At 42.7% G+C, this 144179-nt stretch overlaps 1 protein-coding gene and 1 pseudogene across 1 annotated transcript; both read right to left on the bottom strand.

Moving 5' to 3' along the window:
- Window positions 1-18522: 18522 nt before the first annotated feature.
- Window positions 18523-89219, bottom strand: ATMIN7 (HOPM interactor 7). Its single transcript, XM_086798520.1, has 33 exons — window positions 88737-89219; window positions 60376-60448; window positions 59048-59297; window positions 58700-58821; window positions 58541-58599; window positions 53073-53130; window positions 52850-52937; window positions 52557-52763; window positions 51198-51256; window positions 51027-51096; window positions 50775-50843; window positions 50532-50654; window positions 50199-50252; window positions 50009-50097; window positions 49636-49732; window positions 49413-49511; window positions 49031-49258; window positions 48633-48743; window positions 48343-48527; window positions 47551-48177; window positions 47024-47441; window positions 46661-46900; window positions 46437-46560; window positions 46118-46266; window positions 36506-36868; window positions 36156-36322; window positions 35776-36062; window positions 35479-35618; window positions 35271-35390; window positions 31388-31524; window positions 30980-31304; window positions 29377-29472; window positions 18523-18898 (listed from the first exon to the last, which is right to left on the bottom strand). The coding sequence occupies exons 1-33, from the start codon at window positions 88843-88845 to the stop codon at window positions 18836-18838; spliced, it is 5406 nt and encodes a 1801-aa protein (XP_086654646.1). The 5' UTR covers window positions 88846-89219; the 3' UTR covers window positions 18523-18835.
- LOC147638605 (uncharacterized) lies at window positions 23420-25467 on the bottom strand (annotated as a pseudogene).
- Window positions 89220-144179: the final 54960 nt, after the last annotated feature.

Below are 144179 nucleotides of genomic sequence, written 5' to 3' on the forward strand. Positions count from 1 at the left end.
ACTTCTTCTAGTAATTTAGTGCTTTGTATTGTGTCGATTCTGCTTCTACTAATTTAGTGCTTTGTATTATGTTGATCCTACTTCCACTATTGTGTTTTTTTATAAGCATTTCCTACTCTCATAAAAGAGAAGTAAGCTCATATAAAGCTTATAATCATAGAGAATGAGCCTTGATGTGTTAACCCCATTTTGGGCTTAACAAAGACACTCTCTACTACAAACTGGAGAAGCATAATAACTATCATGAAAAGGCACTATAAATGTTGTAATAGTATGGGAAAATCTAGCATATAACCAAGCTTAGGAGTTTATTATTTCAGTTTGGGTGCCCAAGTGTGAATAAGGGCCAACTGCATATTAGTGATTTTCTTATAATATAACGACACAATTCCCCTTTCTACCCAAGCTTACTAGTTTAGGATTTAAGTTTGAGTGCCCAAGTGTTAATAAGGGCCAAATCTATATTAGTGAATTTCTTACAATAATATAATGACACAATCCCCCTTTGTGCTAAGTAAGCTCTAGTTATCTTCTTGCTCTTTGCTCTTGTATGTGTGGAAAGAGAGAGAGAGAAGGAGAGTAAAGAGGAGATGATTGTAGCTTCTTGGACATATGCCTCTATATGCTTTGTGTGAGAGAGTACAACAAACTTCTTGGTGACACAACAAGAGGGAGATTTGGGAACCACTGGTGGTCAGAGAGATCATGGGCTAGAAGCAAGGTGAGAATCCCACAATGGTTGTTGCTTGTTTCACTACTTGGTTAAATGATAGAATTCTTGGAAGAGTAGAAATAAGTCATAATATTTTTGGTGCTGCTTCTTCCATCTCCTTTGAGTACTCAACTTCTTCCATGCATGCTTAATTATCTTTATTTTCAATTATATAGAGGTTTTGTGTGAAATTGTGAATGGATAAGGTTGTTGTAGAGTAAAGAAAAGTGTGGTAAATGTGAAAATTTTTTGTTGTTTTCAGTTGAAAGATTAGTGTGAGTGAGCACTTGGCGAAGCCTAGAGGAAAGCATTCAAATCAGTTTTGAGTTTGCAACCTTCTGCTTTTTCATGTGAAAAACTAGTGTGTTGGGATTTTTAAGCTTTTTATCAAAAATCATGAAAACATAAAAAATACTATTGTTTAAGCTTTGCTAAAAATTTCATTACCTTAACTATAGTTAGTAGACTTTAACTAAACCTTATGAGCCAGTAAAAACAAGACTTGGACCTTCAAAATTTAGATTAAATCAACTTTTAGTTTTTCATGCTTGAGATTTTTTCATGACCGTGAAAAACCAAAGAAATACATGCTGATAAAAAGTCTCTAAAATCACACCGTGATTTACAAGATTAAATTTGCCTATAATAGAAAATCATATCCCCCAAAATCTTATCCTCTTATCTTTCAAAAATATTGGCATGAAAAACCAAAGTTTTTCATAAATGTGACTATCTCGACTTTTTCACATGTGACTAGCTCTAAATAGTCTTGCTCTATTTTTTTTTATTCACGTCAAAATATTTTCATCATTTGAGGTTTTTAAGAAGTCGACCCAATCTAAACTAATCATTTAAAATCATTACAAGTGAATTTGACATAAAAAGATAAACTTTTGGAATGAAAAACTAGAGTTTTTCACTACCATGAGTTTCTTGAGAAATTCATGCCAAAGTTATTTCATTAATTTGGACTTTTAAGGTGACTACATGTTATAGATAGTTTGTTAGACTTCATTGGTAATGATTTCACAATCAAACCTTGAAAAAAAACTAGCATGAAAAACCCAAGTTTTCACCGCTATAACTATCTCAAGCTATTCACGCATGACTATCTCTTAAATATTCAAGTCATAAATATCTTTTGAGCTAGCTCAATTATAAATTATGCGTAGTTCAACAAACCAAGGGATTAGTGCTGGTCAATAGTGTCACCTAGAATTCGAAGGATAAGTAAAAAAAATTTGATGTAAAAAACCAAAGTTATTCACACGATGAATAACATCCTTTGGATAACCAAAGGTTCATAAACAAGGAATTTGGTCGAGAAATTGAGACATAGTCTACTAAAACACCTTTTCATGCACTTGAGATCTGGGAAGATCTTGGGAGTGCTCATGTGACACCCCTACCTCTCAAGAACTCTATAAATCCACAATTGAAGACTACTATGAGGGTAGAGTATCTAACTTAGGGCCTCTATATATCAATATCCTAATGTCTGGCTATCCAATAGCTTCTCACATAATTGAACTAGAATAGACCTTATGCTAGGAAATAAACATGGTTCCTCCAAGTAAGTGTCTTCTTTATAATTTCCACAAGTAAGAGGCTCAACACTATGTCCTAACTCCTCAATTATAAAGGTGATCAATTCTACCAAGATCTGCTAATTCTGTAAATCTAAAACTAATTCTCGTTTTTTCCAAATGTCTATTTTTTCCTACATATTAGGTCTCATGTTTGGAAAGCACCCGTAATATCGGATCCCCTCGACCACCCACTTTCCAATGTTTAATCCTTTACGACTTCGACTAGACCCATAAACTTAGCCTATCCCCTTTCGATCTCGTGGGTCTATCATGCCACTTTGCCACATTGGGCCTACTAGTGTAAACTCACACACCCATGATTAAAATTTCTTTTTTCATTACTCATGCACACAACTACATACATAGTTCACTCAACCACTCTCCATGGCAACCATTTCTTTACTTCAATAAAACGTAAACAATCATTAATACATAACTTCAAAATAAATTTCATGTATGTATCATCATAAAAACACCGTGTAACACTATAAAAACCATTAAAGTATCTCCTTCACTCTACAGTCATGATTCTAAGACCATGAAGGTATGCACTACTAAGCACAAACGCTCTTGGACCATTATGTTGTGACCAAAGGAGCCCAACAAGTCTCACATCCAGCTTTAACACTCGTGAAAAACATCCAAAAGGAGCTACTTCTCTGATAGCCTTGCCACTTCCAGAAGCATGAACACTCACTCTAGGCATTGATGTTAGGAGCCACATATGATTAACATCATGTACATCCAAGCACCAGACCTCCCTTGGCCGATGCCTATGGAGTTGCTTCCTTTCCTGAACAATAAGTCAGGAGTGCACCCACATATGATTGAGATGGGTCAAGGTCTCAAGCTTCCACATTATCCTTCGTCTAAGGTATATACACATATATCTTATCACTTCATTCCACAATTTCTGTGGTACAAAGATTCACGTAAATTTCTAAGCTCGTCATTTTATCCTAAGTTCTAGGATAGAGTTGCATGTCCTAAAATCTACAATGGAGATATGCATAATCTTCATTTAGAAAGAGAACTTCTCACCTTTCTCTCTATGAAACTATACTCCTAAATTCATTGAATTATTGGTTTCAAGATTCTCTAAACTTGTTTCAGAGATATAACACTACTTTTCAATTTGATACTCTAAATCTCTTGATTTAGAGCTTAACCAAAACTTTCTCTTTCTAAAAATTATGCCTCCTTCGTGGACATGAATATCTTAATCTAACCATAATTGAATCAATCTTGATTTTTTTAAATTAAATTTAGGGATTTAGTCTATCCTTGATCTTACTTGTTTAGAAGGTCAATTCTCTTTCTCTCACTATAATTTCTTCTCTCTGTGGAATTCTCCTTAAAGAAATTTTCTGTCTAGAATTCTCCTTATGGAGCCTTTCTCTTTGTATAATTCTTTAGAGTAAGTTCTTCTAAACATCCATCTAATCATTCTATATGACGTAGAACGATTTCCTACACTATACAAACTATTTTCTCTCTCTATAACTCTAATTTCTCTTTCTCTCTCTCTCTCTCTCTCTCTCTCTCTCTCTCTCTCTCTCTCTCTCTCTCTCTCTCTCTCTCTCTCTCTCTCTCTCTCTCTCTCTCTCTCTCTAGGTCTAGGGATATCCCTAAATTCACAATTATTTTCTAAACCTTCTAATTTCTTCTGCGAGTGTGCCTGGCCAACACACGCAGGTAGCTGCAAGAATCACGGACGGGGGTATATAACAGAGGTAGATGCGGGTTTACGCTGATGAATCACTGCTGTCAAGAATTGTAAGGTCAAGGGAAAAGCACGCATGAAGATTGATTTTTGATAACCTAGCTTGAGTCTAATAGCCACTAGCTATTTAAATTCAAAAAAAGTATTCAAGAATATTACTCAAGCTCACATGAACACTTGAGTACCCTTTGATTGTCAAGACATGGCAATTATCAAGCTTCACCTAAGACCAAGAACTTGGGGTTTTCCACAATTTCTAGTTGTGTGGACTAATGGAGATTATATCCATTTAAGACCAAGTTGATCAAGTCCATGCTATCTATCATTGAGGACAATGATTCCTTTGAAGGGGTGGAGAAAGAGTATTAAACAAGCTACCCACTAGACTCAAAGACTAACTAATATTCCAAGATATCACATGATAGTTAAACATCTTCATAGACGAAGAAGTATAGGGTCGATGATGGAATTGATGGTTAGAGTTTTTTGTCGAGATGGGGGGTTACGGTCGATTGTTATTGCAAGGGCAATATAGAGTCCAAGTTGGAACAAGGCATTGAATTGAAGAAAAATGGTCAAGAGACGATAACTTTCAATTAGTGTGTATGCAGTCTTATGCCTAGTTTTGGCATAATGAGTTAATTAAAGTATAAGAGAAATTTTGTTTTGTGAGGATGGCTTGTTTAGGGTGTTTACAAACTACAGGCCTGCCCACGAAAAAGGTTGAGAGCTATGGGCGGGCGACAATACCCTTTATAGACCGCGGGCACGCCCATGAAAAGGGCATCCTGCAAAACGGAGAGCTGTAGGCAGGCTATTCCGCCCGAAACTGGAATGGTGGTTATTGGGCTCCAGTCTCAGCAAACACATTAGCGCGCTGAAGGTGCATGGGCGTGATCAGAGTTTGTAGAGAAATGTTGAACGAGCGGGTGATTGTGGTGATGTGATTGGTTGGGCAAAACCTTTTCGCGGGCTTCCACCAGAGTGTGTAAAAACCCTTAGGCGTAGGTGATCATGGAGGATGATGATCTTAGTTAGAATGTTATAGGCATGGTAAATAAAAGGGCGGGGGCAGAATGGCAAGTCAAGACAAACTTTGTATTATGCAAGTGGGTGGCGTATCCAACCAAGGGCAGGATCCGACAGGTCATGCACATGAGGCGGACCGAGTGTGAGGGCAGGTCACGGACCTAGTGTGCCTGCTGGCCAGCACGCGAGGTTCTGGGGACGCACGCCAAGGATTCGACCTGTGTTGCATGGTGGGCCAAAAAAAAAAAATTTTAGTCTAAGGGGGTAAATCTAGGCTAGGCTTTATACATCGCACCAATCCATCACCCTTGGTTTCCTCTCCTTAGAAATAAAGTTAGCCTAAGTCTTCTCTCATACTTTGATAAATTAGTATTTTATCCTTAGGTTGGTATTCGAGTATCCACCTCTAGTCCTTCTAAGGGTATTTGAGTATCCACCTCTAGTCCTTCTCAGATTGTTCAAGACAAATAAACAACAAAAAGGTTTTTCTAAGGTCTGTGCGAAAAATTAATGCAAAAAATGAATCAAAGCTATACCTTATTAGCCTTTCGCCTAGGAATTTGCGTAGAAATTATTAAAAGTCCATCCCTTTTTTAAATTTCATGAAAATCATAGCTTTCAATTCTTGTGCATGCACTTTATCTTTTCTGAACTAAAATGGAGAGCATAACTCCTATTTTTCATGAGCCATAAACCATATATCACCAAATAGAGAGCATGACTCCCAAATAGAGAGCACGACTTCTATTTTTTATGAGCCATAAACCATATAACATAAATAGAGAGCACGATTTCTATTTTTTTACAAGCCATAAACCATATAACATAAATTAAATACCATGGGTAGTTTGAAATACCATACCAACCAAAACCCCTTGTTTTTATTAAACCATGGATTTTAAAACTTAGGGATTCTAACTCTTAGCCTAAATATTTTAAATTTAATGTGCACACACACACACACACATTAAGCTTATTTAATTTATTTATTTTATATGGGAAACTAAGCAATTTTAGGCTGGTTGCCCCATGTATACAAGCCTATATAGATACATGGCTAGTCCCTTCTTTACACAGTTCATCAGTCTCATTAGTGAGTTTACTCCCTAGCTTCTACGAGCATATAGCCTTTGTCTTAAAAGTTCTAAATCACATAGTTCATTAGTCATCATAGTGAGTTTACTCCCTAGCTTCTACTAGCATATAGCCTTTATCTTAAAAGTTCCAGATCGGCCATCGAAGCTCCCTTCATAAGAGCACATAGGTGTAGGGATTTGGCATCTATTATATTACTTCAATAATACAATATTCTTCTCTATCTATCTTATTGTGCAGTTTGAGTTTTAAAGTTTTATATTGTGAAAGATCCTACTTGTTGGGAGTGTTCTCTTGTATACACCACACGTTGTATCCGTCTACATGGCATTAGAGCTTCGGCTTGGTACAAAATTTATTTCCTAATTGTTATCTAGAAATCCCTTAGAGAAATGGCATCTTTTGTAAGATCTCGCCCACCACTAGTCGGTGATGATGGAAAGATTAATAGCATCAATTACCCTCTATGGAAGTTTAAGCTTAATGCTATTCTTTTCCTCCTATGAGCTTTGGAACACCATTATTGGTGTTAATGTGTATCCACCACCAACAAGTGATGTAGACGGCAATTGTGTTGTCGACCCTTTCCAAGCTTGGAAACGAAGGGATTCAGTCTTGCCCATGTCTAAGGAGCATGGAGGATAGTGTGTTGACCATTCTGGCCATGGTTCAACATATCTCCATAGCTCCATAATAAGCATTACAGAGCTAGTACTACGAGACCCCTACAAGGATTTAGAATCTCAAAAATCAACTTCAATAAGAAAAGCTAAATGAAGTTGAAACAGTGGAGGTGTTTCTCACCAAAATCAAAGGTCTCTAGATGGCTACAATCGGCATGAATGTGCTCTCTCCGGATCTCACTCATCACTATTTAAGGTTATTGTCTAAGTATGATAGTTTTGTTACATCTTTGAACGTTGGTGTTAGACCTAGTCCTCTCACATTTAAGGATTTCAGCTCATTACTTTGGGATGAAGAGATGTGGATGCAAAGTCGCAATGGTGGCAAAACAAGCTTTCTCTTACTCTTTAAATAAGAAGAAAAAGATTAAATTCTTTGACACATAGCCAAAGAATGCAGGAAAAAGCAAGGAGATGCCAAGAATGGCACTCTAAAGGCCAAGGAAGAATCTATGCATGATGTAGAAATAAAGCTACTTATTGCCATTGTGCAGCAGTGAGATAGCTAATATTGTAGCACATGATGATTCTTGCATCATCGATAGTGGGGCTTCTAGGCACATGACCAATTGGTGCACATGTGCCTAGAAGCCCCACTATTGATAGTGGGGCTTCTAGGCATCATCGATAGTGGGGCTTCTAGGCACATGATGACATCGATAGTGGGGCTTCTAGGCATCATCGATATTGGGGCTTCTAGGCATCATCGTCGATAGTGAGGCTTCTAAGCACATGATGACATCAATAGTGGGGCTTCTAGGCATCATCGATAGTGGGGCTTCTAGGCACATGATGACATCGATAGTGGGGCTTCTAAGCATCATAGTGGGGCTTCTAGTATTCCTCCCTAAAGCCTATGGGAGATGACATCATGGTGGTAGTGGGGGCAATGATACAAAGTGTCCTATAAAAGGTCCAAGTACTATTTCACTTGTCTAAAGAAGGAAAAAAAGGCTTACAAATGTTCTTTGGGTTCCAAATATGAAGAGGAACCTCCTTTCTATCTCGGATATCATGGACCATGACCTACAGTTTCACTTCAACAAGAAGAATGGTGCAATAATTCTTGATGAGGATGATAAGGTCATTGCAAAGGGAATTCAGAGGAACAACTTATATGAGCTCGATGTTTGTAGTTTGCAGAGTCCAAACCAACTTAGGTACAAGCAAACTTTGGCAAAGGGCATCTGAAAGGAAAAACTTGTATGAGCTTGACATTTGTAGTCCATACCAACTTGGGTACAAGTAAACTTTGGCATGAGAGATATGGGCATCTTAGTATGTAGCTCTTTCAGAGATGATATAGAAAGGTAAGCTAGTCGAGCAATTGCCAACAATTCCTGACAGTCTGGATGTATGTGAAGCTTGCATGATGGGTAAGCAGTACCGAAAAACCTTTCCATAAAAGGCCAAATTTAGGGCCAAGGCTCCTCTTCAGCTCATACATAATGATCTCTACGAAAAGATGAGTACAATTACACTTGGAGGTTCTTCCTATTTTTCAAATTAATAAATTGTTACAATAGGAATATTTGACTGTATTTTCTTAAGGAAAAGTTTTAGGCTTTTGGAAACTTTAAGGAATGGAATGCATTGGTTGAATATGAGATAGGAACAAAACTGAAGCAGTTTAGTACAAACTGAGGAGGAGGTCATGTCTGATGAATTCTTAGGTTTTTGCAAGGAAAGAAGCATAAAGCAGCAGCTCACTACCACTCACAATCCTCCATAACAAAATGGTTTACAGAGTACAAGAGTCACGCTATTATTAACATGGTAAAGAGTATGCTTAATATCAGGAATCTACCTAAATCCTTTTTGGGTTGAGGTAATTTAACACGGTTGTGTACATTATTAACATAAGTACAACAAAGGTTGTCAAAGGGATGACTCTATTATAGGTCTACTTGGGTAAGAAACCTTCAACTATGCACTTGAAAGTTTTTGGGTGTGAATGTTATGTACATGTTTCAGATACTCAGAGGACCAAACTAGATGTTAAAAGCTAAAATAGCATCTTCTTGGGTTGTTACAGCATGGAGTCATTCTATGACCCTCATGCAAAGAAGATCATAGTGAGCCACAATGTGGAATTCCAAGATAACCATGTCTAATGGAGCAGAAGCTTATGGAAAGGGTTGCTGATGTTGCATGCTTACCCATCATGCAAGCTTCACATACGTCTAGAGTGTCAAAAATTAGTCGCAACAAATGCTTAACTACCTTACCTTTTTGTATCCCTGGTAAAGTAGTTTGCATAGTGAGATGCCCATGGCTCTTATATCAAAGTGCTCTATGTATGTCTATGCACATGGGTTATTCAATAGTGAACACCAAGCTTGGTAATAATTTGCTACAATTAGATGCACCATTTGAACGTATATGTCTGATGGTTGCTCAAGGTAGATATTGATGGTTGCTCAAGGTAGATATCTCAAGGGTAAATAAACATGAGTGATATTGCCAGATGAAGGTAACGGGCCAGGCTATGGTGCTGCAGCACCAAGGTAGGTAAGTTGCCAGATGAAGGTAACGGGCCAAGCTATGGTGCTGCAGCACCAAGATAAGCTACTCCTTACTTTACATCGGCCCCTATTGTCTCTGTAGAGTCTGCGTTAGATGGCTCTCGAGATCTCTTTTTCTCTAACTCTTGCTATTTTGCAGCTCTTTGATTATGGCATCCTTCCTTCTAAGCTCTCCTACATGATGCAAGGCATTGGTTTCTCTGCTCACGACGACCACAAGCCAATCAACTTCTCTTTGTTGCTCACCAAAGAAGGGTGAATCCCTTTTTTTCTTAATGTGCCCATGGCCTTGTCCTTTTTGTTAGGAGGAGGAAGGAGCTAGGAAGAGAGTCTATTGAGCCCGGCCATATGCTACAAGCTCACTTCTGACTGGGCCCTTTCCATGTCCCAGATTGTTGCAATCAATGCACCCCTTGAGCCCATAAGCTCAAATTTTTGAGCCTCTAGCTAAATGATTTGTTCTTGTAGAATTGGTGTTTTCCAGGCATTCTTTGCAGCTATTTGAGCTTGTATTACATGCATTTGTGAGAGTTATGTAGCATAATATTGGAAATCAAGCCAGTGCTTGATTTCCCAAGGATAACCCTACATGGATGTATGGTTATCCTTGGGAAATCAAGCATTGGCTCTCAAGAGAAGTCTTTTTGGCACACACATCCCTAGCCATCCATTTGGTTGTTTGCTTAGTATTAGGGGACAATGGTCCCACCAAATGAGTAATTAGAGGCAATGGCATTGTTCTCCCTTGGAATTTTGATCTCTTTAGCACTAGCCTCTTTCTCGCGTTGAACGTCAATTGAAGTTCAGATCATTTGATGAAATGAACCTCACAATCTACTTCTTGTGTTTTATAAAAATCTTAATTGGACAAGCGGGTCAGATTAGTGATCCCAACTGCACAATCCGAAAGTTGATGACGTGAACTTTTAATTTTGGGATCGGAAATCCGATCTGCGAGACGATCTGATAATGAGATCATCGATCCAAAAGTGTTACCACTTTGATAATTTTGGGGTCAGAAATCTAAAAATGAGATCCAAAATCTAAAAGTGTTAGTGATTTGGGGGGGATCGACAATCTGAACACTGGCAATCTAAAATCAAGATCAGCCATATCCAGAGAGGTTATCGATCTGAGACTTGGGATCAACGACCCAAAATATTCATGGGTGGGGCACGTCTCCTTCACTCCTTCGACTCAGACATGGACTTAACTCTTATGTCGCATCCCGCATAGGCAACTTAACTTGATAATTATGATTACATTTCCAGCACAAGTGCCTTGACTTGAAGATATTGTCAAAGCCACAATGTTATGTGCTTAAGATTTATATTTGGGCTCTTTTTATGCCGCATCATGCATAGGCGACTTAACTTGATAATTATGATTGTATTTCCAGCACAACCGATTTGACTTGTGAAATCTATAATATTATGTGCTTAGGATTTATACTTGAGCTCTTTTTGACCTTTTGCAACCCGACTCTAGATTCTTATGCTCTCTTCGCACGTTTTGGCCTCTCTATGATGACTTGACATTGTGGTGGGTTACACACATGTCTTTCCTTTTTGTTTCATGTTTCTATTGGGTAAACAATGCCTTTTTTCTAGGTTTCCTTTTTGCTTCGTGTTACTATTGGGTAAGCAATGACTTCTTCTATCCCTTGATTCGATGTTGACAATAACTTTTTTACCAGTTGATTCAACGAGTAGTTGACGTCAACCTTTTTTACCAGTTAATTCAACAAGTAGTTGACCAAAAACCTTTTTTACCAATAAATCTTATGCCCATGTAAGAATTAAGGACTTGAGGCTTTTGGGGCTTCGAAACGGTTTGCAATACTGACTTTGTGTGCTCAAGGACTTGGTTCCTAATGAGATTGAATTCTCATAGAACTTTAAGTTATGGCAACCATAACAAAAAAACTACCTTCCGCGGGATAAGAGTTTATGTGGAAATCAAGCTTTATAAATCCTTCACATTCATTGTATAACGTTTTGTACTAGTGCCTTTAAAGGCTCAAGGATTAGGTTCCTAATAAGATTAAAGTCTCATAGGACAATACGTTTCTACCTGCTCATATGTATAACATAGCAAGTGTGGATGTACTCTTTTCATTTGTTTTATCTAAGAAAAGCCTTCCACACTTCACTTGTATAACATAGCAAGTATAAATGTACTCTTTTCATTTTGTTTTGTTTTATCTAAGAAAGCCTTCCACACTTCTTTTTCTCCAACATCATTTTCTACTTGTGTCAAGGTATAGCTAGGCTCTCGAAGCCATCATTGAAGCCTCTCAGTGGGATGATTGGAAGACATATCTTCTTCCTTTACATCTGTTTTTAGGTGATGCAACCCCTTTGGGTTCTGAGACTATTAAAGATATGGTTCGGATTGGAATGATGTCATTTCCATTTCATCACAAAACTAGTTTCCTATGGTTCTTAGACATGTGTCCATTGTAGCCAGATGTATTTAGTTTTCCTCCTTACCAGGGTTGGGTAGTGAAGCAATGGAAGTTTCCTCCTCGTTTTCACACCTTTTAAAGCTATTTCCATTCACACGATACATGTTTATGATTTTTGAACATGCTACTGTGTCAGACCCTAATTCATCAATTAGGTGTCCTAGTCACATCTCTATATGAATGGTTCTTAATGTTCACCTTTATGGACGATTGTGTCACACCCTAATTCATCAATAGGTGTCCTAGTCACATCTCTATATGAATGGTTATTAATGTTCACCTTTATGGAATATTGTCTTGTCGAAGGTAAATGTCATCTCTTTACCAATCATGGATTAACATCATGCATGAATGAGTGTCCAAGAATCACATTGTAATTAATGGGCCTTCCAAAGTCGACAACAGAAAATGTATGCTCATAGGCTAGGCCACTTGACATTATCTCTTTCAAAATTCATCAAGGGACCTTCCCTTTTATTTCTTCTACCCCCTCAAGACTCTAGAAAGTCCTTGGTTCAATTGGTTTGGTTTCAAGCTCACTTGGTAATACTATTGCATTTCCTTTGTTATGGTACACGCTTCTTCTTTTTCATTTTTTTTCTCTTAGGAGATTGTGATGCAGAAGATGGACTGGGCTGCCTGATCTTGCAATTGCTTGGCGTAAGCCCTTGTCACACAAAACTTCCTTTTCTTCATCTCAAGAAGATGACGAACATGACCTCTAGCAATACCCAGCCCAGTGGTGGGGATGATGTCTTCATTGGAGGATTTGAATTTGTTTGCTTTTTAAAGAGGGTAGTCTCACTAATCAATGCCACACTTCGTATCCATATATCCAATGGAGGTGGGTTAGGTCTTATTGCTTCTATGATGTCTCTCAGAGGGCAGTTGGCAACTTTGTGAGGGCCTTGACATCTGAAGCATGCTCAAGCAGAGCTCACCTTGGCATTTAATATCCCTTGCTCGATAGGCTCCTGATGCTATTTACATTAATGTGGTCAATTGGTGTGTTCTCGCATCAAATGTCCTAGTTAAGCCTTGTGGTGCGCTCACTCCTTAGCAGACTTCCTACCGTTGAATATGGATATTATACATATAAATCTGGTGGGTTAGAAGCTTCATCTATGTCTAGCTCAGTCTTTGCTAGTCTCTTGTAGGAGTTGTTCCTAACGGGGCTAGTTGAAGCGGTAACACCGAAGTGGAATCTACGTGTACCTATAAGGATTCCTAATGATGATGGGGTTCCTATTGGCACAAAGGCAACATCAGTACCATCGGTAATGTTGGCACTGCCGTCATTCTCATCAACCTTTGGGCATGTTAGTTGTTAGATGATTGGTGATTTCCATACCTTCTGCAAATTTCACACCACTTATTTTTACTCTAGCTCTTAGAACTGGAGATTCACTATCCATGTGGTTGCTTCTACAAACATCACACCATGTCATTTCTCGTCTCTACAAGCCAAATGAGGATGGCAAGTCTCCCTTGGAACTCCCTTGAATACTATTTTTGAGTCCTTTGATCACAGCATGTTCTATGTCATGCACTCTTGGGCTCTTCAACCTTCTTTGAAACCTAGCTTTTGATGATGGGCTCAATTTTAGCCAATGGGTCTGACCTTAGATAATATGTAGATGGGATGCTCGTAAAAGACAATGTCAAAGTCTATGGCATCCAAACAACACACCACTAGCATTCGATTCCTCTTGGCATATAACACATCATGTAGTTGCTTACTTCTCAATCCTTCTAAGAACAACGAAATTAACCTAGTCGAGCTTGGTTTTTCCTCAATAGGACACCTACTATTCAAGTTCTTGAGACGATGTAAGTAATCTCACGGTTTTGTTTTCAAGCTACTTGAATTAGTATAATTATGTTAGAAAGCTATGCTTGACACCTATCTTGGAAAACCCTGTTGTAGACACTAGCTCTCCAAGCCTTCCATGGTTTCTCTTTCTGAATCTTTAACATTTGAAACCAAAGCAAAGTGTTTCTTTCTAAGATTAAGCCAAAAGCATCCATCTTCATTCCACGATTGGTCACCCTTTCTGCTATATATAGACTTGCTTCAAAGCTGCCGCGAATGGCTATAGGAATCTCCCATTCCATGGATCTTTGAAATTAGCTTGGCTATGAGAGAGGGTCTTATCATGGGATGGCTATACTCTACTTAATCTCTCATCCCCCTTATGGATCTAACTAATATGTGGAAGGAGTGGCATTTGTAGCTCTTCACATTTCATGGGCTACATCGGTTTTGGCCCCTTTTTCTTTTGGTTTAGCTATCGCGAGCCATTGCAACCATATACATGTGGAAATAGCAAGTGACATTGAGTAAATGTTAGGAGCAAGGCAGAGTTATATGTGACTCAAACATTTATATGAGTTACATAAATCATAGACTATGGTTCAAAGGTTGAAAGGGAGCCAAAACATAGAAGAATATATGGAATGGCCAACCCATGTGAAGGCCAAAAGTAGGCACCCAAAAGAAGTAGGAAAGATGCCAAGTGGGTGCTCACTTCAAGGGAGATGGTGCTCAAATCTAAGAAAAGATTAGGAAGGACTCAATTAAGCTTATGGACATGATTAATAACTAATGGAGTTGTACTCAAGCCCATAAAAATACACTCTATCTAATGGATTAAACACATGAGCTCAAATCTAAGAAAGATTAAGCAAGATTTAATCAAGATTATGAACCATGATAATGGTTAATGGAGATATACTCAGTTATAAAAAGGCACTCTATCTATTGGATTAAACTCATGAGCTTTTATACTAAACCTCTTATCTTGTATTTATGGTTCATTTTTGTCACTAGCATTGTCATTGGTATTGATCTCTAATAGGAAGTGTGAGTACACGACCTGGCAGGAGTTGGTCTTCTCCCTAAGGGGCCAAGATCCATGGCACTTACCAAAGTTTGGTACCACACCGGGAAGCTTTCGCTTCTGCAAATAAAACCAAAGGATGCAGGGACCAAACCTCACACATTGACAGATTTTAAGTGTGTTACGGTTTGTCCGTTCGTCCCTCTATAATTAATTGGAAAATGCCTAATCACCACTATGTTCATAGTATAGCACTTGGGTGATTTTGAATATTCCATATGAAGGACATACGAATTTAGGGATGCCTAAAACTAAGTGTTAGATTTAATACTCTTGTGATATTGTGTAATTTCAGCATGTGTTACTAATGTGTGTAATGTGTTTGAATGGAAAACTTATAAGTTAGTGAGATTGACGAGCTTTGTACTCATAAGCCGGTATGACTAGGACATGATAGCAGTGATATGGCATAAGCAATTACCAGGAAGGTTTTCCTTTTAGTATCTTGAAATTGGCGAGATAGCCAATGATTTTCGTATTTTGGCAGGAGTATTTACTATGAGATATTTTTGTATTTTGTTAGCTCCCCACTTTTGTTATACATGGACATGATAGACTTATTAATTCGGTTGCACGTAAAATACACCTTAGGAGTTTATATGTATTTTTTCTCAATGAATTGAATAAGAATGATTTATTTAAGCTTTTAGTAAAAGCAACTCCTATTTTATGTAAAATCCAAGCCCACACAAGAGCGTGCAACTATTTTTGGCATGTGGACTATTTTTGTTAATAAAGACATAAATACCCAAGAAGTATGAATATGCCAATACTCTTTGAGGGAAGGAAAGATTGCACCCAATAGTGTGTTGATGGTGATGTCAGTATATCTCATGTTTTTATTTTATTTTATGCTCAATCTTGTCAATTTGATTCAATTCTATGATTTAATCCTTGATGTATATGTGAGTTTTGATTAATTCTTCAAGAAGTACAAGAGGTCCTGTGCCAGTGGTAATTCATATGTCCTATACATGGAATATTCAACAATCACCCAAGTGCCATGCGACAACCATAGTGGTAATCAGGCATTCCTAAATTACCCACAAAGGGATGGATGGACAAACTGTAACAAAGTGCATAAGTGGACTTGCATCAGAGGTGGTTTGATTTGTATGCTTGCAAGCACCAAGTTGTTAGATTATTCGCAAGTTGTACTTCTCTTGGAGCACACATGGAGACCAGAGCATCAACACAGTGTCCGAATCCCTGAATGCTTGATCCAAGACCCATAGATTTTGCCAACAAAGTCAAAGGAAATTTGGGAGACCCTCACTTTTAGGCCAAGCCAGGCGGTAGCAACGCTCGGCTCTGGAATGCAAGAGATCAACACCCCTTTATAGAGCACAACTCAGGATAAGACTCAGCAGGTTAAGAGAGCATAGAGGAGTCTCTCGCAAGGGCCTAGCCTCCTTCCAACGCTTGCAAGAGCAAACCCTAGTTCATCCGTGGGGGGAGTCTCAGACAGAGGCAACCTGCACAGAAATCCAATCAATCAACAAGAGGAGGATGGAGTATCCATACCATGCCAAGGCCTCCTTTTGGACACAAGCAAGGGACAAGGTCACCCGTGATTTCTTTGATGTAGCTAGCCCTCACCATCACAAAGATGGGTTTTGGAGGGCAAGCAACCCAGATGGTATGATACACACAGACGCCCTCAAGTTTTGACCATAGGCACACTGGTTTCTTCAATGATCTCCTTTCGATAGATTCCCTCACCCCACAAGTGGAGAGCAAAGAGGGAGAGAGTTTGGTAACATCATGTGCGAGAGGTGGGAACCCCAAGCCTCCATGCCCTCTTCTACTCCCCTTTCTCTCATCAATTTGCTTCAAGCTCCTTCCATGGGGCAAGTGTCCAAGCAAGGATGGCTTTCCGATCGCTCTCTTTCTACGTCATTGTGATCTCATGGAAGGCAGCTCCATGGCTGTGCCTTCAATGAGATCATGGCCTCAAGTTACATGCCAGGAGCGACTCTCTAAGAATGATTCGCTTGATTCCGAAGAAGGGTGGTGAGAATTGGGAATGGCACCCCATCACGCTCCTAAGAAGCGCTTACAAAATCCTTACCAACGCCATTAGCCCTGCAACCTCATCTCCCCATCCCATCTTCACCCAGGATGGAATTATCTTGGATAACATCTTCACCTTTTGGGAGGCGACAACTACAGCCAAGCTTCACAGCAAGGACATTAACGTTTTACTTGTGGATTTTGAGAAGGCCTATGATAGTGTCGATTTGGCTTTTGTAGAGGTGGTTTTTTGGCTGTGGATAAGAGGTGTCTTCGCCTTGTATTCGGCAGCTCACAGTCATGTCTTCATCAAGAAGCGGGGGATGGATGGAAAAGAGGTGTCTTCGCCTTGTATTCGACAACTCACAATCAGATATTCATCATGGGGGCAAGGGGGGCATTCCAATCTCCAAACCAACTAGGGAGGGATGCCCCCTTGCCCCTTTCCTCTTCCTCTTCGTGGTAAAGGCGATGGGCAGCTTTCTCTCTGGGCTGGAGTCATGACTCGTGGATCTCCACCTCCCCATCAAATCCCAGGACGAGCTACTTAACTCAAAGTTTTGCAAACGACACAACCGCCTACCTCACAAGAGAGGTTTCCCTCCTCCGTAACCTTCAAAGATTTGCTCATGCCTGGAGGTATTCCCTCTGATGTGGCATCTTACCTCCCTAAAAGGCCCTGCGGTGTTTTATGCACGATCTTACTAAGACTAGTAGATGCATCGTTCTCGATCAGAGTAGCTAGTTAAAAGAGTGTTGTAGACGAAGGACGGGGAAAAACAAAATTTATATGTTTTTCATCATTGTGGCGACCGAGTGTGGCTGCTGCTCCACGTTCCCCCCTCCCCCCCCCCAAAAAAATGACCCTTCCCACGATTTTGAAGCTGCCCTGAGATTCGTCTGAACTCATCTTTTTCTAGAGGGTATGTCCTCTCCCAGAAGTTATTCCCTAATCATTGTATATTGAAGACCAAATTCAAACAAAAGTTAAACCTACTACACAACTTAATGCATTACACTTAAATGCTTGAGAATTGCCTTAAATCCCCATGAAGCCTCCATCGATATAGAAGTCATAGCTACTTGATTTTATAGTCGGATGTCTTTACGGTAGAAAACATGGAGTTCAAAATTTAAGGCTGTATTTCGTCACATGCCCTATCAAAGCTCATATGCAAAAACTCCAATAATGTGAACATTACAAGGACTATAATAAGAGAACTCTAAACAAACTGATTGGCTTTTAAGGCCTTTCACACGTTCACACAAAATCTCTTACTCTATTTGTGTGAGTAAAATAGCACTTCTTGAGATTCAATTGTTTCTCGACACATGCTGCACTGCATTGCTAACACGAAAGCCATATTCAGCTACGTGTAGGTAATACCAATGAGTACAATACACGAGCCCCAGTTCAACAATACACTGCAAACTTTTGCCTTTACTTTACAGCACTTAAAGAAGTCTTCAGAACTTTCCCTTGCTTTAAAAGTTTTGAACCACCCTTGCAATATAAAATACTAACATGCATCTCTGCACAATTGACTCACAAACTTTTCAGAGGTTTATACATAAAAATGGCAAGAGTCCTAACACAACGAATCCTTAGCAACATGTCACCGATGCTGTCGTGTTAAAGTTGGTTTTCATGATTTGGGACTTCAACTAATTTTAGGGTATCCATCTATGTGTGTTGCACAATCTGAAAGATGTCATGAAAAACATGTACTCTTCAAAAAGAATTAAGTAGAGACTCAGCCTGATTGTGCAAACAGACTAAGCTGCATGAGAAACCAGAGCTTTCGTTACAAGATATGTTGCGTACATGACTTCTCAACAGTCCATTTGTCAAAAGGCAAGGACCATATAAACTCTCCAAGTGCGGTCTCTTGACAATTTCTAAAATTGATCCTATAAAACCTTACAAAGGGCCACTCGACAATTTTTACCTTGGACCCAAAAGAATGAACCTCCAAAACATTAGTATGTAGCACCTTGAAACTCACTACGAACAAGGCTCCCTTGGTGGCACAGAACCTACACTTACACCAGAATATTACAAAACTCAGGCAGCAGTAACCTTGACATTCATTTTAAGACTATGGAAGATTGGAAATAAGTTGTGACTTGAAAAGATCACCGAGCCCTCTGCGGACATCAACCTACAAAGAATAAAAAAGTCAACTCTGATCAATCAGCCTCTCTCTCTCTCTCTCTCATGTGCATTTAAATCATACCACCCTTAATATATCTGGCATTTACTGACACCCATTTTCAGCTTTTACATTTAGCTCTCTGTGAATTCAAGTTGGATAATTCTGTCATCAATTTCGTGATATGTTAGTGCATAAATGGTTAGAAATGGTAAAAATCAAAAAGTTAGTAAAGCAATAGCAGGGGGGGATTCCAAAGGAGCAAGGGTGCAACCATCAAAACATGAGTATGAGCTCTCCGTCTTTTCGTGGTTTCATCGTAGAAAGTTGCCACAAGTCTTCCACTAGGATTGCTGATGTTGTTTCATTGCCAGTGTTGCCTTGGGTTTGCTTGCTTTACGAGTGCTTTAGTGTTCTCTCTTTTTTTTTTAAATTAAGTGCTTTGCCTTCTTACAAATTGGAGGTCTTACAACTCCGTCGTTGGATGGTCAATGTGGGATAGCAAGACTCTGAAAATGCACAGTTGCACACAGGAAGACAGCAGCCACCAAACACTCCTTAATTTCTTTTTTCCACAGCCTACACAAAGATCCACTTTCACCATGACCTAGATAATGTTTATCAAGGTCATCTCAAGCCCCAACTCTCCACTCTTGATCTTTCTGCTCCACTATCCACCATCAAGGCCTAGCTCACCACATTTTTGCATGATACAGCCTGCATCACTTTCCCCTCCACACACCACTCTACCACCAAGCCTCCCTGTGGATGAGATCTCTTACTTCATTGATAGACTTTGTGAGCCGGGCTCCACACTGTGATACATTGGTACTCATTTGGCTTTATGCAGATGACATAGTACTGATCTCAGATTCAGCAGAGAAGCCTAGCACTAAGGGGTGGGTACTTGTATTCTCAGAGAGTGCTTTTTGACACACTTGTGACACCTGTTGTGATGTATGGGACCTCCTTTTGGGGACAGACCTCAGGGAGGATGACTGGAGGAGGATAGAGAGATTACAGGTCATGATGTTCTTGCGGATAATTCAGAATAAGCTTTCAATGCCTCACTCCATTATTCTTGCAGAATTTGGAGAAGCCCCCTTGGTACTTGATGCCCGCTTGCCATATACCGCATCTATACCTTGGACAGAGGCAGGCTCCCTTGGCTGCTGGCACTAGAGTCATCTAAGCCACTAGCCGAGATGAGACATGTTAGGGTTTGTTATGCTAGGGTCACTAAGTGGTTCCTCTCACATGAGCTTCATATGGATCGCCTGCCCCCCATCCACTACAGTGGGGATGCACCGCTATTACCTCAAACCCGTGGCATCACTAGTGAGAGAGCATGATCCCTCCTAAGAGGGACCACTATTATCTCACACCCGTGGCATCACTAGTGAGACAGCGCGATCCCTCCTAAAAGCCCCTGCATCTGGGGATCCAAGCCTTCCACCTATCAACTGGATGCCATTGCAGCTCTACACTTGATTCTGAAGGATGGTGGTACTCTCGTTGGATGAGGAGGTATGGGACACATTCCCCAAGTATCTCTGGCCATCTTGCTACGGGATTTTCAGTACCACGTGCATGGGAGGCCCGCGTAGTACGTGGGTCTTCTTTTCATTTCATTTTCAGTACTTTTTATTTCCATGTTCACAGTTTACACATGGAACTTTTGTAACACATATTGGTCTCATACACCCATTGGGTCTTTTGTAGACATTAATGAAATCTTTCTTTCTTTCTTTCTTTCTCTTGGAGAACTAGACGGAGGAGCACTAGATCCGCAACTGCGCATCGTACTATGAGATCCAGGGGAGATTCCACTGCCTCTCTCAAGAGGGATTTGGTCCATTGTCTAGGATCATTGATCTCCTCTAGTACTGCCACGAAATGGAGGTGTTCAATTTTTACATGTATCCAAATATGCCTATTGTCATCATCATTGTACATGTAGCTAGTTGTCTATGTTTTTCTTTTCCATGATCAAGTTACATCATGGAACTATTGTAACACTTTCTTTTGTCTCAAAGACCCTTTGGATCTTACAAGACATTTAATCTCTCTCTCTCTCTCTCTCTCTCTCTCTCTCTCTCTCTCTCTCTCTCCACACATTCTCGAGTGCCCGATTCCCGCCAAACCCCACTCTGGTGTGACTCTAGACCAGGCCACGGCACTACAGTGAGCCCAACATCCCCGACTCCTACAGGCTAATGCTCGATATCCTTGATTGCCCCCTCCCCCTACCGGGGGGCTAGCTCTATAGGTTGTATGATGATGATGGTCACATCTGGCTCGGATTTGACATTCCCAGCTCATAGCTCTCGTGTTCTCTTTTCTTTTGTACCATGATGAGATTACATGGACACTAGTGTGTAACTTTTGCTCTCATAGACCCACTGGGTCTTTTGAAGATGTTTAATATGGCTCTCTCTCTCTCTCTTAGAGACCATGCCACGGGAGAAGGGGAGCCGAATGCACATAAGCGCTTAAGGATGGGCATGGAGCAGCTCATGGCTGCAAATGACAAACTGAGGGAAGCACTCCATACTTCTGAAACAGACTCGGTGGAGGTAGTGAAGAGACAAACCCCCACAAAGCATTATACATTACACAAACCCCCACAAAGCATTATACACGACCCTAGAGGAGGAAAATCGCAGGAAAGCACGGTCCCTTCATGTGCCAGTACATGGGATACAAGTGGGAACTTCCCCTAAGGCAGATGCCTTGGCACTCTACAAAATGTTGGGTGTACGGCACCCCTGCCCCCTTCACAGGATACATGGAGAGCAGAGAAGGACATGACACAAGAACCGCCCCTTATCATCACCTTCCCCGATGTCACTAGTAGACAGGCCTTCTTGGATAGGCAGGCTGCCCTCAAGGGAACACGAGTTCACATAGGGGATGATCTCACCCCGGCTCAAGTGGCACACGGACGGGACTGATGGTGACAATTCATGAAGCCCGCAAAGTGGGCAAGTGGGCAGTGTACAGAGATGATTAGATCATTATCACTGAGGGTTGCTCCAAATAGGGGCACGGGGTTTATGAGGCCAAACACCTGAGGTTAGCAATATGGAACTGCAATGGCACCCTGCATTCAGGAGGTGTGAGCGAGACTCTCATAACCAAGGATATCATTTTCTATACAGAGACTCAACACATCACAGCTTTGAAAGGGGTTTTACCATACATAGCCAGTTCGAGTGGGAGTCACCTTTTCGAAGGCGAGACCCACATATCAAGGAGTATGTGGTTTGGGAGGGGAAGCTATCTATCAAGCCCTCAAGCTAATAGACCCTACAATTAAGTATAAACAAAAAGGAAAACACACATAGACTCAAGCATCTAGCTCAACGCCCAACCATAGAGCCATTCAGGCTCACCCCTAAGCACAAGAGGATAGTAGCATCCGAGACATGGCTCCACATGCAAAGTCCCTGGCGTCCCATACCACCAACACACACCCATCCGGGATGTAAACACAAAGTAGTCTCAAGCCCTCGGGTTTAGGCCCAAGGAGCTCCATCTCAAACTAACTCAAGTCACTTACATAGGCCTCGAGCCAAATATAGCACATGTCTCATAAAAGCTACTAATCCCCACTTAAGATGCCTAACCCCTAGGCTATGGTTAACCTAACCTGAAGGTATTAACCCGGGTTAGCCTTGGGACGTAACCTAACCTAAAGGTCTTAACCTGGGTTAGCCTTGGGATGTAACATACTTCCCCCCTTGAGAACCATTGATGTCTCTTCAACAAAGAATCCAGGGAAGCAACTCTTCATTGCCTACCATGTAGCCTCGTCCTCAAACCGTCTTTTGCAATTAATCAAGTACTCAAAGTAAGATGGTATGCAGGGACCATCTAGTACATTGATCCAAAATGTACTCAGGTTCCATAGAAATATACCTAGTTATGTCCTCCACGTCAGGGATCTCCTTCATTGTCACAACCTCATCACCTTCACCAAAGACGTTCTTTCAAACGATTGGATGTGAAACACATGGTGAATCTCGATTCCACGAGGTAGTGCTAACCGGTAAGCAACATCACTAATCTTTTGTAAGGACCACAAAATCGAGAAGGTAACTATTAATGCTTGCCAGTCCTCATCATCTTAGAGTCCTTTGGGACTTTAGGATACACGCTTATTCCCTCTTGTAAAATTTTCAGGGTTCGTCATTGGTTAGCATAATACTAAGCACATAGTTGTCACGGTACGAAAATACGATACCGTACGGTACGATACCATACGGGAATATTCGGTACGATATGAAATTTTGAAATACGGTACGATAAAATACGGTTTTTTAAATTCAAGAACACCTACAAACATAGACATTTTCAATTTGGAAGGGTAGAGTCTAGAGAAGTTGTTTCAAACCAAAATATCATTAAAAACAACTAAACAAGTTTGAAGTGACAAACAAAAGTACATAAAGTATAGAGGTGCGATGTGATCATGCACGCTAGGCGCGAGTACAAAAAGAGAGGCTAGAGCCAAGGCCCAAGGAGAGACTAGACAAAGGCATCACTATCAGAGCTCTCGCTGAAATCATCCTCATGAGAAGAGGACACATCAGTGACCTCGCCGAAGTCGCCATCGCTAAGAAGGTTGCCCTCAGCATCGAACTCGGGCTCTCTAAGCTCATGTGAGAAGCCAAAGGGAGCATCCTCATCTGCAAGAGCGAGTGTGGAGCTACCCGATCCACGCCGCACATAGGTATGCACTATGTCCCTGGGAGCAACACGAACCGTGCATCCACGGCTTCCTACTTGCACTCCTCTGCCACTACCTCCACGCCCACGACGAGTGCGAGTAGGTCGTCGATCAAACGACTCGAGCTCTCGATAGATCTCTGCATAGATCCTCTCCTCCTCCTCATCCTACACTTTGTTTACACTCTGAAGAGTGCCCCCTGTGAGCTTGAATGCATCCACATTCACCTACATTGTACAATGATCAAGTGACAAGCAATGTATTAGAATTTGGTTCCAAATTTCAATAAACATTGAAGTTTGAAATCTGAATGCTTATAACTTATAACTTAGAAGTTGTAACTTATACCTGTCTCGCCGATTCCATCTTTTACATTGCGCGCAGCATGCGCAAGTTAGCGCGGCAATACACTAGCCGCTCTAACTGTTGCGTGCTCAAGCGATTACGTAACTTCGTGTGTACAAGTGAGTAGGAACTCCAGTTCCTCTCACATGCACCTGAAGAGCAATCCTGAGCTAGGATTCTCAAAGCCACCTTTTGGAGGCTTGAGAGCGCATACCCAAATGTCTCCCACCAAAAGAGGGGCTTCACAAGGGATTCCCTCTTCCAACAGGTAGTAGATGCAAACGCGGCTCCTCCCCTTTGGTCATTGTAGCTTATGAGCTCCTCAAGGAACTTCCCATGGCGATCCTCCAGCAATGCTTTGGGCAAGTAAGCATCTCGGGCTTCAAGTAGCTCCACGTTGGTGAAGAGGGCGGGTGATTTGTAAGCCGGATGCAATAAAGCGGCAAGACCATGGATAGGTCTTCGCATCCACTTCCATCTCTTCTCCACAATGGCCAACATACCATCGCGCTTCTCCTCGTCGATGGAAGGAGAAACGCGTAACTCTGCTATGGCCTCTGTCATGAAGTGAACAAGAAGGCCCATGGTGGCTCCCTCCATGTCGGTCATCCGCAATACCCTATAGAAGGGCGTGACCGCAATGACAATAGTGCGGACCGACTGCCAAAACTCCTCCTTTAGGCAAAGCCGTTGCATGGCTTTGGCCTCCGCCGATTCTCGCTCATCCCACTCATTCCACATTGTGGAGACCACTGTTTGGCGAAGGGAGGATTTCACATCGTGGAGGCGCTCCAAGAGGAGCCACATGTAGGCGAAGCATGTAGATGAAGGCTTCTTCAATTCCAACTTGCTATGTTCGCGGAACATGGCAAGCACCTTCACCTTTGTGGTGAAGAAGGTAACAATAGAGATAGCTTCGGTCATTACTTCCTTCATCCACACTAACTTGCCCATATCCTCCATGAGCAAGTCAATGCAATGGGAGGCACAAGGTGTCCATACTATGGAGGGATAGTCCTTCTCGAGCAACTTCCCCATCCGACGGCAATTTGAAGCATTGTCGGTGATGACTTGCACCACGTTCTTCGATCCAACCTACATGTCACAATGCACATGAATGGATGCAATGAGCGTATGCGGTATGAGACTTGAGTCATGACTCATGATATAGCCACATATGATCATATCACATATACTAAAGCCTAAACTTTAAAGACTTTAGTGCAATTTGAAAGTTGAAACTTACCTCCATGATGGCTTGCTTGATATGGCGATATATGAATGCACCCGATGTTTTCCTCCCCGCCTTTCCGGAATCCACGCCCCGCACAAAGTATGTGCCAAGAGGGCAAGAGACAAGTATATTGATGATGCCTCTCTTCTTCCGGTCACTCCATCCGTCGGAGAGGACGCTACACCCATACTTGGACCATGCCACCCGCACCGGATTCAGAGATCTATCGATTCTTTCCCTCTCGTCCACAAGCCTCTTCGTGCGCATGTCATGATAGGAGACGCCGGTCCATCCTTCACATGGGCCCACATTTGCAATGGCTTTCACCATCGACTTCCATTGATCTACCTTGAGCACATGGAATGAGAGATTGCACTCAATAATGGTGCGTGCAATCTCTATATCCGCTACCCGTTGCCATTCTCGGAGATGTGATAGAGAAGAAGAGAACCCCCCGGTGGCTTGGGCTAGAGTGGCTTGCCTCATGGGAGACTCAAGCCTTTGTCTCTTTGAGGAGGCGGAGGCGGCACCGATGGAGGCGGCGGGGGAGGATGTATCACAAGGCGGGGAAATGACCTCATCATCCGCCCTTGAGCTTCTACCACTATCATAGTGAGCACCCAATCCACCCTTGATCTTGTTGAAGATCTCATCGGATATAGCAAGGGGGGCTTCCTTGCATGGCGCAACTTGCCCCCCCACCTTTCCAACATGTTGGAGAAGCCTAGTAACTCCACTTGTGTATTGTTTGCCACAATACTTACAAGTCCACCTATATGACTTGGACTTTCCATCGGCTTTCTCTACATGGATAGCATGCACATTGAAGGCTTCATTCTTCTCCCTTGTCATTGTAATAGAGAGAGAGAAGTTAGAAGATTCAAGAGATGGATAGGCTTGAGAGAGAGAGAGAGAGAGAGAGGCTTGAGAAAATGAGAGAGTGAGGCTTGAGTCTTGACTCTTGAGAGAGAGAGAGCCTAAAGGCTTGAGAGAGAGAGAGGCTTGAGAGAGGGCCTATGGGGGAGAGAGTGGCTTGAAAGTTGAGAGTTGAGAGAGAGAGAGAGAGAGAGAGAGAGAGAGAGAGAAAGAAAGAAAGAAAGAAAGAAAGATTTTATTAACGTCTTCCAAAAGACCGAACTCGGCCTATGAGACAAATCGGAGTACCTGTATGGGGTATCCTCTGTCACCCCAACAAAATGAAAAAGTACTGAATAAAAAAGCTGAATCTGGGTGTGCAGGGGATGGAGCTCTATTACTAGGAGAATGCAAAGCTATATGCATGGAGTATACAATCATGATATGCAACCTAGCTAGCTCCATCCTGTACCATACTGGGGGTATAAAATGGTATACATCAGTGAAGGGGGTGTCCACAGCTCCCTGAAGAACATGCCTGGGTGTGCTCTGAAGCGAGCCACTCGCTCTGCACCCTCTCTGTGAAACTGAGCTCTGATCTCTGTCATCTCTCTCTGGTATAGGCGTGGTGTCCGAAAGCCAGGTGTCCTCTGTCTCCTGCGGGCTCTAAGTGTCTCTGCTCTCTGGAGAGTAATTCCCTACCGTGTAGGGGCTGGGAGGGGCATGGATCTCTGAAAAAATGTAGTAATCTGTGTCTGTCGCCCCCCCTCTGGAGCTGTCTGAGCCTGTAATAATGTCTCTCTGTGGCGCTGTATGTCTAGAATGTATCTCCCCAGTATGCGCTGGTCTGCTGTCTCAAAGATCTGGCGTAGGGAATGTGGCTCTCTGAATAAAATGGGATATCTCTCTCTGATGGCTGTATATGCTCTGCATCTGCATACATAATGCTCCTCACTCTCCACCTCCTCTCTGCACAATCTGCATACCCTCTCCTCTCGGGGGATCCATGCTGCTCTGCCAGTCTCAATCTCCAATCGGTGTGATGAAACTCTGAGCTGACCAATAGCCACTCGGGAGCCGTGTGGTAAAAAGCCCTCCATGTATCTAGGCCTCTCTATAAATCCATCATCAGTGATACTCATGAAGTGATCTCTGTAGTATAGCATCTTCGGTGGAAGAGGCTGTGTAGGCGATATCCATGTCTCTCGTGTATAGAGCTGCCATAGATCCTGTCTCAATACTATGTTCCTCTCACTATGAGAGAGACGGATATGTGGTGCATCCCTGTCATACTGGAATGGTGGTAGATGATCCATGTCTAGGCCATGCTGTGAGAACCAATGTGTGACCTGTGCAAGAGAGGGGAGCTTGATGGTCACTTGAGCAAGACTCAAGAGAGGGGGGGGCTTGATGGTCACGACTCACTTGAGTATTGAGAGGCTAGAGCTTTGAGAGAAGCTTAGGGGGTGGGCATTTTATAAGGGCATGTAGCATGTCCAATGGGCCAAGCAAACACATGGGCCACAAAGCAGGCCCAAAACGGCCAGCAAACGGCTACAAAACGGCTGCAACAACGGGCATAAACGGCTACAAAACTGCGCAGTCGACGGCGGCGCAACGGCTAAAAACGGGCAGAATCTGCATATCGTACCGTACGGTATCGTACCGTACGAATTGTACGTATGAACTGGTTCGTACGCGTACGAGAAACAACCATGACTAAGCACAATCCTGAGCACTCGTTATGCTTTCCCTTACAACCTTCAACATATCCTACATATCTTGCAAAAAATCCATTGTTGATTGGAACTCTCTCTCTCTCTCTCTCTCTCTCTCTCTCTCTCTCTCTCTGCAGAGCCTTCTTTAGGCTAACCCCATGCTTGATATCCTTGAGGGCCCCCTCCCCCTACCAGGGGGTTAGCTCCATAGGTTGTACAATAATGATGTTCCCACTTTGTATCATATGGCTCGGATTTGACATTCCACGCTCATAGCTCTAGTCTTTGTTTTCTTTTGTACCATGATGAGATTACATGGATACTATTGTATCACTTTTGGTCTCCTAGACCCACTGGGCCTTTTGAAGACGTTTAATATAACTCTCTCTCTCTCTCTCTCTCTCTCTCTCTCTCTCTCTCTCCTCTTTGGCCGTCTATGGTAATGGGTTTTTGAAAGAGCTTTTATCCTCAAAAATTCAAAAGCACTTGAGCTTTTGTTTTTGGAGTTATCTTTTTGAAAAGCAAGCCCTACCATACACAAACATGAATGGGCTAAAAACCACTAGCTGCATGCGTACTACTGTTATAAGCAAACGCAATCTACAGCAGATAACTTTCCCACTCAAACTGTCTCTTGGACACATACGCCCTCAGCATAGCCTCCGTAATCTCATTTGTTCTCACCGTCTAACCATCCGCCTCGGGATCATCCGAAGATGACATGCTCAAGCGTGTTTTCCACTTTGGAAACACTCATTGCCAGAATTATGCAGCGAATTTGGGATCCTACCTTCAACTATTTAAAACAGCCAATGCCAGTATGCCATTCAACTAGGTTCTCATCATTTGAGATATGAGACATGCAAGGTATGCTGCATAGGGGTGCAGGAGACTAAGCAGCATCCTTTTTGAAACGCCCAGGGTTGTGCTACTGTCTGTGCAGGCTTCCCTGACATCCATACATTTCTTTTACAAAAAGGAAAGACTATTGCCATTAGTGTAACGTCTGCAGGAGGCAAAAATAGCGAATAAGACTTAGGTACAATGAGATGCATAGAGCATCCCTTTTTGAAACGCCCAGGGTTGTGCTACTGTCTGTGCAGGCTTCCCTGACATCCATACATTTCTTTTACAAAAAGGAAAGACTATTGCCATTAGTGTAACGTCTGCAGGAGGCAAAAATAGCGAATAAGACTTAGGTACAATGAGATGCATAGAGCATCCCTAAATGCTATCACACCAGAGATGTACACGATGACGAAATAGACAGGTCTTTGTAACAAAAAGCAGATGCCAAACTGTTAATATGAAGTACTCTGTGTCTTTGCAAAGACTGCAGATTTACAAAAGCGGATGAGAACCTCAGCCCTTGAGGGATGAGATGGTGAGCTCTCCATTGTCCAAGCAACATGTCCATGATCCTCCTCTGGACTCTCTCTATCTTTTGTGTGAGGTGTGTGGCACATGTGTGAACCCATGTGCACGTCTGCACAAGCACACGCGCACACAGAGAGCATATGCAAAAGTGCGCTCATGATCCCTCTTAAAACGACATTCTTAAACAGGAAAGAAACAGATAGCATATTGTTTAGAAGTCAATCACCTGTTCACTGCAAATAAGTTTTGTGAAGAAAGGGTAAAATTGTCCGAGATATTTTGTGAACACATTGGCTTCCATTTTTGACATTCCATTCAAAACCTGTACATTTCCAACAAAAGAGTTGACATAAGAAAAACACTGGAAGTATTGAATAGATTGGCTTCCATTCTTGACATTGCATCCAAAACCTGTACAATCGAGGAATTTATAAGCCTAATGAGATTTTCCTACATGCTTAAAGGCATGTTTTTTTTCTAAGAGATGAAACTCTCAGAGAGCTGCCTTTGAATGGCACCGTGGTGCACAATCAACCACAAAGAGAGTGTGAACTTGAAGGACCGCCACTCTCCCATGTCCTACTGCAACCTAGCCAGTCGTTTAATTCCCATAGCCAGAGTTTCCATGAAGGAGATAACAAGCAGCCCTCTTGTCCTAGCGAGAAGACCAATTGAGTGGTCTCATAAGCTGCTGGCGCATGGAGGACTGTGTCTAGACTCTAGGAGGAAATCTCACCACCTATAGAGGGGGCAATATGGAGGTCAATGGCTCTGGCATATTTGGAAGGCAAGATGCATACCTTTTATACTTAGTTGATATGCATCATCTGGGCAAATATAATACATACTTTTTTGGCCACTTGGACATGTAACCAGGGTCCTTCACAATCTGCACAAGTTAGGCACACTACCTTTCTTAAGAAATGGGACCATGGGATGTTCTTCTCTTCCACTCTCAAAAGACTCTCTCTTGGAACCATCAAATCCCAGACTGATTTCGCACACCTTTCCTTCAAGGATGATCATTGACTGGCCTTTGGCTGGCTGTGGTTTTGTATTGTTATGTTCATATTTAACCTTGAGGAGAGGGAGGGGAGAAGAGGGGAGTCTTGGGGCATCATTGGCCTCTGCACACAGAGATCTCCAAGCCTGGCATGCAGATCGATATGACCACAGATAGAAATCATATCATCCAAATGGTGTGTAGCACATATATGCACATCATGCATGGGCTGTAATCATGGCCAGGCACAAGAGAGTACTCACAGGGACAGAGTATTGTTAACAATGTCTGATCCAAAAAATTTGTGTGCCACAAATTGTCTTGTTTCCCATTGACCCTCTCTCATCAGAGTCTGAATATCAGCCCGTCATCGTTTTGTTTTGGTTCCAGTTCCCATACTTCCACTCTTTACCACCATTGTCTTATAAAAGCCCTTGTGGTTCTTTATGTAAATGCCTAAATTGTTTAGGCATACAAAACACTACTCGTAACTCATGAGGATAAAGAAAACTTGTGCACACCACATTAACAATGTCCCTAACATTTACAGCGTGCAGAAAAAAATGCATATCTTGTTCTCTACATCCCTAGCTCTATTATGAAAAACTCTATTTTAGATGCAATTTTTTATCAATTTTTTGTGTTGTTATACTGCAGAGAAAACATAACCTAGAGCTTGGCAACAGAGAGTTTGCAGAAACCACAAGAGGAACCCCAAAATAAAAAACCATACTTAAACAGGGCAGAAAACTCTATGGCAACAGGTTCAACAAGCAGAAAGTGTAAGGATTTTTCCTCATAAATTCTAGACTCTCAGGAAATTTACCTTCACAACAACAGGAGATCGTAAGGTAGCAGCAAAAAAAGCCTCAGCCTCCAGCACATCACCAATGCCAGGCTGTGAGATGGACGCTTCCTTAAGGATGTGTGCACAAAATGAAACCAATCTCTGCTCTGCAGCTTCTCTAACTTGCCACTCTTCCCCTCTAGAAACATCTCCAGAAACATCCAATTCTTCACTATGAGAAAGAGACCCATTGCTTACGGCATTGTGCTGAGAGAGAGGTTCACACTCTGTGATTGTTCTGTTCAGAATTGTCAAATAGATCCTTGTCCCTTCAATCTCCTGTCTCAGGAGGTTAGGTGGAGGCCTAAACACAGAAATACATCCACATAAATAGTTTGCCACTGCCTTATGTGTGTCTTATGTTTTCACTCACATCACAATTTGTACCTGTCACCAGCAAATTGCTGAATGCGTATTTGCAAATTTTTGTAGCTGTTGTATGAGGCCGCAAAGTCCACCATAGACAACAGAACATCCATAATGAGAATTTTGTGAGTAGGATGCAGACGTGTCCAATGATTTTTCTGTAGCCAGGGAAATCAGCAATTAAATATGGACCAACAGGTCTTTCTTACTTGAAGCAAGGACAGATCAACCAATCTTCAAAGACAACAAGCCTGCCAATCTAAGCAGGATCACGAGGTACACTAGCCACTTAGAGCTAAGAAAGATAATAAAAAAAGGTACACACAAAATAAATAAGTATGATTAAAACTCTATAATGAACTAACACTAGTCTTATAGAAAAAAAAAGTCACTTTTGTGGCTTTTAACACTAGTTTGGTACTGTTAAGTGGCTATCTTCGAAACGTTTTTCCAAATTATCTTTGATGAATTTATGCCTCTCGTCTTTCTTTATTCCTCTCAAGACATACATTTCATGCAATCAGGATCTTATCTGGTGGGATGAAGGCCCATCGTTCAGGCTTCAAGGTGAAGCAGGTAGAGAGGAAGAACACATAGCTAGAGAGGCAACTGAGGAGGTGAGGATGCTCTACAGAGTGTTCTAAATTAGAGTACAACTAGTGTAATCGTGATTACAACACATCTTTATTGCAGCACCTAGACAACTAGCTCCCTCTAATCCCTTGCTTGAGTGTTTCTCAACAATGTATCAGTCCCTTGGGAGAACCACTTGGGCGGCCAAGTGGTGACAAAGCGTTGCAATGTTTCCATGATATCACTCATCCTAGATAGTACAAAAATGAAATGAAATGAATGTAAAAGGGTAACAGTTGGGTGCAATGATAGAGCTAAGTGATAGATGAGGTAATGTATAGAGCTCCTTAGGGTGCACCTTCCATGGTAGTGGTCCATGTAAAACATTGGCCATGGGGCGATCAAGCAGAGCTGCCAACCAACCGCCTAGGTCCGTCAAGTTGGATGGTGAGTGGAAGTAGTCCAGTGCCACTCTAGGATGTCGGATGATAAGTAGAAGTAGCCTAGTGCTGCTGAAGGATGTCCTGGATTTGGATCTGTAGACCACATGTCTACCATGGGGGTGGGGGGCGCTTGGCGTGCCATAGTCTTGTTGCTCGTTCCCATGTGACTCCTCTGGTCTTTCTCAACGGGATGGCTCTGGTAGGTGCATCAGTGATGATGTCCCCTCCATCGTCGAAGAAGCTAGTGATAGTCGCCTGTCAGGAAACGGGTGGTGCCCGAGGCCTGGGGTCTCTGGGAGGATCCTCCAGTGTCTGCCCATCTCAAGTAGAAACATACCAATGCATCTCTGGTCTGGGAAGTCCATAATCCTAGAGAGTAGACCAAAGCCCTCTCGGAAGAGGCAATGGAATCTCCCCCGAATCTCATGGCATCGCTCATTTGTCTCCACCTCTATGTGCTCCTGCTCCTTTGTTATTAACGTCTACGAGATCCCAAAGGTCTATGAGACCAAACGTGATACAATGGTACCATCGATATATTAAGCCATGGAAAACTGAAAGAAAAAACATCTAACACTCTTGTATGTACATGTAATCATCAGATGATCCTGTGTAGAGTGAGATATGTCGTGCTCAACTAATGACGATACTTAAGTGATGGCAAACCAGAACTAGAAGAAGTTTCTAGATACAGAACACGGTTAAATACAACCTAGAGGAGGGCTGTTGGGGGCGAGGATCTCTAAGTAGTGACTCTTTGTGTCGGCTGAGCTCTAGTGGGAAGAGTCCAAGGCACCTCTAATCTAGGACTCCATGATCCAGGATAAGGGTCCAAAGCCCTCTCTAAATAGACAATGAAATCTCCCTTTGATGTCATCGTAGACTTGGCACTTGCAAACATAGTGCTCCTCCGGCTCAACCCCCGTCTAACAGAGTCACGTGTCTTGTCCTCTTTGGGTATCCGTTCATCTCTACCGGTCTCTATCCTCACTCTATGGTATGATACCCTCAATCTATGGTATCCGCTCTGCTCTACAGCATTGAGATAACTTGGTCTCTGTATGAAACCATCCATTGTGAATCTCAAGGAATGATCTCTATAGTACTGCATCTTGGTAGGCAATGGGCCTACCGGTGTGATTCATGTGTTATGCGTGTACAGCCCCAATAGATCGTATCGGATCACCCGGTTCGTGTTCTCATGTGTAAGCCTAATGTATGGGGAATCCAGATCATACTGAAATCGAGGGAGGTCCATCTCTAATCCATGTGCCTGAAACCAGGTGAGTACAGTGCCATACCAAGATGAATGCTCTCCTCCAGCCGCTATCTGTTGTGATGATTGTAGTGCAAGTTGGGGGAGTCGAAGTGGATCCATCTCCCTCACCCTCTGTATATAAGTGACTGTCTAAAACAGGGCCTTAATCAACATAGGAGCCACAACAAACTCTGCCTGGATGATCTGGTGGGGAACAAATGGCTTGTTGCGTATCATCCGTGATAGCATCATGATCTGAGGACACTCTATGCACTGCCAATCTGTCGCCCAAAAGGGAGATGCATACATAAGTGCCGCGGGGGGCGGGGGAGAGAGAAGAAAGAAAGATATATTAACGTCCATTGGACGCCTCAAAGGCGTATGGGACAAAACAGGTATATCAATTCCATACACTCCACTTCGGGTTGTGCACATAGGCACTAAAATGTGCTCATAGGCACCAAGAGGTGCTACATTCCACTTCAGGTTGTACACATAGGCACTAAAATGTGCTCATAGGCACCAACTCAAAAAATGAACTAAGCAAGCTTACTGTTGTAGAACTACGGTCGTCAAGGAGGCCGTGGAGTACCGAACTCCTCAATGATAGCTCGCCCTCCACAGTAGACAGCCCATTTCCTTGCTTCTCTAGCAGCTTTGACTTTATCTAATTCTCTCCTCTTTTCTTTCAATTGTGTGGGTGTGAGCTCATCTATAATCCACTTCTTTGTACCTTTGAGAGATTTGGATTGTTTCAGGACTTCTATCTTTTCTTGTTTGTTAAAATACTTCGTAAAGGCATGTTTGCCTTTTGCTTCTGCTTCCCAATATTCACGAACGGGAGAGAGAAAAAGAAAGAAAGAAAGAAAGATATATTAAGTGTCTACTAAAGACCCAATGGGCCTATGAGATCAAATGGAATGAAAATAGAAACAAAACATAAACATAGCTATCTCACCGGGGTGATACAAAACTATCCATGAAAACTAGGAACATAGAAACATGAGAGCAGCATCAGCCCCCAGGAGATGGTATACCACTCTCCAAAATATCAAGCATGGGGCTAATGAGTATGGCTGAGAGGTCTCCCTCAGCTATGTCACGTGGAAAGGTAGCTCAATGGCAGTGGAGCATGTCCTGGATCTCGAGCTGATGAGAGGATCGTGGCCGACAGCCGCGGGGCGTCGAGCACGCTGGAGTGCGGAGGCTCAGTCCGGGGTAACTCCTCTCAGGCGAGGTGTGTCCGTAGAAACTGGAGGTGATCCACTACATCGGTGTCCTCCACCTCCTGGGTCTGGAAGAAACTGGTGATGGATGGCTGGCGAGGGAGGGGGCGGGGTGGCTGGGGCTGAAACTCTTCCCTATGTCTGCAGAGCTCATGCAGGAAGAGGCCTAGGCAACGCTGGTTCAAGACGTCAATGATCCTGGAGAGTGGACCAAATCCTTCACGAAATAGACAGTGAAACCTCCTGCATATCTCATAGTATTAATGTCCACAAAAGACCAAAGGGTTTATGAGACCAAACGTGTTACAATGTGTCGATGAAGTGACAAAATCATGGAAAAAAATATGATTTTTTTTAAAAAAAACTACTAGAGCTGAGAGAAGAACTTAAAGACTACAATGTACCTGAAGACTGTCAACAGCACCAAGGAACAAGAGTTGTGTTATGCATTTACTCCGTACACTTGTCGGGAAAACCGATCCCTCTTCTCTTGATGGGAGATCCTGATATCCATCATCATCATTCTGTACAATTGCCACATGATTTAGTTTCCTGATCAGTATTAATGCCTCAAATTCTGAAAGCTAGAATGACCTACAAAACCCCAACAACCTGTTCAGAGGAAGAAGGAGCTGGACTATCAGCAGTCTGCCCCCTCCCTTTAAATGTTAAGTTCTTCATCAAAATTGTATCCATAAGTGTCCGTCCAAGTGTCTGATTCCTAAAAAATCCTCCAGTGGAATCCTTGATATCTAAAAGAAGAGGAGAAGAAAAGATATTATGATTTCAAAAAACTCACTGAAGAAAACTGTTTTCGATCCAAAATATATAAAGATTAATCTTCAAGGGTTACAGATTAGATAAAGACTAAAGCAGCAGTGGAAGATAAGAAATAGTCTAATAGCATACCTTCTTCACTGGATGTCTGTTTCTCTTGCATCTCTGGGTCCAAACCCTTTGCCTGCTTTGCAGCATTCCCATTTGCAAAGCTATCACGTGTCCCATCAGAAAGATACGAATTCTCATGATTATCAAGACCTTCCTCATCAGATACTCCCTGACCTAAGGTACGCTCTGAAGGTGTCTGACCACCTCCTAAGCTGTACACAGAAGTTTTCCTAGAGTAGCCAAGGCTATAATTTGCATTATTGGCAGAACTGAGAAGCTCCACTGGCTGGGTCGTATAGCAGGCATCTCTGCAATCAGACATAATATGGTAAAAGCAACAAAGAAGTGTACTAGGAAAAGCATTTTACAAAGAACAGATGCATAAGTACTTTTCACTTCACCTTAAGCAATCAAGAATAGTAGCCCAATCTTTCTTATCAAATTGGTGACCTCCTACTTTCATAAGGTGTGTGAGCGCATTTATGGATATGTAAGCCACTGTTTGATCTGGCCGTGTTGCACAGTCAAGCAACAAGCTCAGAAGGGAAGGCAACATGAAAGAAACCTCCTGGAAACAAAAACACAGAAACTGGGCTTATGATTTTAAAAGAGTCGTGCACATCTTAAAACACTCCTTATATAACCAATCGAACCCCAAAAAGAACGGGAATATTGACAGCATATCCACATTTTGCAAACAAATATGTTACCCAAACTGTGTAAATCATTAAGCATGTGCATCTTTACGTGCCTTGTAGAAGGTACTGAAAAGGTTGCAAAGCAGCTGAAGAGAATGTATACATGTCTCACGCAGCCAGGCATCAGCTGAAGCTGACTTCTGTGCATCATTTTCGACATTTCTGACACAATCAAAAATTGGGAAAAGCACATCACGAAATACATTCTCCCAAAATGAGGGTGAAAATTTATGGCCCCTCTCTTGTAGGAGATCAAACAGGACCTCCAATGCGCAATTCCTGACTTCAGTTCGAGGGTCTGATGTCAATTCTGATAGGCCCACCAGCATAGGAAACCAGTAATGCTCTGCAACATCCAAACCTTCCCCAGAAATGTCAATTTCAACTGGCTTAGAGGCTCCGCCTGGAATAAGACCCTGATCAATCATAACATGTGAGCTCTCTCTCTCTCTCTCTCTCTCTCTCTCTCTCTCTCACACGCGAGCACAGTTCCCGACATCGGGCGGTTTCACTTGCTTTCCACATAGGCATGGTGCTAGTACAGTGGACTATGTTATGGCTCAGCCCAGTCTCATTCCCTCTTTTCAGGATTTTATGGTAGGCACTAGGCCGGTTGGAATAGCAGTGGATCATGCTATCTTGTCCTTCACTCTTACATTTCAGTTCAGCACCGCTCCATTGGGACAGGTCTCCACACACACTCGTTATACCTTTACGAGGGAGACTGACACCGTGTACACGGATGAGATATACAGACGCTTATGTGCCGAGGAGCCAGGACGGCCATTAGATGAGCTCACTCAGATATTGATAGATACGCTTCATGCTGCAGCATCAGAGGCATATCCCCATAGTCAGCCTACACGGAGACGATTTGGGAACATGCCCAGAACAGTTGGTATGATGAGGAGTGCAGAGAGATGAGGATCAGATTACAGAGAGAGGTGCTCATGGGTGTTACCACTCACAGACAGTCACGGATTACCTTCCGGCACCTAGTGCGACGGAAGAAGAGGGCTTATCTTGCTCAGTTAGAGAGGGATTTGTATCAGTTATTTATGAGTCAGGACTCAGGCGAGGCATGGAGACTATTCCATGAGCATTCACCATCACCAGCCATTACCTCCACAGAGATTTGGGGTGAGTATGCAGCATCCCTGTACACAGCAGCAGGCCAGCCGCCCCTGCCAGACCCATCGGAGCCATGCCCAGAGACATGTGCTTTCTTTACTGCTGAGATGGTAAGGAAAGCTATTGACAGGATGAGGACTGGGAGAGCATATGATCATGATGGTTTGGTAGCAGAGCACTTTATTCATGCCAGAGATATGCTTGCAGAGCTTATTGCTATGATGTTTAACCGAGCCATGTGTGAGGGTTTTCCTGAGACTTGGAATATGTCCACGATTGTGCCTATCTTCAAGTCAGGGGATCCCATGCTTCCTGGGAATTATCGTACCATCATGATTGGTCACACATTGGCTAGATTATATGCATCTATTCTTGAGCAGGAGTTGAGTAGATGGGCAGAGAGAGAGGGCATACGTGCATCAAGGCAGGCCCCTAGGGTTCAGGAGAGGTTTCTCCACTCTTGACCATATCTTGACACTCAGAGCTATTATTGAGGAGGGCAGATTATATGGCAGGAGGATTTATTGTTGCTTTGTGGATTTCCGCAAAGCTTTTGACACAGTACCGAGAGCCAGACTGATGCGCAGACTACAGGAGATGGGAGTGCCCACAGAGCTGATTTGGGGAATCATGGCTTTATACAGGACAGTTGTGGGACACGTACGTACTACTCAGGGTATATTTGAGATGGTTCACTCCACTATTGGGGTGAAACAGGGCTGCCCCCTTTCTCCCACCTTATTTGGGATGTACGTGGAAGAGGTTTCAGACTATGTAGAGCGAGAGGGTGACAGAGGAGCACAGCTAGCAGGGACATGGATTCCACTGTTATTGTATGCTGATGATATTGTGCTGATCTCAGATTCTCCAGAGGGGATGCAGCGTCATTTGGATGCATTGCACACCTTTGCACAGGACAGTGGATTGTTTGTTAACCTTGGTAAAACCAAGGTGATGGTGTTTAACACCACAGCACAGTGGGTTAGGAGGTCAGTACCCACCTTTACATATGGTCAGGAGACAGTGGAGTATACAGATGCATATACTTACCTTGGTGTGGTTTTCAGTGGCCCACTATTTTCCTTGAGGAGAGCAGCGGAGACCAGATTGACCAGAGCTTATGCAGCATTGGGGAGACTAGAGAGGATGTGTTCGCAGGTTCAGTTTCAGGAACCTCGAACAAAGCTCTGGCTCTTTGACACTTTGGTCACTTCAGCCATGCTGTATGGAGTGGAGATATGGGGACCCTCAGTAGATCACCACAGCCGAGCTGGTAGCACTGATGGATGGAGACATATGGAGAGGCCCTTGGTTTCTATGATTTCCCGGATGATTAGGGCCAAGGCCTCCGCACCACATGATATTATCCGTGCAAAGATGGCTGCTCCCCCATTGGTAGTAGAGGCACTCACTCGATCAGTCTCCTTTATACATAGCACTTGGGATCTCCCTAGAGACAGATATGCTCGCTTAGCCCTGGAGTCTTCACGATAGCTGGCATCACAGGGAGACGGATCATGTTGGTATGCACAGATGACAGCTTGGTTCCAGTTGCATGGCTTTAGTATGGAAAGGCTACCTCCATTTCAGTACTCCCTGGATGCACCCTCCCTCTCTCTCACACGGGCAGAGATTACCAGACTTATCAGGCAGGACTTGATTCAACTGGACACTAGGAGGACATGGGTACAGCCGACACAAGAGCTTGGTACGAAGATGGCTTTCTATAGAGATCATCTTCTCCAGCTCACACAGGATGGGTTTGTGATTAGACCCAACTACATGGATACTCATCTTTCTCATGGGATACGGTGTGCTATTGGTCAGATGCGCACATCCTCACACCAGCTAGAGATTGAGACTGGCAGATTCAGAGGAGTACCAGCTGAGGCCAGGATTTGTCAGCTATGCCAGATGGAGCCAGAGACAGAGTTACATTACATATGTCACTGTCCAGTATATTATGAGATACGAGGCCGTTTTCACTGCCTGTTTAGAGAGGGTTTCGGACCACTTTCTAGAGTCATGAGATACCAGGATCAGAGATGCCTCAGATTATACTTGCTGGAGCTTCGTAGACATAGAGAGGGTCTCTTGAGAGGGAGGAGATCAGAGAGGGAGAGACATCTACAGAGGCAAATTACAAACTTCTTTCGACCAGAGATTGAGCAGTCAGGCCAGCAAGCATTGCAGCTAGCCCCAGAGTATAGCCGCACTAGAGGTACACTGATTGATCGGGCCATAGAGCTGGGGCGGTCCAGGCGCCCCAAGATGAGAGGCCCATCTCGACACCGGCGGAGACTACAACAGAGGATCAGGACCATACTAGCACGGCATGGGAGACGTCCAATCAGAGTACTCACCATGGAGGACATTGAGGATATCCGCCATCGACCGATGAGAGACTTCTTTGGACAGTGATGTGTATGATGCTTACCTTTGTTGCTGGAGTTTTCCTCCCAGATGTTATCCATTAGGAGCTCCTAGTACCGTACTTTTCCTCATAGTTATTTCAGTTTCAGTCTCCGTGCCCAGAGAGCACTAGGGACCATCACACAGAGACAGGCGAGCCGACAGATGAGGCTCCTCACACGCCGTAAGAGGCGTGCATATGAGGAGTTCTTCCGGACCAAGAGGTGGAGGACACTGATATAGTGGATCTTGTGGACCCTCCACAAGCTACTCCGGACTTACCTCGCCCAAGAGGAGTTACCTCGGACCGAGCCTCCGCACTCCAGCGTGCCCGCCAACGCCCCCAGCCGTCGGCAACGATCACCTCATCAGCTCCAGATCCAGAACATGCTCCACCGCCATCGAGCTACCTTTCCACATGACGTAGTTGAGGGAGACCTCTCGGCCATACTCATTAGCCCCATGCTTGATATTTTAGAGAGTGGTATACCATGTACTCGAAGCTGATGTTGTCTCATGTTTCTATGTTCTTAGTATTCCATGATGAGTTTCCATGGACAGTTTTGTATCACCCCAGTGAGATAGCTATGTTCATGTTTTCTTTCTGTTTTATTTTCCGAGCCTCCGCACTCCAGTGTGCCCGCCGACGCCCCCGATCACCTCATCAGCTCCAGATCCAGAACATGCTCCACCGCCATCAAGCTACCTTTCCACATGACGTAGTTGAGGGAGACCTCTCGGCCATACTCATTAGCCCCATGCTTGATATTTTAGAGAGTGGTATACCATGTACTCGAAGCTGATGTTGTCTCATGTTTCTATGTTCTTAGTATTCCATGATGAGTTTCCATGGACAGTTTTGTATCACCCCAGTGAGATAGCTATGTTCATGTTTTCTTTCTGTTTTATTTTCAATTCCATGATGAGATATGCCATGGACATTATTGTATCACTTTGGTCTCATTATTCATAGGCCCATTGGGTCTTTAGTAGACGCTTAAACTAACTCACTCTCTCTCTCTCTCTAGTGCTGCTCTGTGCGCTGCACTGCCTTGCACCTGTGCGCTCTCTGTCTGCCTTGCTCATGGCATGAAGCTGCGCAGCCCCCCCCCCCCTTCTCTGTTCGCGCTACATGCTGGTGGCCCTTTGCCGCGCTGCGCCCCTGCTGCTTCCCCTCTGCCTCCCGCTTTCCCACCCGCAAGGCAGCAACCAGAGGGAAATAGCACAATGAACCTACAGGAGCTGGAGGCATACATCAAGACAGTGGAGGACAACACCAAGAAATTACTGGGCGAACAAAAGAAGGTGCTGGGACAGGGTTCTGAACCAACATGAAAAACAGTTGGAAGGCCTCCGCAAGGAGATACAGGGAAAGAACAACAGGATTGGAGAACTGACAGCCCAAGTGAACCACCAGGAAGAGGTGATTCACATGTTGAAAGAGACCCAGCTGCAACAAACAGGAATGCCAAAAGCTGCCCCAATGATGGGGGAACTCCGAGCAGAAATGGAAGCCCTAAAGGCTACGGTCAAGGACCATACAGTGGAGGAAGGGGAACTGAATATTCAGGAGGGTTTAAGGACTGGCTTGGAGCAGTTGAAAGCTGCGAGTGATAAGCTGCAGACCACTAAGAAAGCCCGTCACATCCAGATTGAGCTTCACATATAGAGGGGATCCTGTGGAGATTGTCTCATCCTATGTCTACCTTGGTGTCACTTTCAGTGGCCCACGCTTTACCATGCTTCCCATGCCAGAGTGACGCGGGGATATGCAGCCTTGAGCTTACTAGAGCGGCAGTGCTTCCAAGCACATTTCCAGGAGCCCAGGACGAAAGGCTGGCTTTTTGACACCCTTGTAAAACCAACCTTGATGTATGGAGCAGCTTTTTGGGGGCTAGATTTATCTGATGAGGATTGGCAGCGAGTTGAGAGGCCCCGGGTCATGATGTTCTCCCGTATGATCCGCAGCAAACCATCAATTCCACACCAGATTATCCAGGCAGAGTTTGTTGCAGCCCCGATGGTAGTGGAGGCACTCTTCCAGACAGTCACATACCTCCATCGCATCAGCCACATGGATCCCCACAGGTACCCGAGGCTTGCCCTAGAGTCCTCCAGACAGCTAGCACTTGAGGCGCATTCTAGAGTATGGTATGCACTAGTTTCCACTTGGTTCTCTATATATGGGATCTGCATGGACCGCCTACCCCCTCTTCAGTACACTTTGGACTCCCCTTTTTTCCGGCTGTCTCACGAGGATAGCAACCGGGTTATCCGGTCAAATCTTCTTAGCCTCTACACACACAGCACATGGATCACACCCCTGGAGCTCCCCACGAAGATGCACTTTTACAGAGACCACTTCCTCACTCTCACTGAGGATGGATTCATCCAGCAGCCGGGCTACTTGAGTGTTCACATGTCCCATGCCATGCGGATTGCGATTGGCCAGATACGGGTTTCTTCCCACCGCCTCAGAGTGGAGACAGGTAGAGCTGAGCGCATCTTCAGAGCCGGGAAGCTCGTACGGTCACCCAAAGAGGAGAGGATCTGCCGACTATGCCACAGAGAGGTTGAGATGGAGGAGCATTACATATGCCGCTGCCCAGTATATACTGAGATCCGCGGGAGGTTTCATTGTCTATTTCGTGAGGGATTCGGTCCACTCTCCAAGATCATTGACTTCCAGGACCAGCGTTGCCTGGGTCTCTTCCTGCTTGAGCTCCGCAGACACAGGGACACCTTAAGACACAAGCCCCAACCACCCCGCCTCCTCCCTCGACAACCAACCATCACCAGTTTCTTCTGGACCTAGGAGGTGGAGGAGTGGATCTTGTGGACCCTCCACGAGCTGCTCCGGACCTACCTCGCCGGAGAGGAGTTACCTCGGACCGAGCCTCTACACTCCAACGTGCCCGACGCCCTCAACCCCCCGTCGGCCACAATCACCTCATCAGCTCCAGATCCAAGACATGCTCCACCACCGTCGAGCTACCTTTCCACGTGACATAACTGAGGGAGACCTCTCAGCCATTCTCGTCAGCCCCATGCTTGACATTTTGGAGAGTGGTATACCATCTACTCGGAGCTGAGGTTGCTCCCATGTTTTTATGTTCTCAGTATTCCATGACGAGTTTCCATGGACAGTTTTGTATCACCCCAGTGAGATAGCTATATTTATCCATTCCATGATGAGATATGCCATGGAAATTATTGTATCACTTTGGTCTCATAGGCCCATTGGGTCTTTAGTAGACGGTTAATATATCTTTCTTTCTTTCTTTCTCTCTCTCTGGCCACCATCCACAGCTCCCGCCCCTGCTCACATCTCTATAGTCGCCCACGGGTGTCGCGACCCTAGACTAACGGTTGAACCATCAACCAGATGTTGGAAAACGTGAGGCTATGGAGGATCAAAAATAATTAACCTCATAGTTAAGTGATTAAGAGAACTAGAAGACTTGATAAATGATGTAATTAACAATGAATTAACTGGAGAAAAATGACAGAATAATCATCTTGCATTAGAATTGATCCGAGTACATCCTTTTATAGCTCTCATGGAGCTCTCAAATCACAAGCTATGTGCACCCTTGTGCCATCCACGTGGTAATAAATGCTTATGCTACATGTGCCTCCATGCTCTTTCCATGTGCTATCTTTTTGACCATTGACTTCACCTTGTACAAGTGACCATTCAAATCAACCTAGGTCCTAGGACCCTTAGTCTTTGTTCTTCCTTTCTAATGTGCATGCTCTCCCCCTTGCTCTACACTTGTTGCATCCTCACACATTACTATTTCAACACTCCACCTCAATGTGATGAGGACAACCAAGGGTGAGAAGTCATGCTCCTATGCTCGTCATGCTCTTTAATGCCTTCAGTAGCTTTCAATTGCTGGGTTTATTGTCTTGTTCTTCGCTTCAGACTTCGAGGCTTTGAGCTTGGTCTTCTTGTTTACGAATCACTCAGTGGCTATGTTCCTAGCTTTTCTTGAGAGCTCTTTCTTTGCTCTTACATACACACACTTGTTCCACGCATGCTCATTTGGCCGTGTTACATCATACATCCTTTTCTAACTCATGGTCGAGGCTCTGCCCACTCAGATTCACTGCATTTACAAAGATCATAAATTTTTGGTGAAAATATTTATTGATGATGTTGTAGATAGCCAAGTTTTTACCAATGAGATTTGATGATGAAGACTTTCTCGAAGACTTTGTTGCCAATGTTGGTGATGACTCCCTTGATAAAGCCGACATCACATGAAAGCACTTGGAAATGATAAGCACATATGAACTACCCCTTGTTGAAGACTCTTTACACCAGTTTTTTTTTTCAAGTGCAAAGGGTTTCAACCCTTAGGATTTGCAAAAGAAACTTTTTTTTCTTCGCAATGATGGCCACCTCCTGTTGGGGAGCTCACAATACTAGTCTTGAAACAGCTTCTTCTCACGGCGATAAACGACACTACCTGCAGCCAAGCACTATTGCTATTGCTACCACAGGTACCCTCCAGCATTCTTTGTCATGCTGTGTGACAATGACAGGCAGCCGGACAAATTCGCAGACCAGCGCTTTCTGGGTGCATTCACCACCCATGTAGAGAAAGCATTAGACTGCTCTCGTTCTGTCTGTTGAACGGCCTAGAGGAGGCAGCTGCCTGTTGCGCGGCGGTCCTCCTTTCGCTGTGCCCTCTCCACAATGTTGCTCTGCTGAAGTGCTGCTGCTCAACAAGTGCGCCTGTGCGCCTGCACTTACGCCTTCCTACTCTTCCTCTCCCTGCCCTCCTTGGTCACTACAAGCTTCTTGCCCACCTTGATGGCTTGTTTGATGTGCAGACAGTTGGATATTGCTTACAAGTTTGCTACTGCTAGTAGACAGGAAACTTCACACGGGTGTGTATTGTGCTAGGACTGCAAAAGACAAACTGCCAGATCTGTAAAAGGCAATGCTTCTTAGACTTGCTACAACTGTGTTGATGCACACCTTGGGACCCAAACGATGGAGGTTACCTCCACTTCTCTAGAGGAGATCTCAAACTCTGAGGCTAATTGACTAGCTGCCAATGGGGCCATTGATTTTTACGCATAACAATTGTGCGCTACTGCACAGGCTGCCTGAGAGACTGTTGCCAGTAGTTGCTGATCTGTCTTCTTTGCTACTATGATATCTTTATGATGCAAATCGTTGTACATGGAGATACAGCGTTGATCAGCACGCTGAGATGTTGCTTGTGGATGTGCCGACTTAAGGAGTATGTTTCCCACACGAGGAGCGCAGCAACTATATACTTTCTCTCTCTTTTCTACCTGTGCCGAGTGAATGTGGTCAGAAATGCTATAGCACTGCTGCTGGTTCACCCCACAGCTTCTTTATCTTCTTTTCTTATCTTTTGTCTTGAAATAGTATCTCACACAACAAGCTAGAGATGCATTGTTAATTTGCTCACAAGAGTTCTCTCTCAATCCCTAAGCAAAGCACTCCCTAAACTATCATAGAAATGTGTGCATCACAGGGCTTCCTGCAGAGACCTCTCCTAGAAAAGATGGAGCACAGCTATGCCAACAGATGGGTATGGAGGGAACAACCCTCACTGATGCATGGAGATCCAGCAAAGATACCTGAAAATTCGGTACCACCCAGCCTTGCACAAAAGGGTTGTTGCATATGCATAAAGATCTACACTTGGGATGACCTTACACCAGTACAGGTGGAGCAAAGAAAAGCTGGGATCATACCGGTCATGGTGCCATGGAAAGCAAGAAAATGATATAATTTAACACGATGGTGGTGTGATCATTACAAAACACGGCCCCAAATAGAGGTGCAGGGTCTATGAGACCACGGCAAGATTGAGGATTGCCACTTTCCCTCACTTCCATAATTCCTATCCAAACAAGGCTGGAGATCCCATGGAACCAAGCAACTACATAACTATCATGGTGAGCCATACTACGACTCAAATCTCAAGTCCATGGTGAGCCATACTACAACTCTTTTGTAGAGAGCCAGGATCTCACTTTCCCTTTGAGGGAATTATATACAAGGTGCAGTTACCCATGTGCAGCTTTTACCAAACAACTTTTGAACAGCTAAAAAAAAGAGTGACTCACTGTACCTCCGCAAGACGATCTTCACAGATCCGAAGAAGGGCCACTGACTTCAAACTTATCCTTGGACAACTCTTATTGTTGGCAAATGCAATAAGACAGTGGACACAATCCATAAAACAGTCTCCCACTACCTGATCAAAGTGCTCTAGAACCACTGCAAAAGAAAACTTGACAGATCAGCACATTGGGAAGATCTTATCTTTAAAATGCACTGACCACTTCACTGAGAGAGAGAATGCATGTCGCAAGAAAGTTTCAAAATATGCCTCAAAATACTGTTTGGATTATGTTGGCTGGGTGTAGCACAGTACGGTGAACACCCACCTTGTTCCATATTTTCAAACGCAATCTCAGCAATCGACTCTGTATCATCGGACGCTGCCGCCTTGAAAACCATGAACACACTTCGCCAACCAGATTTGATACTTCCCACTTTTGATTTGATCATCTGCAAAAAGGCATATGGCTTAGCATTCAAACAAGCAGCTGGGTTGGGAACCCAGTAACACCACAAGACAGATAGCTTTGAGCAATTTGATTTCACTTACCTGCACAATGCAGTCTACGATCAAAGAACGAATAGTCGGACTTTTACTATTTCGTATGAGGACCACAAAAGGCTTTAGAATATCATTTTGAAATGTGAAATTTGTCAGCTCGGCACGTTCTAAATACTTGATCCCTAGTTGTCTCAGAGAGTCTATAGCATACATTGCAATCTTCTCATCCTGGTGACTTCCTGCAGAGACAAACTGTTGGGAGAGCACCATCCATATCCTTGCCCAGACCTGTAAGCACCATACATTTGACCCTTAATGTTTTAACCTCACAATGGCCACCCTTTGGCACTCAATCTGATTAGAGTGCCACATAACAATCCTGCCAACCACCATTAATACATCAGAACTCACCATCCGAATGCGGGCCATGTTGTAAAAACTGATTTCTACAAGTTTTTGCAAACTGAAATGTCGGGGAGGTGTTTGCTTCAACTCTTCTGCAGACACTCCACACAGAGCCGTGAAAAACTCAACAATTGCATCACTTGGCATCTTTACACTGCTAACAAAAATTTGTTCCAGTGGCTTCCCTGCCAATTCTGTGAGGGAGTGGGCTAAAGCATCCTTGGAGATTTGATTGGACCCTATCATCACGGTATTAAGGATAGAAGGTGAAGATGTGATGTATTCTAGTCTTGACACACATTCTAAAACTGCATTCCAGGTATCTTGCAATGCATCAGGTTCAGCATCGCTCAGAGCAAGCAAGGTTCGAAGGGCCTCAACATTCTTGCTCCTCATCTCCTTTGGAGCATGTAAGAACGTAAACCTGACAAAGTCGAGGTAGAATGAAAATAACATAAGTAAAACCTCACTTCAAATGACCACATCTCATACAGAGCAGCATATGATCAGAGAAACAAGGAGCTGTTACATACCTTACTAAAGAGGTCAGAAATGCGTAGCGCATTGTATCCATGCCAAGGACCTTTGTTAGATGAATCCCAGCCCTGAACCCTTGCATGCATAGCAGCACTCGAGACTTGTTGTCAGTATCTTCCATTGTAACAGAGAAAGCCACAAGAAGGGGCCACCCCATTGCATCGAGCATTGGCCTAACAAGCTCCATCTCCTTGGCTTTGTAGAAAACTCCTCTTTTCACAACTCCTTTCTTAAACAGTGCTTGTGTTTGCTTCACAATATCTTCACTCTCCTTCTTAGCATCTAGAGAAGCTTTTCTGCGCGGCAATCCTAAGTTAAGTATACTAACAACTCGAAACCTTTCCTCTGTGTCTGCTTTTAACCATGCCCCTTTCCCTGAAGGAGGGCTATCATCTTTCATCTTTATTTCATCCTTGACAATAGAGTCATAAATCTCTTCCAACATCTCTTTGGGGGCACCATTGTCTGATTCACTTCCTGAATTTATACGCAGAAAGTCTGCCTTGGTCATTTTTGGCCACACCATAGGGTTGTGGGCATCAGTATTGAGCATGATAACTGCATAAGCAAGGACATATGCAGCATCTGCACTTTCAAAAAGACTTGGATTATCACAGCAATACCTGATCCAGCAGTCAAGCAGGTTTGAGCGCATTGCAAAACCAATATGGCAAGTGACAAAGCAAATGTGCCAAATCTCTAACCTTTACTGAATGCCCTATCAATATGAACTAAATCACCTTTGAAAAGGTTAAGACCTTGGCATGAAAAACACAGACTTCCATTACCTCTCTGCAAATTTTTCCATTATGCGATCGATCTTTTGAGCCTCCCCTGGCAGCCGAAAGCCTTTTAGGAATTCTCTAATGGCAAGATCAAACTTCATGCCCTTAAAGTTCATGGAATCAACATACGCATGCATGACTGCAAGAGGAAACTCCTCATGCTGACCAAGATATTCCCCGACTGTGCTCTACACATGAAAATTTCAAAAACAGAACATTGAAACACAGGAGCATCAAAACACACACGGTGCCTGTTGCAATCCTTGAAATTGCCGAGGCTAGACTGTGTGTACCTTGTTAAGACCTGGTGTGGACAGTAAGAAAGTTGCTATAGATCTGGGTGTGTTTTCCACCAATTTGTTTGCAACAAGAAAAGTGATGCCTTTATCTGGCTTTCGGTTGAACTGTCAAACAAAAGTGAGATTAGGAAGAACTACCGAGTTGAAAACCTTTTGTTTTTTTATTGGATTGGCAGCACAAACTAGAGAAATCATGGATAAGCATGTTTGTTTACCATTCCCAACCTATTAAGCATGTAACAAAGGGAAACAAATACATCCTAGCACAACATTTATAAGAAAGCCAGGAAAACGTGTGTTCTGCTTTGCAATACTTATCTCGCTGCAAGCAACTAAGGGGAAAAATCAAGAGAGATTACACCATGAAAGCTAAAATAAAATTCATGGTTTACTTCTGATATGGCTGCTTGTAATGTTGATTTGTGAGCTTTCGCTTTTTCAAAGTGATCAGGCTGTGCTCCACCTATTTCTTCTACACTAAATCCTTCTGACACATCTTCATGAAGACTGCCATTCTTTGATCCTTTGTCACCAGAAGGTATGGAATTTATCATCAACTGTCGTGAATTTTGATGTGTTCTTGTCCATTCCACCAGTGATGCCAGAATACTAACAAGGCACTGCCAATGCAATACATTAATGTTTCAATTACAACTGGCAAACCATCCCTGGTATTACAAAGTTTTTACTACTTTAAGCCATCAAATACATATTACAAGAATGGTCTTGAGATTCAAACACTGAGTAATATTTTGTCACACATTTAACCTATACCTGCAAAGATGAAGCCTTCACAGAGGCATTTTGTGCCAGAGCAATATTGTTTGGATCTGCATTTGGTGATCCTTGCGCCATGCGTGAAAGTGCTCTAACCTAAGGTAAATAGAGCCAACGAGTGAGGTGAAACATTTTGACGCTTACCAATTCAATCCACCAAAAGTGATCACAAATCAAACAAATACTTGTTTGTAGAGATACTATGTTGATTGGAGCTTACCATACGTTCAAACAAGTTGATGGCTTCAAGATCGCAATCATAATTCACAAAGACATCTGCTAGCATCTGTGAATCTTTGCAAACATTCTCCAACATCCTGTTTTTCCAAGAAGGACAGGTTTAGTGGAGTAACATCGCACCACTTGAGATGCAAGCATGTATACATATGGATGGTGCATGCATTCAGATAACATGAAAAGGAAGCACAAGACTTTCTAGCTTAAGACTTGATGTGCACTCACTACAAGCTCCCTGGTATTTACTTATTGATCCTTTTTAACTTCCACAGATTCTTGATCATAGAATGAGCACAAGAATCACATCAAGCCTTTTTGAGCAACTTAAAATCTCAAACAAAAAGAGAAATACGTACCTTAGGACAGCCGTCCGATTATGAAGGGGGCTATCATAATTGTCCAGCGATCGTAACACGATCAAGGGGAAAAAGACTCCAATCTCAGCCTGTCATGCAGCAGTCATACACAACTGCAGCAGCTACAACTATGGAAAGAAGAAGAGAAGAAAAGCCAGCTTCTGCTTCTCAAGCAAACAACTGAGAATACCTTGAGGCTTTCCCTGAATCGCAAGAGCAGCACACTGAAGATGCTAGTGGCTAGCTGTGAAAGAAGATTTCCAAAATAAGCAAGAATTAAATATCTGATCGTGTTCACTTTTGGCTTGATATTAACACACCCTAAAAGCAGCAAAAGAGAGCTATGAAAAGTTAGAAGTCAATCTTGTATAGATTCAGTAGAAGTGAGTTAAGCTGTTGTGGCTCCAGTCTCACAAAGCAGAGATTATAAGCTCCAAACACATTGTAATTGTTAACAAGAAAAAATTTGAGCTCAAAAACATCATTAGAGAGCGCTGATTGTATGCCACCGCAGGAATCTGACCTGAAAAATTGTTGCAATAGATGAAACGCATGCTCGGAGCAAAGCATAGCAAAGGTACGCCTTTACAGAGTCAATGAAACGGAAGTCGACAGTGAAGGAGTGGCTCACACTCTCCAAAAGACCCTGAACACAGTGACAACATTCAACAGCTTGCTTAAGCAGGACCAAACTAAGGATCAAGCAATCCTCCCAAAAGAGTGCACACAATCGAAAAGTGATGTTGTAAGAGGTGGACAATACAACCTGCAGTAATTCTAAGGAGAGTGTCCTTGTCCTAGTGACAAAGTCATCCTTTTCCTCCTTCATGGACATCTGCTGACAAAAAACATGGACACATAAACAAAACACTACATCCAGTTAAGTTCAAGCAGCAGATACTGCATCTGTGTGAAAAGCTTTCATATCTGATTACCGTCCATAGATATGGCATGAGTACAAGTAACTGAAGTCAGCTATGATGTGATCAGTAGTTAACATAGCTACAAGAGAAATCACCTTGCAAAGTGTTCGAAAGACCTTAAGGCCATCTTGTTGAGCCACTGTCATATTGTCCAGATCCAGGCCCCTATAAAGACAACAAAACAAAGAGTTGCAAAGGGTATAAATTCGTGTAGCAAAAGCTTATTTTCTGTTTTCATGAACTGCACATCAACAGACAACACCTACTCTGGCGCTTTCCTTCCTCCTTCAGGGTGTACAGCTTTGACCAGAGCTGCTTCCAACCCCTGTTTGATTACAAAGTCCAACTTATGCTTACTCCATTATATCATCATAACTTTCTTAAAATGACCAGAAAACATGTATGCATGTGTGCGTATGTGTGACAGAAAAGAGTACTTAAAATACTCATCGCCAACTTTCAAGACATGTACCATGTGTGTACTGTATGCAGTGTGCTTAACATCCTTGTCCACTATGTGAGATACTACATCTGCTCCCTAATTGTTCACAAGGCCTATTCCCCAATTTATTGACAAAATGATGGGCAGAGGGGGCATCCAATTTCCATCATGCTCAACGGGGGTGCTACGGAAGACATCACCTGGAAAACAATGGTTAAGAGACTGAAGTTGAAATTTGGTGAATCCTCACAGCATGGCACTTGTTAACGAGATTGAAGCCACAATGAGGCTTCTACCAACAAATGAAGATGAAGTCTTGTGGGACAACCCACTTGCTTTCTGTCAGTAATCATGAAAGTGTACCATCCTATATGCTTTACTAACCCAAGTGGACATTATCCTTTGTTATTGCTCTTCACAGGGTTGTCTTTAATTGTGACTACTTACGGATCCTGCGATTTCATTAGTTGGTGACCTTTCTTCCAAGCCAGTAGATTATACCTATTCACACTTTTTTGGTTATAGGTGGCTTCTTTCTCACGTAAGTCACGGCTCGACAATCCCTGTAACTCAGGATTTAGTTCGTTTAATTAATGCATACAGGTTGATGTGCATGTTCAAGGAAAACAATTGATTAGAGTGTTGGAAAGCAGGGAAATTTACATATGGAGAATTCATTTATAAAAACATTCACCAACCCATCTATACTTATACTAATTTACTGGTGTCTTATTTTTTACCCTGAAGGTAAGAGACCTAATTCCATTAAATGCCTCACCAAAATAGGTGGTAGCCTCATCCTTAACTACCCTTCTGATATCATAACTGCACCAAAGGAGCACTGGTACTCTTCATCACTAGACTTCACATTACCTATCCCTACACTGAAATTCCAACCCATGCACGTCGCTATGAAATGCACTGAAATTCAAACCCATGCACACCGTTATGAAACCCTCTACACCTAAGTCTTAGCATGACAAGAGTCAGTAGTGGTGGGTGCCAAAAAGAATCCTAAAAGCACAAGGAAATGTTGAAGGTAATCACAGTATGTTGCAAGTCCTAATCCTAGTTAGATGCTTTACAAGAATGTTATTCACGCACAGTCAGATACTTCTCTGCTATGGCATCCATTACCATTTCTCTCTGCCCCAGAAACAAAACAATTGCAATCAACCCTTACCTTGATATCAGCATCACCAGCAAGGTGTTGAAGTTCCTCCACCGATACAGGAGCTGCCTCCAAAGGCCTTGATCCCTCGGTTTGAGCTGGTTCACCGGCAACTGCTATGTCAGCAGCCACCATAATTTCACCATCACTCAATGTGATAACTGCATCACCTGATTCACACTGTACTTTCATCTCCAAACTTGACACTTGCCCTTGTTCCTGTCATGATGCAGGAAAAAACTATTTAGCTCACTTCAAATGCTAACGGAGAACATTTACTGTGTGTATTACATAGCACACATCACCTGGGACTCAAGCTCCATGCGTTTGAAAACGATGCTAATCATTTGCGTCAGCGTCGCCTTTGCTGTTGCTTGATTGATAGGATTTTTGCTAAATATTCACAAATACGGGAAGTGTCAATGTTACTGCTAGCTAGGAGAAAACAAAAGAAGGATCTTTTTTGTCGCAAAAAAAAGGTAAACTAAAAATCATGCAATTGTAAGAGGTTCCTTAGGTATGGCATACCTTGTTAGCACAATGTGGTAGCAGGTACGAATGGAGCTCAAGAGGCATTCCCCATGGACTGCACAACCATTAAAAGAATCCCCTTTATCCACCAGGCTACCACAAGGAACACTAAGGCTTCTTCCAAAGTTAATGCTAGAACATATTCATGGTGAGATGCAAAAACGAGAAATGACAAGTTTCAATCATTGTCACAGATTTATTAAGTCAATTTGACACAGGAGGAGGAAATTCAGCACCCTGCTACTGGCGAATATGTGACTCGCATGGGACTCTGCACACATGGCAGGGCCTGGTCTTGGCTGAGTTATACTGGGCCCTCATGCAAGATAAACTGGACCCTGCGTAGCTGGACCCCAAAAACATAAGACTTTACATGTAAATATCGTCCAAATCTGCGTTAGGTGTTGTCAAATGGTGCCCAAAAAAAATGCTATCGGCTGGCAATGGGTTTCACGAAAAAGAAAAAGAAATGTGGGAATGCCTGGAATTACCAACATATATGGAATTACAGTCATGAAGTGTTGAAACAATGGTTGCAACACACGAATTCAATAACTTGAGAAATATAAAATGCAAGTGCCCAAATTGGCACCCGTGAGAAGAGAACCGAAGAAGTATGTAGCAATGGCTCGCACCTGGGGGCGATCCGCAACTATGGATCCATCCTCGCCTCAACCTGCAGATACCATCCCTCCACCTGTGGGGGCCAGAAATCTGTAGTGACCGTCACCTGCCTGGGTCCAAAAGGAAGCTCTAGCATGGTCTGTACTCCACTCTCCGCTCCTCCATGGAACTACACTCTGTGCAAACTGCAGCCAATTGGGCCTCAATCCATGGGCTATCCTGAATGCTCTCCTGAAGTCATTGTGCAAGGAGGGCTCCGACGGATTCTCCCCTCCTGCACTCATAAGCCAGCCAATCTGCTTTGTGCGGCCTCCTGTAATACCCCGCTGATCTCTCCAATGCCAACGTCCAAAGCTCCTGCAGCTGAAGCAGTGTGAAAATCCTGGCTCTCCCAAATCTCCTCTACCCTGCTGCAAATCTGAGGATCCTGAATGAGGATGTCTAGGATCCAAGTGCTCCAAAGTCTGTCCTGCCTCAATGGGTCCTCCAAGGAAAGAATGATGGGTGCATGATCAGAAAAAGTAGTGCCTGCCAGAATACCAATCATGCCACCTCATCCACAAGCCCACTCATCTACATAAAACTCGTCTAATCTGGAAAGGTTGGGACCTGTACTCCTGTCGGATCGCGAAAAGCTCAAACTCCCGGGGCTGCGTCCTAAGTCCAGTAAATGCCAAGGGTCATGACCCCTCAAAGCTAGAATCAACTCCTCCCACGCCGAGTACTCTGTGCCTGAAACAGTAGCCGTGCCACCAAGTCTATCCTCTGTCAACTCTAACATGTTGAAGCCACCACCCATGCACGAAAAATCTGCCCGTGGGAGGGACTACCAAATCGTACTCCAAAGAGTGGCTCTACCTGAGTGGCATTCGGCGTGTAAATGTTTAGAAAGCCCACTCTGTCCTCTCCAGCCCTGATGATCACCTGCTGAGCTCTCCCAGGGACAATGGTCTCGGAATCGATCACTGCAAGTAAGAGCTGCTTGCTAATGCAAATGCATACTCCACCCTGGGTCCCAAAGGGGCCAACCAAAAGCATGGGACCAAAAGGTGTGACTCCTCCCTAAAGGATCTTCCTGCAGCAGCTACGTCCCTCGAAAAGATGATGCTCCTCGAGGAGGAGAATGTCAATAGGCCCACCAACTACGACTCTGTGAAGCTCCTCTATGAGGGTCCCGCACCTCTGAAAGCTCTACGGACCTCCCAAACCCTGAATGTTCCACGAGACCATCCGCATAACTAAGATTGGTGGCAGGTGGAACTATCAGAACTGCCCTCCACTCGAAGAGTCTTGCGCTTGGGTTTGGATGAGGAGTAATCACTATCTGTCCTGGGGTGAGGCTGTGCCAAATGGGCACGAATCATGCCCTCCATATGCAGCCACTCTCTTCGTGCCCTAAACTATGCATACTCTGGGGTCCATCTATCACAATGAAGGTATCTGTAGGAGGGAGGGAGAGGCACTGCCACCGAAACATGAGGAAATACAAAGAGGAGCTCCTCCAGACTGAAGGACACCAGCTCCCCTCCCAGATCCTAGTGGCCAGAGCCACCCACCTCCATCCGTGCCAATGGCTAGAAGTGAGTGAGCATGTTGGTGATACGCATATCATGCAGCTGGTGAGAGAGCACCTGTCCGTGAATAGCAGCAGCCACCGACTCCTTGCTCCCATCCATCCCTGTCGTTGCACTCAGGGGGAAGGAGAGAATCATCGCGCCACTTTTTAGGGTGGAAGGCCTGGAGTGATGCAAGACCACACAGATGCGAATGGGGGGCACAGTCTCCTCAAAGATGCCCACTCCCTGGAGAGGCATCGGAAATAGGAGCTCCACGGAGGCAAGGAAGTGATATGACATGAGGAGCTAACTCCCGGGACGCTATAAGTGAGGCTATCCCTGTCGTCCGGGCTAGAACTATTCCATCTCTCCTGATAACACCACCTACCACCCAGAGCAGGGGAAGGTATTCCTTCCTGAGACCAGGAAAGCAGACTATCATGGGAAAGCCTAAGACGCCAACCAAAGGGTCGGACGCTGGGTCGAAGCCATGCTCCCACCGCACAAAAAAGGCTTGGGTTGTGCGCAGTGCGACGGGTCTCAATTGAATGACTCTGTCTGATGCTTCGGCAAATCAAACTCCACCACGTAATATCCACACCCCAAAGGATGAATATCAATGATCTTTCCAGGCTTGCCGATAAGGCTTGCCTGCAAAAGATCCCTGAGTTGTCCACGCGTCAGACGGCTACCAACAACCTTACACAGCAAGGTGGACTCTGGAGGCCTCCAGGGAGGCAACTGTGAAAGCGAAGAGTTCGAGGTCCGCTTCGGAGAACAAAAGGCAAGGGACGGCAGCCTCGGTCACAAATGACGGAGCAGCTGCCACAGAGTCCTCCTGGAAGAGAGAAGGCCGAAACTTGCCACCAGAAGAACTGTCCTAAAGCTGCACACACCTGATGGAGGAGAGGTTGAATAGGAAAGGGTGCCAGGGGAGCTGGAAACAAGGGAAGACGAGCGAGGAGGCAAGGACGGCGGAGCTGGCAGAGGAGATGTGGGACGAAGGCGATATGGCTCGGCGCAGAGGGAGGCCGCGCTGGGCGGAGGACAGGCAGGCAGGAAGGACAGGCAGGAGGGAGCAAGAAGGAAACAAGGAAGGCGAAGAGGCTGGGCGCTGACGGGCAGGGCTAACAGGAGGGGGGGGCGATGAAGAACGTGTTGGGGGGAGGGCTAATGGAGAGGGGAGTGAAATGAAGAAGATGCTGACGAGGAACAGGCAGAAGGGACGGATGGGATGCATGCTAGCAGGAGGGAGCTCCAAGCTCAACCTATAAGGCAATCCCTGGGGGGATGCTGCCTCTTCTTGCCCATGCCTGCTTCTAGGTTGATATTCCAAGCATGATGTCTAGCTTTTGCAAATCTTTTCTCTCATCGCTACAAAGAATCTATTAGAGCATACAACAACTCACACAACTGTTGTTTGCACACTAAGGATTCACAGTAGTACATCCCTGTCCTTGGCCTGCAAACCCAAAATGTCATTTCCTACTCAATCGCAATTCACTGAATGGCCATCTTTTTATAGCGCTCACATTAGGGTCTTTTGATCTCTTCCTATATCTAGCCATTGCCCAGTACTGCCCACATGCAAGCAATGGGGCACAGTTATGCATGCAACAATTTGAGTTTGTGTAGCAGGTCAGGCAAGCAGTCATGAAGCATGATCAACCAAGCAATTGCATGTCCATGGCCTGGACAGACCAGAAGGACAAAGATGGCAGCTTGTATGGGACCTATTGGTGAAAGGGCTTGCCAGACTGGGCACTCAGAGGGCTACTCCTTATGCAGGCCATCCTATTATTATACAAGGGACCACTCTCCCTCAATTCATTATGATAATCCATCCCCTTCTACGGTGCATATAATGGTTATTGGAACAAGGATATGTAAGTAGAAACAGAAATGGAGATGGCACTTTTGAAAGGGCCGAAACGGAGAAACGCCACAGGAGCAAAGGTGATGCCAGCAAGGGAGAGGAGAGGAGTGGGAAAAGAAGGGAAAGGAACGTAAAGGAAAGAAGAAGACTTGGCTGAGAAAGAAGAAAACATACACGTAAGAGATGGAGAGGTCGAAAGAGACAAGAAGAGGAGAAAAGAGGTAAGGAGAAATGGAGGAGAGCAAAAGAGGCAAAATGAACATTTCAAGGACCAGAAGCTGAAACAGCCTGCAAATAGTTGGAAATTATAAAAAAAGATTTCAGGACGACATTGTAGCATTTTCAATCTCTTTAGAGAAGCCAACATACAGCCATGGCCATGAAAAGGTTTAATGCATTTCAAACGTTCCAAGAAAAATGCCCTATACATTTCAGAAGCTACCAAACTGCCACATTGGAGCAAAATGAGAAGAGGAGAACGAGGGAAAATGAAGAGAGAAGAAGATAAAAAGAGAGAAAGGATCAAAAGATTAAGGCAACAAAAAAGATTTAGAACAAATAGTGAAGAAAATAGAAAAGGTGACCTCCAGAAACCTGAGTGCTTCCTTGAAACATGTGACAAGAAAAACCACGTCATCCATTCTTGGAAAAAAGAAAGCACACAAAGCATTACTTGGATGGAGACACCTTTCATTGAGAAGTTTCTTAATGCTTTGTTTTTTTGAGGTTTCAATAATTTTTTTACCTTAAAAATACATTTTGATGTTCCTCTGTGGACTCCAGACAAAAAAAAGGGTGGCTTTACGCCCTAATCTATCACCCAGGTCTTGCGATCCATTGAAAAATGAGGTTGCTTACAACACAAGAAGGCCAATGGTGAGAAAGAGGTCATCCATTATCATCTCCTAGGACATTATCATTTCCTAAGGGGAAAATATAATTCTTGTAAGGGTAAACAAATGAAGGACATGTACATGAAGTGGGGATTGGACTGGCAGATTGGCTCTACACCAAAGTAATTGAATGAATTGATGAGCAATGACTTCTGGGAGTGGTTAACCTGTTATTTGAGATAGACATTAAGTAGAGCATCCGGCTAGGAGGAGGAAGCTATTGAACAAGCATAGAGAAGCCTTAGAGAGTATAAACAGGCTGAGGGTTGACCATTGTATCAGCTCATGAAGCAACACAATTTTGTAGTTCGTTATAAATCACAATTTTTAAAAGATGTGCATGCACAGTCCCACAAAGACATGCACACCTGCATATCTATAATCAGTGCCACCTTCATATTCTCCAAGTTTTTACAAAGCTTGCACCAACCATATCATCGGCATTAAACCCAGGCATGGTGAAAAATACAACTACCAACTTATTTGAGAACATTTCAAAAATCCAAAAGAATTGACCTCTAAACTTAGTTGATGCAACAGCCATCAGGAGAACCTTCAACACCTGCAAAATAGTACTGCACGAATTACACATGGATTAGCCAAATAAAACATGAAGCCCTAAGACAAAAAAAAAAGATCCAAAAAATGACACATTGCTAGCACAAGAAGACCAACCTGTCAGGGGCGTTGTTGTCAGCAGCAGCACACACCATGTTGAACATGTCAGTAACCAAAGAGCTATTCTTACCACCCTCTATGCCAGCATCCCCCTCTAGATGTTCATATGAGATTAATTTCTGCATTTACATAGCCCCCACATGTAAAGAGTAAATACTAGTATGCTACAGGATGTCAACCACCATCCAATCCCCTCTGCGAACCCTTCTAACCTCCATCACGTTTGACATTTTAGTTTTTTGTCTGAAGTTAAACACGATGCAGCTAGCCAAACTGTGGCAAGACATGAAGGAAAAAACCATGTTCTTACTGTCAGGCAACTCAAAAAATGCAGTTTCTCCTTACATGTAAGCAGTCGAGAGCCGACTCCAGGAGCTTCGGTTGCTTTGTCTCAAAAGCAAGGCGCAAGGGAAGCAGTACAAGCTCTGCTTCAGATCTTTCCAATGTGTGCCCAGCTGTCGCAAGTGTTGCAGCTGCTGAGACACTTGTACTTGTGTGAGATGCTGCATCAGTTGTACTTGCAATTGACAACGATGTTGGGCTAGTTGGTGTTGATTCAGTTTCTTTCTCCCGTTCCGATGATCCAGCAACCCATCTAAAACCCCACAAAATCAGCATGCGAACAGAGGCAAAAAGCAGAATGAGGTCAGCTCAGCTTCAAGGCAAACTACCTTCAATTTCAAAAACTTTAGTCTCAGACCGAATTTTTTGCCATTGCTATCAAAACAATAACCTTGTCAGAAAATAACAAGAAGAGACATCCCGAGGTGCCATCCTGGATAATATTCATATACAGACATAGAGACTTTCCTCAAGCATGGTCTCAATGCTACCAATAAGTTCCTCCATTTCAGCATTTGCAGACTGCTACCATTAGTAGCTTTCTCCCGTCTTAAGAGATTAAGAGTAAGCCTTGTGACCATAATGTTAGGGCCTCACTTTTTGCCAAAAAAAGAATGTCTTTGAGGATACAGTTACAACTTACAAACACAGCAAAGAAATCTATTTCTACAAATGCACCATTTTTGGAGCCTGGGCATTTTGCACACCTCATTATAAACTACTGAAGCTAACAATGTGCATGTTGCTTTATTGTTTTCAAAATGCTCTAGGGATGGAAACATCAAAGTAAAAAACAAAAAATCCCTTTACTGTCTTTGCTAAAGTTTGCATAGCTTGCAAAAATAAAAATCAAGTCATGACAAAAAGATGTTGTCACGTACACAATTTTGAAACCACTTGCTTGCATGTGATTAATGAAATAAAACTCAAGTCATAACAAAAAGATATTGTCACGTACACACAATTTTGAAACCACTTGCTTGCATGTGATTAATGAAATCCCCCTTGTCACCATCTCTTATGGTGTAGAACAAGGTGGCAAGAATAGAGTAAGGTTTTTAAAGCTTCTCTAAACTGCTAGTCAGACTTTCACTGCTGATTTAAATGAGTCAGGCATCTCAATGGGATGCCACTGGCCAGACTCAAAACTTGATAATCAATATCAAGAAAGACAAAACTGCAGCTACAAGTATAAGTTCATGACACCATTGGCAAATAGACTGCACGCATGTGCAAAATTGGGCTCTTACAAGACAAGCTCACACACACACACACTCTTTTGTTATGCGGATACTTCATGAATATTTGAAATTACAAATGTAGGTTCTTACCCTTCAATGTTCTTTTCCTTGTTTTCAGTTGATGCTGATGGAGACGAGGGATGTTCAATGTTCTTAGATCTCTCTGCAAGCAAACCATTGGTAAGAACTGTCAAGTAGCATGTAACCACAACTTCAACCAAATGAGCCATTGCACAACCATTTTTTCGGGGAACGAGACTAATTACATCTCTGTGCAAAAAGTGTAGTGTAAAAACACAACTTGGCAGACAAGGCATGTGAACACACCACATTTAGTTAAACGATCCAACCAATTCCAGTTTAGATAAACAAATTTTTAGGGGAACAACCCTTCTGTCTTGTCAATCATGAAAATATCATGTAAACCCATAGACTGCTAAGCTTCCCCCTGTCAGAGCAAAATATCAATGCCTACACACCAAAAATCACATAAGATGTGTAAATCAACTTTAATACAAATAGTTTACCAAGGGAAAGGGAAAAGGAAAGAAACACGGGAACATAGAAATGTACATTCACATATGTATCAGCACATAAGCTGCCCACAAGGTCTCCTAAATGAATCAAAATGTCACGAAATAATCTTTCTTCTTAAACTGATAAGTGCAGCATCATGGTGCAACGCTGAGGGAGGCAAGTTAGCGCCAGGGTTAGGATGGCCTAGGGCCATCCCATAGCCAACCCTAAGACCAGCCATGTGTGGCCTGAATAACCAACTCAAGGGCATAGTCTAGAACAGTCCCAATCAGCCCCTTCTCTCAGCCTCAGATTTGCAGCCTTCCTACATCCATTGGGAAGAGTGCATAGGCTCGAGATTGGTCATCATTGGTGCTTCTACAGCCGTGTACAGTTCAGCCCGACTCTTGGTCTTCCGAGATCTTGCGTTTGGCTTATCATCAGTCCACCGTCAGTCTCTTCAAAGTAATAAAGCAAATACTATTCCGGTAACGAGATAGGGGACCCTTCACTGGGTAACTCGGGACCCCATACGGTGTATAGTTTCTCTCTCTCTCTCTCTCTCTCAAATCCCTTTAAGTTTGAAGTCTTAAAGTGGATTGCTAAACACGCGAAACTCAGGATACAGAAGACGGTGTGAGCATTTGTGTGACAGGATCCTCAATTACGAATACTTCCGCTGCATGTTACATTGGTATTAGATTCAGCTTGTCCACACACACCGTATCTTAGCGTGAGGGCATCCTTGGATGGTCAGATTGCGTTCCAGCACAACCACCGACTTTAGCATCATGTCTACAGAGGAGTATCCATCAGCTGGAAGACGTCTCCCCCGAAGGAGACCTTGCTCTTCCGACTACCACAGACACCATAGGTTTACTCAGAGCTCAAAACCAGCTTCTCATGGAGCGTTTACAAATCTTGGAGGCAACAGCAACACGTCCTCCTCCACCCCCAACAACCCCCGACTACATCTCCCTCTTCTTTCAAATGAAACAACAAAGAAGAGAAGATGAGGCTAGACGGAGAGAAGAAAAAGCCGAAGCTGAAGCAAGAAAGCAATAAGAAAAAGCAGATAGACGGGACTATGAGGAAGCCCAACGCAGGATCGAAGAAGACCGGCGTCAGGTTGAACTCATCACTCGGGAGCACCAACGAGAGCTCGATCGAGAACGTATGTTACTCGAGCACCAAAGGGAAAAGGAGGCCATGCATCTTAGATACCAGCACCTCTCTTCAGCTTCCCTAGCCAGGCGCCAACAACCAACAACCCGCGACATCGACTATCGTCATTCGAAGTCAACTGAATTTTAGTAAGTGTGATCACTTAGCAGTTAATCAGTTTATTCATCAATTTACTGCTCATTTTCCATTAGCTAGGATCACAGATCCTCAAGATAGAGTCCACGTAGCGGCTCCCTACCTTACAGGTGAGGCAGTCACTTGGTGGCAACATTGGTCTAGTCTTCATACAGACCAGACCACAAGTGTCACAGCTTTTAGCTGGGATGCCTTTGTTCATGACCTAAAGACCAGATTTCTCCCGCCCCATTATATGACCAGCCTGGCAGATGAGTTCTATGGATTCAGACAAAACGGGTCTCCAGTGCTTCAGTTTTCCAGAAAGGTTATCACTTAGCCAAGATGGATCAATTCATTCGTGGATTAGATCCCAACATCTGGTTCACAATTCGCAACTTTGAACCCAGTACATATGACCGGGCTTTGACTCTTGCTCAAAATGAAGAAATGAAGATGAATGGAGGCAAGCCCAAGCAGTCATCACAGTCCAATACCAAACCCTCGCTGCGCAGCCATGGAAAGGTAAAGCATCTTCTAAAGATGCTAAGAAGAACGGCAGTAATAGCTCTATTTCAGGAGGTAAGAAGGATAAAGAATCTAGCCTAAGAAAACCCCTAAGGAAAAGGCTAAAGCATGCATCACTGGAGGTTATCTTCCTCCAGAGGAGCATAGGAAATACCAGTCAAAAAACAAATGCTTTTTCTGTCATATCATAGGGCATGGTAAGAAGGATTACCACAAATGGCAAGTGGAGCAAGCCTCCAAAGCACCTTCTGCCACAGTTGCCACAGAATCTCCAGCTCCTCTAGCCCCGCCTACTACCACCCATGCAGTTCAACTTTTACCTTCGATGCATCCTATGCCATCCGTGGTATTTGATGCTACGCAGGAGGGTGAGAGCGACCCTGCACAGAAAAGCCTCATCCGAGCTTATGGCTCTGCCAAGGGCCGTCAGTTTGTAGTCCTGTTTGACATGGGCAGTTCTGAGGATGCCATCTCTCCCCAGTTGGCTAACAAGATGAGCTGCACATTAGTACCATATCATTTGGATGTGGATGGGTTCACACCTGGTCTCCACACCCGCATATCTCAGAAGGCACAACAGTTTGCCTTTAAAGTTCAGAAGGCCTCATTCCAACGAGATTTCATTGTCTCGCCTCTTTTGGGGTGTGACATTGTAGGGTTTGAGCTGTTAGGGTTAGGGATTGGAAGGCACTTCAACAGGAGGCATGAGAGTGAGAGAGAGGACCACAACTGCTCATGTATTGATTGTGATAAAATGAAGTACAATAGCCACATAAAGATGTGACCTAATAGTGTGTTCACATGGTCCAGCCATAAATAGTGCCAGGTGGACCAAAACCACTTATAAACCTTTATAAGTGAAACTAAGCTAAACTGGGGAAAAAGCCTCCACTAACTGAAGTAAAAAGTGCCCCAGTAACCTACTGATGATCACTAGCACTCCCCTGGTTGCATACACAGCATAAAACCCAACAAACCCCCCCTGGAGTGATATGTGATCACTGCATTGTCTCGTGCATCCACAAATGAATCAGGCTCATCATCATCCTGTAAACTGGCTGCCATAACCATTTTTAAATCCATGATGTGTGCATGCTCATTGGTCCGTGTCTCCCTACGAGTACAGCCAGCAAGAGGAGTCTCTAGATGGCTGTCCTGTAATGTCCTCAAATACTATCTAGGTATATGTCTGACCTGTGGAGCCTGTTGCCCCATATTTGGCTCAACTTCTGGCTCAATCTCCTGCTGAATTTCTGCACCATCTTCATGATTAGCTGGCTGTCCTGCACCCTCATGGGTTGGATCACCAACTATGGAATGAAACTCCATAGGTAGTAGACCTTCAAACACATCATTTTCAGCCTGATTTGTATCATAACTAGCCATGGATAATTCTGATTTTTCATCAAAAATGACATCCCGACTAGTGAATATCTTCTTGGACAGTGGGTCATATAACCGGTAGCCCTTGCTCTCACGGCTATACCCAACAAAAATACATTTTGTGGCTTTATCATCCAACTTCCTCCTCAACTCTTTGGGTATGTGTGCATATGCTAGACACCCAAAAGTACGAAAATGTGATACCAAAGGCTTGCGGCCATGCCAAGCCTCAAAAGGAGTAATGGAAACCAATGCCTTTGTGGGACATCGATTCAAAATATGACAAGCACACATAACAGCTTCCACCCAAAAGACATGTGGTAGCTTCTTTGACTTTAACATACATCTGGCCATCTCCATGAGTGACCGATTCTTCCTTTCTGCAACCCCATTTTGCTGTGGAGTATAAGGAGTAGTATACTGATGCTTGATACCTCTACTCTCAAGAAAGGAATTCAACATGTGTGACACATATTCCCCCCCTCGGTCAGAACGGAGAGTCTTAACCTTGCATCCTGACTCTGTTTCAACAAGTGCTACAAAGGCCAAAAATGCATCATATACCTGTGATTTCTGTGTCAACAGATAGACCCAGCATATACAAGAGAAGTCATCAATAAATGTAGCAAAATAGAAGCAACCTCCTAATGACTTCGTCTGCATGGGACCACAAAGATCACTGTGTATAAGCTGCAACTTTGCAGTTGCTCGTAGAGCCTGATCACGTGGAAAGGAAAACCGATGCATTTTTCCCAAAATACATCCTTCACAAATGTGATCTGGAGGCTTCTCCATAAGAGGTAGGTCTGTCAACATGTTATGTCGCTGCATAAGCATAAGACTACCAAAATTTACATGCCCCATGCGAGTATGCCATAACTCCACATCAACCATAGCTGGAGTAAGAGTGAATGCATTATAAGCAGACTGATCCACTGGCTGAAATGCATCCAACTGATAGAGTCCATGACATAATGTACCAGTAAGCATCAAGGACAAAGCATTAGCTTTGTCTCTGACCATGCACTTGTCATCATCAAAGTTGACTTGCATACCACACTGTGCTAAAGAAGAAATGGACAACAGATTCTTCTTTATCCCTGGTACATATAAGGCATCTGTAAGGCGAAGAATAGAGCCATCAATGACTGTGAGCTGAATCTCCCCAATGCCACGAACTGGATATGAAGCATTATTGGCACACTGAACGGTCTTGCCAACAGGGGCAGGGCATATAATTACAAAACAAATCCCTGCGAGATGTTATATGCTGCATGTGTAGAAACAGTAATCCTTGTCTTCAACAAAGGAAGCAGTCTCCAGAGGAGCTTTAGAGGCATCGTTTACAGACATCCCAGATTCCTTCGCCTTCTCTTTGGCAATCCTCTTCCTACACTCTGTGATGTAGTGACCTGGCTTCTTACAGTAATGGCATTTGCCCTTCTTCTTGGGCTGTCCATCACCTTTCTTGGTATCCTGAGATGAACCACCATCACCTGAATTCTGATTTGAACTCTTTGGCTGAGACTTGCCTTTCCCTTTTTGACCTGTCACAAATGCTTGTTCAGCACTTGTGTTCATGTTCATGTTCTTCCTGATTTGCTCTTCCTGTAACAAGAGAGCAACAAGTTCCTGATACTTTAGGGGCTCAATAGCATTCCTCATGCTGAGGTTCAAAGAGGTGTGAAAAGCCAAGTAGGATCTTGGCAAAGAGTTTAAGATGGTGGATACAAGCTGTGTCTCAAGAATAATCTCATCCACATTGATGAGTTGCTCTCTCAAATCCTGCAGCTTGTTCAAGTGGCTAGACATATCATCTCCTTCATGCATCTTCTGATTTTCCAGCTCTCTTTTCAAAAATGAGATCCGTGCCTCATTACAAGCAGCATACATTTGCTCCAAAGTCACCCATGCATTCCGTGAAGAGCCAGCTGAACGAATATGAGGTATAATAGACCTCTGTACTGACAATGCAATAAGTGATAAGGCTTGTGCATCTTTGGCATCCCATGTCTTCTGAGCATTTGTTCTTTGAACACGCAGTGGCTGACCTGGTGCCTGTGCCTGTTGTCCTCTTCCACGAGCACCCCCTTGGGGAGGAGTCTCTGGAGCCAATGGACCTGGACGTGGTTCATCGCCACTAACAAAATCCCAAAGACCTTTTGCCACGAGCACATTTCTCAGCATAAAACTCCACAAGGAGTAATTCATGCCATCCAACTTGTCTTCCTTAGACAAGTACGTGAACACATCACTCTGCTGTTGATTTGCCATTATGCCAGTGCACAATGTTGTACCTGTGTATCAAAAAACCCAAAAGCAACAACCCTGAAAGCAACTGTACTCCACTGAATACAGCTGACCCAAATATGCCTGCACTCTCAATCCTCTGAATGTGCAAAACAATGCACCACTGACTGAGTAAAGCAACAAAAGTGGCTCACAGTGTGCCAAAATGCCCAAAAAATGCCCAAAATTTTTGCACCCAAAGCCTTGCAAAAGCCTGTAGAGATTTCTTTGCAAGAAAACCTCCTTGTATCTGCCAAAAAACTTTCACAGAGAAAATGCCCAAATTTCAAAACATGTAAAGCTTACCAAAATGTGATTTTGCAGGTACACTCGACTGTAGGCTGTACGGAACAATAGCATGTACTGGTCGACTGTACGAAACAGACTGTCCAGAGCAGAGTACTGGTCGGCTGTACGGCGGCTGTACGGAGCTGCAGGTACACGCAGCAGGTGCTGGTCGCTTGCTGTCTGCTGTACGGAGTAGTGTACGGAGCAGAGCAGGCGCCTGTACGGAACAAGGCAGTCTGATGGCGGACCAGTACGGACAGAGCAAGCGAACCAATACGGGCAGCTTATGGCCTGTACGGACAGCTGGTGGCGCACCTGTACGAACAGCTGGTCGCGAACCTGCACGGACAGCTGGTGGCGAACTGGTTGTACGGACAGCTGATGGCGATGGCCTGTACGGGCACTGATGGCGAGTGACTGAGTGGCTGCAGTTGAACTGAAAGCAGGCGAACTGATGGCTATGACCTGTACGGACAGCTAGGCGAACCTGCTCTGATACCAAATGTAGGGTTTGAGCTGTTAGGGTTAGGGATTGGAAGGCACTTCACCAGGAGGCGTGAAGGTGAGAGAGAGGAACACAACTGCTCATGTATTGATTGTGATAAAATGAAGTACAATAGCCACATAAAGATGTGACCTAATAGTGTGTTCACATGGTCCGGCCATAATTAGTGCCAGGTGGACCAAAACCACTTATAAACCTTTATAAGTGAAACTAAGCTAAATCGGGGGGAAAAACCTCCACTAACTGAAGTAAAAAGTGCCCCACTAACCTACTGATGATCACTAGCACTCCCCTGGGTGCATACACAGCATAAAACCCAACAGACATGATCTTAGGTATCCAATGGTTTCGTCAATATGAGAAGGAGAGAGAGAGAGAGAGGTGTAACTCTGCTATATATACACAAGAAAATCCCGAAATCTGAATACAACATGTGTGGGGGTATTGCTCTGTTTTTCTGCAGTGCACTTGCTCTTAATTTTAAGATTTTGTCTTCATCTCCGCTGCATATTCTAACATGGTATCAGAGCTCTGGGCTCTTGATAAATCTTGGGAACTGTGTGAGCAAGAGGGGGGCTGTTTTGTTGCTGTTTGGTGGACTGTTTTGGACTGTTCAGGAAGAGGAGAAGCAAGAGGAAGGCGGGCTGATTTGCTGGACAGCCACTTGCAAGTTTAAGTAGTTCTTTTTTCCCACCCACCCACCCTTTTCAATTACACTCCCGCAATGGCAGATTTACTTGATATGGCTGAGAAGCATGTGAAGATCCCGATACTCCCCACGTTCCCAGTGGACCGTCAGCTGGACGGGAACAACTACGGCATATGGAAGGTAATGATGGAATTTGTTTTGGAGTCTTACGACCTTGCTGATTTCATTGTTGTTGGGGTTCCACGGCCGGAGTTAGAGGAAGGGGAGGTACCCTCGATTCGGAAGGAACGCGAGGCACAGGCACAGTTGTGGGATCGTGTCAATGCCAGGGTCCGTTCTTTCATTTTCCTCAACTACACACCGCAGGTAATCAATCATATCAAGCATATGACGCTGGCCAGAGGTATATGGCAACATTTGGCTTCTCTCTATAACAAGGTACCTTGGAAGTACAGATGCAGGTGATGAATCCTACAAAGTCATCGATGATGCGGGAGCACATCAACAAGCTGCAGGCTCTTGAGCAGGAAGTTCTCCAGGCTGGGAAAGAGATATCATCGGAGGATATGACCATCACGTTGCTGTCGCATTTGCCCTCTCAGTACTCAGCAATTTTACTCTTCTTTGATTACCAGTGGGAGGCTCAGCACCATCACATGGGAGGAGCTTGTGCCCATGGTCTTGGACCAGGAGAAAAGATTCTCGAACCCTCCACAGGGCGGAGGTTCGGAGGCCTTAACTGGCCAACGGTCGAAAGGCCGTAACAACAAGGGCAAAGGGAAGGCTTCATGGGAGAAGTCTTCTGAGAAGATGTCCGACTCAGACCGCGAGAAACTGAAGGCAGAGAGGACCTGTAATGATTGTGGCGAGAAAGGCCACTATTGGAGGCAGTGTCCCAAGCGAACACCAAGAAGGGTGCAGAATCCTCAGCAGCAACCGTGAAGACTCCAGCTTTTGTGCACCTGGAGATGATGGACACCGATGTTTCATTTTCTTCGTGCAAGGAGGAAGTTGGAAGACTCTCCGCTACAGATACTTGGGAGGGGATTCTAGACAATGGTGCTTCCAGGCACATGACTCCTTCTCGTTCGGCTTTACAGGATCTTTGCAGGTATTCTGGTCACATTCTTACTAGGGATACATCCACTATCTCCGTTCACAGTGAGGGCAGGTTGGAGATAGTTCCCAATGGCATCATTCTAGTGTCTGAGTCACAGGAGGGACTACAGCTACATCTACAAGCTTTAGATGATTTATGAACATAGAGAGTGCTCATAGTGAACCTTGGGAAAACCAAGGTTATGATATTCCATACGTCGGGACAGATCCGACGACAAGCGATCTTCACTCTTGCTGGTGGCCAGGTTGAGGTGGTGGACTCATATGTATAACTGGGGATTACATTTGCTAGTACATCAGGGCACTTCTCTATGGCACGAGCAGCCAGAGACAGACTGACACGAGGATATGCTGCCCTGGCCATGCTTGAGCGACAGTGACACCAAGCACGCTTTCAAGAGCCCCGCACGAAGGGGTGGCTATTCGACACTCTAGTCACACCCGCACTGATGTACGCAGCGGCAGTATGGGCACCCGGACACTCGGCCTCCTCTTGGACACAGATTGAGCGACCCCAAGTTCTGATGCTCTCACGGATGATTCGCAGCAAACCATCTATACCACATGACATTGTCAGAGCATAGTTTGCTGCACCACCCATGCTAGTAGAGGCTCTCTTCCAGGTGGTCTGCTTTATTCATGGAGTGCGAGCCATGGCTCCAGACAAATTGTCACGTAGAGCTTTTGAGGCATCCAGACAGTTAGCTAAGGCAGGTGACACAAGATCATGGTATGCACAGATGATACAGCTATTGACCCAGTGTAGGTGGGACATAGATCACTTACCACCTCTTCAGTATGATCTTAATGCTCCACATATGCAACTCTCACACAGTGAGAGGAACAGAGTTATACGACAGGACTTATTGCAGCGCTATATGAGGTGGACATGGATCACACCCCACCAGCCCCTGCCTACGAAGATGCTATACTACAAAGATTGTTTTATGAGCATCTTAGAGGATGGATTTATTCAGCGACCCGGATATATGGATGTGTACATGCCTCACAGTGCCCAAGTGGCGATTGGCCAGCTCACAGTGTGTCAAATCCCCACGGATCCCCTCGTGATCGATCTTGGTTCGAAACTCGAATCCTGCAAACAAACGAACAAACAAACAAGCAAAGGGGGTGCAGGCCTGACTCACCTCCCAACCATGACAGCCGTGGGCAAGCCCACAGTCTTGGCTGTCCCCACCGAGCCACGAGCTGAGCTAACTAGGATGACGTACCGACCAATCTCCTCTCGCGACGTCCCATACCGCCACGAAGCTGCCCTCGCGGACGCTGTCGGCCTCGGGTGCACAAAGCAAGTGCACAAAGCACTAGATCCAGACTCCAAGACCATAGAGCTCTCACAAACTCGCGAGACTCTCTATAATACAATAACTAACCTTGGCCACCCTTTTGTAGGCTCTTGGCCAGTCATCGGGCATCCACACTTGGCCGCCCGCCCGTCCATACTTGGGTGTCCGCCCGTCAGCCTGCCTAGTTCCAAGCTTCCCCAAGCCTCGAAACTAGTCTTACATGCGTATAGCACACGATAGATACACACTGTGCACATGACATACTCCCCTTCCTCTAAGAGCTCACTCCTGAGCTCACTAAAAAGCCAGGGTAATCTCTCTGAAGAGTAGTCAATGTCTCCCATGTAGCGTCCTCCTCAACACGATCCTTCTACTTGATCTTGTATTCCATGATAAGCGTATTACGCAATCGTCATTCACGAAATCCAAGAATCTTTTCAGGTTCGTGCGGAACAAATGTCATGTCCTGGACATCTATAATTTCTTGAGGAGTAACTAACTGATCTGCTCCACCCAGTACTTCCTTAAGTCTACTGACATGAAATACACGATGAACTTTCAAATAAGAAGGCAAATCCAATACATATGCAACTGAACCAATCCGTCGGTGTAATACGAAATGGTCCACAGTATCTAGGGGATAATTTCGGAGATCGACCTGTCCGTAAAGTCTCGGAATCTTTCGGAACTCACAAATACACCATCGTTCCTTCATAGAACTCTCTGGGTGAACGATGTCTATTAGAATAAAACCTATCTCGGTCTTGAGCACTTCTAATAGATTCCTTTGCAACTTGTAACATTTCCTGCATATCTTGCAAAAAATTACATGCTGCATCATGCTGAAGTCCTGAGAATCCTACTGTAACAGGTGATCTTGGTTGAAAACCATACATAAGCATGAAAGGACTAAACCCTGTACTCGTATGCTTAGTACTATTATATGCAAATTCTAACATAGGAAGATAATCCTCCCATGAACTCTGTCTTTTGGATACATATGCTCGAAGCATATCCTCCAAAATCTGATTCACTCTTTCAGTCTGGCCATCAGATTGAGGATGATCAGAGGAACTCAAATTCAAAGTTGTTTCCAACTTCTCAAAAACAAGTTTCCAAAAATCACTCATAAACTTAGAGTCCCTATCACTGACTATGTCCTGCGGTAACCCGTACAGTCTAAACAATTGCTCGATAAACTGCCGAGCTAATTGCGTAGCTGTAATATTCTTCCGGGTCAGTAAAAATCTAGCCATCTTTGTCAAGCGATCTACCACAACCCAAATAGAATCGTGGCCTTGATGTGTTATTGGCAATCCGGTAATAAAATCCATGGAAATACTTTCCCATTTATTACCTGGGATTTGCAAAGGATGCAACAACCCAGCCTGTCTAAAGCGTTCAGCTTTATTTGCCTGACAAATCTGACCCTTGAGAACATAATCTTCTACATACCCTTTCATCTTCGGCTAATAAAAAGTGTGTTTCACTAATGATAGTGTCCTGTGTACCCCAGGGTGTCCAGCAGAAGGGGCGTCGAGACACTCCTTAAGAATCTTGGACCTAATGTCCGAGATCTGTGGTACACAAATTTTGTCATTACGGAATAGCAAACCATTCCGAATCATCCACTGACCTCCTGCAGCCTGAATAGTAGACTGCTCAGTCACCGAGTCTTGGTCAATCAATGAGCTCCCGTCCTGGATCTTCTGCCCAAATGGACCAAAATAACTATCAGTCCTGCAAAGCCCTCTCAATGACTGAAATAAGTCAGTAGAAATCTCGGTGAACGACAAAGTATTCACCTCTCTAATCCGACTAAGCGCATCTGCAATACTATTCATGGACCCTTTCCGATAACAGATCTCAAAATCAAAATCTTGCATTAACTCTGCCCATCGAGCTTTCCTTCCTCTCAAATCATCCGCATCACACACATACTTGATTGACTGATGATCAGTCAATACCACAAACTTGGAGCCATATAAATAATGTCTCCAAACCTTGGGAGCATGAATCACACCATAAAGCTCCTTCTCAAGGGTTGGCCAACGAGATTGAGTGTCGTCTAGCTTTTTACTTTCAAAAGCAACCGGTCTACTATCTTGAAATAAAGCAGCCCCGATAGCATAGTGACTGGCATCAGTTTCAAGAACATAAGACTGACTAGGATCAGGTAATGCTAAGATAGGTGCTTCCTTGACTTTATCTTTCAAAAGTCTGAAGGCCATATCCAAATCATTATTCCAAGTGATAGGCTGATTTGACTTACGTCCACGACCTTTCAATAAGTCGGTCATCGGTAGTGTGAGCTGAGAGTACTCCCGTACAGATTTCCGAAGAAAAACAACAAAACCGAGAAAAGAACGAAGTTGTTTCACTGTTCGCGGTATAGGCCAGTCCAGAACCTTCTGAACTCGGTCATAGTCAATGCTCAACCCATCTCGAGTGATCTTGTGTCCCAAGTAAATGATGTTGGTCATAAAGAACTCACATTTACTTAACTTAGTAGTAGTCGATTCTGTCTTAAAATAGATAAGACAATTGTGAGGTGTCTGACATGATCCTCAAGAGTACGACTATAAATCAAAATATCATCCAGGAACACCACCACAAATTTTCCCAAATGTTTACGAAAAAGATCGTTCATCATTTGCTGGAAAGTGGCTGGAGCATTGGTTAACCCAAAAGGTAATACGAGAAACTCGTAATGGCCATACCTAGTTCGAAAGGCGGTTCTTTCGACATGCCTTTCATGAATACGTATCTGGCGATAGCCAGTACGTAAATCTATCTTCGTGAAATATTTCGCTCCTGCTAACCGGTCAATCAGGTCATCTGATCTAGGGAGAGGATAACGGTTCTTAATGGTCAGCTTGTTCAATCTCTTGTAATCTATACACATCCTCCAGGTATTGTCCTTCTTTCTCCTAAGCAACACAGGTACACCCCAAGGTGATTTACTTGGACGGATCTGGCCCATCCTCAAATAATCTTCGAGTTGTTTAGCCAACTCATCTTCCTCAGCTTGGCTCATCCTATAAGGTGGAATACTCACAGGATGAGCACCAGGGATCAAGTCAATACGATGATCTACTGCCCGTTCAGGTGGTAAACCCGATGGCAATTCCTTAGGAAATACGTTTTGAAATGAATCAAGTATCTTCTGTAATTCTTTGCTTTCAAACACACTTAATTCATTCACATCCATGAAAGGGATGAGAAAAGAAGAAAGTGGAATCAATACACAATGGAAAGCGGTATACAAAGAAGAATCCATTATATTTCCAAAATCAATTGTATTTACAAGAGGTCCCTGAGAGGGATGGATACGATCACCTAAAATACTATACTTGGTGTCCCTATGCTAAAAAGAAAAAATATGACTAGACCAATCTATCTGGACGTCAAGAGTCTTAAACCACTCAATCCCTAATAACAAGTCTACATTTTCCAGATGCATAACATAGCATTCCAGAGTGTCTTTGTAGTCCTGAATCTGGATTGAAAGCATCTCCACCTTGCGATCCCAACCTTGTCTTCCCGCAAGTAGACGTACCTCATAGGTATGGTCGCTAAGTGTCGTATCAAGACTCAATTTCTACACAAGTTTGTAGTTAACAAAGTTATGCGAACTGCCAGGGTATAAAAGAATGTGAATTTTATGGCCATTCACTTCTCCATAAACTCGGAGAAGATCATGCAAGCCAAATACCTTAGAATTGAACAGACAATCAGAACAAGTACTAGAGCGAGAAAGTACAGTAATTGACGTACCTGTCAAAGACAACTGGTTAGCTGCCTTTGGCTTGGGTCCTGCGTTTAACTTGGTACCCTTTTGCTTTGGGCGCTCGTTACGCATGTGTCCCTTTTCTTCGCAGATAAAACAACGTCCTTCCTTCTTGAGCTTCAAAGTCCGAAGGAGTTGTTTCTTCTTCGCTGGTGTCGAACTTGAACTCTTCGAAGGTTGGTCCGAAGACTTTCCTTCTGTCGTGTTAGCCATAGGTGCGGAGAACTTTCTTTTATGCTTGTTCCCCTGCTCAGTAACGGGTTTCGACTTGGAAGAGACCATCGTATCATCATAGATACGAGCTGAATGGATGGCCTCGTCCAAAGTTTTACATTTGTTATTTTTAACCTGTAATCAGTACGAGTCTGGTAACCCAGCTACGAAAAAACCCAACAGAGTAGTAGGATCCATCTTTGTAGCTTTCATCTGCAAGTCACGAAACTTCTGGAGGTAGACCTCTGCTCCAAGGTCATGGTCAAAGCTGAAAACCGGGCAACAACATCATAATCATCCTCTTTCTTGAGAAATTCTTTCTTGAAAACGTCTTCAAATTGTGCCCAAGTGGTTGGCTTAGGGTTGAGTTCCTTCCACCAAAGCAAAGCTTTGCCGGACAGGAAACCTGCTGCTAATTGGATCTTCTTTCCATCATCATATGGATGAAACTGAAAGTAAACTTGCCACTTATGTAGCCACATGTCCACGATCTCCTTGGTTCGCTACTTTTGCTCACCCCCGAACGGTTCCGGAGTAATATTGGGGCCTAAAGCTGAAGCCAAGGTATCCATACCCGAGAAAGTAGAGAGAGTAGTGGTCAATAGAGCGATGGAGTTCTGCAAAGCTTGCATTTGGGCTGCGATTTGTGCCTGACGTTCCATCGAAGAAGCTTCGAGAGCTACTTTGAACTCTTGGAAATCTGATTTTGACACAAAATCGTCAAAAAGATCGGTATCGGTACCTTCCGTAGCCAGCAAGCCTTCGCGTTCCACAAGGGGCTCCAACTCCGATTCTTGGGTCGACATCGTGAAGAGGGTACGTGGAGAGAAAATTCGATCTGTGCACAACAAAAGTACAGGGGAACTTGAGAGCTTGAGAGCTTGAAAACTTGAGAACTTAAGAGATGTGTGGCAAGAAGCCCACTTGAGGGGTTCATAAAGGTTTCCCAAAAGCCAAAAATCTCCAAAAGCTAGGCTTAGCTTTTGCTTTGCTTTTGTGTTTTTTTTTCTTGAATATATATATATATATATATATATATATATATATATTCTAAAGTCTTAAAAAAAATAAAAACTTTTAAACCTTGGAGAGGAGATGACTTTTAAATTTTTATAAAAAAATTAAACTTAAAAAAAACGAAAGCTTGTTAAAAAAAACGTAAGCTTTACTTCTATTTTTTTTTCCTCTCCTGGATTAGCCCGTCGGTGAGCTGCCGACGCATGCTGAGGTCGAGCGCTGCACTACCGGACGTGCTGCCATCGCCTACGTCAGTCTATGCTTTCCTTGCGCCAACCCGCACGTGGCCTGCGGCGGCAGCGTAGCCTGCCGTGCGTGGATTGGGCTGGGCGCTCGCTTGGCCTAGGCGCCGCCTGGGCTGGCTGCGCAGGCCTGGCCACACAGCCACGTGGCGTGGGCGCCCGCCATGCCTGGCCTGAGTGCTGGCCTGGCCTGGTTGCTTGGCCGCCTAGCTTTAGGCGCCTTCAGCCGCCAGTAGCCAACGCCTGCAACTTGCCAACGCACTAATCCACCAGCCCACCAGTGCCTCTGCCAGCCGCCAGTGCCACCGTCTCACAACCACTCTCGCTCTCAAATATTCAACGAAAAGCAAACTTGCTTTTTCTCTTCTTTTTTTCTGTTTCTCTCCCTGCAGTTTATGCGTATGCACAACAAACATGCCTCTTCTTTGCAAAGCAATCAACCCTACTTACACTACCATCTCCCATCAACATGAGGCTCTTTGATGAAGAAAAAACACATACTAAATCTGAAAACTGCAGTATGCACAGAAAAAACAGCAAGCTTTTTAACACATACCGTTCTTCGACCTCTTCTTCTCTACCTACCGACTTGCTCGTTCACGAGGTATGCTCTAATACCACTGTCAAATCCCCACGGATCCCCTCATGATCGATCTTGGTTCGAAACTCGAATCCTGCAAACGAACAAACAAACAAACAAGCAAAGGGGGTGCAGGCCTGACTCACCTCCCAACCATGACAACCCAAGCCCACAGTCTTGGCTGTCCCCACCGAGCCACGAGCTGAGCTAACTAGGATGACGTACCGACCAATCTCCTCCTCGTGACGTCCCATACCGCCACGAAGCTGCCCTCGCGGCCTCGAGACTGCTGTCGGCCTCGGGTGCACAAAGCAGGTGCACGTCTGCACTAGATCCAGGCTCCAAGACCATAGAGCTCTCACAAACTCGCGAGACTCTCTATAATACAATAACTAACCTTGGCCACCCTTTTATAGACTCTTGGCCGGTCATCGGGCGTCCACACTTGGCCGCCCACCCGTCCATACTTGGGTGTCCGCCCGTTAGTATATCCCTAACTTAGCTCGTCAATCAGCCTGCCTAGTTCCAAGCTTCCCCAAGCCTCGAAACTAGTCTTGCATGCGTATAGCACACGGTAGATACACACTGTGCACATGACACAGTGTCATCACACCAGCTTGAGATTGAGGCAGGTAGGGCAGCACGGATCCCCAGAGCAAAGAGGATATGCAGACTATGCCAGGAGGAGGTTGAGAGTGAGGAGCATTATGTATGCAGATGCAGAGCATATAGTGACATTAGAGAGAGATACACCACCATCTTCAGTGGACATCCCTCACTCCACCAGATCATGGAATCCGCAGACCAGCGCAGATTTGGCCAATTCTTGCTAGAGACACAGCGCCACACTACTGCCATAAGCCTGGACACTACATCAGTGAATGTAAGAAGCGGATTGCAAAAGAGAAAAGGAAAGAAGCAGGCAATGCAGTAGCAGACTCTTCTGATGACAAAGCACAGCAATCAGCTAATGTAATCCAAGAAGAGTACACTTTTTTGGTCACATGCAATGCACTAGTGGCACACCAAGTGCTTCAGACACTGATATGTCTTGCATTGCATCTGACAGACAGAATGCATCATGGTATTTTGATAGTGGTGCTTCGAGCCACATCACTTCATGCAAAGATGTATTTCAGCACTTAGTTTATGCTTCAAATGGCCACACTGTATCATGTGCAGATCATACCACATATCCAGTAAAGGGAATTGAAAATGTCATACTTATTGTAGCCAATGGTGCCAATATATGTATGAAAAATGTATTGTATGTTCCAGGGATAAAGAAAAATCTGCTTTCCGTCTCAGCCATAAACGACCAAGGTTTAAAGGTTGAATTTGAAGATGGGAAGTGTTTGGTAAAAGACCCATCAAAGGGTCATGAAATAGTCACTTCTGGAACACGATACAAAGGCTTGTATAAGCTGGACAGCTATGACAAGCGTACTTATGATGCAAATACAGTGGCTGCCCACATTCCTGCTATGCATGATGCAGAGCTATGGCATGCTCGTTTTGGGCATGTAAATTTTCAGAGTTTGATGCTTTTGCAAAAGCATCATATGATTGATAATATGCCGCCTCTTGAGTCTCCACCAAGACATGTATGTGAGGGGTGTATTTTGGGAAAGATGCAACGAAAACCATTCCCCAAAGATGGAGCTGTTAGAGCTGAAAGTAAATTACAGCTCATACATAGTGATGTATGTGGTCCAATGCGGACACCATCCTTAGGGGGGCATCTTTACTTCGTCACATTCATTGATGACTACTCCAGGTTTGCTTGGGCTTACCCCTTGAAAGCGAAAGCAAATGTGTTTACATGCTTTCGACACTTTGTAGCAATGGCTGAAAATATGTGTGGATGTAAAGTCCAAACACTCCGCTTAGATAGAGGTGGAGAATACATGTCAAATGCATTCATGGATTATATGCTTCAAAAGGGCATCAAACACCAATGTATTGTGCCTTATACACCGCAACAGAATGGTGTAGCTGAAAGGAAAAATAGATCTCTCATGGAGATGGCAAGATGCATGGTGAAAGCACAAAAGTTCCCTCACAAATTTTGGATGGAAGCTATAATGTGTGCAACTCATGTGTTGAACAGGTGTCCAACAAAAGCTTTGAAAACAATAACACCATTTGAGGCTTGGTATAGCCGAAAGCCAACAGTGGATTATATGCGTACATTTGGGTGTTTGGCATATGCACATGTGCCAGAACAACTCCGAACAAAGCTAGATGACAAAGCAATTATATGCATTTTTGTGGGCTACAGCAATAAGAGCAAAGGTTACCGTCTTTATAATCCAACTACACGAAGGATTTTTGTAAGTAGAGATGTGGTATTTGCTGAAAATTCAGAACAGCCCATGTACAGCTTGTATAAAAGCAATGATACAGGCATACAGGACATGTTTGATGGACTTTTACCCATTGCAATTAGGGGGGATTCCGATCAGCCAGCCCCTACACAAGAAAATCCTCATGTAGAACACGTGGAACAGCCAACCATTCAGCCCCCTTCTATGGAAGAAGTGGAAGATCTTGTCAAGGAAGAGCAAACAGCCATAGACAGAGCCAAGTCAGTGCCAAGATGGTTGCTGAAAACTTTGCAAGAAAGCAAACTTGCAGCTCCACTCACAGGTAGAACAAGGGCTAGTTCCAACCATGCTTTGAATATACATCGTGGGGAGTCTGCATTAGCAATGGGTGGTCTCTTTGATTCAGAAGAGCCTTCTTCTTATGAAGAAGAACATGAGAATGAGCATTGGTTGCAAGCTATGCAAGCTGAAATTTCTTCTATCATGAAGAACAATACATGGGATCTTGTGGAATTGCCTAAAGGCAAGCATGTCATTGGAACAAAGTGGGTGTACAAAGTCAAAAGAAAGTCTGATGGTACTATTGACAGGTACAAAGCAAGACTTGTGGCTAAAGGCTACTCCCAGAAAAAGGGAATAGATTATGAAGAGACTTTTGCTCCTACCTCAAGAATGGCCACAATAAGATCAGTGATTGCATTGGCTGCACATAAAGGATGGATAGTGCATCAATTGGACATCAAAACTGCTTTCTTAAATGGGGATTTACAGGAGGGAGTATATGTAAATCAGCCCATTGGTTTTGTAGTTCCTGGTGAGGAACATAAAGTGTGCAGGTTACACAAAGCATTGTATGGGTTAAAACAAGCTCCAAGAGCTTGGTATTGTAAGATACATGCTCATCTAACCAGCCAAGGTTATGTGAATAGTCCAGCTGAAAGCACATTGTATGTGAAGAAAACCGATGCCGATATTCTCATAGTCATCTTGTATGTAGATGACATGCTCATTACAGGTACTAGCAAAGCACAAATTTCAGATTTCAAAGCTGATTTGAAAGCTGAATTTGATATGTCAGATTTGGGGCCTTTACACTACTATCTCGGCCATACAGTTTATGCATACAGATGATGGCATTGTTATGCAGCAAACTAAGTACATAAAAAGTTTGCTAAAAAGGTTTCACATGGATGAATGTAAGCCCATTTCTACTCCGATAGAACCAGGTGTACGGCTACTATGCATGATATTGGAGAGCCTTTTGAGGCCGGTATTTACAGCCACGCAGTGGGATGCCTCATTTACTTGTGTAACACAAGGCCAGACATATCTTTTGGGGTGTCTTTGTTGAGCAAATTCATGCACAGCCCAGGCACAAAGCATTGGCAAGCAGTCAAACACATTTTTCGTTATCTTAAGGGTACCCTGGATCTTGGTTTGTTCTATCCCAAGGGGGGCAGCTTGCAGCTTTATGCATACAGTGATTCAGATTGGGCTGGTTGATACCAGGCAATCCACCAGTGGGAATTGTTTTTTTCTTGGCTGTTCATGCATACTTGGTTGAGTAAAAAGCAACCCACTGTTGCCACATCTACTTGTGAGGCTGAGTACAGGGCAGTCTTCACAGCTACAGTAGATTGTGTATGGTTGAGGAGACTATTGGCTGATCTTCGTGAGTATCAACGGACACCCACCACCATTCTCACTGATAGCCAGAGTGCTATGGCCATGGCACGAAATCCAATATTTCATGCACTTACCAAGCACATTGAGATTCATTATCACTATGTCAGAGAGAGGCTACATGCAGGGGAGATCAGTTTATCTTACTACCCTACACAAGATAATGTTGCAGATCTATTCACAAAGACTTTACCTCGAGAAAAGTTTGAAGCTTTCCGCAAAGCTTTGGGCTTACTCTCATACAGACAGTGATCTGCTACCTTGTACAGGTTCACACTTCCACTACAGGGGGGATTTGTAGGCATATGCTCACTTATGGTAGTGCTATGTGTAAACAGGGCTTAACCAAGGGCACTTTTTCCCGTGTGGTTTTTCTCCTTGGACATCAAGTGTGAAAGGACACTCTAACATATAATATTTTGTACTTCTATATTATATGGATGTGTCACGCATGCAAGGGTTGACTTGCATTTTGTGGATACCACACTTTTGGCTCTCTCTCTCTCTCTCTCTCTCTCTCTCTCTCTCTCTCTCTCATTTCTGTGTGAGCTTCTCCATCCTGCACCTAACCCTAATGTGCAGGTTTGTGTGTGTGAGTGTGTGAGTCCAACACCAACAAATACCTCTATGACCTTCATACGGTGGAGCATGACTTTCAATCATAACCTTGAGTCGTAATTGCTTGGTAACACACAATCTACCATGCATCAACAAAAAACCATCCCTGAGAGTATAATGATCATGCCGCTGGCCCTCAGACATCTGATCATAGAGCCTTCCAAAATCCTCATCATGGACATACTGCTCTTTCATCTCATCAAGCTGATGATGATAAGCAAGTGAAACTGCTGAGACCTGTGGCTTGCGTGACAAAGCATCTGCCACAACATTCTTTTTGCCTTCCACATGCACAATCTGGAAGTGGAACATAGACAAAAAATTGGTCCATCGCATATGCTTCTCAGAAAGTTTAGTTTGCGTGAGGAAATAACGCAAGGTCTGATGATCTGTCTGCACAATGAAATCAGCCCCAAGCAAATAGTGTTTCCATGTAGAAAGAGCATGAATTACAGCCAACATCTCTTTCTCATAAACCTGCAAATGCTTCTCGGCATTCTGCGATATACGACTCTCATACATGTCCGTCCTGCATGAGAACTGCCCCAATGCTGTTTCCACATGCATCACACTAGACAACAAAAGCCTTTCGGAGATCCGATAACACCAATACGGGATCCAAAGTAAGCTTTTCTTTAAGCTTTTTAAAGGCTGTAATTTCCTGATCAACCCATCTAAACGGAGTTGCCTTCTTTGTTAAGGCATGAAGGGACGAAGCAATCTCAGCAAAATACCGTATGTACCGCCTGTAGTAGGAACACAATCCCAGAAAGCTGCGTACATCATGCACGGTCCTCAAATCTGGCCAATTAAGAATTGCTTCCACTTTCAAAGGATCCATACGGACTCCATGCTTAGACACAATATGCCCCAAGAAGTGTATCTCTTCCAAGAAGAACTCGCTCTTCTTGCCATTAATGACCAACCTATGCTTCCGGAGTTCTTCAAACACAATGGCCAAATGCTTCCTATGCTTGTCCTCAGTGTGTGAATGCACAATCATATCATCAAAGAATGTGCCCACAAACACTCTATGAGACCGGAAAATCCTGTCCATCATCCTGTTAAATGTGGCAAGCGCATTTGTCAAACCAAAGGGCATAACTAAGAACTCATATAGTCCAAAAGTGGTCCGAAATGTTGACTTATGCACATCCTCGGGTCTAATGCGTATCTGATGATACCCGCTTTTCAAGTCTATCCGACTAAAGACTGTTGAGCCCTGTAAGCGGTCTGATATGTCATCGATCCTCAGAATAGGGAATCGATTCTTGATGGTATTCTTGTTTAGCGCCCTGTAATCTATACACATACGCCAAGAACCATCTTTCTTTTGCACTAAGAGTACAGGTGAGCAAAAGGGTGATGAGCTAGGCTGGATCAACCCTTTATTCATTAACTCCTGTACCTGACTCATAATTTCTTCTTGCTGGGCTACACTAACACGGTACGGTGGTCTATTTGGTGGAGTACTCCCCGGAATTAGATCAATAGCATGATCTTCTGGCCTTTCCGAAGGAAGTTCTCCTGGCAATGACTCACATAAACAATCTTGGAACTCATGCAAGAAATCAGTCCTGTCTTTATCTAACATAGACAAATTAGATTTAGACTCATCATCTTTGCATCCTTTACAAAAATCAAGTACGTGGAAAGATGCTTTTTCATTACTGATGAAATTGCCGAAGCTGATACAATAGGAACAGATTCCCCTTTAAGCTTTACATCCAAAATATGCTCTTTCCCTCTATGAGTCAAAGTAATCTTCATGTTGTATGTATCCACCACCACATGTACTCTATGGCACCATGGCATACCCAACAAAACATCACATCCGTCAAGTGGCATGATGAAGAACTCCTCACTGTCCACATAACCCTGCACATGAAGCCTGAGCTTCCCAATAATAGGAGTAACGGGTTCTGCATACCCAAGACAAGCCATATTAGCCTCATACAAAGGCCCCATCTCCTCTGCACAAATCGGCCAGCCAAATCCGGTGAAATAAAGTTGGCTCTAGCACCTGTGTCAAAGAAAATCAAGACATTTTGATCTCACTTTGCCCCATGTCCTGCACAACTCAGTCTCTTCACCACCTGGCTGTTCCCCAACAAGATCAAGAACTAACCTTGCAGAAGGTTTTGGTTTCTTAGACTTGGCTCCCCTTTAGTGTCAGAGTCCTTTTGGGACTTACGCTTGGGACAGTTAAAAGACATATGTCCCTCCTCTATACAGTAAAAACATTTCCGAGCATCCATCAAAGCCTCTCTCCTCAGGAGTTCTCTTGGGCATTGGTAACTTCTTATACCGCTTCTCTGTAGACCCTTTTGCATCATGCGAAACATGCCCTAACTTTTCAAATTTCTAGCTTTTACTTCCTTTAAATCCAGATGAGACTCCAGTGAGTAACACATTTGCTGTCATAGCATTCTCTATCATCTGCGACATATTTGTTACTCGAGTCTTTATGCAATAGTCACGCACTTCCTTGGACAGCCCACAACAATACTTCTCCACCTGCTCAGACAAAGGCACTGCACGATAGGAAGTAACTGGGAGTAAAGCTTCCCAAAACTTCTTATTATAATCCTCAAGATTTTCACACTTTGATACATCCAACTTGTGCCATGCTGTCATTACATCCACCTCAAAAGTAGATGTGAGCCATACGGAAGAGAACACCTGTTTAAACTATATCCAAGTAGATGGTGCTATGCCCTGTAAAAGAAGAGTGGACCACCACTGCAATGCATTGCCCTTGAGAAAAGTCGCAGCTTTTCTCACCTTAGAGGATTTCGTGTAATTTCCACCAGAAAAAGTAACATCAAACTGTTGTAAAAAGGTAAGTGCCTTTAGCGTATCTTTGGCCCCGCTAAATGTGTCAAATTTCACTGCAGCTCCCCCTTCCTTATAATCCTTCGCCTTACCCATAGGCGTTAGATTATCGTAAGGAAGTGGCTTCACAAGATTGCTACCCCCAGCATTCATGCCCATCATAGGATCAACATTGCCAGTTCCCACACCTGGCATTCCATACATTCCACCCATGTTTCCAAACATACCACTATGCATACCGGGCTACATGCCCCCATACATGTTTCCTTGCATTCCGGGCTGCATGTCCCCAAACATGTTTCCTTGCATTCCGGACTGCATACCACCATACATATTCCCTTGCATACCAGGCTAAAAACTAGCTCCAAAATTCCCTGGAATACCCATGCCTCCTTGAGGATACCCCACAGGGATTGGAACACAGAGCCACCACCAAAATAGCCTGGATGCATAGACTGTTGTGGAATAGATGGCTGTCCAAAAAAGGAACTCTCTGAGTTGGCACCAAAAGTATGTTGCATGTTCGGAAACTGTCAAAAGATGGATCCTGTGGGAAGGCACCACTATTGCCCTGAGGTGGGTTCTTAGAACGCACTTTCTTCTTCTTTTCAAGCTCAAAACGGGATCTCATAAATTCAGCAAACGTCTCACTTTGAGACTTGAGTGAGCTGCATGAACACATCCGTTACACCTGCCAAACGATTTTTAAACTAAGCATCATCTTCCTCTTTACTAGGCATGTCTTCTGGCTATGTTACATCCTCATATTGTGCATCTACTGCAGCCTGTTCTCCTGCAAGAATATCCTCAGATTCATTTCTCTCAAGAGAGGCCTCTTGCTCTTCCTCTTCATCATAAAAATATTCATCTTCTATGTCTGACATGCTGCTGAATTTTCAGCAATGACTTTCCTGGAGACAACCACGAGCTCACCCCCTTACGAAAGTTGATGATGTGTCCCGGCAACAGAACCTTGAAACCGGCCTCAGGTAGAAACCAAAGTGCGGTAGACTAGCAGTCACCTTTCCAAATGTAGTCCAAACAAATAACAAATGAACAGGAGCTAGAATGCTCCAGAACAAAAAGGAAAACGACACCTGTTGGCCCCAAAGCTTGGCGCCCCTTTCGGTATTTCTTTTTCAAATTCAATGGAAAGTTTAACTGAGTACAACAAAGCCAGTCAGGGAAAGTAAACCTACATGTCCAATCTAGCAGCCCTCAAGACCTCTTAGTATAGAGGATTCACATACAGATCTGTGTCCCACAAAAGCAACACACTGTGGTCTCCTCTAATCAACCAAGACAATACAACAGGGCAGCCTTGAGCACGTGGCTTCAAACTCAGCCCAAGTACAAATCCACTGTCCAACTCTGTTTCCACCCTTCAAACTACCATACCCCTCCTCTCACAAAGGGCCAGAAGAAACAACTTTGTAGCACATATAAGCCAGTGGAAAGAAAGAAAGAAAGATATGTTCAGAGTTTACCAACTGTTATGCGCAGTTCTGCACCGGAGGGATTGACCGTACCAGTCTGTACTTGCAACCGCCTATATCAGCAACTCTGCAGCACACGTGTGCACCTGTCCGTACAGATTTGTACTTGCAGCACACGTGTGTACCTGTCTGTACTTTTCTCCCTACAGCCGCCTCAGAACTATACTTGCAACTGTCCTTTCGATGCGCCGCTTGTACCCTGGTGATGCGCCGCCTGTACCAGCTGTACAGGCTGAACTGTCCCGCCTGTACCTGTCCGTACAAGCCTGCGCCTGCAGCTATCCGCGTCAGAAATTCTACAGCAACCATACCTGTCGTACCAGTGTGTACCTGCAACCTGTACTAGTCGTTTTTGCAGCTGCTATACTGTACAGCTTCTCTCCACGCAGCCAGCCAACTTGAACCAGTCTCTCTCCACGCAGGCAACTAGCAGTACTCTCCACGCAGCCAGCCGACTCTTCTCCAAAAAGCAAGTGAGAAAGAGAAAGAGAGAGAGATGGAAAGGAGGCGTGTACTCCCAAAAGTGGAGTAGCCCTCCCTCCATAAATATCTTAGGCCCCTTTTTAAAGTTTATTAAAGTTTCTAAGGGCCACTTATGCCTACGGGCCACCCAAGGTTAAAACATTATAAATATTAAATCCCTTGGTCCCCCTTCACACTTGGGGATGTCCACACATATTACTATTTGTCCGGGCACCCAAGTATGAATCATGAAATAGTTATCTTGCTCACCGACCACCATGCCCACACTTGTGCTGTTCCACTTTCACAAAGTCATGACAACTCTCTACACATGTAGGGAGGGTGGGCAGGATAGAAAGAGAGTAGAGAGGAGAAAAAAACGCACAAAATGCAGATTAGCCCCTCCGTAAAAGAAAATGCAAGTTTGAAACACTGTGGATAGCCACCGAGTTTGCATGAAAATGCAAAAAAATCAGCGCCAATCAGCCTCCAATTAGCGATTCCAGGTCTAGACGCCTCTTGGCTCTGATACCACGTCAGAGGGCAACGGAAACATGTAGACACATGACAAAAACGCTGAAGCTCCAAGAGAGAGATGAGAGAAAACAGCAAAATACTGATGCACTAATCCTCAAGAACAGAGTGGATACAACCAGCCTGTAGGCAAGGAGCGGACTCCATAGGAAGAGGGCTGAAGGTGCTCACCAAAGTGATCAACAAGAATGATCAAGGAATGAATGATCGTGAGGAAGAGGGCAGCACATATATATACTTCTATATGAGCTGGCCAACTGCATCCTAGTCCCTCACATGACCTGAAAATAGGTGAAAAACTCCATAAAAGGGTAGGCAAACCACATCAAAGGCCCATAAAATAGGGAAAAAATATGGGAAAATATGGGGAATGCCTACGCATAGAAATGCCCCCCGTAAACACCAGAAAAGCCACCAACGGGAGATGATCTATGCTAACACGTCCCTTCTGTAGCTACATGGCCACGATTGGGTGGCCATGCGGGCCAACGTGGGTGGCCACGCGTGACCACGTGGCCGCAAAAAAATGGCCACGTTTTTTTCAAATTGTTTTTTAATTCATTTTTTAATTAAAAATTTTATTTCTTTTCCCATTTGTTTACTTTTTTACTCTTTTTTTTTTGTGTGTGGAAACTTGCCCACCTCTCCAACACCTATATAAAGGCAGCCCTCGTTCATCGTTTATGCATCATCTCCTCCTCCCCTTTGTTGAATATCCTAATATCCAACCCTTGTAAAAGCCTCTAGTTGCTGTTTTTGACAATTTCCATGGAAGCACACTCAAGGAGAGGAACAACTCCACGTATGCTTCAACAGAGAAGACATAGGCTTGCTGAAAATCTGCAGTAAACTGTTCTTACTTAAGTGCTATCATTACACTTGTTTTTGGGCATTACATAGTGCTTAGTACTTATTGTCTTTTCTGTCCATTAATCAGATACTTTCAGCAGCATGTTCTTCTATTAAGACTTCAATCTTTCCCATGTTGTTCCTCTTTCCAAGCATTTAAATGTGTGCACATCAATTGGTCACAGTCTTGTGAAGTTTATGTGCATCTTTGGGTTATTAAACAAGCTTCCACACTTGTGTTTATTTCAGAGGGTTTACTGGACATATGCACCTATCCCCCTTTTTATTTCTCTGACATCCTCTCGCCTTCCCACCTGAGGAGGCCCTTTAACACCAGGGGTTAGATGATCTTCTAAGAGGCTCCCCTCCAAGATTACCGCACAAGTTTTGAGGATCACTTTGCGGCGAGCCTCTTCCACATTTGGCAACTTCTCCGCCGTGCCCTTATCCAAGTGCCACCCCTCAGCCTGGTCAGCCCAAAGGAGAGAGAGGGGGCCCATTGTCTAGAACCCCCACTTCCACTCGCCTTCTGGACAGTTGGTGGGCATAGAATACATGTCATAAAGTTCACACTAAAGGTGACCTTCAACTTTCCAAGCATCTCAGCCTGAATATCGCCCAACATGTTTCATGCATCCTCATTGGAAGGTAATTTGGAGATCAAAGGAAGCCGAATGGCACATTTGAAGGTGAGAGGGCTACATGCCATTGAAGGCGTCTTAACTTCCCTTAAGGGCTGCACAATTCTGAGTCACTTACTCTAAATATTCCATCTAACAATGGGGCCATGGGCAGAGCATATAAGTTCACACTCACTTCAGAGCTTGGCTACCATCGTGACTTCCCTTGGGTGACAACTAACTTGAACATGAAAGCTTTGCGACTTGGATCAAGTCGGAGTCCCAAAAAGCATTCAAGGTTTTTTTCATTTAATGTTTCAGCGTTCACCTCATTTGAAAAATCAAAATATTGATCATTTTTAAAAAATATATAAAGCTTTTAGTAACCATTACACACATATAAATGATGAAGAAACTAATCAAAAAGCATAAAACTTTGAAGCTTGAAACATAGAAACTTTCAAGCATAAACTTCTAGACTCTAAGATGCAGTTACAGACAATCACTTGACTTCCGCGAAGCATTATGAAAAATTGGGAAAATTAGGGGAAGATTTTTAAAAAAATTTGAAGAAAAAAGAAAGGACGAAAAAGAGAAGGAAAAAGAAAAAAAAATAGAGTAAGCAGGGAAAATACGTAGCAGGAAGGAGGAGAGGGGGAAGAGAGGAAGAACAAGGGAGGATGGCTTAGGCTCTGAAACCGGCTGAAAGAAAGCAAAAACAGGCATACAAATTGTCACAGGAGGGAGAGCTTGAACAAAACAAAACGAAAAATGAAAGATTTAGTGAGGTTTCAGAAATGTTTCAGGGTAGAAATAAATTTCAGGTTTCAATCCCACAAAACATGTTTTTCTGTTCCATGGATCAAGCTCATAATTCCTTTGTTGTTTCTGTACTGAGCAGCTTGAATATGCCACGGGCTTGTTCACTGCCCCACCAGCTACCTGTGGCATTGAAGCTTGCGAATATGCTTGTGCTCATCGTTCCTTCAGCTTGTAGGATGTGTGCAACCCAAGAACAAGAAGCAAGTTCTTCACTCCAAAAGTAAAACCAGATCATTCTGATGCTATGTCATTTTACCTCAAAGGGTAAGGTCTAATGTATTACATCAAGGGTAGCCATGTGCATCAAGCAGATAGTTCTGATGATAGGTCATTTACCTCGAGGGTAAATCTGAGACAGCTTAATTGCAAGTTATAGATCCATAATTGGATTTAATTAAAGTGCAAACCTTAATTTGTATAAAAAATACAGGAAAATGCAAGTTGAAGTAGAGATAAGATCAAAGGGAAGTGTGGGAATACCTAGGTAGGTTTTAAGGGCCTTCTGGAGGTTCGCATATTTCTTCCCGGAGGAGTCCTTCAGCATACGCTCGAAGGACCGCGTAACGAAAGATCCTGCGGCCTCCGCCATATCCGAGAGAAGCAAAAGGAGCTGTGAGTTGCAGATCTGTTGGATCTCTCTCTCTCTCTCTCTCTCTCTCTCTCTCTCTCTCTCTCTCTCTCTCTCTCTGTGCAGCAGCAGAAGATCAGCAGCTCCTCGAAGTCCTCCTGCCCAGCTAGCTTCGAGCTCGGATGGATCCTCACACCACAAAATGACCCAACGTGCAACAGTATTGTCGAAGCAAAGAGGAGGAGCAGCAGACGCGAGATCTGTGAAAGGGCCACATCCACTCCATTTTTTTCCCTCAAGAAATGGCTTCAGTTATACATTTATGTAGAGTATTAGAGCTTTAGATAAATTTATCATAGTAAGCTATCTATCTAATCTAATATAAATAAGTCTACAGCATGAGAATTGAATTTGGGTGTTAATTAAATAAGTACAATGCTATGCTCTAAGTATAATATATTGTTAAGTATATTGATAGTTAGGTAGGCATGTTTTAATCTACATGATGTTGAAGGGATGTGCCAATTGCTATTGGCATTGGTGTGTCAATTGCTAGGGTACGTGGGCCAACCTCACACAACACAAAAAGAATGTGATGAATACATATGGTCTCCAAATCAGAAACAATTTGCATCATTTTGTTCGAAAGCATATTGTTGATAAATTTGACGGAGTGCTTGGTAAATAGAATCATGCTTTACTAGAGGAGCCAAAAAAAAAAAACCCAAAAAAAAAACTGGGACAAGAAGGGGGAGACTAGTATCATTCTAGAGTTTAAAAAATTGTATGCAATTCTAACTAATGAGCAACATCCATGAGGCTTTTACCCTTCAAAAAGTCTATTTCTTACCCTTTTTCCAATAACTTCTTCTTTTGGGAGGGAGGGCAAGCGAGGGGGTGTGTGTTACCATACTTGCCTATACTTTTGAGTTTACAAAATCGCTCGAGCAAAGTAGCGAGCCAAGAGCAATGGATGGGGAATACCCCTTGTACAATGCCTTTGGCAAAGGGTCACATGTAAAACATCGAATCAAGATAAACAAGAACATAAAATAATGTACTGTTAAAATTACAATGGCATTATATGCAAAGGGTCACATGTAAAACATCGAATCAAGATAAACAAGAACATAAAATAATGTACTATTAAAATTACAATGACATTATATGCGAAATGTAATCGAATCATAAATGAGGCAAACACTTATAGTATGAGGGGATAAACACAAATGATTCCCCCTTAAATACCTTGAATTAACGTGCAAACCCAGCTTCCAAAGTTGTTATCCTAAGAGGGAAGAATTGTCACCTACCACCATCCACAAACAAACAAATTAAAAATGGTTTAAGAGACTTAATTTTAATGATTATGGGATGGCATATGTCGACACATGTCTCCATTTATTATCAATGTCACCATTAATAATTACTTAAAATACTAATAAAGTACTTAGTAAATCGAGAAGAAATCTGATTTTTGGTATATTGGGAATAAAAAGAAAATTAATCAAACATGTTGATCAAAAGCTACTTATAAGAATATTGAAGTTTTTTAAAGCATAGCCATAATACAATAATGATATAACCTATTGAAAGAAAGTTAGACGAGAAAGTTCTAAACATGGTACAAGGCTAAGATAAGCAAAGGGGTACAAAATTAAAAGAATTTAGCAAACAAACATCAAGCATAATTAGCCAAATATATTGAAAGCATTGGTAATCATTGTGACTATAGAGTTAGAATAAACCTAAAAGTGTAAGAAGGATTAATACATACCACAAATAGATGCCTCGTAGGTCCAAGGACTATGAAAGTTATAATCACTATGATGTCCTAAGTAATGGAGAACATTGTGTTGAAAGGCAAAATACCCAATAATATTAAATCACAAAATGACACTTGCCAAGTATGGAGTAAGAAAAATCAATATACAATTACCCCCACACAAGAGTGAGCCCACAAGTGTATTTTAATTTATATTACTTAAAGTAGCTTATGGGGGCTCAAAATAGTTTTACTTTACATGCATGTCTATCTCAAGCAAAATAGCTTGCTTTACTTTTACTTTAGGTGCATGTAGACCTTTCTCCTTAAAATTGGAGTATCTCTTTAACCAAATAAATATTTACAACCTTTGTCAAATGTACATAAGAGAACTTTCATATGTCTAAATAAATATTTGCCACGCAAAATGGAATAAAACGGTGAGCATCTAATAAAAATAAATAACAATCTACCAAATCCCAAAGTCAAGCATCTCAAAATCTTTATGACCATTACCAACTCGCCTCCATTATCCAACCCAAGGATTTACGCTTACATAGAATATGCCAATCAATTAATAAATTATTTGACTAAATTTCTAATATAAATAACCACATAAAATCCAACTAATCAAGACAATGCAACTAATAAATAATATCTATGTACGTTCAAAGTAGGCTACACTCACTCGAATTTACAAAGGCATTCTAATCTAAAGGAGAATTCATAATTAATAGAAAACATGGAAATATAAATTCTATGAAGTGCTCCTTATAACATGCGTCAGGTGTGAGAAGCAAATGTCCTCAATTATCACAAAACGAATCTCAAATGATCATGGATGAGTGTGGGTGTAAGATGTAATCAAGGAGGGATAGGCAACAAGGGCATGATCAGGGAGCCATTGAGCCTCTTCTATGGGGTGGCCTTTATATTTCACTAAATATCTATAATAAGTACCTCTTCTTGTTGTTGTCTGCTCATGGTTTAAAATGAATTCAGGTTCTACTACCTCATAGTCTTCTTCTAGTAGAGGAGGATCTTCTTTTTGCCGTCTACTCATGGTCTAAAAAGAATTTAGGTTCTACTACCTCATAGTCTTCTTCTAGTAAAGGACTACCTCATAGTCTTCTTCTAGTAAAGGAGGATCGTCGTAAAAATGGGTGTGCTGGAAGAGTACCTCGAAATGGTCGTTAATAGACTAATGTGAAAAGAGTTATGAATACGCTAATGTGATGGGATATCCAAACAGAAAACATTATCATTAATCTTATTGAGAATCTTAAACATTCCAAAAAAATCTCGGAGCCAGGTTTTAATTATAGGGTTTTTCTCTACAATCTTTAGTTGTCACTTTTCAATCCTAAGTAATATGTAATCTCCTTCTTGTAAAGTCATAAGCTTACATTTCTCATTGACTTGGGTCATGTATTGGGGCTTGAGATTTAGAGATAGCTTTATGTACTTCACTAAGAGATGGCTTTATATTCTTCACTGAGAATATTGGTATGGTCTCTAATGAAATCATCTATCTATAGGAACATATATAAGTGAGTTGAGAAGCAAGTGCCAGTAATTTCTCACTATACATGACTTCAAAGGGAGCTTTGCTAGTAGTAGAGTGTAGTGTGTTATTATAAGCAAATTGAATTAAATTAAGGTATTGGTTCCATGTTATGAGAATTACTCTTGTTTACTAGGAATTATATTTCTTATTTTATATCAGGGAGCTTTGCTAGTAGCAGAGTGTAGTGTGTTATTATAAGCAAATTGAATTAAATTAAGGTATTGGTTCCATGTTATGAGAATTACTCTTGTTTACTAGGAATTATATTTCTTATTTTATATCAGGGAGGCCCATGTGTGACATGCCTGTTGGTACATGTAATTTGATATTATGGTTTCCTATAATCTTATGGACGACACTAGTATTAATTGACGTGTTCAATTAATTGTTTAACTAACGTGGATTGTGTTTATGAGTATAGGTACCGAGATGTGCGAGGGTACCAAGCTAGGTATCGCACTATACGAGGATACTGATTGAGGTGTCGTATGGCATGAGATGTGCGAGGGTACCGATTGAGGTGTTATATGGATGGTGGATTGAGTGGTGGTGTGAAGATGGAGATCATTTCTTAATCATGTATTAGACTTTCATTAATCATTTAGAGCCTTTCATGTGGCGAGGTTATTTTATGTGCGAGTGTGCACAAGGTTATTTTATGTGTAAAGGCCCATTAGTATTTATATTTGGGCAAAGGTTTTGATATGTACAAACCTTAGGAACCTTAATACGATCATTAATATGTAAAAAGACCAAAAGTGGGAAAGCAAGCCCAAAATTGCATGCAACACTATTATTGGGCTATTTATTGAATACAACTCTAAAAAATACTCATGTCGTGGAAGTGCGAGCTACACGCTTGAGGGGGGAGATTGCACCCAAGATTGGTCTCTTGTGTGATGGTGTTCTTTCTACTCTATCTCTTGTTGTTGTTTTATTTTATGCACAATCTAGTCAATTTGAATTCAATTGTATGGTTATATTTTTAAAGTATTTATGAGTTTTGATTATTTCTTCAAGAGTATTTCAAGATCCCATGTCACTCCAAGACCTCAATAAATCTAGAATAGTGCTATTAGTCACCTATTACTCTCAGGATTGGAAAGCAAAATTGAAAACAATTATAGATCCTAGATTAGAAAATAAAGCAATCCAAAAATCGTTATAGAATCTTGAATCACGATAAAAAATGGTAACTTTTGGCAATCCATGGGTGTGACAATATGCTTGATAAACATGTGTAGCTTGTGAAGTAGATAATGTCTTTTTACATGCAATGAAATATGCTTTCTTACTAAATCTATCCATAGCATGTCATTTCGTGCATATGTAACATGTAAACTAATAATGAAATTCATTGAGATTTCTTCCCCAATGGGCATTAGGAATAGGTAATAGCATGAGCAAAAGCCATGTTGTATTTCATGATGCTGCTTAACTCGTTGATAAATTATACATTGAGAAACAAAGTTTACAACATCATTCTTTACATTAGGCAAATAAAAATCACCTTTGACTGCATTCAAAGTAGTGAGAGTATTCCTCTATATCCATGTAAGAGTGATGCATAAATGTTTTTCAAAAAGAAAAGAAATCCATCACAATATGAGTAATTATCAACAAGTAAGTAATGATTTAATTGTACTTTCAACCATGCATGAGAGAATTCAAGATCATGCTCATATATATCACATATATAGCATTAAAAGAATAAATATCAAGAATGGAAATATTAGCAACACAAGGATGTCTACTTAATTCATCAGCTACAACATTTTCTTAACCTAGTTGATATTGAATGAGAGGATGAAAACTTTGAATGAATAATGCCCATTTAATATGACGATCAGAACTCAAAGGTTAACAAGTAGATGCCTTATATTTAAACTCATAGCCCACCTCACAAGCTCCACTCCTTTTTCATATCTCTGCTTCATTCCACTCGAGATTGTAGACTCAACCAAAAGAGAATGTACATTCACTCAAGAAGCTCAATAAGCTACCTACTCTCACACATAGACTTAACCTAAAGTTAAATTTCAACACACTTAATCTCATGCAAATCACACAAATAAGAGCTCAAATTAAAGCTTAATCACAAATGAATGCAATGGAACTCAAATTAAAGCTTAATCACAAATGAATGCAATGGAACTAATCATTAAGAGAAATGCATCATTAGAGAAAGAGAAGCATAGCAAGAGGGGATGCTAGAAAATATCACAATGTTTTAGAATATGTAATTTGTGTTCCATTACAAAGTATATAAATTAGCTTATACATATGTGGATAAGATAAGTATGTATGGTTCACACTTGTCTCATAACTCACTTATACCTTAATCTAACTCTCTACTCTAAGTTTTACAGAATAAATAACTTATGGCACATTTTTTGGCATATCCTAGTGTTATCATAGGCTTCTATTGCTACACATTATCTATTATGTTGTTTAGTTTTATTTCTACTACACATTATATGTTATGTCATCTAGTTTTATTACTACACATTACCTATTATGTCGTCTAGTTTTATTGCTACACATTACCTGATATTGTGTTGCATCTAGTGGTGACGGGCTTCAATGGCTACACATTACCTGTTAATTAACAACATGCAAGGCCATCATGCCATCTAGTTTTGCACATTTGTCTTTGGAAACCCATCCATAGTTGTAGTGTAAACACTTCATCCACCATTATGAAACCTTAATAATGCGAACACCATCACAATTGTAGTGTAAACACTCGATTCACCATTGTGAAACCACAATAATGCAAACATCGTCCCCTTCGTGTGATGGTGTGCATAAGCTTAAGTTTGTCTATTGGCAAAGGTTTGTACTTTACCCAACCTCTTAGTCACAACACTGATATTACCAAAAAACCTTGCATGCATGTTGCTGCAAGTGCAATTGGGCCACTTTGCTGCTCCATGTTGGAAGAATTCAAAATCGCTAATCACTCAACTTCACATCACCAATGATGATGGTGACTATGTTCTAGATTGGTCTAAGGATATACTATGACGACGGTAATGGAGACCAAAGTGATATGCCAGATAACCCTAATTTGGCTTATCATTGATTAAAATGAAGGCTAAAATCAATGGTCATGATGTCATAGTGTTGCATGACAATAAGAGAACCCATGATTTCATTTTTGAAGGTGAAGTTAAGAAGTTGCAATTAGAGACACATCCGTCTTTTTATAAGGTCAAGTCTGCATTTCAAGGTACACATTATAATGGCACTAAAGAGGTTTATCAGTTAGAAATCATAATTGGTCCTTATAAAGAGAAAATAAATTTCTTATTCATACCTTTGCTCACTAGTGATATCATCCTAGGCATGTCTTTCCATCATCAATTTATGACACTCACATAATTTGGATTACATATAATGATCAAACACTTTAACACTTGGAAATGATCTTACACATGGATTGTGTCTATTGTAGTTACACATACTTGCAAAACAAGTACTGATATAATGTGAAAAAAACTTACTTGATTTATGTGCATTAAATTGAAGCAACTGAGCACAAATTGTCACCCAAACAAGATTTTTTTGATCGATTTAAAGATTATTTTATTGGCAATTTATCACCAAGCCTACCTATCTCTTACCTAGAAGATCACACAATTGAGCTCATTCCTAGTAGTCAAACTGCCTCATAAGGCCCCTTATAGACAAAACTAGATTCAACAAAAAGAAAATTAAGGGCAAATAGAAGAACTCTTAGATCATAGACTTATCTGACCTTGCAATTTACCCCTTGACCCCCAAAAATTTTTAGTATTAAAAAAGAATAAATCTTATCGCATGTGTATAGACTATGGGGCATTGTGAACGATTTATTAGATAAGCTTCGTGGTGCATATGTGTTCAATAAAATTGACTTGAAATTTGGATATCATCAAGTTTAAATGTATGCTTCTGATGTGTATAAAACTATCTTCCGCACATAAGCATGCCACTATGAATTTTTTATAATTTTGATCTCGTAAATGTCACTGCTACATTTGGTAGAATGATGAATCACATATTTTTGAAATACTAGCATTTTCTCATTGTTTTCTTTAATGCTATTATTGCACTTAATCAAAATAAAAAACAACACAATCATCATTTAGAATTTGTTTTGAGACTTTTGAAAGAAAACCAATTGTGAATCTTGACAAAAGTTCCCTCTTTCAAAAGGAAATTGAATATCTAGGTTATATTGTCTCTATGAAGATATTAGAGTATTGAGAAGCAACGAAGCAAGGTGAGAGAGAGAGAGTTGTAGGAGAACTGTGAGAGTTGGGAAAAGCTATCTAGGGGGGAAATCAATCCTATTGTGATAATCTTAAGGAGCTTAGAGAGGAGTAGATTCAAGATAACACCATCACCACACGAAGGAAATTTGGGGAAGAGGAGAATAGGGATAGCTTGAAAGTTACAAAAGATATATTAGGCTTCAAGGTAATATAAGTTCTTTGAAGGGATTGCAAGGCCACCACAAGGCCTCATAGGCTCCTCATAGGGTGATCATAAAGGTCTTTGAGTAACCTCAAGGTCTTTGCACAACAACCTTTGCAATGTGACTAGGGCCTTTGCTGTAGAAGGTAATCATAAAAGGTCACATGGCCAATGTAGGGTGATTGTAAGGGCTTTGTAGGGCCTTTGCATGGCCACCATTTACAAGGTGATTGGGGGGCCTTTGCTAGGCTTCTACTTAACCATGAATATTTTTACAAAACATAAGAAAGCAGATAGAGTCATTTGTGCGCACCCATAGAGACTGGATGAAAAAATTTTGGCACTATTTTTTTGAGGGGAACAACACATCATTGGGTGTGCTAAGCCACTCAAAGCCTAGTTAGAGGGAAAAAAATCCTTATGTGCTGCTTGACTTGTATGTTGTAGATGAGATTTATAAATGAGATATATATGGTGGTGTGTGTGCATGGTGATGCTCTAAAGTACCTGCAGCCTTTTAGTCATCAGTGGTATAGTCAAAGTCTTCACCAATGTTCCACAATAGAAATTAGGGAGTTTATATGCAAAGAGCACTCTCATTGTGCCTAGCAAAATACAAGCGAATGGTATATGGATCTACTTGAGGCCATAAAGACATGGGATAACTTGCACACTGCATTCACCACATAAGGTTTCAACATGCACGATTTTGGGACACAAGCCAGTTCTTCAATTGCGATAAATAGTATTAAAAAGGGATAAGGGAAGAGATTAAATTGCTGAAGTATACTGGAGAATCATGGAGGAAGTACAAAGTTTGGATGAGGTAGAAGTTTTAACCCCCTTGACTATTGCCAAAGAGCCATCATGGTTAATTATGATGCTAGGGACACTAATGATGCTCGTCTCTAACTTAGTGCTCCAATGGTCAGCCACATGGAAGGAGGAAACACAAGAAGATATAGCACAAAGGCGATCAAAGACATAGGGGAACTAGATTACATGATATATTAAGGTAAGTGCTTTCAATACATCAATCTTGACATGATTTTAGTGTGGTGCTCAATATACAATGGAAAACATAGCGCCAATGAGTGTCCCCGATCCAAGGTGAGAAGGTATTAAGGTAAGTGCTTTCAATACATCAGCCTCGACACATGATTTAGTGTGGTGCTCAATATGTAATGAGAACCATCGCACCAATGAGTGTCCCCCGATCCAAGGCGAGAAGGTATTAAGGTAAGTCATTTCAATACATCAACCTAAACATGATTTAGTGTGGTGCTCAATATGCAGTGAAAACCATAGCGCTAACGAGTGTCCCCCGATCTAAGGCAAGAAGGTATTATTGTCAAAAAAAATCACGACCCCTAAAATTACATGTATGGGGCAAGGAGGACACTGTTAGCATAGTTTCAAGGGTCACAACGCCCTCAAGTGCAATTTTAAGAGCCATTGCCTCATGCTAGATGAAGCGTATCCAAGGAGCATGTTTGCAAACCCACAGGGGGCACCTATCTCACTTTCTATTTTCTTGCGGCAACCAACTATAGCCCCAACTATATTTGCAAACCCAGAGTAGGCACCTGTCCCACTCTCTATTTTCCTGCAATAATCAAATATAGCTCCAACTACCTCAAGTGTAATTTCAAGAGTCATTGCCTCGTGCTAGATGAAGCTTATCTAGGGAGCATGTTTGCAAACCCCAATGGGCACTTATCCCACTTTCTTCTTTCTTGCAAAAATCAAAGACAAGTTACCAACATGGTAGGGGAAATGAGAGGTGGCAATTACGAGGATCAAGTACATGATAGCAATATCATGTACTACATGGAGGATGAAAGGGGTAGTTGTGATATTGTGTTTGTAGCATAATTTGCACCAAGAAAGCCAATGAAGGAGTGCTTTAGATGCACCAAAGGATTGTAGAATGTCTAAATAACGTGCAAGAAAGAGAATACCAATGTATGTGTAGTATAGGCAAGTACTTCAGCACCTCTATAGTTAACACAAGGTTGCCTAATAGGGGCATCTACACCACTTAATCTGCTCTTGCCAAATGTCAATGGAACCTAGGTGAGAAGAAGTGGAGTGCCTTGTTCTAATAGGGTCTCATGCACAACACTAAAAAGAGCCTAAGGAATAAGAGGAAAAGGACACTGACCAATCCATGACTAAGGATGGAAAGGAATCCGCACCTCTTTGAAATTGGTAGCATCTTCACACACAAGCTTGGTGATGCAAGGATGTGGTCATCGGCATGATTTCAAAGATGGAATCTTAGCCACTCTAGTTAACACGGTTTCACCTACTCATCCCATCATGATAGGCATAGGGGAATGTTAAGCACTCTAGTTAATATGGTTTCACCTGCTTGTCCCATTGTAAGGCACTCCACTCTGTTAACATGGTTTCACCCACTCATCCCATCATGATTAGGAAGAGGGGAATGTTAGCCACTCTGGTTAACATGGTTTCACCCACTCATCCCATCGTAAGGCACTCCACCATCTTACTTGTATGTAATGGAAGCCTATCTTTTGTTAGACGATGATGGAACAAATGCAGGAAGGCGAAGTCAAAGACTTTGTGTATGTACTTGTTTAAGGCTAGTAGACATAGTGGCCATGGACTAATTTCAAGTAACAAACGGCTAAGTGTGAACACTAGCCATTTGTATATAAGGTAATTTTAACATTAATTGATAGACAATCATTCCCTTATAATATAATTATTGTGAGCTCTCTTCTCCTTACTCTTGTCTCTTGGACCTTTAAATTATTGCATGGATGTTTGCTTAGGTAGGATTGAGTATATGCTCTCCCTTGCAGCACCACCATGAAGGAAACCCTCTTCTTGCCTTTTTCAAGGTGGTTGAATCTCTTCCTCCACACCCCGTGGCTAAGCTCTCTAATGTGATAATAGAGTAAGGTTTCAAACATTACAACTCTAAGGAAAAGCTCCCAATGACACATGTTGAGGAAAAGGCAAGGTAATCTCTTAAACATATGTGCTCGTCTTGTCAAATAAAATGAAATATAATAAACCCATCTCTCTTGCTCTCCCCCCCCTTGTTTGAGGTTTTTTTTTCAAAAAGAAAGTTAGATACAACATTTTCCAATGCCACCTCCACAAAGATATTTATAATTATAAAGAATAACTATAGTAAACACGCACTCTATTCGACTAGGTTTTGATAATAGAATATCTAAGAGCCCCTCAAAACTAGAATTACATATTGCTGGAGTTATTAGCTCCAACGATAAGTAATCTTCTCATGATGCAAGCACAATCTTATTATGATGCAAAAATAATCTTCTCATGATGCAAACACACAAAGACAAGCAAAATGCTTGCAACCCTTCCTATTTGGTGGGCATAAGCATATTAAGGTGGACTTAAAAGCAGTATCTCAGACACTGCACCAAGAAAATTGATATAGCTAGAGTTTAGTATTGTAGGTGGTTACGGCATGTTTATCTCTCTCTCTCTCTCTCTCTCTCTCTCTCTCTCTCTCTCTCTCTCTCTCCCTTGACTGTTATAGCTGGTCTACTCTCTTGTAAGTTACAATGTAATTTCTTTCTCTCTCCCTCCCGACTATTACAGCACAAATACTCTCACTCCCTCTCGACTATTATAGCACAAATACTCTATCTCTATCCATATAATCAAGGCAACCTTTCCACTCTATCTCTCTCTCCTTGTAATTAGAGCATCTATCCCCCTTGCTAGTTGTATGCCTTAGAAGAGGTAATCACTAATAGCTCTCTGTGTGCGTGTGCGTGTGCATGTGCATGTTGAGCTATCCAACTTGTGTATTAGTGTGTGTGTGTGTGTGTGAGTGTGTGTGTGTTTGAGTGTGTGAGTGAAGCTTTCCAACATGTGTTTATTTTCCAAGGTGTTTGTTTAGTTGGTTATAATAATTATTGGTCTCTTTAGCAACAAAAAAGCAACAAAGGAGTAACTGGTAACAACTCAGTTGTATTCTCCATGGAAGAAAAACTAGTTGAGAACATTAGCTTCGCAACATCATCAAGGACTATGAAGCTACAAGAAAAAGGGAACACATAAGCAAAACATGTTGAAAAGATAACAAGAACATGAAGAATATGAAAAAGAGGTGGATAAGGAGACAAGACATAAGATTTGTATGGACATGACAAAGTATATTATTCAGGGAACAAAAGAAATGGACATAGGATTTGCAGATATATCTTTTAGGCAAGAGGTTGAGGTTCAAACATCACTTGTAGCAAATGATCGTAATACTTTAAAAAGGGTGAAGGTGCCAAAATCCTGTAATGAACTTTTCATCAAAAGATCCACCATGTTCATGCCATTGAATTCTGATGCATCAACTTCTCAAAATTTGAACATAGCGAAAGCATCCAAGGTCTCAAGAATTTATAGGAGAAACTTTTACTCTCCAAAACTTCAAACTGAAGAAGATAGTTCAATGTTTTCATTGTCCACAAGCACAATTACTCCTAGCCTGTTTTGACCTGAGAGAATAAGGTTTACATAAGAGGTCAAGGACATAGTTTTGTGCTTTTGGAATCCTTTTGGACAACAAATAGCTCCATGTTTTCATTGTCCACATGCCAAAAACAACAACACACAAGCATAATTACATAAGAGGTAAAGGACATAGTGTTCTCCTTTTGGACACAACAGAGACTTGTGTCTCTCTAAATAAAAAGGATGTATATAAGAAATGGACCAGGAGAAAATCATTCATCAAACATCCACTGCACCATCTTGATAAGCCTCGGGTTAAACTACATGATTATCATGCCATGCTATGGTAGTAGTATTGCAAGAATAACATCTAGCTCTTCAAGCATGCAAGCCTTGACATAATGATAATGCATCTCAATGTTCTTTGTGTGAGCATAAACACTCGATTCCTTGTAATGGGTAAGTGTTAATATATTGAAGCACTACATTGTGAGGATATGTACTTATGCCATAGGCACTTTTGTCCCAGTAGGTTTTCTTGTATGGGCTATCCAGGTGTGAATGGGCACCTTAGGGTGGTGACGATCCCCACCCTGGTACAATTTCTCTTACTACTCCTTAAAGGGATCAAGGCTAATAGACTCAGTCTCGAGTCGCTCAAACTACTATTGACCAAAGAAGATGGGATTCACACATTACTAACGTGTTAGCATTGGTTATCTATGAATAAACACTTAACCAAGTTACAGGAGTTACAAGAATAGGTTCTCAACATTGATGAAATCAATCTGGACAAGGATATAGTCTCCAACTCTTTACATGAATCCTATCTGGGTTTTAACACTTTCCTCCGAGCTTCTTTTTGAGAGGCAATGTAGCCCCTCTTACTACCTACTAACACAATCTTGCTAGCTTATTGTTATAGGAGGAACAATCTAGGAAGAATGCCTCTAAGGGTTCTAGTAGTGATCATGCTTTCTTTGAGAGGCAATGCAACCCCTCTTACCTATCAAGAGCTTTTTAGCTTATTGTTACAAGATGAAAAACCTATAATAGTGATCATGCTCTAGTAGCCAAGAATAAGGGCAATAAATTTTAGCGGAAGACCAATTCAAACAAAACTTCAAAGGCTAAGGGTGATTTCAAAGAGTTAAAAAGGTGACTTCTCGATATTGCAAAAGAAACCCAACCATGCAATTGAAAATTGCTTAGTAAGAAAAAGAAGAAAAAGGAATCCAACAAAGGTTCTAATAGTTCTTCCTCTGATAATCATAGTTATAAGAAAGAGGACTTTGCTAATGTTATTGTCCTTAAAGACTTCTCACTAATAGTTGTTTGCAGTTATAATCCTAAAGAGTATGCATGTCTCAGCACAATTGCCTTTGGCAGTTGGTTTCTCGACAGTGGTGCTTCTAAGAACATAACTTCTCTAAGAAAATTGGTCTCACTATTATTAGTGGTGAGGATCTTCGTCTTCTGAATGTACTTTTCATTCTAGGAATTTAAAAGAATCTACTTTCTATGCCCACTCTAGCAAGGGGGGGCCTCAATGTTGAATTTATAGTTAATAAATGCATTATCTCCATAACAAAGAATAAGACAAATAGATTGTGCTTATTGTATTTTTAACCACTTGTGGTTTGTACAAATTGGACATGTATGATAAGTGTGATGTTGCTTGTCTGGCATGTACTTCTAATGCAATGAAAGTTGCCCAATTATGGCATGCTAAGTTTGGCCACACTTCTATTGGTGGTTTAATGCATTTGTAGAAACACGGGATGTTAGAGGATCTTCCTCAACTGGATCCACCACCAAGATATGTTTGTGAAGGATGCATCCTTGCTAACCTTTCCCAAAGAATGCAACAGATGAGCTGACTATAAATTGTAGCTCATACAGAGTGATGTGTGTGGTCCAATGAGAACTACTTATTTGGGAGGAAACTTATACTTTGTTACATTCATTGATGAGATGACGACAGAAAGTACGACTAGTCTTACCCTATGAAATAAAAATCAGAGGTATTTTCTCATTTTCAGCACTTTCTTGCCATGGCTAAAAATGAAATTGGCTCAGAAGTTCAAACTTTCTGTTTAGATAGAGGGAGGGAATATATGCCTAATGTATTCAAAGATTTTTTGGCACAAAAATGCATTAAGCATCAGTGTGTACAATTCCTTATACACCACATCAAGATGGTGTTTTCTATGAGAGACAAAACATGACTCTCATGGAGAAGGTTAGATGCATGGTTAAAGGTTAGCAACTTCCACATAGATTTTGGATGGAAGTAGTTCTTTGTGCTACCTATGTGCTGAACAGGTGTCCCACTAAAGCCACTAAAGCTTTGAAGACTATCACTCCTTATGAGGCTCAGTTCAATCGAAAACCTAAGGTTGAACACACGTGTGTTTTTGGTTGTTTGGCATATACACATGTGCCAGCACAAAGTAGAGCTAAGCTTGATGACAAGGTAACAAAATGTATTCTTATTGAAAGAAAAGGTTATCATCTCTACAATCCTCTCACAAAAGTTATAGTGCTAAAAGCAAAGGTTAGCATCTCTACAATCCTCTCACAAAGGTTATAGTGCTAAAAGCAAAGGTTATTGTCTCTATAATTCTCTCACAAAGAAGATTATTGTCAGTAGGAACGTTTTTTTTGCAGAGGATTCTACCTTTCTAATGATGGAAATCAATAATCATCCCTATGCCAATTCTCTGGACATGTTTGATGGTTTATCACATGTGTTAGTATCTATTGATTCTTAATAGATTTTGCCTACCGTTAACCCTCATTGGACACCTCTCTAGCATCGACATCATCCATTGGCAACCATCACTTTATTTGGTCGTTGACATTAAAAATGCTAACATTGTATATTTTTGCACAAGCCTAGGCGGCCCTGGATAGCCATGGAGCTATATTTTAAGTATGACCGGCCAAGGTGTGAATACGAGGGGCCAAGATAAGGGTCAATTTGTATCCTTGCCATTCATTCTCTTATGAAACTAATAGAAGGCTATTCTTATCTACTCTCTTGCTCTCTTATGTGTCTTGCTTGCTTGCCTAATTCAATTAGGCAAGCAAGCAAGACACTAATAGAATGCTATTCTTCTCTACTCTCTTGCTCTCTTATGTGTCTTGCTTGCTTGCCTAATTCAATTAGAGCTATTATATGCTTGTGTATGTGTAAGTACATGTGAGAGAGGGAGATTGAGTGAGAGGAGGGCTGAGCTTCCATTCAAGTGTGGCGGTGGCATTGGAGTGGAGATTTGGCGTGTGGTTGCACGGCAACATTATCTCCTACAAGAATCCAAGTGCAAGCATTCATGAGGTGAGTGACATGCCTTGCCCATGCGATTGTGAGCTAGGTTATGGAAGATTAACTTCTTGGTTAAGTGTTTTAGGCTCCCAAGTGTGGTTGGGCAAAGCCCCACGACCTTGGTTACTTCCTACACTCTTTCTATGGTGCAAGGGCTTCCCATAAATGGCGCTACTGCCGGGAAATAGCCCCACTGTATAGCTACATTCACAATCAAAAGAAGCAATAGACAACAATTGTTGGGTACTTACCAATGCTTCGAGCTCATATCCCTTGAGGCTCCCCAAGCTCGCTTTTGGAAGCTCCACTCTTCTAATCTCCACCTCCATGCTGTCACCACAGAGTCACTCTCACCACAATGTAAGGCAATCTACCTCTCACTCTTCTACACACATATGCATAGAAGAGGAACATGCACTAGAGTACACTCTCACTCTCTCTCTCACTCACAAGACAAAGCAAGTGCTCTCATAGCACAAAGGGGGATTGTGTCCTTTCATTATGAGAATTTGCCTTTTATATAACTGGCCCTCACACTTAAGCGCCCAAAACTTACTAACTAAGGCCTTAGGTGGCCAGTATCTCAAAATGTATAACTTTTATAGTGCCTTTACATGACACTTATTGATGTCCTCAATTGGAGGAGTATCTATGTTAATCCAAAATGGGATTAACATCCCCCCCTACTTGATGTAGGTTCTGTCAAGGGCAAAAGACTTGGTCGCTAAACTCATGTCTATAGAAGTTTTGGTGGGACTGAAGCTTTTTAACGGTTCTTCGGAATGCTAAGTGGGACATCCAAAACCCGGTGTTAACCATGTCTTCAAATGTGGTGACGTTAGTGAAACATCATACCTCTTTCAGTTGGGCCTCTGTTCATATCAAAGCAAAGCTGCTCTACATCAAAGGCATTGTTAATCCCATTTTGGATTAACAAACATGATCCTCCAATAGAGGACATTAATAAGTGTCATGAAACGGTACTATAAAGTTGTACATTATGAGATATTGGCCACCCAAGGCCTAGTTAAGTAAGTTTTGGGCGCCCAAGTGTGAATAAGGGCCAAATGTATATGAAAAGACACAATCCCCTTTTATGTTATAGAGAGCTCTTCCTTGTGTCTTGAGAGAGATTGAGAGAGAGAGAGAGAGAGAGAGAGAGAGAGAGAGCATTCTAGCATTGTTCCTCTTCTATGCTTGTACGATTCATGCTTGTGTGGGAGAGTGAGAGACAGTGATTGCTTTATGCGATGGTGTAAGCGACTCTACGGTGACAGCGTCGAGGTGGAGCTTAACAAGTGAGGTTGGAGGCCTCAAGTGACTCAAGTTCGAAGCATTGGTAAGTGCCCTATGATAGTTGTGATCTATTGCTCATCCTTTAGGTGAATGCATTGAGTTCCCTCTTGGAGGTGTGTTAGCCCATAACATTTTTGGCATTGCTGCTGCTGGGGAAACACCTTTGTTTCTTCCTTCCTCTTGGAGTTTCAGCCCCCATTGCATAAGATTCATTATTGCCCTAGCATTTTGGTAGTGCATTGTGTAGAAAATGAATGGACAAGATTTGTGTGGAAGTAAGAAATTGTGTGAATTTAGCTATGTTTGTTGTGTACGTGTGTGGTGGAGTGATCTTAGAATAGAGCTTCACTGCTTTTTATAGTTAATTTTGATATTTGCATCATTGGAAGCATCAACGTGAATGAACAGGTTGTTCTATTTTCTTTTTTTCCAAAAATTTACAAAAATAAAAAACATAAGGAGCCATTGACTGTGCCGTGAACTTGTATTCCACTCCTTAGGCATGGCACAATCATTTTGGGATCCGTTGGATAAGTATTTTGCACCCAAAATCATAACATTCGATGCAGGAAGTTTCCACGTGAAACTGCAGAAAAACGTTTACACTGCGAACTTTTTCTACAACTTCACACCGCCGTGAATCGCTCCCGACATTAGCACCGTAATTAACACAACAAATCACGGGATTGCCTTGCTAAAAATAGACAACCTTATCCTGACACCTTTAATGCTACGAAGTCTGACAAGATTTAGAATCGTGGAAGTTCAGAACTTTGTCCACGCCATGAAATTCTTTAGAACTCTTCATGGTGTAAACCAAATTTTTCACGACGTGAGCTAATTAGAAAACCTTCACGATGTGAACCCTTTTTTGTTCACGACGTGAACTTTTCCTGTAAACTCATGAAGTCCAATCCAATGCACAGGCAGGATAAGGCTACGAAGTCGGTAAGGGAGGGACGCCTACAACAAGGACGAGGGGTTCTGACCCTAAAAGTAAAAAGTTTTGAACACGTGAAAGTGTAGAAAAACGTTCATGACGTGAACCATTTTTTGACACTTCACGCCGTGAACTATTCTGTACAATCTCATGGCCTTAGAAACAGAGTGATAGAATCGGATCAAAATTAAATTGGGTCAACAAAGTAGCTTATCAAATCATACATACATGCACTTAAGATCTAGAAAGCTCATCGGAGACGATCTTACACCTAATGATAGTGCATCGAATCACCCAAGATCTTTCTATAAAAAAAATGTGGGTTTAGGTCATTCAGCACACACCTGCTGTCTTAAGGAACCTGACCACCGTTGAAACTAGTAGTGAAGAATCCATGGAAGAAGGGCTGAGGTACTTTGGGTTTGGGGAAGAGGAGAAACCACCCTCCCCAACTAGGTCCAGTGGTTCACGGCATAAATGTTTTTGAATTGGTTCACGGCGTAAACATTTTTGAATTGATTCACGGCATAAACATTTTTTGAACTGGTTCACGGCGTGAACATTTTCCGATCATGAATGCACAAGATCGATACCTTCTATTTTTTTCCTTCATGCTCAAGCCATCAAACATGCACATAATGAGTGAATGATACCCTGCTTACCTTGTACCCACTGTGCAACCATTAGATACCTTCAATTTTTTTAAAAAAAATACATACGAGAACCAAGGTAACACTTGGGCACTTCTAGGTATTTGTTTTGATGTAGTCATTTTAGTTCTATGTGGGAGTTTTTAATTCTTCCTTCCACCCAACTGAACAATGTTGTTACTGGGTCCTGTAGTGGAGGGCTTCTATCTATGTCCCTTTGCTGAACTTCTTTGTTTCTACCTTTAGATTTCCTATTCAATTCTATGACCAAAGTGGCTACTGTCAATGTTTTGGCAATTCCCAACCCATTTTGTTGAGTTGTCTTTTTCCTCCACACACAAAGGTTAGTGAGGTTCCCGCATGGGTTGGGAATTGCTGTTGTATGCTTTTACTACTCTCTCTTTTGTGATTTGAATTGTTTTGTGTTGGCCATTGAGTGGGGTTTGGGTACCCGTATTGCCTTGGTAGTATCCTTGTGTTTGTAGTAGTAAGTCTTTTCGGACCCATTGCTTATGGAACCCTTGTGGGCTATTGGGACGCTTGGAGCAAGGTCTAACTTTTGATTTCTTTGTAGATTTTTCTTGCTGCCCCTATATTATTCATGGTGTCCTTCTTGTGGGGTTGGTTTTTAAGTTGAATCTTGGGCACCCACTTCTGTATACCCTGAGATTTTGGGTATTGTTTGTGTGAGTTTCATGGGACTGATGTTTGTTCTATTTTATGAGATAATGTCATTGTATTCGGTGTTGTTTTTCCATCCTTCATTGTATTCGGTGTCGTTTTTCCATCCTTCATCATCTGTTTCACTCCGTTTGTCAAGCTCTATAAGGGTATGGACATAACCTTGTCGCCCTCGCTTAACAATGATGTCCTCTCTTCCCATTGGATATTGTATTTGCTGGGGGAGATCCAGGATCGTCCTAGAATCATTTTCTCTTCCATGGAACCTGCAAGCATGACAAACACCTTCCCAACCAAGGAATTATTTCTGATGGAAATGTTAACACTTAAAAATCCCTCAGCTCTTGTAGTTATTAAGTGCCCACTACATACTTGCACATCCATGGGTTCAAGGTATGGTCTATCTAATGCTACCCAGGTTTCATATGAGATCAAGTTATGACCTAATCCTGTATCTATTAGTGCAATGCTCATTGCATGGCCTTTAGTTGTAGTAAGTCCCACCTTGAGTCGTGCTAGCTCAATGTTTAGTTCCTCTTCGTCCAAGAGAGTAAAGGAAGCCATGTTGACATGTATCAGTCTCTTCTGGAGTAATTGTTTAGCTTTGGCCTCCCTGGCCTTTCTTGAGCTTGCTAGATTTTTTCCTTTGCGAGCTATTTCTGTTGTTTTAAGAGATGTTCTTGCAAGAGCATCTCTTGGGTCAATGGTCCAAAATATTTTTTTAAGTTTACTTCCATTGATGTAACCCTCCATCTGTATGTCGTAAATTGTCTCAATTCGAATTGACCCTTGAGGTGTGATCTCAGACACTCAGAATGGTCCCAGACCTTAGTATTTGAGTTTCTTTTTATGGTGTTCTCTACACCATACATGAGGACAAGGTCCCCCGTTTCCAGTTTTTTTTATTTTAGATTTTTGTCAAACCAATGTTTCCTGCATAGTTTCTCGACCATGAGTCCATGTGATGCACTTAGCTTTGTCTCATCAAGCTTCTCTAACTCAATTAGCCTTGTAACTAATGCATTCTCCGTCAAATGTTATTGTACTACAATCCTTAAGCTCGGGACTAGGTATTCCATAGGCATTACTGCCTCAACACCATAAGCTAGACGGTAGGGAGTGTATCTCATCGCTACCTTATATGATGTTCGATACGCCCATAGGGCTGTTGTTGTCAGCTTATGTTCCCAGTCTGTTGTTCGACTTGCTTTCAAGGTTTTTGTCAAGATAGTACATAAAATTTTGTTTATACTCTCTGCTTGACCATTGGCCTACGGATAATAAGGTGATGATTTTTGATGGACCACTAAGAATCCCACAAGTAAATGATCAATCACCTCATTAATAATTTGCTCATATAAGAATTTTGCTATTGTTCATGCATCGGCTCTCTTTGAGGCTCTGGCTTCTACCCATTTTGTGAAATAGTCCATTTGGCCAAGATCACATATCGGGCTTGGGATGAATGTGCCGCTAGACTAATAGGTCCAACAAAATCTACTACCCATTTCTCGAATGGTTGTCTTGCAATAATAGGGGTGAGTGGCATCTTGTCCTTTTATTGTGGGATAGCAAAACGCTAACATTCTTTGCACCTTTTGACAAATTCTATGGCATCTCCGAATAAAGTAGGCCACCATAGTCATGCTTGAAGCACTTTACGAGCCGTGATCTCTCCAGCAAAATGCCTGCCTGCTATCCCTAAATGAGCTTCATCCAATATTGTGATGAACTCATCTTCTCTCACACATCTTCTTAGCAAATTATATTTCCTAGATTATATAGTTCTCCCGCAATCAGTTGATAAGGTGCAGTAAGCTTGATAAGCAACCGCATTTTATCTTTGTTCAAAGGTATTTCCTACAGAAAACCATGAGCTAGATAATCTGAGATGTCCTCACTCCATTCGGGTACCATGTCCAATTTGAACAAACAAGCATCAGGGAGATCTTCAACACTAGTTGCTAGTTCCCCATTTGGAATTCTTGACATATGATCGGCTAACACATGCTGTCTTCCTTTTCTTACCGTGACTACAAAGCCGAATTCCAACAATAATAGCAACCATTATGTGATTCTCCTCGTGGTGCAAGACTTATTCACTAAGTATAATAAGGCTTGATGGTCCACGAAGAATACAAATTTGTTGACCAATAGGTAATGTCGATACTTCTTGACGGCGTAAACCATGGCCAATCCTTCCCCCTCTATGGTGGTGTAGTTTACCTCTGCATCATTTAACTGACGACTAGCGAAGCAAAGTAGATAGTCCAATTTGAACTCACTAGGTTGGGCTAGTATGCAACCAATAACAAAGTTTGATGCATCAATATGCACATGAAATATGAGAACCCAATTGGGGGGCATAGAATTGGTGCACTAGCCAATGCTTACTTTAGTCAATCATATGCTTCCTAACATCCCTCGGTCTATTCAAAGATAATGAGTAGCTTGTACAATGGTCTGGCAATTTTAGCATAGAAATTTATGAAGCAGCAGTAATAACCCACATGGCCCATAAATCTTTGCACACCGTTGTAACTGGTAAGCGGTGGTAACTCTAATATCAACTTGACCTTGCTATCATCCATGGATATACCGTTCTTTGAGACAACGTGTTCCAATATCACACCATGTTTGACCCAAAACTGACACTTTAAAGGGTTCAGGGATATACGATATAATTGACATCGCTTGAAAACTTTCCTTAAGCACGCCAGATGTTCCGCCCATCAAGAGTGTGCACACAGATCATCAATTAATACCTTCAACCACTTCTGTAAGTAGTCTTTGAAGGCCATGCACATCAACCGTTGAAATGTTGCTGGGGCATTGGTGAGATCGAAGGGCATAACCTTATATGCAAATGTCCCCCACATTGTATTGAAAGCAATCTTATGCTAGTCCTCAGGTGCTATTATGGACACTTGATTGTAGCTGAAGAATCCATCCAAGAAGCTGTAAGCTTCTTCACCAGCCACTCTTTCCAAAACATGTTCCGTATAGGGTAGTGGATAATGGTTTTTCCTAGTAGCTGCGTTGACCTTTTTAAGATCAGCACATACACTAAGTTTTCCATTCTTTTTTGGCACTATTATGATTGGTGACAACCAATCCGTATGTTCAATTTCATAGATGAAATCCGTAGCAATGAGCTTATCTATTTCCTCCTTTGTAATTTTCGCATACATAGGATTCATCTGGTATGGTTTCTGCCTAGTTGGCCTTGACTCTTCCATGATTGGAATCGTATGTTGTACTACCTCAAGTGGTCCCCCTTCATCTCCTTCTAATTCCAAGCAAAACAGTCCTTAAATTCCTTAAGGAGAGCAACGAGTTCGTCTTCTTTAGTTGAAGTCAAGTCTTTAGCAATGTATATGGGTCGAGCTTCCTCCCCTGGTCCTGTAATATCAACTTCCTTGACTTCTATTGGGCCATCGTATGATGTGGACAGCCCATCCTCCTTAACCCTTGTTGTCATCAATCGGACCACTTTTCGCTCATCACAACAGTATAGGTTTTGAAGTGGTCGAGTACTAAGAGTAAGTCTGGTTTATCTTCATTTTCACTTTTGGTTTTAGTCATGATCCTTCTAGCCTCACGTTCTACCTGCCAAGGCTTTATTGCATTTTCGATGCCAAACTTTTGTAAGCTTAGGTATTTCTAGCTCTTGAAGGGTGATTTTCTCCTTGTGTCTTCCCTCCACAATGATATCTTACTCAACTCCTCACCCCAATCCTTAGAAAACTCATCACGTACCTTAGTGGCCTCAAGGTATCTCAGCCATTGGGCGTCCGTGGGTTTTCTTCGTAATAGGGAATTTCGTCGGGGGCAATATATCGTTTCTGTTTTCGCCACCTTCTGAGGCGTTGAGCATTGGTATGGCCTTGTGTTATGGTCCCTTCCATACTAGAGGTCTCCTCTTCTGATGCTTCATCAATGGTCTGCCAATTGTCCATATAGATAGAGGTCGTGGGAATAGTTCCAGATTCCACATACTAGATTGCATCACATCTATGGTAGCTAACACATGCATTCAGTTTTCACTGAAGTCCGGAGGAGGAAGTGATGCATACATTTTTGTTTCCTCTTCTTCCTTGGAATTTCCCACCGAGGGCTGGCATATTTGTATAGATGTGGTTCATTCCATTGTGACCGAATCATTACCGAAGAATTGGCCTTCCATGGGGTGTACTTTTCGTGTTCTCAGATCTATCTTTAAAATTTGTGAATCCCTACGTACATACACGTGATCTAATGCCCAATCATGCACCAATTTGGATTCCCTCATGAAGGGTCTCCCCAGTATTATGTCATATGAATTAGGTTGGCACAGGAAGTCCATGACCACAAATGTATGATGGTAGTGAAAGTAAAGAGTTTGAGTCTCACATTCTCCAGAAGTCCAATGGGCCTTGAAGATGTTCCGTCAGCCATTTTAACGATTAGATCGGGTTTTCCCCAGTTCTCCCAGAAATGTCTTGTGATGATGCTAACCCCCACCCCACCATCCAGGATAGCCAGTGCCTGGCACCCATTATGATGAACCAAGATTGTAGCATTTGTGTTGTCGCTTTCGTAAATAATGCCCCAGTTGATTAACTGGTATCTTAACGACTCAGGTTTTCCTTGTGTGTCTTAAGATTCTTTCTGCCAGAGGTGGCAGAACCTCATCTATAATATCAGCTAGCTTTAGTTTTCCTTCTACCCATTCTTTTATGTCTGTCCAGGGTTGGTGAATTGCATAACAGTTGCCCTAATGGCATTTGTACATGCATGGACAATACAGCCATGAGACTTCCTATGTCTCTGGGTTCTTTGGAGATTGAGGATTCTCCCCAGGTGTGTGACTCGCATTCATCCATAGGGAAGGAATGGATGGACTCACCTAATGCATTTTCCTCAAACATTATGGACATTGTGTTTGCTTGGGATCCCTCTTCTGTTTCATCTGGAATTGGAGTAGATACATCCAATTCCCTTCCCCTGGTTGGCTCGTTTCGTGGATACATTGTATCCCTGACTCGGTTAGCCCTTAGCTTGGCTTCATGAAGCCGTTGGAATTCTTCGATTAAGGCCATAGCATCTTCAAGCTTTCTTATTTCCTCATCGGCATTAGGGTACTCACCGAGTTGTTGGTTGCTTCCTTTGCTCCTCTAGGTCTGGCCCTTTATGGTTAATCCTTTGATCCCCCTCTTCTCTTGATTGGGTGGATTCGGTGTCGATTGTATCTTCTTAAAATTCATCTTGGATTGTGACCCTTGTGTCACACTTACCCGCTTTTTTTACTCTTCTCCTACAGTCAGTTCTAGAAATAGTCGCATCTGCTCAGTTCTTTCCCTTGTCTCCTAATTGAGCTTGGGCTCTTGTTAGGACATTGAGTGGTGTGATATTTCCAGGTTGCACACTAATGGTTCGGATGGTGGCCTAATTGGTAGTAGAAGTTGAACCACTTGCAAGGTATGGATAATCCTTGATCAAATGATCAATACCACATTTAGTACAAGTCAGTGTACTGGCATGTCATTGGGCGTAGAAGTCACTTGTTTTGGGGTTGGTGCGTATGAACCATATTCTTATTTGGGCACTCGGTGACTCGATGCGGCCCTCCGCAGCAAAACATTGTAGTGGTCCTCTTCTCAGGTTCAAGTTCATGTCCTTGCCCTTCCACTGTACCATGGTTTGAAACACAGGTACCGGCATATTATTCTATTGTATGACGTAGAATTCAAGCGTGACCTCCACAGTTTCCTCATAGTACTCTCCACTAAGTTCTATTTCACGTACCACGTCAACATGTTCTGACGGCTCTTCAATCAATACTTGGTTGATTTTAGCTTGCGGTGGTTGTGGTGGTAGAACTGGTGGTGGCAGAGGTAAAGCGTCTTGTACTCGGAACATCCCCCTAGGTAAGTAGGAAGAGTTGGGTTGTCCTGCAGTAGCAATGATCTATCTAGGTGTTGTACACGTAAAGCCAATGGAGCTCTAAGTGCTGGTAGTTGTGCAACATTTTGGAATCTTAGATATCTGCACATTGAAGTGTCATGATTCCCTAATTTTACACAGTGTGCACAATAGAGTAATGGCCATTCCGTGGTAGTGTGATTCAATCTGCACATAGAGCACCACACCAATTCCTTGCAGGGGTGAAGATGATTATGCCCATGCCCAGATGTGTCCCTTTGCTCCTTTACCTTCAATTTCTCTAGTATAGCGTTACTGAGCTCATCCACAATCATGTTTCCAACTTCCTTGCTCCGAGTTCCAATTTCTTGGTGACTCGAGACACGTGAAGTCGTAGTTGCTGAAGATGTTCTGACATCTTCCGGTTGTAGCAATTCCAGCATATTATCTTCATATTCAATTGCTAGTTTGCAACATGCATCAAGAGTAGTTGGTCGAGCTAGTACCAGATAATCATGCATCTTGTGGTCTCTAACCCCTCTCTGGAATCAAGGCAAGAACTGATCGTCAGTTAACCTCTCCCGTAGTTTGCACCTTGAATTTAAGTGCTTAAGTCAAGACACATAGTCTCTCATCGACTCAACTTCCTTTTGTTTGATATTATGCAACTGTGCCACCACAGGGCTCCATCTGTCACCACTTCTGGCAAAGCTTGGCACAAACACATTCTTGAGTCGTGTGAAGTTAACCACTAATGCGCTTTTTTTTTTTTTGGACCTTCATGATTGATCAATATCTTCTCTGCAATGCTTATTGTACATAAATTACCGAATCATAATTACTCTAAGATTTCTTCACGATATCCTCACATGCATTAAGCACAGTTGGCACCTTAACAATGAAAGAAAAATGGAAAACCAATAACATAACAAACGGCACCTTCACTAAAGTTTCACGATATTATCACCCTATAGTTTCACGGAACCTCACTAGTTCACGGAACCTCAACGGTTCACAAAACCTCATTGTTTCACAGAACCTCACCGTTTCACGAAACCTTACTATTTCACGGAACCTCACTGGTTCACGAAACCTAACTTCACGGAACCTCAACGGTTCACAAAACCTCATTGTTTCACAGAACCTCATCAGTTCACGAAACCTCACTTCACGAAATCGTGTTTCACAGAACCTCAATGGTTCATGAAACGTCACTGGTCCATGGAACCTCAATGGTTCACCAAACCTCATTATTTCATGGAACCTTAACGGTTCACGAAACCTCACTTCATGAAATCGTGTGTCACCACGGAACCTCATCGTTTCACGAAACCTCATTATTTCACAAAACCTCACCGGTTCATGAAGCCTAACTTCACAAAATCGAGTTTCACGAAACCTCATTATTTCACGAAACCTAACTATTTCATGGAACCTCACTGGTTCATGAAACCCAACTCCATGAAACATAACTTCACGAAACTGAGTTTCATGGAACCTCATTGTTTCACGGAACCTAACTTCATGAAACCCACTTCACAGTCTGTAGTTCACAAAACCACTCAGACCGTGCACCTTCATGCCACAGCTTTCTCCTATCTATTAACACACCTTGTGATTACTCCTACACTAACACACTTACCCATTTCAACTAACTGGTTACCCATTTCAACTAACCGATTACCCATTAACCTTGTGATTACTCCTACACTAACACACTTCTCATTTCAACTAACCGGTACCCATTTCAATTAACCGGTTACCCATTAACCAATCGGTTACCCATTAGTTGAAATAGATAACCGGCTACCCATTTCAACTAACTGGTTACTCATTAACCAACCGGTTATCCATTAGTTGAAATGGGTAACCGGTTAGTTGAAATGAGAAGTGTGTTAGTGTAGGAGTAATCACAAGGTTAATGGGTAACCGGCTACCCATCAACTAACCGATTATCCATTTTAACTAATCGGTTATCCATTTTAACTAACCGGTTATCCATTTTAACTAACCAGATCGGTTACCCATTTCAACTAACCGGTTACCCATTAACCTTGTGATTAATCCTACACTAATACACTTCTCATTTCAACTAACCGATTACCCATTTCAACTAACCGGTTACCCATTAACCAAAAAAAAAAGAGAGAAAAGAAGAGGAAATGGTATCAACCCCACCAGTCGGAAGAATGATGTGGTGTTCATGTATAGATGTTGGAAGCTATCCGGATCCTAGTTGCCACTCAAGCCAGTGCCACTGGATCCCCAGCAAGTCAGAAAAAGAATCCAATGCGGGTCCCGAAGTTGAATTTTTTGGGCCCTTATGCCCAAGCCTTCCATGGGGCCATCATTAACAAAGAAGCCCTCACAGCCCTCACAGCCCATGGAAAGGTAGCCCTACATTACCAATAGAATGCCTCTAAATTCTGGGAGAGGCTAAAGTCAAAGCGAAGCTAGAAAAGGTAGGCTTAGGGAGAATGGCACAAATACTCCGAAGCATCGACACAGAACTCTGCGCCAAATACATCAAGACCTACGACAAGGGCACTAAACAAGGAACTATCACAAAGGCTGACGGCACTACTGAACAGCTCATAATCACAGATCATAATCACAGAGGAGCTCATACGGGATGCTCTGTAGCTTCCGCTACTAGCAGTCAAAGTCCACGCCCATGCATTAAACAAAATGCCTCTAGACGCAATGCTCAAGAAAAGTTCTTACAACTCCAATGGGGCTGAGTATGAGAAAATATGTGATGAGGCTGTAGAAAAAGCTTTTAGGGCCATGTCATTAATGATGCAAGTCAAGCCCATGGATAGATATAATAGGGTGTCTTTGAACAAAATTGCTAAGTACACGAGGAGAAAGAGGAGGACCGGGCCTACTATGTCCATAGAGAGATGGAGAACTACTTGACGGCCCACCAATCCAAGATTTGCAACCCATACCTACTCACCCAAGTTCTTAATCACGTGGCAAAAAGGCCTCTCCCAAAGCCCAAACTAACGGAGCACTTGCAACTAGCACTGCTACCAGAACAGCCAACACTAAGAGCTGAAGACATGCAAGAGGGGCAAGCTGTCTTGATGGAGACTCAGACAATAATGAAGGAAATCAAGAAGGGGGAGAAAGAAGAAGACAGAGAAGAAAATGAGGGGATCATCCCAGATATAGCTACCAAAGCACAAAGATTAGAGGGGAAAGTGGCACAGGAAATCCGGACATACCAAGAAGCATTGCAAGAGGCCACAATCAGCCAAGCCACACAGGAGCCCATGCCACAAGTTACTCCCCGACAAGCCTGACTCAGCTGATATTCACGGATCTATCCCCACTCAAAGATTCAGCTCTGGCAGACATGCCAACAACAGAGACAGCACACCTGAATAATAAGCGTCAGTACAGGCTGAGGAAACACAAGGCATTAAAGTGGCAATGGCTCAAGCACACGAAACAACATCCCACAATGAAGCAAGAAAAAGACATAGAAGTGAAGAGTCCTCAAACCCAAGCAAAAGAAAGCGGTTGGAAGATGAGGAAAGAATTCCCCAGCTGGCCTCCCTAAACAATGGACTATCAACAATTCATGCAAGAGACCATGGAAGGGTTGGATGAGCTGCTAAACCAACCACAGGCTGGGGCTTGAAGAAGGTGCAAGCACAAGTGCACTCTGGGAGCAGGAACAAAAGGTATGGCATTTCCACCTCCTCACAACACACATGCTCCACGATTGTAACGTTGCCCTTTGGAAGTAGGTTAACGACGCATGCACACAAGTGCAAACCTTAAAAGAACACTTGGCAGCAGAGCTGAAGCTACACATAAAGATGTCATTATGAAAAGCTTGAAGGCCATGGAGGAGCAAGAGAACATATATAAATCCCTAGAAAGAAATAATATGGTCCTCAGCCAAGCAATTGTACAAAGAATCAAGGAAAATGTGGACCTCAAGGCAATGTTAGAACAAGCTAAGGAGCAACTTCAGAAGGAGGCCACCCACACCAATGAGCTCACCGGACTTCATGCTCACCAAGTACAGGAGCTCCAGCACAATGCCAGGGCCAAAGAAGAAGAATTGCAAAGTCATATCCAGCAGCTAACCTCACATTTGAAAGCAATGGAGGAGAGGGAAACTCACTCACAGCAGCAAGAGAGAGAATAAACAAACAAGGCCCATGCAGAAAAAATAAGAACACTTAACGACACTATAGGTGCAAGCCAGGTCAAAATGCAAAGGAAAGAATTGGCAAACCAAGAAGCAATGGCACAACTTACACAGCAACTACAGAACATTCATAGGCTAGCTGCCAAAAGGCTCTAGCAAATCACCGAAGCTCAAGAAAGAGAAGCAATGGCCAGGCGTGCCCAAGAGGACACAACCCGAAGATTCGAGGAGTTAGATGTTGCCAGGATGGTTCGGGAAACAGCAATTTCAAAGCTCCTTAGCAACACTGACTCTCGCTTACAAGAGTTAGAACGTCGATTGGCAATCCAAGACAGAAGTTAGTGGCCGGAGCCACTTGTTGACCTACGCCTACTCCTTGAGCATGCCTCGGAGTTGGGTCAGTTTGCTAGTAACTCCTCGGGCCCCTCCTCAAACTCTCACTTTGTTTTTTTCTACAGTAACCCTCTCTTTACTTCAGTATGATATAAATCTATTTGAAGACATAGGCCTAGGTGAGCTAACCTCAATTAAACAAAATACTAAATGAGATGCTGACCCTACAATAATAATGGGAATTTTGCGGGGGACATAGTATTAACTAATCCACAAGACATCTTCTTTTACCCATTACATCCTATAGTAATAAACCTTCATAGTTGGTGTCGGGTCCTTCAAAATTCTAAAATTTTGGACAACAGTGTCAAAAAATTAGACGTATTTGTCCCAGATGAAATTCCTGAGACACTGGCCAACTATGAGGTGGTAGCACATAGTTACTAGTGGACTATAAGTCATGGGTGGCTCCAAGTATATAATACTCACACTAGTATCTAAACTTATGTGAGTCTACTTTGTATCATCCTTTTGGCATTCTAAAGCTATACTCTAATATCTATAACCACTTAGAAGCCATGTTAATAAATGTACAGTACAATTTTGATGCTACCCACATTGAATATCCTACTATCAATCCTGAGGAAATCCCTAACTTACAAGAATTTATAAAGTCTCACAAGCCTAGCCACCCATCCCCTAGCACAGGTCAGGGTCAAGAAGAATCCTTATCCTCATCTTCAAAGTCAACTTACCTTGTCTATTCTAATGTCACTTTAGTAAGCTACTTAATCCCTATCCTAATATGCCACCTCCTAACACATCTCAAGCTGACTACATTTTCTCAACCTTCATTCCTCAACAAATAGATTTTCCCACTAACCCTCTCGTCCCCCCCGAGGAGAAACTGGCATCTCACCCGTCTCCACAACGGCACCCTCAAGAGGTACGCTATCCTATTCCACAGGATAATATTGAAGCATTCATTGACGACACAATTTTGGAATCATTGTCTGGTGCAGAGTACGAGGGTGTCATTTGCGGTGGCAGTCCTCTCTTAAAGCCAAAATTGATGTTTAAGGTCCTCATGCAAATCATCCATTTGAGCCAACTCGACGGATCATGCCAAAAGCCTACTCCGAGATCACACCAACAAAGCAGCACAATATGCCATACCCTCTACGAGCTCCTCGCCCTGAATTAGAAGAATTAATTCCTTTGGCTGGAGAGGGCACATTATGGGCAAATGTGGCAAAGCACACAAAGTTGGCAAACCCCCAATTAGCTAACCTGTTGGAAATAAGAATCGTCACCTTCATGAGATCAGCCTACTGCTTCCAGAGCACAAGTGGAGGAAGGCACACCTTGTACACCCAAGAGGCGGCTATGCCACCATTGTCACCGATGAGGTGCAACCCAAATTAGAAGATTTTGGAATACAACCAGACTGGCGGAAGGAGTACTTGACAATTTTAGAGTACAGCCAGGTCTATATGTGCGTGCCACCAACACAGTGAGTTGACCCATTATACATGCCAGCTAAGAGAAGATGGACACCGTTGGAGTTTTAGGAAGCCATCAACCTAAGGAGCCCTATGATGGCTATGAAGCTGAATAATTGAAGTTAGAAATGAATCAAGGGCCATCGGACAAGGGCATGATGCTCTACTACCACCGTCTAAGAAGTCTTCGGCTACATGCATGTAACGTTCAAAGACATGGTGGACACAGGATTTTGGTGCTCCCACTCAACGTTCAGACGCACACTCAGAAAGCTCTAGTCGAAGAAATTTTTACCGACATGAGTTTGACCAGGTTTTTAGACCTTGGTAATCGGTTTTGTGGATAGAACCTACAGTAGGAAGGGGGGGATGTTAATCCCATTTTGGATTAACAAACATGATCCTCCAATTGAGAACATTAATAAGTGTCATGAAATAGCACTATAAAAGTTGTACATTATGAGATATTGGCCACCCAAGGCCTAGTTAAGTAAGTTTTGGGCAAATGTATATAAGGCATTTTCTCATAATGAAAAGACACAATCCCCTTTTGTGCTACAGAGAGCTCTTCCTTGTGTCTTGAGAGAGATTGAGAGAGAGAGCATTCTAACATTGTTCCTCTTCTATGCTTGTATGATTCATGCTTGTGTGGGAGAGTGAGAGAGAGTGATTGCCTTCTTATGCGACAGTGTGAGAGACTCTACGGTGACAGCGTGGAGGTGGAGCTTGAAGGTTTGGAGCTTAACAAGTGAGCTTGGAGGCCTCAAGGGACTCAAGTTCGAAGCATTGGTAAGTGCCCTACGACAGTTGTGATCTATTGCTCATCCTTTAGGTGAATGCATTGAGTTCCCTCTTGGAGGTGTGGTAGCCCATAACAACCATCATGCCTTTCCTTTGGTTGATCAATGAGAACTACAATCAACTTCATGAATCTCACGCATTCTGTGCTATGCTCGTATCCATGTGAGCAATTGCTGTCATTGACTTGTTATATTTTAGAATGTGGATGGCGAGAAGTGCGGAAAGTTGTAGCAAACATGAGAATCTCATTTCTTTGCCTCTTGGAATTGTAGTGGAGTCAGGCGCCTTTTAAGTGGCATGAATAAGGGATCCACTTGTTGTGTTGGTGGTGGGGAGCACTGGTACTGATAATTGCATTTTGCAACTGTAAGATACTCCTTGCGCCATTTCGACTGTATGCCAAAATCAGCTAGTTAGGCAAGGGTTGTATCATCTGTTTGGATAGCCGTATAGCCTCCCCTTGTATGCACTAGGTGTTGTTTGCGCCATTTGTAGAAACAATAGTTGATCATGAATGTGACAATTCTGATCTCCAGGAGATCAGCCAAGTGTGGATTAGCCAGCTTGGTGTGACGAGCCACATTCTCCCATAATGTCCCTTCTCCTTCCATCGGTAATAGCTCTTCTAAATCTAGCATTGGGGCTCGGAGAGGGTATGGAATGTAAGGCTGCCTCCTTGACTCCATGTTTGAGTACGCATCCGACAGGATTCTTCTGGTAGGCTCAAATGGTGTGATTTGCATCAGCAGCTTGAACATGAGTTTCAGTTTCAAGAGTGGGTTGCCTATGCAGATGAAGCCCTTGTATTCTGTAGTTGTTAAAGACTCAAGAATATTTGCATCAGTAAAAGCTTGGATCTCATCTTGAGGGTGATGGTCACGTACCCCATCGATTGGCCTTGGTGGAGATAGAGTTGGTGACATCATCTCCTTGGGGCCGAGAGTGTTAGTGGGAAAATCAACGGGGATAGAAGAGAAGTGAGAGAAGATGCAATCGGCCTCAGTTTTGTTAGTTGGAGATACATTAGGAAAGGTGTTTAATAACTTAATGGCAATGGAAGAGAACACTCGATAAGTAAAAGATGAGGAGGTTCCTTGTGTTTCTTCTTGACCCTCTCTGGAACTTGGGGGCGAGAGGCTAGGCTTGTTAGTTTTTGTAAATTCTTAGAGGTCACTTATACCATTGGTGGTTATATTAGGATATTCTATATGCTCTTTATTAAAATTAAAAAATCACATTAGTGAGCACAGCCTCCAAATGCCTATGGATATTTCAATAAAGTTTTATAATACCAAAAGTATGATATAATGTAGATTCGGAGAGGTTTAGATGCTGATGGGTATTATATGCTTCAGTCCAATGCCACGGCTAATAACCCATTGGTAACTTCCTACAACCACCTGGTAGTTGGTTGGTGTCATTGGGATATCATCTTGTAGAATCAGGTTGAGTTTATTGACACTATCATCCAGGATGTCTGATTGTACAACACTCACACCATCACAGCTGGTTGGTTAGTTAGAACTATATCCCCCCTAGGATTCCCATTATTATGGTTAGGTTTGTATCCCTTTCTATATTTTGGTGAATTAGGGTTAGCTCTCTTAGACTAAGGTCTTCAATTAAGTTAGTTTCATATTGAAGAAGAGAGAGGATTAACGTAGATGAAAACAATGCTAGAGTTTGAGGAGGGGCCTGAGGAGTTACTGGTAGTGCGTTTGATGAGTTAACGTAATTGATCTGGTTGGTCAGTTCTTGAGATATTTATTGGAGAGCAAGCCGGCGTTCCAAATCATGTATTCTTGAGTCTTTGGTGGTGATAGAGTAGTGTGGAGATGGCGGCTTTCCACACATCTCGAGCAGCGGCCAGCTATGCATATCTTCTTGCTGCTTCCTTTTTGCTGCAATCATGGAAGTTGTGGTTTGAACATTAGCCTCTTCAAGTAGCCTTTGCCACTCCTTTGCCAAGCTTTGGCTTGTAGCAAGTCAATTGTGCTGGTATACATGCTCAAGTACCTGTTGACGGCTAACCAACATCTGATCTATCTCCTGGGACTTTGCCATGATTACCTCATTGAGGGCTTTTAGTTTCTCAACATGTGCTTTGTTCATTTGCTCTCTTTCTGTTTAAAGGCTTACCACTCTATGTTTTGCTTGAGCAATGGCCTTAGTGAGTGTGTTGATTTGCCTTGTATATCCATCTTCCTTTGCTTGGAAAGTGGCATGTGCTTCCTCTAGTTGCTGTGTATATTGCGCTTCTTTCTCCTTGGCATATGCCACTTCCTTTTGCACTTGGACCTTGGCTTGTTCTAATCTTGCCTTGAGCTCCTCATTCTCTTTGGTGGTATGGACTATGGTCTTGTTGATGAATATGTTATTGCCTTCCAAGGTTCGTAGCCTTGCCTCCTATTCCTTGAGACTACCTTTAAGCTCTTTAGGATCACTTCCTTGTGTGTGGCATCCGCTATTGCTATTTGTTTCTTAAGTGCTTTCACTTGGTTAGTGGACTTCTAGACCTATTTCCATAGTGCAACATTCCTATCATGCAGCATGTGAGTGGTAAGCAAGTGACTTCTCCATACCCTTTGCTCTTGGGTCTACAGATCTGCACTTGTGGAGGCTGAGCCTTCTGTTTGGTTCACCAGCAGCATGTCGAGGCCTTCCATGGTCTCTTCGAGGAAGCGATTAGCGTCGAGATTTTTCAAGAAGGATCCTTCTTCAATTGTGCCCTTAGCTTCCAATCTCCTTTGCTTATTGGGACTTGTGGTCTCATCAATTCTCTTCCTCTTCTATGCTTCTTGATCCTCTTGAGTTTTTGGTTGTGCTAAGGTGGCCTCTTCATTCCTTTTGCCCTCATCCGTTTGTGGCACTTGTTGTGCTTCTGGAGCTTGTGTTGCACCAATCTCCATGGAGGTGAGATGATCTAAGATTACAAAGTCGCAGAGTGGTGAAAGGCTTGTGAATACCATTTGACAGGGCTGGAATGTGGTGTTTGTTGTGTTGACTCTAGAATTGCTCTTGCTTCAAGCTGATATTCTCTTTATCTTTTGCCTCCTTTTGCTCCAGAACCTATTGAAAAGATGCAATGTCTTGTGCCACCTCTTCTTCCATACGGTGCATTTCGGATTCCAATTGTTGTAGGCTGCCTTGCATCTTTTTACCTTTCTTTGATTTCTTACCACCCTTTAGCTCTTGAATTAGCTCTTTTGTTTCCTTTAAGACTGCCGGTCTTGAAATGAGTGTAGAGGGCTCCATGGATCCTTTAATATGAGGTACCCCTGCCTCCTGAGTGACTTGGGGGATGGGCAGATTTGCCACATGACTAAGTACTTTGGTGAGGCGATATGGATTACACACCTTGGATTGGTGTGACTTGAGGTAATTCTCCATCTTGCGGTGGATGTACCAAGCCCGATTCTCCTATTTTTCCTCATGGACTTTTGCTATGCGGTTGAGAGGGACCCTGTTATACCTGTCCACTGGCTTTACTTGCATGAGCATTGACATTGCTCTACAACTTTCTCATCTACCTCATCCCTTATATTCTCATATTATATTCCATTTGAGTTGAAGGAAACCCTCTTTAGCATGTCCTCCATGGCTGATCGTCGATGGTATGGACATGTGTCTGTATGGGTGGTGGTAACCGCAGAGATTCTCGTGTCATTTCCTTAGTGATGATAAAGACCTGCTTAGTGGACCCATCCTCCTTTGTGACTGTACTCCTCTTGGTGTTTCTGTCATAAGTCCACCCATAGTGTTGGGTTGATGGTGCGGGGGAGGATTTTTGCCAAGACCTACTTTCTCCAACTTGTTCTTGACATCTGAATATCCTCTAAGATCTTTAATAACTCAGGGCTGTGGTACTAGAACATAATCTTCCCGCCGTGAGCTGTCTGAATGTTTTTATGGATGACTGTACCTTGGATTGTCTATGCATACGGCCCAAGGTAGCGTGGTGCTCTCTTCCACTTTTTAGGCTAGCTTGGTGTCGCATGGTGCTCTCGTCCGCTTTTTAGCTAGTGACCCTATGGTACTGGCCTAAGTTGCGGTTGGGTTCCCCTTAACCTCTGGTTCGGATCTCTGGTTCGGAAGTAGTAGAGGAGGCAATTTGTAACATGTGAAAAGAACATTAGTCATTGTGACTGGTAGGAGCTCGTGGTTCTCCTTTTTCTTTCTTTCTTTCTTTTCTTTTTTTTTTTTTGGGTATGTGTGTGTTAGTGATTTTCATGGGTGTATGATGGGAAGTATGTTAGTGTGGTGAGCAATGAATTAAGAAGGGATGTGTGTGAATTAGTGTTTGTCACAAGAATTAGTCCTAATCTATGAAGTAGCAAGCCGTGAAATGGCCGAGCGTGAAGGAATTGTGAATGAAAGGTTAATTTGTGAGGTGTTAACCTGTGAAGGGTTAGCACGTGAAAGGTTAGTTCATGAAGTGTAAAGACGTGAAGGCTTAAGCTGTGAAAGGGTTAAAATCCGTGAAGGGGTTGAGTCGTGAAAGGCTTAACCCATGAAATAACAAGCGTTAATTCGTGAGAAAGCAGGGTGTGTTAGATTATCGGTGTTGATGGGTAGCCTATGATGCATACAATTAAGTTTTAGCAATGTCCTATATTTTTCCCAAACCCGAGATTTTTAATTGACTTCGTGAAATAGCAGACTGCCATTTCATGGACCATACCTGTATGCATTTATGTTGAAATTTATTGGGCGACTGTCAGATGAAAACAAGAATGACAAGATGAATGAAAACAAGAAATAACACAGATGCATGCAATATGTGCATCAACGCAAAGATGATTGAATGAAACCATGGTTCAACAATGATTTAATGAAAATGAATGAAACCATTGAAAGCATGTGAGGAGATCCTACCTAAGAATCTATGGTCGCGAGTAATTAAGTGAGGAAGAACACTGAAGATGATTGCACTCCAGAAGACGATGCAGATGATCATACCAAGAAGTGAAGCAAGTCGGGCGATGAAAAATGATAAAAATGGGAAAAAAAGATGTATTGATGATCTAGCCATTGGCCTCTGGCAGCCATCTTAATTGGGTATGCCATGTGTCCATCTGCGATTTGTGGAGGTTTTTTTAACTGTTTCACGGCCTGAAGTGGCATGAGTCGGTTCATGACATGAACCATTTTGAAGTGTTTCATGGCGTGAAACAGTCTTGAGCGTTTCAAGACATGAACTAGCTTGAATCAGTTCACGACATGAAATAGCCTATACCCTTATGTATGTAAATATTGATACCCTATTGTTTTCTATATGCTCCTTGATAATAGCCTTGTTCCACTAGTAAATCTTTTTGGACCCACTGCTATTGAATGCTGAGTTGTGTGTGGGCTTGCTTTGAATACAGCTTCTTGTCCTTGTGTGGCTTTCCTTGTCTCTTGCTTGTAGCATGTCTTCTTTGCTTTGTTACCCATGAGGCTTTGTCTGTCTCATAGTATCCTTGTGCTTGAAGATGGGCCTTGGGAACCCAATGTTTTTTGCCTAGATATTTTTGCTACCTTTTCTTAGGTTCTCTTGAAGAGGGATGACCTTTCGATGTGGATGCTTGTTCTGTTAGGTCTTCTATTTTTTGTGGCATTTGAGTTTCCATGTTGCATGCCAATGCCTATTTCCCCTTATTCAATGGACTCCATAATGGCATGGTGATGGTGTCTTTGCTATCATTGAGTTGTACTTCCCATACCCATTGGATGTGGCAGTTGCTAGTGTAAATCTAGGATTGTCCAAGAAGCATTTCCTCTTCCATGGTTCCTACAGGCATAACAAACACCTTCCCAACAAAGGGATTATTTTTGACATAGATTTTTATATTCAAAAGACCTATTGTATGTGTAACAGATGGATGCACACTTTGAACCTTTGCATTAGTTGCCTCTAGGGGGGGTTTTTTTGAGGCTACCCATGTCTCATAGAAAATCAAGTTATGACTTGACCCCGTATCAATGAGTGCGATGCTTGTCATGTGGCCCTCCTTTGTAGAGACCTTTTGGTTAATGCATTTTCAATGAGCCTTTCTTGTATGGCAATTCACAGGCTGGGAGTTAAAATTCCATAGGCATTACCACATAATGCTATAAGCTAGATGGAAGGGAGTGTATCCCATCGCTACCTTATATGATGTGCGATAGGCCCATAGTGCTGCAGTCATCTTGTGTTCCCAACAATCCATGCGACTGGCTTCCACCAAGGTTTTAGTTAAGATAGCACATAATATCTTGTTTGTGCTCTCTGCTTGGCCATTTTCTTGTTGGTAATAAGGTGATGATTTGTGGTGTACTACAAGGAATCCTATAAGTAATTGTTCAATCAGCTTATTGATGAAATGTGAACCCCACTCATCACTGACTAATTCAAGTGGGCAGACAAATTTGGAAATGATCTGTTCATATAAGAACTTGGTCGTAGTCCAAGCATCAGCTCTTTTAGAGGCTCTCGCCTCTGCCCACTTAGTGAAATAATCTATAGCCATGATCACATAACGGACTTGTGTGACAGATGCGCTGCTGGACTAATAGGTCCAACAAAATCAATACTCCATTTCTCAAAGGGTTGTCTCAAAATCACAAGGGTGAGTGGCATCCTATCCTTTTGTTGTGGAATAGCAAATTGTTAACATTCCTCACATCTCTTTACAAATTCTATGGCATCCCCAAATAATGTAGGCCACCACAATCCTGCTTGAAGCACTTTGTGAGCTGTAACTTCTCCTGCAAAATGTCCTCTGGCTATTCCTACGTGTGCTTATTCTAAGATCGTGACATCTCCTCAGGATATCGTCCTTGCCTAGCCTACATAATTCTCCAGCAATCAATTGTTGATAAGGTGTGGCTAGCTTAATAAGTCGATACATCTTATCTTTGTTTAAGGGTCGATCTTGTGGGAACCCATGAGCTAGATAGTCAGATATTTCCTCACTCCACTCAGGCACCATGTCAAGTTTAAATAGACAAGCATGTAGAAGGTCATCATCATCAATGCATGTTGCCGGTTCTCCATTAGGAATTCTAGACATATGGTCCACCAAAACATGTTGTGTTCCTTTTCTCACCGCCGTGACTGTAAAGTCGAATTCCAAGAGTAGAAGCAACCATCGTGTGATTCTTCCTGTGGTGCAAGGCTTGTTTACCAGATATAATAGGGCCTGATGGTCCACAAAGAATATAAATTTATTGGCTAGCAGGTAATGTCTGTATTTATTCAGCATAAAGCATGGACAACCCTTCATGCTCAATGATGGTGTAGTTTATCTCTATATCATTCAATTGATGACTAGCAAAGAAAAATGGGTAATCCAATTTGAATTCCCCTGGTTGTGCCAATATGCATCCTATAACAAAGTTTGATGCATCGATGTGCATGTGGAATACAAGATCCCAATTGGGTGGTCTTAGGATTGGTGCACGAGCCAGTGCATTCTTCAACTTATCATAGGCCTCTTGGCATTCCTCAGTCCATTCAAAGAAAATGAGTAGTCTATATAATGGCGTGGCAATTTTAGCATAGAATATAATGAAGCATCGATAATACCCAATGTGGTCCATAAACTGCTATACATCTTTGTAGTTGGTTGGTGGGGGTAATTCCAAGATTAATTTTGCCTTGCTCTCATCAGTGGAAATACCATTTTTAGACACAATGTGCCCTAAGATTACGCTGTGCTTGACCCAAAATTGACACTTTAAAGGGTTTAAGGATATATGATATAATCGACATCTTTCAAACACCTTCCTCAAACACACCAAGTGCTCGGTCTAGCGTGAGTGTGCACACAGATAGTCAATGAATACCTTCAGTCACTTTTGCAACAAGTAGTCCTTGAAGGTCATGCACATTAGTCGTCATTGGAAAGTTTTTGGGGCATTGGTGAGGCCAAAAGGCATAACTTTATAAGTATATGTCCCCCACATTATATTTAAGGCCATCTTGTGCTGGTCTTTTGGTGCTATGGACACCTGATTATAGCTTGAAAACCCATCTAAGAAATTGTAGGCTTCTTCACCTGCTACCCGTTCTAATACATGTTCTGTATATGGCAGTGGTGGGTGTTGGTCTTTCCTAGTGTTTGCATTGACCTTTTTGAGATCAACACAAACTCTCAATTTTTCATTTTTCTTTGGCACAATCATGATTGGTGAAAGCCAATTTGTGTGCTTGATTTCATAGATGAAATCCATAGCCAATGAGTTTATCAATTTCCTCCTTACAATTGCCACATATTTTGGATTCATTTGATACAGTTTTTGCCTGGATGGTCTTGATCCTTCCATGATCGGGATAGTGTGTGGAGCCACCTCGGGTGGTACACCCTTCATTTCTGTGTATTTCTAAGTAAAATAGTTTTTGAATTTTTTAAGAGAGCAATGTCTTCTTCTGTAACCACAGTTAAGTCTTTAGCAATGTAGACAGGTTTGGTGTCCTCCCCTGGCTCTATAATATCAACCTCCTTAACTTCAGCTGGATCATCGTAAGACGTGGATTGGCCATCTTCCTTTACTCTTTTAGTCATTAATTGGACCACCTTTCATTCATCAATGGTGTATGTTTTGAAATGGTCCGGCATTGAGAGTAGGTCTGGCTTGTTGTCCTCCTCATCTTTCATCCAAGCCATCACCTTCTTTGCCTCGCGCTTGGCTTCAGCCAAAGCCTTATTTAATTTTCTACATCTTGCCTTAGTGAGTTTAGGTGTTTTCAGCTCTTGTGGCATAGCCTTTTTCTCTCGTTTTCCTTCTAGGGTTATCTTACTCAACTCCTCACCCCAATTATTAGAAAAATCCTTGTACACCTTAGTGACCTCGAGATATCTTAGCCACTAGGCATCTGTGGGTTTACTTCGTGGGGTGTAGGGAATTTCGTCGAGTTATATACCTCTTTTGTTTATGCTATCTCCTCAGGTGTGGGTGTTGTTGCAGCCTTGCGACTCAGACCCCTCTATGTTAGAGGCTTCATCCTCTGTTTCCTCTTCTCTTGGTTACACATCCACCATGCGCATTGAGGTGGTAGAAATGTTTCCCGAGTCAACGTACTGGGTTCCTTTGGGGTGCAACACATCTAATATGGGAAGCACGTGCATCCAATTTTCGCTAAAATCTGGAGGTGGAAGCGACGCATACATTGCATCCTCTTCCTCTTCTCATGAATTCTCCTCAACTGGTTGGCATACTTGTAAGGATGTGGTTTGCTATGTGGTGACCAAATCATTTCCAAATGATTGCCCTTCCATGGGTGTGCCTTCCACGTATGTAGATCAATTTTTAGAATCTGTGAATCCTTTCGAACATACACCTGATCTAATGCCTAATCATGCACCAATTTGGCTTCCCTCATGAAGGGTATGCCCAAGATAATGTCATATGAATCCGACTGGTGCAAAACATCCATTAGAAAAAATGTATGATGGTAGCGGAACGAAAATATCTTAAGCCTAATGTTTTTCAATAGCCCCATTGGTCTTGAGGATGTTCCATACCCGCGCCTCCATCCAGGATAGCCAGTACTTAGTACTCATTGTGGTGGATTGGAATTGTGGCATTTATATCATCACTCTCATAATACCTGCCCAATTGGTTGACATGTATTTTGACGAATCAAGGTGTTCCTTCTTTCCTCATGCACTAGTTTTTTCTTTTGCCAGAGGTGATTGGCTCCCCTTTGTAGTGGACATTGGGTTAAATCTTCCTTCTACCTAGTCCTTGACATCTGTCCACAATGCCAGCGTGTTGTGTAGCAATGGTCCTAGCAGCATTTTGATAGTTGTGGATAGTATGGCTGCGAGACTGCCTATGTCTCTAGGTTCCCTAGCAAGTGAGGGCTCCTTACACATGTCTCTAGGTTCCCTAGCAAGTGAGGGCTCCTTACACATGTCTCTAGGTTCCCTAGCAAAAGTGAGGGCTCCTTACACATGTTTGTCACGTATTTAATCCTAGGGAATGAATGGATTGACAAATCTTGATCTGTTCTCTCAAATATTCTTGCCATGAGGTCATTTTGAGTCCCTTCCTTAGACTCTTATGGGATTGGAGTAGGGACGTCCAATCTCCTTTTAATTTGGCTTCGTGATTGCGTTGACATTCCTTAACAAGGACCTTAGCTTCTTCAAGCTTTCTTATTTCTTCTTTAGCATTTGGATATTCTCTAATCTCCTTAGGGGTTGTTCGTCTCTCTCTCTTGTTCTTGGGCATGACCATCCTATTTCGGCACTTGGTCACCTTCTTCCTTTGATTGGGTGGATCTGGTGTCAATGGTATCTTCTTCGGATCCATCCTAAATTATGACGATGGTATCTCCCTTGCCCACTTTTTTCACTCTTCTCCTTCTCCCAGTCTTAGAGGTTGTAACACCTCCTAGGGTTTTCCCTTTGTCTACTTGTTTTGCTTGTGCTCATTCAGGACATTCAATGACATGATATTCCTAGGATGCACACTTATACTCCTGATAGTGGCATGGTTAGAAGTAGAAGCGGAACTATTGGCGCGATATGGGCAGTCTTTGATTAAATGATCGACAAACACACTTTGCACATGAAAGTGTAGGCATCACGTTGGTTTGTTTGCAACTGGCCAAGCTTGGCCAGCATTAGCCACATTCTTAAAAGGACACTCAGCTACTAGATGAGGTCCATTACAATGAAAACATTGTATGGGTCCCATTCTCATAGTTGAGTTTATGTATTTTGCTTTTCATTGTACCGTGGTTTGAAACACTGGTACTGGCGTGTTATTCTGTAAGAAATAACACTATGGTGTGATCTCCATGGGCTCCTCGTAGTAGTCATTATTGAGTTCTACACCTCGCACATGATTTCTTCCTCATCCAAGGGCTCCTCAATCAACACCTAGTTGATTTTGGCCTGCGGTGCTGTGGGGGCAGAACAAGTGGTGGCAAAGGTGACATGTCTTGCATTCAGAACATACCTCTTGGTGGGTAGGTATTGGGCTACCCTACAGTCACATTGGTTTGTACTGGTGGTGCTGGCAAGGCTAGCGGCACTTTGGGTGCTGGTAGTTTTACTAAGGGCTGGACCCTCGGATATCTGCACATGGCAGTGTCATGGTTTCCCAATCTTTAACAGTGAGCACAATAGAGTAATTGCCTTAGTCTTAAGTGAGGGCATTCGGTGCTTGTATGATTTTGTCTACAAATTGAGCACCAAATCAGTTCTCTCCAAGGGTAGAGATGAGCATTTCTTGATGCTTCTCTCCCATCCCTGACTTTTAATTTCTCCAAGATGGCATTACTAAGTTCTTCCACTGTCATATTGCCAACTTGCTTGCTTTTGGTTCCTGTGTCCTGATGACTGGAGACTCGTGATGTTGCCACTACTAAAGCTGCCTTGGCATCTTCTCGTTACAACAACTCAAGCATATTGTCCTCATATTTAATTGCCAGCTTATAGCAAGTATCTAGGGTAGCTGGTCAGGCTAACACTAGATAATCATGCATCTTATGATCTTAGACTCGTCTCCAGAAGCAAGGCAATAACTGATTAGTTAGCCTTTCCCTTAACTTGCATCTTGAATTTAAGTGCTTGAGTGAGAAACATAATTTTGCATGGACTCATTTTCCTTTTGCTTAATATTGTGGAGCTGAGTCATAGGACTCCATCTATCACCACTTTGAGAAAAGCTCGGTATGAACACATTTTTGAGTCAAGTGAAATTGACTTTATCCTCAGGTTTTAGTGTTTGATACCATTGGTGAGCCTTCACTTCTACGGTCAAGGAAAATGCATGTGTCATGGTTACGGTGCTCATTGGCCCACATGTTTCATAGGTAGACTCAAATACCTCTACATGTTGGATCGGGTCCCCATCTCTCGAGAATTTTTGCACAAGTTTTGAAATAATATGTGGCTTCATCTGGGATGGTTTGGATTCTAGGGCTGTACCTTGCTTGCTAACCATACCTCGGTCCATTTCTGTAGCCATATTTAGCAAATCCCCCCTTGTGACTGCATTTAGGTCTGCGTTAGGATCCACAATTGGCCTCCGAGGAGCTACTCCCCCCCTACCTAGACCATATCCTCTTCTTGGATAGGCTCTTCTATTCAATTTGGGTCTATGGCTAGGTCCAGGTAATTCCTCATTGCCTCACTCATTTTTAGCCACCTCAGCCCACCTTTGTAGGATCAGGAGTTCCATTAGTTGCAAAGAATGTGGGCGCATTGATCATTTTTTGTATATCCTCTCTTGTATAGAGACAATCCTCACCTCCTGTAGGTTCCCTAGGTAGATTTTCCTCCTCTTCTTGTGTTTCAAGGCTTTCATCAGCCCTTGGCTCCTCATTGATGGGTTCTAGATTTGATATCATTCCTTTTGTTATTCCCGTCCACATGTTATTAGTGGAATTTCTAGATGTTTTTGGTTTTCTGCCATATGATCGAAACTAATTAAAATCCTCCATTTCCCTCTGTTTTGCCCTTGTTCTTCCTGTATCAAGCTCCTATTTTCTTAAGATCAATAGCCACGATTGTCGCTCTCTGCCTCATTCCTCTTTAAGTCCGTTTCCATTTCCTCTGATGTGGGAAGAAGACTTGATCTGTTCTGGCGGCGCCTTCCTTATCCCATCAAACCCTGGGGATCATCCCACTAATCCTCACTGTGTTGGCATTCCTGGGGCCAGAAGGTTGGGTTAGTAAATCTGGTGTTAGACCGTGGTCCTGTGCTTGTTTGATAGGCCCGTGCCCCCATAGATTGTGCTTCATCTTCTGTGCCATGTTGGAGACCGAAAAATCCCCTAGCCATATCAAAGATTTTGTTGGACCTCATCGCAAGAGAAGAGGGTTTTTCTTCCTCTCCAAGGCTAGATAATCTTAGCCCTTCTTCCATGGATTCCTCACTACTTGTTTCTATGGTGCTTGGATTTCTCCAAGCTGAAACACTCAATTGAGTGCTCGCCAAGCAACCTGAGTGAACACTTTTTTGGTAGGAAGAACCTGGGTCATTTGATACATTGTCATCGGGAGTAGGGTCGTCTCCAATGAGTTGAAATCACTACTGCAACCATTTCACCTGGTTTTCTACCGAGCTATCTTTTCTGTTCGTGAAATAGCAGATCTCTGTGAAACAGCAGACAATGATGGTTCATGTCGTGAAGTAGCAGGTAGCAGTTCACGCCGTGAAATAGATGTTGTTCACATCGTGAACTGTTTTTCACGTTTTAAATTTTCAGGTCAAAATTACTTTAATCTGAGTTAGATAGACTCCAATGGTGCAATTAGGATACTCTCTTATCTTTGGTATGACAACCCTTAATTCGTGAACTAGCAGTTTGTGAAAGGTTATTTCGTGAACTGCTAACATGTGAAGTGTTAGTACTCGTGAAGTAGCAAGTTATGGTTCACACCATGAAGTAGCAAACTGCAGTTCACGCTGTAAAAAAGACTATGCTTCATGCCATGAAACAAAATGGTGTTCACGTTGTGAAGTGCTTCGTTGCTATTTCACAAGATAAGATTTTTCTATTTCGTTATGTCAGATATTTCAGGATAAGGCACCCTAATTTTAGTAAGGTAATCCTGAGATTCTTGGCACTGATTGCGAAAAGTGTTTCACACCATGAATTAGCAAGTTCTGTTTCATGCCATGAACGGTTTCTTGCACTTTCACATGTTTACAGCCGCGTCGATAGAATGATAGTTAGAAGGTGATTTCTGTTGAGATATCGAGCTCATCTAGTGAGGCGATGGACATTGATGACCCGCCTGGGGGATAGGCCCCACACTTACACCACTGGCATGGTTGGTGAGATCATGGGTGATATATGGCCAGTGGGATGACAGGCTGTATGACAGCCGTTCTAGAGACTGGCATAGTTATAGTACCAGCTCATTTAGTTGGGTTCACACTATAGAGAACCCTAGTATGTATTTGGTTGAGTATCTTTTCATAGGTGTGTACTCTTATCTTTGTATATGGTGTGTTGAGTGTTGAGTGAAGAAGGAGAAGATTTTCAACCTCTCACCTTGTGTGTTCTCTTTTAGGGTTTTGTGAGTGTGTGTGTGCTTGCAAGAGCTCAAGCTCTCTTCTTCCTTGCATCTTTTCATGGTATCAGAGCTTGGATCATGCTAAGGGCTGAGCTACAAGCAAAAGAAGAATAGGAAGTGGTACGAGGGTAAGAGCTTTAACTACTCTTCCCTATTTGTGTTGGCGACTACACCCTTGTCGGGAGCTCTACGGGAGGCACCGGCAAACGATCTCTGATTGAGGAGATTTCTTCGTGGTGGGAGTAAAGCTATAGGGCAACTATTTTGTCCTATCCTATCGGACAAAATTTTTCGGCTGCTGAAAATGCATTTCGGGCGCGTCACGCCCTCCGTTTTTTAGAAAGCAAGCGATTTCGACGAGCATTGCGGGTAAGTCATCGATTCTCTGCAGAACTTTGTTTTAAGAATGGCAGGAAGACAGATTGGTTGTGCAGACATTGTGTGTGCTACAAAAGGAGGTCAACAGTTGCCATTAAGTGTATGTATGCACATTGACGTCACTGGTTATGACATTTGAGTGTAGTACAGTACCGTTGCAGAAAATACAGCAGTTTGTGCAGGACAAACCAGAGTGCTGTTTCCGATAAATTTGTGTGTCTGGCAAGATGTCAAATGATGGCATAAACTAGATTGTTGCTGAGAAGTTTGATAAGAACAACTTCCATGCTTGGAGGTTCAGGCTGACAAATTTCCTGATGGGAAAGGGTTACTAGGACTACATAGAAGGTGAGCATAAAGAGGCACCGGAGATACTGGAGATCAATCCGACTGCTGCAGATGTGAAAGAGTTCAAGGATTGGAACCAAGGAGCCAGAAAAGTTATGTATTGGCTCTCTATTAGTATATAGGACACCATGATTGGGCACATATATAGGATGCCAAGTCCCCCAAGGAGGTGTGGGACACCTTGGTAAAACTCTATGAAACGAATACCAAGGCGCGAAAGATACAGTTGAAGAATGAACTTCATACTGTGGAGAAAAAGAGTATGTCTGTGAATGACTATGCATTGAAGATCAAGGGTATTGTGGAATCCCTTGCATCTATTGGTGTTTGAGTAGATGATGATGATAAGGTGGAAGTCTGTCTACGTGGTCTCGGGCCACAATACAAGGCATTCAAGACGTCTATTCAGACTCGGGAAAACATTCCCAATTTTACAGATTTGGTGTCTATGTTGATTATAGAAGAGAAGAGCTTGGGTGAAGACCAACAGTCTTCACAAAACAAAAACAGTTCAGAGCAATAGGCCTTCTACACAAGTTCAGGAAGAGGACGAGGTAGAGGAGGCCGTGGACGTGGCCAAGGAGGTGGCTGAACAAGTAATCAAAATTATGGCCAGTAGTAGCAGCAACAACAATAGTCCCAGAATTCACAACAACAACAACACGCAGGTGGAAGAGGCCAATTCAGAGGCAGGGGGAGTCAAAGAGGTTGTGGAAATTGGCAAAGACAGTATAATGATACACGTGGATGCTTTTATTATGGTAAGCCTGGACATGTGCAGGTAGATTATTATAAGAAGTAGGCTGACATGCAAAATGGGAAATTGCAGCAAAACAACTATGCATCCTCGAGCAGAAACAATGAGGATAATGAAAGGCAGGTGGAAGAGGCCAACACGCAAGTGGAAGAGGCCAATTCAGAGGCAAGGGGAGTCAAAGAGGTTGTGGAAATTGGCAATGAAAAATTATAGCAAAACAACTATGCATCCTCGAGCAGAAACAATGAGGATAATGAAAGGTTGTTTGTTATGCAGCATGTTGTTAATGCAATGTCTGAAAATGTTGAAGCAGCACATAAAGATGATGTATGGTACGTTGATTCAGGTGCTTCGAGAACCACATGACAAGTCATGGGGAGTGGTTCAAGGAGATGAAAAACCTTGAAAGACCAGGTTTTGTGGAAATAGGGGATGACACTACTCATCCAATTGCCCATGTTGGAGATATGCCATTGTCTATGCAGGATGGCAAGGTGAAGTACCTTGCAGATGTACTTCATGTTTCGAACATAATAAAGAATCTGGTTTCAGTTGGCCAGATGATTGAGCAGGGTTTGCAGGTTCAGTTTAACCCTGATGGTTGTTATGTTGAAGACTTTAAAGACAAGTGCAGGTTGGTTGCAAAAGGCAACAGAGTGGGCAATATGTTTACATTGAATGTAAACATGCCTGAAGTGAGTGCTGCGATATTTGCAAATGGTTCAGGAATTGTTGCAGACACAGACATTTGGCATAAAAGAATTGGACACTAAAGGAATTGTGACAGGGTTGCCAAAGTTTAAAGTTGAAGGTATGCAGAGAATATGTGAAGCATGCCAATTTGGAAAGCAAACAAAGCATGTATTTCCACGTAACAAAAATGTGAACAGAAATGCACTAGATGTTGTGCATTCAGATATATGGGGTCCTACAAAGACCATGTCTATGATGGGAGGCTGCAGGTATTATGTAACATTTATTGATGACCACACAAGGAAAGTGTGGGTATACTTCATGAAGGAGAAGGGCAAGGTGTTCACTCATTTTCAGAGTTATGGTTGAAAAGCAAACAGGGAAATATGTAAAGTGCCTAAGGTCAGATGGAGGGGGAGAGTACTTCTCCAATGAGTTCTCTGAATTTTTGAAGAAGAATGGTATTCGGAGACAGTTTACATGCAGATACACTCCGCAACAAAATGGAGTTGCTGAGCGAAAAAACAGGCACATTGCTGAGATTGCACGAGCATTGATGGAAGAGAAGAATATGCCGCATAGCTATTGGACTGAGGCTGTTTCTACAGCAGTTTACATCATGAACAGGACTCCAACTGTAGCCATACATGATGTTGTTGCCATATATATATAGGCAGTGATGTGTGTGAACACACTTAGGACCGCCGGGGCACTTTTTTCCTCTTTAGGAGGTTTTTTCCCCCGGCTTGTATATATGCCCATCATTCTAGGGCTAACTTATCTTTTGTACATTGACACAATCTAATACACTTTGTGTTGTGTGCATTCTTGCTTCTTCACCTCCAAGCTTTGTGTGCTTTCCTGCAACCCTAATTCCAACAATTGGTATCAGAGCAGGCATCGGCTCCCAGGGCTACACCGCCAGCACCCTCCGACTCACGTTCTCCGATTGAGGTGAGTTTTCACGAGCGCTTGCAGTTCCCTATACTTTGCAAATAGGCTCGTAGGGCTTTGCGTTCTCAAAATTTACATCTGAGGTCGTTTCGGGCTCTGTTTTTGCATTTCAAGTTCTGCACAAGTGTTTTCGTCATTTTCTGCAGAAATATCGACAGTGCAGTTTTCTGCAAAACAGGCATACGTGTTCTATTGTGGACCGTGCTACATAGCACAAGTTGTCTTCTGTTTAGTCTTTGCTTCATTACAGGTAGCTTTTACATCAGTTTCAGTCAGTGGCCATGGCTGATAACAGCAATGATGTATTTCGCATGTTATCTGCTGAAGACAAACTAGATGGAGACAGCAACTACCCACTTTGGGCATACATGATGTAGCATGTTTTGGTTGCAAAAGGAGTGTGGAACATTGTGCAGGGTACGGATGTACGTCCAGGTTTTGTGGATGTAGGATCTGTTGAGGATGTTGCAGGTTCTAGCAGCTCTACTGTTGCTGCTGTTTTACCCACTGCTGAACAAGCTCGTTGGGATGGTAAAGATGCGCAGGCTCATGCCTTGATTGCACTTTCTGTCAAACGTAATATCACCCCACATATTCGTTTAGCTAAAACAGCAAAACAGGCTTGGGATATTCTATGCAGGTCGTAACGAGGCAAAAATCGCTTACTTGCGTAAAGAGCTAGAATTGAAGATCATGCAAGAAGATGATGACATGAATGTTTTTCTTGCTGAGATTAAAGATCTCAAAGAACAGTTGATTTCTGCAGGTGAGATTATTCCTGATCATTCTCTTGTGCAGACTGTTCTTGATGCTTTACCTGAGACATATCAGACTTTTGCTTCCACGTGGAGACTTCTTAATGAGGACAGACCTGATGCTGTCAAGTATGATACTTTAGTCAACAAGCTCTTGCAAGAAGCGCAGTCCAGGCAAAACAGGGCCAGGCAGCGTGTAGTTGATCAAGCATTTATTGCTGCTCAGCAGAGCAGAGAAGAAGTGGTAAGGCAGCCCCTTCCACTGTTTCTTCTCCTATTAGTAGGTCTGCAACTTCTTCTCCTTCCACAGGTAGCAACAATAAGTCTGAGAAGGCTCTTGACAAAGGCAAGAAAAAGACCAGGTGCAACTATTGTAAGGCAAATGATCATGTCATTAAGAATTGCCCTAAGCTAAAGGCTAAAGAGGCAAAGAAGAAAGAGTCAAATGCAGCCACAATAGCGGATGCTTCTACAAATGCAGATTCTGCAAATGTTGTGCAGGATACAGAATGGGCGTTTAGCGTGTATTGCCAGTATGACCCATCTGTACATGATGCATGTTTGGCAGTTTCTATTGACTCTCATGTTTGGTATTTTGACAATGGTGCTACAAAGCACATTACCTCGCATCGTGATATGTTCACTTCTCTTGAGGCTGTCCCTAATGGGAATACTGTCACATGTGCCAATAATGCTTCTTACCCAGTGAAGGGAATTGGTAAAATTATGCTTACTGCTGCAAATGGCAGTGCTTTCACACTTTCAGATGCTTTGTATGTGCCAGGGATAAAGAAGAATCTATTGTCTGTCTCTGCGCTTGCTAGACTTAGACTTGTAGTCAAATTTGTGGACAGATGTACTGTTCATGATTTGACTTCTGGTGATACGATTATTGTATCTGGCACCTTGTTTCGTGGGCTGTATAGGCTCAATTCTTATGACAAGTGTGTGGAAGATTCAGCAAATGCAGTTTCTGATGAAAAGGCAGTTTCAGATGCAAAACTATGGCATGCTCGTTTTGGTCATCTGAACTTTGCTAGTTTGCTGCGTTTGCAGAAATTTGATATGGTTGCTTCATTGCCCCCTCTTGAGGCACCATTGAAACATGTTTGTGAAGGCTGTATTTTGGGCAAAATGCAGCGTTCTGCGTTTCCAAAGGATGGTTCTGTGCAGGCCACTCGCAAGTTGCAACTTGTACATAGTGATGTATGTGGGCCTATGCAAACTCCGTCATTTGGGAAACACTTGTACTTCGTGACTTTCATTGATGATTACTCAAGGCATGCATGGGTATATCCACTGAAGGCAAAGTTCGAAGTGTTTTTGTGCTTCAAACAATTTTTTCTTACTGTGGGCACCCTCCGTTCTAATCGAGGGGGGGAGTACATGTCTAAAGAGTTTGATGCATTTCTGGCTAGTCGTGGGATAAAACACCAATGTACGGTGCCGTATACCCCTCAGCAAAATGGTGTTGCTGAGAGGAAAAACAGGTCACTTATGGAGATGGCGCACGATGTATGGTCAAGAGCCAAGCTTTGCCACATGCGTTTTGGCTTGAGGCTGTCATGTGTGCTGCATATGTACTGAACAGGTGTCCTACTAAGGCCTTGCAGTCTATTACTCCATACGAAGCTTGGCATGGCAGGAAGCCTTCTATTGGTCACTTGCGTGTCTTTGGTTGCTTGGCCTATGCTTTAGTGCCTGTGCAACAACGCAAAAAATTGGATGATAAGGCTGTCAAATGCATTTTTGTTGGTTACAGTGCTGAAAGCAAGGGTTACAGATTGTATCATCCGCAAACAAAGCGTATCTTGATTAGTCGAGATGTTGTTTTTGTGGAAGATGCTGTGCAGCCCTTGTTATCATGTACCAAAGAGACAAGTGTGAGCTCACGGGATGTATTTGATACGTTGTTGCCTCTCTTTACAGGTGGGAATTCAAATGTAAGTCCTAATGAGGCAAATATTCAGCCTATATAGATTTCAAACGACATCATAGATCAGCCTATTTCTGATGCAGATTTACAGGATGTAATTCATGAGGATAGGGCTGAAAATGAGCATGCTAGAGGTATGCCTAAATGGTTGGTGCAAACCTTGCGTGATAGTAAGATTGATGCACCTATGACTAGTCGTACTCGTTCAGGTTTTCAGCATGCCTCTTATGCATCAGATTGTTATGCTTTGGCTGTGTCTAGTATGTGTGAAGAGGAAGAACCTCTTTCATTTGATGAGGCACAAAATTTAGAAAATTGGTTGGCTGCAATGCAAAGTGAATATGATGCTATAATGAAGAATGGTACATGGTCTTTGTGTGATTTGCCTATTGGTAAAAAGGCCATTAGATGTAAGTGGGTTTTTAAGTTGAAACAAAAGCCAGATGGCAGTGTTGATTGCTATAAAGCTAGACTTGTTGCAAAGGGTTATGCTCAAGAAAAGGGCATTGATTTTGATGAGACCTTTTCTCCCACTTGTCGTATGACTACCATTCGTAGCATTTGTGCATTGGCAGCTCATAATGGTTGGAATGTACATCAGTTGGACATAAAGACTGCATTCTTAAATGGAGATTTGCATGAGGAGGTGTATGTATCGTGGTTTTGTTCAAAGAGGGCAGGAAAACAAAGTGTGCAGGTTGAAAAAGGCTTTATATGGTTTAAAGCAAGCTCCACGAGCTTGGTATGAAAAGATACATGCATATTTGACTGCACATGGTTTTCAAAATAGTCCAACAGAAAGCACTTTGTATGTTAAACGTGTGGATGATGTACATCTAATCATTGCTCTCTATGTCGATGACATGCTCCTCACAAGACCAAATGAGAGTCATATTGCTGATTTTAAGGCTGATTTGAATGCCTCTTTTGAGATGTCAGATTTGGGGCATTTGCATCATTATTTGGGGATACAATTTAAGCAGTGTGATGGAGGTATTGCTTTGTGTCAGACAAAGTATATTGAGACATTGTTGCGGAGATTTGGCCTTGAAGACTGCAAGCCTATTGCTACTCCAATGGAGACAGGTTTGAAGTTGAGTCTTCATGATGCTGGAGATCACTTTGATGTCACACTCTATCAGACAGCTGTTGGTTGCCTCATTTATGTATGCATTACGAGGCCGGACATTCAGTTTGCAGTCTCACAGGTGAGCAGGTTTATGCATAGCCCAGGGTCTCAGCATTGGAAGGCAGTTAAACACATCTTTCGCTACTTGAGTGGCACCATACATCTTGGGTTGTTTTATCCCAAGGGGGGATCGTTGCCGCCAGATTTACATGCTTTTTCGGACTCAGATTGGGCTGGTTGCTATGACACAAGAGTGTCCACAAGTGGGTTTTGTTTCATGCTCGGTAGCTCATGCATATCTTGGTTGAGCAAGAAGCAACCTACTGTGGCCACTTCGAGTTGTGAAGCTGAGTACAGGGCAGCTTTCACAGCTACGGTTGAGTGTGTGTGGCTTAGACGGCTTATGGCTGACTTGGGTGTTGGACAGGAGTCTGCCACCTCTATCTTCACTGATAGTCAGAGCGCATTGGCAGTTGCGAGAAACCCAGTTTTTCATGCTCACACAAAGCACATTGAGGTGCATTATCACTATGTCACGGAGAGACTCTCAGCAGGAGAGATCAGCTTGGCCTATATGCCAACACAGGACAACCTCGCCGATCTTTTCACAAAGGCGCTTCCTCGTGAGAAGTTCGAAGCTTTTCGCAAAGCTTTGGGCTTGCTCCCCTTTGTGGATTGATCTACTTCGGGCATAGCACTCCCCTATACATGAGTGCCAGCTCTCGTTCACACCATCACTCCCAGCAGGGGGGATTTGTTGCCATATATATATATAGGCAGTGATGTGTGTGAACACACTTAGGACCGCCGGGGCACTTTTTCCCTCTTTAGGAGGTTTTTTCCCCCGGCTTGTATATATGCCCATCATTCTAGGGCTAACTTATCTTTTGTACATTGACACAATCTAATACACTTTGTGTTGTGTGCATTCTTGCTTCTTCACCTCCAAGATTTGTGTGCTTTCCTACAACCCTAATTCCAACAGATGTAACTCTAGAGGAGAGGCTTACTGGTAGAAAACCTGATTTGTCTCATCTGAAAGTCTTTGGATACATTGCATATGTGCACGTGCCAGATGAGCTGAGAAAACTAAGCTGGATCCAAAAGCTAAAAAATGTGTGTTTATTGGATATTCCCTTGAGCAAAAGGGATACAGGTGTTATAACCCTGCTACTACACGTGAGTTGAGGGTAAGTAGGGATGTTATTTTTTATGAGATGAGCAACTGGTATGCTGCTATGAAAAAGAAGCCGTTGGGGGCTGATGTGAGTGGAAATGTGGTTGCACAAAATGCAAGTCAGCAATCACAGTCTTTGAGTGGACCAAGAGAGTCCTCATCTAGTGGTTCAGGTGATAGACCATGGAGTGGTAGGCTGCGTCATAATACTAGTCTTGCAAATGTGATTAGTACATCACATAAAGGCAAAGAAAAAGTGGTTGAGCCCCTTATTAGTATGCCTGACATTTCTGTAGGGCATTCTCATGTTGATGGAGAGTTTAGTGGCTTAGAGATGAGCCTTGATGAGGAGCTTGGGACACCAGCTATGAGAACACCTGGTGTAAAGAAGGCTATGGAAGCCATGAATGCAAAGCTGCGAAGATCTGGGAGAGTGAAGAATCCTATGCAGAGGTTTACCTATGATGGCTATGTGGCACATCACTATGCATACATGGCAAAAGTTGTGTAGGTTGTAGAGCCCACATGCATTGATGAGGATGTTGGAAATGTGTGTTGGGAGAAAGCTATGGATGAGGAGATGGATGCACTATATGGAAATGAGACTTGGGATTTAGTGCAATTGCCTGAAGGCAAGAAAGCCATTGTGGGTGCAAGTGGGTGTACAAAGTAAAACATAATAGTGATGGAAGCATAAGCAGGTACAAGGCTAGATTGGTAGCCAAAGGATATGCACAGACATATGGCATTGATTATGAGGAAACTTTCAGCCCAGTTGCCAAGATGGCAATAGTGAGAGTTGTGATAGCAGTGGCTGCATCAAAGAAATGGTCTTTACATCAGATGGATGTAAAGAATGCATTCTTGCATGGGGATTTGCAGCAAGAGGTGTATATGTTGCAGCCACCTGGTTAGGAGGATGTGAGTCACTCTGAGCATGTTTGCATGTTGAAGAAAGCCTTGTATGGCTTAAAACAAGCACCAAGAGCATGGTCTGACAAGATTTTTGAATATCTTGTCACTATTGGCTTTCATGTAGCCAAGGCAGATTTCTCGCTGTATGTGAGACACAGTGATAGAGGGGTTGTGCTTGTTGTCTATGTAGATGACTTGATCATTACGGGGAACCATGATGCAGAGATCTTGCTTAGATAGAAGTTTGAGATGAAGGATCTGGGGGAGCTCAGATATTTCTTGGGCATTGAGGTGATTAGGTCACCACATGGTATTGGATTATTGCAGAGACAGTATGGCTTGGACATGTTGTCCAAGTATGGTATGACAGGCTGTAAGCCTATCTCAGTGTTATTGGATCAGAATGGCAAGTTGAGTGCAGATTCAAGAGAGATTTTGGAGGATCCTACTATGTAT

This window comes from Cibotium barometz, chromosome 5 (genome assembly GCF_041138505.1).
Source record: "Cibotium barometz isolate CiBa-2024 chromosome 5, ASM4113850v1, whole genome shotgun sequence".
Lineage (NCBI taxonomy): Eukaryota > Viridiplantae > Streptophyta > Polypodiopsida > Cyatheales > Cibotiaceae > Cibotium > Cibotium barometz.

Coding starts and splice junctions, on each gene's coding strand:
- ATMIN7 (XM_086798520.1), bottom strand. CDS start 88,845: ATGGCGGAGGCCGCAGGATCTTTCGTTACGCGGTCCTTCGAGCGTATG. Junction 59,298..60,375: donor AAGGAAAAGAACATTGAAGG/GTAAGAACCTAC, acceptor GTGGGGTTTTAG/ATGGGTTGCTGGATCATCGG. Junction 35,619..35,775: donor ACAGACATCCAGTGAAGAAG/GTATGCTATTAG, acceptor CTCTTCTTTTAG/ATATCAAGGATTCCACTGGA.